Raw genomic sequence first — 121,896 nt, 5'->3', positions numbered from 1 at the left:
GATATGCTGATCTTTCTTCCTGTGTTTTACATTGGTTACACACAGTCTGTCAACTTTCCACACTATATTTACATAAGTTCAAATGCTTATTTATCTCAGCATGCCAAGAATTATAGAGGCCAAGTCAGTCAAGGTCAACTGTCTAGCACAGCCCTCAAAGCCAGACGATATTTATTGCCGTTAGAAAAGAACGCAAGAGCCGCAAAACATTATTTTCTAACATGATCTGACTATCACGACTAATAAAACAGATGTGGATATCGCTAATGTCAAAAGGAATTAATTGTTCTTTCTATAAAGAGTGTAACACTAATACCCACCTGATGCATTTTCCATTCCCATGTAGTTTGGTGGTTTTGTAACCCTATCTGGTGTATGCTCAACTGATAAGGCACAAAACAATACACAATACATTGGGACAAATATGCATAAGGAATGGTCAGTAGTCAGAAGCAAAAACAGTCAAAGCAAGACAGTGGCCCTTTAAGGGATAAAAAAGAACTAGACTCCAAAAGAGGGAGTGTGAGAAGGTGTGTACGTGTACAGTCAGACAGACTGAGAGAGCGAGAAAGAGAGAGAGGGAGAGAAAGAGAGGGAAGGAGAGAGAGAATGCATTAGGCACTAAGACTCATTCCTCTTTGGCTAAAGGCTAATGCAATTGCTACAATAAAGCAGTCTCAACGGAGCCTGGAAAAAAACAGGGGGGGGGGGGGTGGTAAAGAGGGTGGGGCGAGGGAGGAGAGAGAGAGAGAAGGCAGCACTGATTGCAAGTCTCAAATGGAAAGTGGATCTCCCGGGACTCCCAGTTAAAAGTCTCTCTCTCTCTTTCTATCCCTTTTACTTCTCTCTCTCTCTCTCTCTCTCTCTCTCTCTCTCTCTCTCTCTCTCTCTCTCTCCCTTCCCTTTTCTGCCTGAGCGGATTGTGGAGAAGCCTGTGCCTTGTCTGGAATGATTCATCAGGTTGAGAAAGACACCAGGATAGCACTCAGCCTACCGGGAGTGTTCACACCACACCTGACCCCTCTCTCCCTCTCTCTCTCTCTCTCTCTCCCTCTTTCTCTCCCCCTCCCTCCCTCGCTTGATGCCGGGCAGGGGAGGCAACAGAGAAGGACGATCCGAACGGTGCTCCCATCCCCACACAACAAACGGAATAGTGGTGGACGGGAACATTACGCATTTCTCATGGAATCTGAAGGCGTGAACTGAACTCTGCCTCACTGTTCATATCCTCATTTGAACTTGGCGCAGTGTGGTAACAGCACGTAAAATCTACGGTGAGTGAATGTGTTCCCTCTCTCAGTAGTCTTTTCCTTCTTCTGTGTCTGTTTTCACAAACTGCTGGACAGTAAGTACAACTTTGCAGAGTGTGTCTGTTATTTTGCGCCCAGAGCGGTTGTTTCCTTTCTGGACACCAATGAAGTTTCACTCTCAGGTGGCCGTCTGAAAAACATGTCTGAAATGTCAATAACATTTTCACAGACTTGTTTTGAGTCCCAGACTTGGTCTGCTTCACAGAGGGAGTTATTCACAAATAGTAAGAGAAAAGTAAGACATTTTGTCTCGTTTATAATGAGGCCATAACAAAAATGTTGATGATGTCTTCTGCGAGTTGGACAAGGAAGATAATATCTTGCATGCAGGTCCAACATCTCTAAACTGAATTTCTTAATTGTGAATTTTGAATTTCTGAATATTCCTCTGGCGTCTTCGCAAAGAGGGAACATATCTTTGGCTAAGTACTTTAATGTAAGCTGAAAGGCATCATAAGTTGTAAACCAAAGATCCTATAGCAATTAGCAAAATGACTGGTGTCGTCTTACTCTTTTTGTGGTTCTTCTGGGATGGCCTCAGCAGCATCTCAACATGTTTTTTTCGGGTTAGTTTGAGCTGACATCCTGATCCTCCCTGCCAGCGTCTCTGTCAGAGCCCACATGGGAGGTGCCAGTGAGGCTGCAACACAATCCTCAGTCTTAATTACACGATTACCACAAAAATGATTGTCACCGAGATGAATGCACAGGCAACACGGACGGCGTATCGCCACCCTATGAGCTGGATACCAGTCCAATTAAATGCCTGGCCATCTGTAATATGTCTGATGGGGAAATAAAACAGGCACTTAGTGTAATTTGGTGAATCAGAGACAACGACCAACCTGTTCGCACTGAAGGCAGTGGAAGGACATGACCGTCCCGTGTAATGTAATTCATGAACGAGATGTTCTCATTAAGCTTTATGGTGGAGTCGTATGACTCAGAGGTTAGAGTGTGATAATATGGACGCGTATCTCAGGCGCTGCAGCTGGAGACATCTGGGAGACAGATTGCATGTTTGATTTGGGCGGGTGACTCCCAGGCTGTGGCCCATGATTGATACTGTGTATATATAAACAATTTGGGGTTTCAAGTATGTATGCAAGTGTTCTTTTTCTATCATGAACCACATCGAATGTTAATATATGGTTGCTTTTTTTGACAGATTACTAAAAGGAATTAGTCTGTGATTAACGTGTCACAGTGCTGTGTTGTGAGCTTACATTTCGCATATTGAATGAGCACTAGTCAAGTTATGAGCACTTATTGGGCAGGATTGAGACAGGGAGCTTGTAGACTTCTCTCCTTAGACTCTTCTGAACAGACAAGTAAAACACAAAACTCAGTCTTCAAAGTGGTGCGTTTATCTTATAGTTTTCCAAAATTTTCCATTAACACTGAACAGTGTTACTGTAAGTCCTCCTATAAGCACATTTCTACCACAAAACATCACACTCAAATAATAAATGAATGTGTCGTAGTGTAGTAGTGCACTTTCCAAACTCCAGTTTTAAATAGCAATGTTTCAGTTGATATTCAGACCTTGTCTCTGACCCTCTGCATGTGCCCAACACTATGAGTCACCCTCTATTCATTTCAAAGCGGGCTGGTGCCGTGAGTAGGGCTCTCACACTGATGTGAGATAGCAGCAGAAGGCGCCCACTGAGGCTGACCTTTCCATGTGTTGACCATTTGTTGACCATTGTGAGGTAAACACATTCTGATAGCTAATCGCTGCGCCTCCATAAAGTTGGATGGTGTAACTGAAATTGGGCATGGCAAAGGGGGGGCGATGAATTGGATGTGAAACTGGCACAGGGGCTCGTAGATCTCAGGGACCTGTGAGCGTCTGCTTTGTAAACAAATAACTTGGCCCACTATTTGCAAATGTGGTTTCAGCCTATGGAGGGAAAAAATCTCGTAGTGAGGCATGAATATTTTTTATTGGCTGAATCCTGGTTGGCTTTCGTGAAAAAAAAAGAACTGCTTCCTGACCCATAAGTAAAGTGCCAGCCCGCTTAATTTGCCTTTCCACATAGGTAAATCATATGTGCGAAGGTATGGAAATAGGCCTGTCCCAAACTCTTCCAGAAATCTCAAGCTGTGTGCAGATATTGTTCTATGTTAATTTCTACTCTGCTCTCCGGCCATATTTTAAGGCTGCATTGTATGTACAATATGTTGCATGCAAAGGTTCATCATGGCATGACGGTCTATCCTGCTCACATGGCATGATTTATGTCTCCGTGGACCAAGGCAACATTTTTAGCATAGTTCACTCCCGTAATTTGTCTTCATCTAATGCTTTGCTGGCATTCCACAGACGTGCTTCCTGCTGCTCCTTCCTTGTGGTAGCGTGAGATGCTCACATGTTCGTCTCAGTGCATGATAAACACAGTATGAATTCACGATTCCTCTGGGAAAGAGGGTCTTACATATTAACACAAACTGAGACATACATTTCCCCTTCTGGAAAAATTCTGCACCATAGTGTCAGCTAAAGCTACCCTGTTATATACCGTGGAGGATTTCAGCAATTTCCTGCATAATGCCAGCAAGGGCTGCTTGTCGTGTGAAAAACAATGCATGGAAACGTCTTCAGCCGTGACAAGGTTTGTGACTCTGGTTTAGTCTGCGTTTACCTTGCACAAAGTCTTCTCATCTCTCAAGCTGCAGCTCATTCACTACTTTCCATGAACAATCACAGCATTTTGCGGTTACCGGCAGGGTGGCCTTGGAATTTTCCAAGGAAGGAAAATAGCTGTGATAAACATAGCACTTTTCAGTTGACTGCAATAGTGTTCGATCTGAAAATGTTCTCTTCTTCCCGCCATCTCCTGTTCTGATCTGTTAGCTTCACTGTGGCAGTTAGGCGACAAAGACGTCTTTTACACCTCCACAGTAGGAATTGGCAGCAGAATTCTGAAATGCCAGTCTTCGAAAGAACTCGCACAACAGTTTGAAGCTTATCATAATAATAATGTCCATCACTCTGATCCTAAAATAGGATTCTACGAACACTTTGACATCACATAGTAATGTGAGAATCTGCAAAAGTTCATTCTGACTTGGAGCGTGCACCATTACCCACTGGAGTCTCGTGCAGTGTAATTGATTTATTTCTGCAAGTCGATCAAGAAGGAGGATGATAGGCCTATTTATATCCACACCATTTCCAGTGGTGGTAAATCTCTGCATGGGCTGAACATCTCTGTCTTTCATGAGGTGTAGGTTAAGATGATGTTTTTTCCTCTCTCTTTCCCCATAGGGCGAGAGCAGCCACAGGTCACAGCTGGACTGCAGCTGGGGGAGCATCTGGTGCCTCAGTCTGGCGATGATGGGGAGGGTTCCTGGCACCGTGATTTGGTGGACAAACATAAACAAAAATCACATTGCCAGGGATTTCCACCCCTTCATTGCTTTCCAGGTGTGTGTGTGTGAGAGAAGAGGACGCTCGCTGTTGGCATCGGCGTGTCCTCCTCCCTGGGGCACATGGGCACACACCCCTCGGACTCTCTTGGACGTCGGAACAAGTGGCATGACGAGGACAAAAAAAGGTTGCACTGCTCTAAATGAATATGGAGGAGGTCACCCATTTGGCGGAGATTTGAAAGATACCAGGCTGAAGCTACGGCCTTATTAACCCAAACCCAAACCCAAACTTGGGATCTGTTAGCTGCCAAAACATGCTTATTTGCATTATATGAGAATTGAATTTTACAGATGTGAGATTTGGGTAAATAACACATTTAATCCGTAGGAGCGCGGAATGACTGTGAAATAGGTCTGTTCCTTCTCAGTGGTGGGGGACTTCTCACTAGATTTACTATTGAATGAGCGTAAGCTATTATGCTGTGCAGCACAGTGTGAAGTTTATGGAACAGGCAGCTACGATTGTGATGAGTGCGCAATGTCTGCCCCTCCATACACAATATTACTTTAACCAGCTCCACATCACCACCCACAACCCATCCACAATCACACTCAACTGTACAGCGCACGCAGGCGAGCTGTACATCACAGCTGGTGTAGCGCTCTCTCCTCCGTATCTCCATAGGTCACAACACATCCTATAACATCACTTGCTAAAGGCACAGAGCTTAGCTGATTGGTGAGCATTGATCCCTAAAACATACTGTTCACAGTGGCTAAGTTCAGTGCCTGCAGTGAAATAGTTGATAGGATGTTTTAAGAGGCCGTGCCGGAGAGCCGCTCGCCTCGTTGTAAAAGAAGAAGGCAGAGTTAATCACAGGGCTGCAGGAAGCCCACTCACTGATGTGGGCTCGGCGTCAGCGGCGGCGGCCGTGCCGCGCACATTTCCTATAAAGACCGAAGGAATGCTCTGCAAATGTCAAGCCAGTTGCGGCATGCAGTGGGCCCGTCCCCTCCAGTCAGCGCCCAGCCTTGAACGAGGCCATTCATTTATGGGGATAAAAAAAAATGGACACGCCCCACTTTTCCTTTTCCTGGAGTGTTTCATGGCGTCCTCTGACTAATGGATCGAGCTTGATGCGCAAGCAGCTTCACTTTTGTGATGGAGTTGCCCATTTCTGCTGCTCTGCGAGCCGCACAAAGACAGAATAAACATGCATATGTTTTGTATGCACACCCTGCCTTTTCCCTGCCCATCTCTGTCTCTGTGAAAACACCTCTGAATCATTTTGTTGTCATTACCTCACCTAGTAGCAATACCACCCTGCACTTTGGTACACGCATCCCATTTAATGTGTCCGAAAGAATTGTGCAACAGCCTGTACAAAGGGCCTTCGGTTCACTTGCCTCTGTTTTTCCCCATCCTGAGCTCAGAGGGCTGTGCGTGAATCCACCGTGAACCGGGTTATGACCTTCTGTGCCTACTGAACTGGTATCAGTGTGTCCTCAAAATACTGGCTCAGTTCAGCAGGAACAGGAGTGCGGCCTACTGCTCCCACATCAGTCCCACCACTCATCATCACTGGCCGGAGTGCCACGCGACCACTGCAAGCAGCCGCAGAAAGGTCAGGCGAGTTCAGCTATTTGCTTGGCCGAGGGCCAGCGAGGTTCAAGTCATATAATTGGCCGCTCCGATCTGTGCATTCCATTTGGCGGTTCTGACCCCTAGACATAAAGGACAGTTCTCATAGACGCGGCCCTGATAAGAACATGAATATTTTAAATGAATATTTGATTAGGTGTGTGACGGGGACTCAGAGCTGGCTTGTGGGTTGTGATGAATTATCTGCAAACACATGCCGTTTTGCTTCTTCACAAGGCCTTTAAAGATCACATCAGTATCCACTTAGTTTTATGAGAGCACAAACAGGCGTGATTTGAAAGACGTCTCAGACCTAGCCATGAACTGAAGGTCTTTGTGGAATAATCCTTTGGTCAATGTTTGTACAATTGTTCTTCACACAAGATGTCACAATTTTCAAAAAACTGGAATGTGTGCAATGTGATCTCATGTTCTTTTACGGAAAAGATTATGTCAAATTACTGTTGGTGAACTTCAGATAAACTTTTCTTGAATTGACTCCCATCCAATTTTCTCTCATTACAATTTTCTTGAGTAAAACCAAAGATCCTTTTCAACCGTCTCTGGTAAACAAAACATTTTAAATGTACAATGTATCAGTGTTGTCAAATCCATTTTCCCCAGGTATATTAAATTACGTGAGAGTCATACTACCATCTATGGTCAAGTTTCACATTAGCCTACTTCTTTCATATTTTCTGCCGTACATTTCTTTTCTTGTTTTGGAAAATGTATTTTTCTCTCTTAATTGCACTGTTACAATTCACTGCATGCTCAGTTGGCTTGGCTCATCATCTGTCTCCTCTGCTGTAAGTGCAGCTGCCAGCCTCTACTTTCCACTAGACAATTGCAGATTTTCAAAGGAAGCTGTGAATGAATGTGGAGATTCCCCCCATGCTCCATGTCCTCATCTGCTACTTGCTCGGGTGACTTGGTTCGAAAAAGAGGAACAAGAACAAGTCCACTTTTGTACCTGTGGATTCTCTTCATTGAAACAGCCGATGGAGGTGACTCCAGACTCGACTCCAGCTTTGGTCCAGATTTATGGTTTGGTTAAAATCCTTTTCATGCAGTAACTTTCTAGTGTCAGTTTCACATTTTACCACTGAAGAGGGGCGCAATAAACCCACTTCTGGTGGTTTAAGTGAAAGCCCAAGGTTACTTCATCCCCACGACACTTCCTCTAGCTCACTAGCATATTAGAGCTAGTGAGGAAGGAAGGCCCAAGGGCCATCAGACATGTACTTCCAGCTCAGGCATCAGTTCCATGATAATCTTCAGTCCCTCTTTCAATTTAAATGTGCACCATCACAATCTATCTTTTGTGCTGTTCCCATGTGTGTGTGTGTGTGTGTGTGTGTGCGTGTGTGAGTTTCTGTCTGTGAGTATGTGTTCAACACGGCTGTCCACCTGATGAGACCTGCTTTGAGTCCTGCTGATTTACAGTCTGAAAGTGCAGTCTTTTGTCTTCATCTGCACATCTTCATTACTAAGTGGTGTAGTCTCTACGTGACACGCAGAACTATAGCAGTATACCCACTTAAAAAAGAATCACCATCTCAGTATACCCACTTAAAATAGGCAAGGATATTATCGTTTAGCGTTAATCACGGTATACCCATGCAGTTTACAGCTACATCACTGTATATCCACTACACCACTAGATCACACCACTACCCCCCCACCCCCACCCCACCATCCCACCATATACACTGCAAATGGTCAACTTAAAACTACTGTTGTCCTATGTAGCCTATAATAGCACTGCTAGCAACATAGCACGTTTAATTAACGCCTTCATCATACAGTATGTGTAGGCTGATAGGCCACACCTAAACAGACGCCATAGCTGCATTAATCTTTTGCTTGTTTTTCTCCTTTGCTATTTTTCTTACCTGATGCCTTGACCCTTTCTTGTCCTGTGCTTATTTGCCATTCCACCAATGGTCAATATGTAACTAATTAATTTTGGCATGCAGGTTTTTTAAAAAAAATATTTCTCAATTCAGAAAAAGAATGGTAGGCTATGACTGACTTTAGCTGACTAATTGCTTCAGTTGTGTGATATTCCCTGCTCCCCTGCTCCAGTAGGGAGGGAGACCCACAGCCGTCCCTCCTCCTTTCCCTTCTCAATGTCTATGTGTGAGAACTCAGCGGCAAGCGCGGGCACCTGAAAAGTAGCTTAGGGCGCCCATTCCCCACACGGTGACAGGTGATTGACGCGCAAATGAGCGATAGAAAACTAATTAGCGCAAATGCCCATACTACATGATGAAAAATCGCCCCTGTCTTCAGCTGTTCTACTGGTCTCAAGTTCCATGTCTCCCTTATACTTCTCCTGCTCTTGCACATCACTCCCACGTCCTTGCACCAGACCTTCCTCAGTCATTTAGGCCTAAGTCCTCTGACTCCAATACTGACTCATCAACAAGCCTCATCTCCTGAGTCCCAGCCCCACCCATCACCAGTCTTCAGCCCTCCACATCTCTGGGTCCACAGGTCAACAGCTGCTGGGAATGGCTACTACCATTAACAGGCCTCATGAAGGAAATGATGTCAATGTTTAAATTCAACCTCATTTGCCAGACCTCCCTCCTTTTGAGCTCTTCATGTTAGCACCAGTGCTGACCTCACCCATCTGGATTCTGGCCACTGTTTCACATTTTCGCATGGCAGCAACGGCTCTACCATCCTGTTTCGTTTTGACCTCCTGCTGGCTGGATCATCACTGGCTGCAGGCTGTTCTTTTCGTCACAAGACGGCCCAAAGATGACAGAGCAGTGACGGTGGAGCACTCATCAGTGCTGCCATCAGCTTCAGGTCTTCTCTGCCCTCTATAACCTCTCTGAGATCAGTCAGCCACAGCCTGCATTCTGTATCTGCAACATCACTGCTCTGAAGAAACCACGGCAGTGCCCAATTCTAATCTGTCCCTTATCTAATCTGTCCCTCCTCGTGTGCATCTCCTCCCTTTCATCCCCTATTTCCACCACATAATTTATCCACCCACCCTTTGCATCCACCAGTAACCACAGTCTTACCACTCCCTACTTAGCTAGAAGCTGAATCATCCCCACTCCTTTTGCCACAGCAAATGCCCTGCTCCATTTCCCTGCCACCAGTGGCTTCATCACCTTTGCATCTTGCACCTTTGCCTTCCTACCACCTGTGAACCATTGTTGTCCTTTCTTACCCTTTCCCAATTTCATGTCTTCTTGAATACTAACATTTAATAATAACGCTCTACAGATTGACCTGGAGGAACTTGTGATCAAATTACTCTTGCAGTTTATTAACTGTCCTCCAGTTCACCTGTAGCTCTGAGCCAACAGGCATATGATTGCTTTTGACTTTGCTGTATTTTTCCATTCCAGAAGGCTATTGTATTTTCATTCTTCTTGAAAACAGATTAATGAATTATTAAACTGATCCTTGCTATTTAGTGTTCTTACTCTTATCTTCCTTGTCCTGTCACTCAGTCATGTTAGTTGAATGAGTTCAAAAATATGTGCGCTAAGTTCATTCACTTGTCCCTACAAGTATCTGAGTCATCCACACTGCTTATATTAAACAACTTTTTTTGATCCCATTTATCCACAGTGTATTCAAGCCATTCAGTTTAGGTTTTCCATCTTGGGCTAATAATAATAATAATAATAATTCGCCTTTATTGTCTCTTCAGGAGACAAGAGAGGGTGTGGTTTACAATGTACAAAAAAAACAACAAAAACAATTTTAGACAAGACTTAGGTACCACAGAGAGAACACACAAAAAACATAAAATACATACTGAACATGGAAACATGGAAACACAGATATACACCACAGCAGACAGCCATTTTTCTCTATTTCTCTTATTAACCTAAATGTTTTCTCTTAGAAGTACACTTTACAAGACATAACCTTTACAAAGCCAATTTGATGGTGAATTAATATTTCGCCTAGCAGCTTAGCCCTAGCCAGCCGCTAACAAAATAACCATGCAACTTCAGAAATAATCGACCCGAAGACATCTTGCGAGTCATGAAACATTAGCCTACCTTGTCAGTATAGCTCTTTGGAGATTTTTGCCTGTTGTTAATCCTTTGCTTCCACAACAAACGTATTTCCCTGGTGTACAGGGGCAAGGAGCCATGAGAAGTAGGCTATTTACAACGGCAGAGTGAAATATAAATATATTGTGACTCGAGGGGGAGCTCTACAGTCCTTGTGCTTTAAATCTGAGATTCTGTAACATCTCAAATGCTACCATTATTAGGCCTAATTGAGCATATATGAATTAATATTATGGTTGTCATCAGGGATGGGCAGTATTGAAGATACACGAATTTGAAAGAGTTTTCGTTTTTTTTCCCCAAAATACTTTATAGGTGTGTATTTTGTAGTCTATTTTTGGTGATGTGATGAAAACATAACCTCTGACTGGCGCTGATAAGAATGTTGAAATTCAGGAAGATCAAAATGTGGTGGTTACTCACACACACAGTACTGTACACTCCGTCTCACAGCAACCTCAAGTTTCTTAAGAACTTGTCGTCCTCAACCTCAAGCAACCTCAAGTTTCTTAAGAACTGGGCATCACTTTCTTGAGAACACTTCTTGATATTATTCTGCAGTGCAATATCAGGGCACACATTGACAGTGTCAGAGACTTGTCTCCACTTGACAAGTTCAGTTGAGACTTTTTTTTATGGCATCTTTGATACAGTATTTACAGTAGGCTATAAGATATAGACAGATCAGCATTTAATCTGTCAACGTTTGTAGGTTCATGCCATGTGACATACGCAGAGAAAAGCTGTTTATCTCAAACACTCAATCAGCAGATTCAGTATACTGATGAAGGAATAGATAGACAGATAGGGAAGGTTAGGAAAGTGATTTCATGGTCCTTTCCAGAGTATGTTTTATTACAAAAATCAATGTTATATTTTGATACATGGCATGACTACTGCATTGTGTAGCTTATTTTGATACACTTAAAATAGGGTATCTTATAATTTATCCCTGGCTGCCATTATAATGATTCAGAACACAATAAACGGTTTTGTGCATTACACACACACCACCAGACAAAAGGCCTACACACAGCTCATACATTACTCACTACTTTACTCTAGACACTAGGGTCACATATAGGTGCAAATAAGGACTTAGTTTCTGATTGTGCAACATTCATACAACTGTTTACCACAAGTCAACTCCTTCAAACATGGAAAAATATCTGATGAACAAATGCTTTCCTTGCTCAAATGGTTCCAAGGTAATAAGATAATGGAGGGACCTCTGACCAGTTCATTATTTTAGTTTCCATAGCGATGTCAGACCGCCTTTCTTGTTCTCCTTGATACTGACCAGACTGCGTGATGTGGCTGTTTTATGTTGTTTGATTTTCTTTTGTTGCCCACATCACTCTTCAATCAGGGTCTTTCTGGTCCAAGCATGGCTGTGGGCAGCCTTTGTAATTAGTTTAAGCTGAGCAATACCATCTGCGCAATAAAACAACAAAGCTGTGGGAAAGGACCACTATGGCCTCTGTCCTCTGTTGGCTATCCCAGGTCACGTCATGACAAAGCTCTACAGTAGAGAGACCAGTCCGTTTTTTACTTGGGTGTGTCTTTGTTTCATATTGATCCGTTAACACTATACTGTGTGGTCTTTTAGTAACCAATTATATGTGTGTGTTTACTTTGAATACCGCTGTCTCAAATATTTTGTCATTTTAAATTATTGAGATAGTTCTCAGCAGCAGGTTTCAGCAGAAAGTAGATTTCACACTAAGAAATAAAGAGCTGATTTGTGCTCTGTTGTCATTCAGATAGGTAATATCCTAATGCACAGCACTGTGACCTCGTTTTGATTTCCTGAGAGAAAAGTTTTGGTTGATGATTGTTAAAATAATATACCATGTCAAGGGTTACTTCAAGGTATATGTTAACTTTAATTATGAAATTAAAACACAATTAAATACCATTCACAAATTCATACCATTCCAAAAATACTCATTATTCTTATGGATTTCCTTTTCGTAGCCTAAAAAAATCACACACGTGATATAAAACCTGTGGTAAAACCTCTTGTGATTTGTGATCAAAAGTGTGTCTGTGGTGTCAGTGGTTATTCAATCACTGCATACCGCATATGCTGCATGCACTATGTGCACTGGGGCTGGAGGAGTCAAACAGCAGTACAGCATGTCATACTGACGGCCAGGAACTGCCAGGCCTGTCGAGCTGGGGACTGTCCTCACTCAGACGGTACATCACTATCTGGTGCTGTACACCTAGGCTATGCACAGTAATTAAAGAGGGTACAGCTGTGTCTGCACGCAACAGCTATGAACCCACTGCACCTCAAAGTGATAGGAAGTGGAGAGGGGTGGGTGGGGGGACAGAAGGTGAGTGAGGGTGGGAAAGTGGCAACGTGTTCCAATGGATCAGCTTTTGACGTTTTAAATATCATATAATCATTGGCCAAGCCCTCAACAAGAGCTGGTGGAATTTGCTGGTTGTTTTTTCCCCCGCTGACATGAGTTGGACTGTTGCCAGCATTCTTCAAGATGAGAGGTTTATCTACTTTTACTTTAAAAAATGTAGCCTGTGTGTGCTGTGTGGAGCACACTGAAGTCTGTGCTAGCAACCACTTGTTTGCATGACAAACAGTCTACACGCAGACAGCCTGTTTTTGAAGAGTCTCGTTAAAGCTTTATGCGGAAAATATGTGATGTGATTTAATGCAATTTTCTGTTTGGCTTTGTGAACTTTTGGCACAAGATGTTATGTATATTTGATCCTTCAAAAAACGCTCTGGGTTATGAATACGTTCCTTGAAGAGAGGAACATTGCATTAACCCCGCGCGCTCTCCATAGTAACGCATCGCTCTGAGAGAAAAACCTTGACGAGCAGATTTGAATCACACCTTCATCTCAGCTCTTCTGACCTCCATCTGGAAACAAAAAAGGGGCATATGAATAAAGGCCATGAATCATGTCTCCATGCTAGGGCACATCAATCACATAAAGAGAGAGAGAGAGATGGGGGGAAAAATGAGTTTCTGCTGCCTGTCCTCACACCTCATCTGGCACCAAACAGCAGTGCTGGTGTGGTGTGGTGCGGTGTGGCCCGGCTGGAGCTGGGTGCACCCTGTCACCCGCATCACGAGACATCCCTTTCATCTGCGGCGGGGATTTTTCATTGTCTCCCCTCATCGATTATCCATGGTGCTGCCCGGTGAGTGATCCATCAGAGTGATTTATGACAGCCGTTTCGCCCACAGCTCGACCTCACAGGCCACGTGACTGTTCAAGAAATGGCCACGAGGTGCGAACATTGGTGTGAACCTGGAAAAACTGAGGACAGTAGTATCTTTAGAGCCCACAGAGCCCTTCAGTTTGTGTAGGTGTTAGTGTAATGATGTGACGTCTTCTTCTCACAGTAGATGTGTCACCAAGCCACAGTGTAGGATGAGATTGTCCCCCCTCTTATGTGATATTGTTGTACTTTGTATCTCTTTACATCAATTCATTGCCACATCTTGCTGAGAGGAGTGACACTAATGAGGTCAGAAGTAATCCTAAATTGTATAAAGCATAGCAGCAAATAGATTCCTTTGCAATCGAAGATGAGAAGCATTAGTGGGAGGCCAAACGCTCAACTATGTGCTAGTGTGTTTTCTCCAGGCATGACTGTCTCAAGGGCAGGGGACATAAATACCATTGCTGAGTTTATGCAAAGCACACAGTGTTTTGGTGACTTTGACCTTACGTCAGCATCTGAGGCAAGATGGTATCTCCCTGAAGACAACCACTTTTATTTTTACTGAACAACTGAGTGCAGGGTTGCAGGAAGTCTGCACCTGGGCTTTTCTGAAGTAGCACTCTCTAACGCTGAGTAAAGGGGCTGTGCCTGTTCTATCCTTTAACAGAACAGTTGTCTGCTTGAATGTCTCCACCCTGAGTTCACTTGGTGTAACTTACTGTGGGAAGGTAAGGAAGTCGGTCTTATCGAGGGATTCCATTTATTTCCGAGCCATATGAGTAAATCAAAATAATATTAAATGAAGTCATGACATCTCTATCTTGCAGTCAACAAAACTTTATTGTACAAAAAATACAAAAAACATTAAAAACAATTATTATCTTTGTCATTATCTTTGACTTTTATCACAAAATACAATGATGTGCAAGTTGTACAAATGCAGTTCACAGTTCTGCATTCTAAGACATACTTAATACTTCATACTACATACTTAATACTGATGTGAAATACAACAACTTTAGAAACAAATTGATAGAAATACTATAAGTAAAAAATAAATTGCCAGTTAAAATCTTTTTATATTTTATGAACTTGTATGATAAACAAACATATCCCAGACTCTGCTTACAATAGTATGTTGAAATAGGACTAAATTCTAAACGAACATTGCAACAAAATGAAAGCATGTTCAGCACAGATTAACAATAAATCAGATGCTGCAAGTGCAATAGTACAGTGCATTAAACATCTCAACCAAACGCCTGGTTTCGACTGCTCTAACAGTTAGTTTTCGTCATTTTTTTTGTGGTGAGATGGTTTCTTTCTCTTTTTTTTATGAATAACAGACAGTCAGGTGGAAAAAGCAAAGACTTTGCAACCCTTCGATTCCGGAGAAGCGCTGAACTTGCAGTGCGCTTGGGTGGAGCTGCCATGAAGATGTATCCTGTGGTTTCACTCTACTGTTTTTCTGTGCACTGCGGTCTAACCACTTGACACAGACAGGCAAGAGGTGGTTGTGCTCAGACGCATCTTTCTGGGTTTGTTGGGCGTGGGGCTGGTGCTCATGCTCCTCACCTTGCTGAAGCTGTTCCGCAGGCTGTCGTGCCGGCTGCCGGACGTGCTGCCCGTCTCCTTGGACATGAAGGTCTTGGGGTCGATCAGGCCCGTCCACAGGCAGCAGCAGCACAGGATGCTGGCGATGGCCTTGCGCAGCTCCATGCTGCCCAGCGAGTAGATGATGGGGTTCAGGGCGGAGTTGAGCACGGCCATGGCGATGACCCATTCGGAGCCGAACAGGAGGCGGCAGTCGCGCGACTCGCAGAAGAAGTCCACCAGCAGCAGGAAGAAGAGCGGCCCCCAGCACAGGCCGAAGACGCCCACGATGGAGATGACCGTCTTCAGTAGCCGCATGGAGCGCCCGCGGCCTCGCTGGGAGGTCGTCTGCGTGCTCTTCCTCACGTGCAGGAAGATGGCGCCGTAGAGCACGGCGATGGACAGCAGGATGAAGAAGAAGAGGATGAGGGCGAAGAGGATGTAGCTCTTGGAGTAGAGGGGCAGGAGGGTGGAGCAGCGCTCCAGGTTGCACATGCAGTTCCACCCCAACAGGGGCAGGAAGCCGAGGGCACACGCCAGCACCCAGCACAGCGCCACCATGGTGTAGATGCGGCACGTCTTCTTGGCCGACTTCTGGTGCAGGGGCTTCATCATGGTGGTGTAGCGCTCCACGGCGATCAGCAGCAGGCTGAAGATGGACGCGGCCAGCGCCACAAACAGCAGCCCCTCGCGCAGCAGCCAGAGCGCCGGGCTCAGCTCGAAGGTGCGGTTGCCCGACATGCACAGGTTGACCACGTACGCCACGCCGGCCAGCAGGTCGCTGAGGGTGATGTTGGCGATGCAGATGTAGACCCAGCGGCTGCGCAGACGGATGCGGAAGAGCACGGCCATCAGCACCACCAGGTTCTCCAGGATGATGCAGATGCTGACGAACAGGAAGCTGGCCGTGGTCACGCTGACGCCGCCCTGCCGCGGCTGCCGGTGCTGCAGCCGGCCCGTGTGGTTGTAGTGCTGCAGGATGACGCTGGCGTTGTCCGAGCCGTACACGGAGGGGCAGGCGGCGGGGGAGAAGAGGGCTTCCATGCTGGTGCTGGATGCTGCAGTGAAACTCCTGGAGTTGGATCTCTTGTATAGTGTTGACTCAGGCTATCACTCGACCTCCCGCAACCAGACACAAATGCGACCTGAATATCTGGCAGAAATAGCCTGACACAAAAAAAAGGAAGGCGTGTGTTAGGCTGTACTTTTTTTCTGTCTTTCTTCAGAAAAACATCTATCATGATAAAATGCGTTTTTTTTCATTTGAGGAGAAATTTAGAGTACCTGAGTAGAGAGCCTTGAATAGGGATTCACCCCTTAACAACCACATGTATTTAAATATCTCTGTAGAAGCATTTATTCATGCAATCATATTTGCTTGTTTTGTCTTTATTGTCTCTGAATAGTGATTCACACCCTTAACAGTCATGTGTATTTAAATACCTCTCTAGTTTCACTACTCTTTGTGGTTAAGTGACTTGGCAAACTCACAGGGGATTTAAAAGTGTGGCACATGTGAAGATGTAAAGTGCAGTAAAGCAAAACGTCATTTTTTTTTCAAATCTGGTATGCATATTAATTTGTCCAATAAAACATGTTCATATGCAAAGCGCTGCCTTTTTCCTTTTTCTGAGTAAGAATATAAGTTTGGCCAAGCACTCTTAAAGAGTCTGAGTGAAGCCTGCTCCTACCATACAAATGCATTAAAAAAAACACAAAATATTTGCCACATACTATATTTAATAAAAACTAATTTCGCGTCGGACACACAAGGTATATCCCTGTAAAACCCTAAAGCAACAGAAGAACTAAAAAATAAACCACACACAAAATTTTCAACACCACATACACACACACAAAATGCAAAGCATCTACAATAATAGTAAAAGTATAATTAAAAAAAAATCATATAATGAATATTTACAGTTAAAGAGTACTGTTTGTATAGAAGAACTGATACTACTACAATGCCTGGTTTGAGCAGTTTCACTCACCTCTGCAGAGATGCTACATGCAGATGGGCATCCCCTCCCTCTGAGCGTGTGCGGATGTTTTGCGAGTAAAAAGGCTTGGAGGAAGGAAGCTTTGTGACTGTAGGTTGACACCCATATGCGGGAAAAAAGACCCTGATGCAAGCCCTCTCCTCTTTCCTCACGTTTTTTCAGTGAGTCACATGATTGTGCCATAGACTGATGACAATGATTAAAATGTTCAATATCCTTGTGTGAAAATATTGTGTATGTATTGTGTGTTGTGTATTGTATATATATATACAGTATAATGTATTGTGTATGTATTTAATGTAAATTGATAATATAATGTAATATAATAATTGTTTTGACATATTTGGATGCATGGTAAGTATGCCATTACATGCACGTGTGACATCCATAGAGTAGGCCTAAATAAGGGCTGCCTCCCACATGTTTTATGGTCTTTTATTTTTTTGCAAGAGGTGTTTCGCTACTAAATCTGTATTATGCCATCAGTCTTACAAAAGCCCTCAATTTGAAATTTGCTTTGCTCAATCTTTCTCAGAAACAAAACGGGAAGAGAAGCACCACTCCCTTGTTCACACACTGATGAGCCATCTCAGCTTTCTCAGATCATTTCACACAGCTGCAAGCATACAGTAGGCCACAGGCCATCTGAGCCATTTAAATCTATTTTCCTCACCCCAACTTGTCACGCTATAAGTGTGAGATTGAGTGAGACTCATAGGCCTACCATATTTTAAATTATTCCCATGATGACTAACATCACTTCTTATACATATCACCTTGTAGTCATCATTTGCAGGTCTATCTCACACTTTTTGAAGTGATGATATCAACTGATCTGCAAACTGTAGCCTACACTGTACTACAGAAACAATTAGGTGACCTACATTTTGATGTGGGTGGTCTTGATTTTTACAACAGATCACTGACACTACTTCCCCTTTTGTCTGCAACACTGGCCACACATGACTATGTCAACGAAAATTCAAAGAATCCATTTTTCCTTCACACCACGTCTTCAATACCTCCAGATGAAGATAAAGAAACGCCTATTCTAGATTGACAGCAATGACAGAGGAATTGTAACCACATCCTGTTTTTAACACCCATCATAACTGTTAAAAACGCCCTTTCTCTGTAAAATGAACCACTCGAGAGGAGAGCATAAACAGGATACGCTAGTCTACCTTTTCACCTATTTCTATCTTAACTTAAGCGTCATTGACAAAACAAAATGCGTCATGCAGTATATTTACTCTGCATCCGTGCAAACAATTATATCTGTATGTTCTCTGTTGTTTAGCATCATTCGTGTGTGATATTTTTTACATTTTTACCTTTTTTGTTAATCTGTCAGAATTGACATGCAGTCAATGTACGTACTGTATGCGTATTGGTCAGATCATCCTCAAGAACAATGACTTACAGTACACACTCTGAAAACCACAAACATGTGTGGGCTCACCAGAGTGTAACCTTTCTGTTGTTCATACATGCATGCTCAGTCCAACTCATTTCTAACCATGATTGCTAACCATTTGTACAAAAACATTAACACTGCAATATTCATGAGCCTGTTTGGTGGAAGGTTGAGTGATTTTTTAATATTTTACTTTAAGCAAACCTGAATCACTGCAAACACTTTTGTAGCATACTCCCACATATCCCTCAAAGTAGCGAAAACCACTCGGTGACTCCACATGCTTTTGTGGTTAGCACTGTCACTGAATGCCCATAGACAATACCACATGAAGTCTTAGACAATATGATTTAGTCATCGGCCATTATCACTCATAGGGTAATTACCCTTAAAAGTGACTTTTTGTTTCTCTACTAAAAATATTATAATGTTATGCATCATGAGCCATGTCGAAAACTGAGGAGCATAGATGATCATGATATACTACATACTCTCATTTCAAAGCCCACTAGTTGCCTGTGCTATGTAAATGAGTCATTCCTGCACTGAGGCATATTGATGAGATGCAGCAGCTTCAGGGTAGGCTATGTAATGTAATGTAATGTAATGTAATGTGATGACCTGCTCTAGCACCTTCTCTGAGATCTTCTTGTGAGAGCGCTAACTCATCTCCTTGACTGAAATCAGGGTTTCATGTCATGTAGGAGGAAGCCTACAGATGATTCATTTAGGCCCTTTTCATTTGCATTTACATTCATCGACTGACAGGTTTATCCACAACATTTAAGCATGTTAACATTTAAGAGAGCTACAGCTTCAGCATTGGCATAACTTAAGCCACAGTGCAGAGGAGACTATCACTAGGAATCGCCGCTGCATCTGTCAAAGCTAGAGGATAGGAGCGCCTACATATTAAGTATAAGTATGGTAGCAAGAGAAAAGGTAGAAGAGGAGGTAAAAGAAGGAAGAGCGTGATAAGTGCAGATGTGCAAGGTTGTCAGAAGAGCTAGGAGAGGTACATTTAGTAGAGTTTTTCTCAAAAGACAGAGGGACGCCCTTGCAGAGCTATACTTCAAGGCACTTTGGGGGGGGCCCAGGCAAAAGGAAAGCATTGAGCGCTTCAGTCTCTTAAAACTGGCGCTTGCACTAGAATATGCAGTTAAGAACACAATATGTGTGGTCATTTTATCACTACAGCATATTGTGACAAATTCACACATTATTCATCTGTGGAGACATGTTTTTAGAAATGAAGTTAATAGTGTAAGCAAAGCACCCTGAGAAAGAAGAAAGGTTGTATGTTGTGAGCTAATCTAAATATGTATACTGGCGAGAGAGAAGGTTAGCTGGTCATCAACCATGACACCTACGTTTCTTGCCACCTTGGTACAGTAGGTGCAAGAGTGTCAGTTTTGATGTTGATGTAGTGATGTTTGGTTTGTTTGGCTGGGAAGACCAGTGGTTCAGACTTCTGGAGGTGATGTTCATTCATCCCAGAGGATATGTGAGAGAGACAGTCCTGCACCGAGGCTGTGGTAGGCCTATCATAAGGCAGGAAGGATTGTTGTGTATCGTCTGCGTAACAGTGATATGAGCCATGATTGGGCCCAAATGAGAAATAAGGTAATGTACACACGCAGCAAAGGGAAGGAACCTCAGAACTGAGCACTGGGGCACCCCATGTGGCAAGGCAGTGAACTGCAGACATGTGTTGTAGCCATGACACATTAAACAAACGTCAGGTGAGGCTGTATTCAATTCAAACCAGGAGTGGGCTTTGCCTGGCCATGATTGGAAATATGGATACCATAGTAGAATGCTGTGGTTGACTATGTCAAAAGCAGCTGATTCATGGGTTTCATCAGGTCCCTTTCCACAGGTGTATAAAATCAAGCATTGATTATCAATGCAGACTGCATGGTGCTTGATGACTACACCTGTGGAAAGGGACCTGATGAAACCCATGAATAGGACAAGCAAGATGAGAACTGAGGACAGAGTTGCTGCTCACCAATGAACTTGCCCAAGACAGCATCCTTTTACGCTACATTGTGTCATTGATGCTTCCTGTACGTCAGATGTGATGTTGATGGTTTCGGACACTGCTTAGTGTGTAGAGAGGGTCTATTAACCCCACTAAAAGGTATGATGACCAACAACTGTTTTCACCATGCTGGGTAAGATTCACCATGCAAGGATTGGTCAAATATTCAAGTATCATTCTGAACATTATGTTTATCCTTAAGATATACCTAATAATGTCTTATTGTTTTACTGTACTTATTTAATATAATGGAACAAGAACAGGATACACCCCATACAGCTGGTAGGCCTACTGCATGTGAGAAGGTTGTGTCTAAAAAACAGTAACCACCGTATCTGAAACAAAATGGTAAAGCAATACTGACATCTGATGGTACATTATATACAACACAAATCATGCAACCTGGAGTTCTGTTTTTCACCACAGGGCAGTGCACTTGATTTATGTTTAGACCAACCTAACTAGAGAAGTAGGCATTACCTTAACCTCAACCTTAAAACCTCAAATCTAAAAACTAGCCTATTATCCATTTGACTGTAGGCTACCTATAATAGTTTTGGAATGCAGTCAACATGAATTTGGCTGGCTACCATGTGTGGAAGTATTGTAGTGCCGGAGGTCCTCAAAGCAAAATGGCTTGCTGAATTACATAGATTATGAACAATAATAGACAATGTGCTGAAAGAAATAACATGAAACAGCAGTGAAACAAATGATGTACAACAACTACTAGGCCTACAGGCTACTCTTACTGGACTGCTAGAGTCTAGCCTACATAGTGTACAACAACAAAAAGGAAAACTGATAAATAGTAGGCCTAGGCCTATTCCATAACACTAGAACATTTAGTCTAGGGTAGGCTACAATGATTCAAGCATGAATAAATGGTCAAATTAATAGTATTACTTTTACTTTTTTTTGTAATTAAGAAGGCTCAAAATAGCATCCTGACTGAATGAGTTCCCTGGTGAAATATTAAGAACATAAATGAATGCAGTAACAAATTATCCCTGAAACAGGAAGATGGCAGCAACGTACAATTGCTTCTGCTTATACAATATTCATACATTAATTTAAAATTCACTAACTTAATGACCTAACTTGTTAACAAAATTTGCTCGTATGAATGCTGGAGACAATCAACTGTCAGAGGCACTCCGTACTGTTGGGGGCGCTGAACTACACAACATTATCGAGTCAAAAGGCAATGAATTAAAACTGGACTTGCGGCTTTTTGCTCAACTTTTTTCCCCCTCACAACGAACCAGCAAGGCTGCTCTCTCTCTCTGGAGGGAGGAAGTACACTAGCCAGCCAACAGAGCAGACTGGCCTCCGTCTAATAGGATGCGGGTGTCGCTTTATCTGAACTTCGTTAGAGAAGGGTAATTGCTATGTCTGACGACTGATTTCAGTTTAATTTATTAGATAGCTATTGTTTGTAGCAAAGCAAGTGTTTGAAAGCCTATTCTTGGTAAACCTCACCGACTTGGCAGACAATTAGTAACTTATTTTGTAAGCTAGCTAGCGATTAGCTGCACAACAAACTGGTATTAGTTGAGTGTAAGTTTAAGTTAGAACTTGGTTTGCGAATCGCAGTTAAGAACTGAAAGCTTTGTTTTCATACTCATATGAGCAGTGAACACGAGACGGGAATGAACACATAAATGTATATAATTTCTACGGAATAACTTGATGAGGTAAGTACACGATGCTGTAGCTAGTTCTTTTGTCATATGATGTGGAAATAATATGAAAACGGTACTTGCTAACGTTACCCTGTGTTAGCCATTTTGCTAAGAGACAAGGGATAATGTTAACGTTAGAATGAAATCTTTGATATGGAGTAGCACTAAGGTTAATGTTAGATAATAGTAACCCTAGATAGTCCTCTGTACATTTTTAGTGTCAACACAATAACAAGTTAACAGTAGGGACGTTGGTCACTTTTTGTGGCTCTGATGTCAGTTGTTTTTAATTACAGGTAACTTTTAATGTAACGTTAACCAACATAGTATGCATGCTAAGACAAACGAGGACGACTCAACAAAATGTAACGTTAATTCGGCGTCTTTTAGCTACCTATGTAGCTTATATTAACGTTAATGATTGACGTTAGCTGGTTTGGTTTAATTATTAGATAAGTCAATGAATAAGGAGGATACAACGTAATTGTTCTTTTCTACCGCGGAGTGATCATTTAAGCAATGCAACGTTAACGTTAGTGGTCCAGCTTTTGTTCAGGATGATGCATGTCCAGATAGTTCTGCTGTTAAAGATGCTGTTGGCACTATTTATGTCAATGTCATAATGCAGGTCGTAGTGCTAACTTTGATTTTATTTGGCCTGCCTTGGGCTAACATTGATTGGCCTCTTTTATATTTGATCCAGGATAGTTACACTAGCTACATGGCGATAGATCCTGTTTATCAACACATCGGATACTTTGAAATGATTGGGCTTACTCGGCTTTGCTTGAGAGTTTGTTTCTTTTACGAAATCAGCAATCAGCTGTAACGTTAGAAATGAAATTGTCAGTCCAAGCAAAATCCCTGTGAGAGGAGAAGGGACTCCGTTTGTGTTGTCTGGCTATCTAGGCTATTACCATTGTTATTCGCTGCGATGGGAGATCTTGCAACTTGTTGCAAATTAGCTTGCAGCCAAGGATTCTCTGGTTGAAGTTTATTTTCCTTTGTGTTGTTGAGTTATGAGTTGTGATTTTCTTATTAGTGCTTATAAGAACTACAGATTCTTTTTGCACGATTTACACACTTCGTCCTTTTGTTTTGATTCAGTGTTTTAAATAATAAAAAAAATCGCTTCATTCTACAGTGACTTTCCGAGCTTGCAAACTGACCTAAATCCCTTCTTTTTGTACATGAGTAATGTTTCTGCGTCGCAGCCATGGAAAAAACGGATCATGTGTAGCCTGAAAGAAGTGGATGGAAAAGGGAGAGAGAAATGTTGGCCTCTGTATGCGCTGCGGCTTTGGTTGGTGTTTTAGCTAAATGGAGCAAGGCATTCTCCAGTAGAAATATAACCTAATAACACACCGCTCTGGTTCACATCACGTAGAGGCACACTACCTGTCATAACATGCTCCTCCTCAAATTAATATGAATTACTAACGAGTACCTATTAACCTGCCATACTATTATGAATGCACAACAAGGTGTTGTGAGACAAACTGCGAACCTTCCCTCGGAATGAATTTGAGACTAGGCTACCTATCTAAACAGCTTGTGGGAGTTCGATCAATAAGCGCATTAACACAATACAGAGGGGCCTCTCAGCCTACTAGAAGCTCTTTTTCATCCTCCGAGAGGGACCATATGGCATTCAGCTCACATCCTCCCCTATCCGGACTATGGTAGCGAATAGAGGAGATTGGAAACGTGGGAGGAGAAAGGCGCAGGAGGAGTGGTCGTTTCTGAGTTGTAGGGAACTAATTGGTTTAACCGTTCTGAAGCGCTAGGATGGAGGAAATCAAGATAAGGGCATAAAAATATCATAAATCGGTATCCAGGTAAGACGATTCAAATTACCAATTGCATGTATGGACGCGGAGCACAGCCTTGCTGTTCGTTGTTATCGTTAGCGACCGCAGCGTAGTAGAGGGCATAGACACGGTCTAATGAATCCCCTTGATATTGCCTCCGCAGGGAAAGCGCAGAGAATTCTGCAGACCAGAGCAGCAACCCTTGCTCCTTTATGAAGCTGTTGTATAGTAGTGTTGTGTTATTATAGTGACATGGACACAGAGTGAATGACTAGCTATGAGAAGGATACACCATTTCTCTGTTATCATTGTGACTGATCAGCTCAACCTTTCAAGTAGTCGTGTTTTTTTCACGGGGATTATTTTGCGTATAAGATGCTGTGTACAGAGAAATGAGAGCAGTGCATTGACACCTGAACCATTCAACTTGTGCATCTTAAAATGGAAACAGCTGAGATATATTAGTCCAACAGTATCATGCGAAATACAGGGTCTGTGACCGTTATTGAGTATTGATTGACTGACTGAGCTCTGATAATTTTTTTTATGTAAATATGTAATCGACCATTAACTTGTATCAGGTATGGCTTTATCTACAAGATTCCCTACCACACTTGAGGTCATATCTAAACAAAATTATTTCTTAGGAGGATTCTCTTTTCCTATGAGTGTCTTGGAGTACCGGTTGACCTGGCGGAGGTCTCCCTTGGCACAACTGGGCTGGTTGTATTGCTCTTTAATCCAAAAGGAGCTCTGAAGCCGTCTGACAGGAATGCATATGGGTGTGTCTTTCTGTGGGGAGAGAAGAAAAGGGGGGGGGAAGTCTTTGAGTTGCGAGTGTCTAACCGAGCTATGCGGTGTAGATTTTTGATGACGTGAGTTCAGTACCGGCGTATGGAAATTGTTTAAGTTGTAACGCCAAGCGGCGGGAGCTTTTGGACCGTGCAGTGCCGTTCAGCCATCCTGGCAGCTCTTAGCTGCCGCTGTGGGTAGACAGAGACTGTTAGAGTTTATAAATATACATAATTACAGTGTGTACCAAAATGCAAGACTGCCCTTTAAAGAGTTGTCTTTTATTCGCCTCTCATCACCCCCAACACATTTAATGTAAAGTTTCAACATTCACAAAAGACAGCAAATATGATTCATTTGCCCGTTAAAAGTAGCTTGGAAAGTCTGGCTTGTTATCTTGCCTGTGAAAGTAGAGTAACATTTTTATCTGTCCATGTCCTTGGTCCACATTATTTTGGGAAGGGAGTCACCACCCTAGAATTTGCGTCAGTGAGTGTGCAAACTACACACCTTATTCACTTCATCAAGGACCTATTGCTGTCTGATGGGTTCAGCCAAGTGTTTGAGAGGAAAGAAAAACCTGCAAGGTGACACGAATCCACAGCACCAGCATCGGGAACGGGTGCATCTGCATCTGCTTGCTCTCTGAGGTCAGGGAGGACTGTGTGCTGGTGTTCAGCCCTCCTCCCTCCCCTCCCTCCCTCCCTCCCTCCTGCCTGACTGAGCCACTGACCTCATGCAGGAAGTGCCTTGTCTGGCTTGCCCGAGTGTGGACAGGATGACTTGATGTTTACGCAGGCCTGTGTGAAACGCCCCCTCCATCCTTTGTGGCCAGGCCAGTGGAGCTCGTCCACTCCTAGACTCACCCATTCCCTTGGGCTCGCTCACCGTGAATGAAGCCTATTTTCTACGATTGTCCGTTAGGGACGTTGTACGCGTGTGCCAGAAATGATCTTGGAAAGTGCTACTTAAGCAACTGTGTGTGTGGTGTGTCTCTGTTTAATGATAAATGCAGTTGTCAGAGCAATGTGAGTTCACTGTCTGTGAATAAGCCCACGGAGATGGCCAAGATTTCAAGTTTTATATATAAACGGCTTGTAGTGAAGAGCAAAATGGGCAAGAGCATACACAGCTATTTGTTCTCTTCTCTGTTTCCATTTATGTTAGCTGTCCCAGCAGAGTGAGCTGCAGTGGTACCACTGGTATAAGTAGCTGGCACATGGGATCACCAGTAAAACTGGGTACGGGCAGGGCGTCTCGCGAACATGCTATTCCTGATGAATACGTTGGCTGGTGAAACCACAGTGACTCAGAGGGCAGGACTATGCTCGCTGTCCATTTCTGTGCCACAGTAAATGTTGCCATAACAGTGTCGCCAAGTGACCAAACGGTGGGGGAAAATAGAACTGGCCACCCAGCTAAATTTTTTATAAATCCGTCTTCACACTGCAGGTCATGAATGGCAAAAATGTGATTTGATATATGATTTTAAGCTGCAATCATGTGTGTTTGATATGGAGAGTCATTCATTCTTTCTTTTATTTCATTGTTTTATTTATTACTTTGACGCGTGGCTAACTCGGTTTGAAAATCCAAACAAATTCTCAATCCAAAACCATAATAAGAAAAGCTGTGATTTGAGAGGCTGTGTTAAGATCCCTAATGTGCTTATACACACATCTTAGTACATCAATCCTGCAGGCACCCAAACACTACCCAGAGATACTACATAGTGAGTAGCCATGGCAAAGCCTAACAGGATGAGAGGATTTCAACAAAGGATCAGATAAGCCTCTTATCATGGCTTGCTCGTCTCTTGTTTCTCTGTCAGAAATGCCAGGTAAACACACGCAGCAATAATAACTGATAAACGGTGGCCAATTTTTTAATACCTGATCTCATAATTCCTCTTGTGAGGGAAGTGTTATTGTCTGGAGGAGGAAGTAGGAAAGGGGAGAGCTTGAACCTAGCATGGACGTGTTTTATGGTGTCTACTCTGCTGCCAGAATGTTCTTGTGTGTTTGGGAAGTGTCTTCAAAAAGAGACCCACATCAGCGCCCATTCACAATATTCCTTCTGTCCTCTGGCCTGTTTCCCTTCAGCCTCTTCCTGAGTTTTGCATACAGCTGCAACGTCCAGAAAAGCCCTCCATGTCCCCCCCCCCTTCTATTTGTTTCTGAATCGGTGCCTGCCGCAAATCACATGTGGAACCAGTCCGTGCTGATTGTCTTGTACTCACTGAAGAGATGAGAGCTCCCTCAATCTTTTGGTCGCTGGCTGCAGCCACTAAATGAGAGGATTCTGGTTGGCATCGCTTTCTGAAGTGCCTCTCTAGTAGTTTTCTGCAGATGCACTCAGTTGAGCGTTTCAGGTTTCAGCCCATCATGCTGATGAAGAACATATTTTCCCCCTTGCTCTGCGACTGCAGTGTAGGCTGAATCTGTCATGCTTGTCTCCAGCATAGAGGTATTTGCATGAGATTTACATAGAAACCACATGTCAGGGGTTGTGATTTTATGAAATCCATTGTGTGGTAGTTGAAGCCTGAGTAAAGCGCCTCGGACACTGGCACTGACATAAGTGCAACACATTCTGTTTTTGCCATTCGATGACTTTGACAACATTATTCTCTACAACCCCATGCACCAGCGGAGGTGGCGTAGAATTTGATGCTGGTGTGTGCAGGGTTTTTATTGATAAAAATGCCGTCCAAATAGTCGAATTAAGAGCCAGGCGAGGTGTAAAAAAAAGCCCATCTCTGAACTCCCGCTTCTTACTCACTGCCTGAAAATATCTATGGGACCCACCACCACACCTTGATTGTTCAGAGCCCAGCATGGGTAGTCGTGATTCTGAGCGCGCTCAGTAGTGATAAACCCTGACAGTTAGCCCCTCATATGTATTGTCCAGGGCAGCGTACTTGTACGACAGACACCCTGAGAGGGAGGGGGTGACTTGGCATCTGGAGAGCATTACTGGAGTGGGGCCACATGTATGTCTGCGGGGGGGCGGGCTTTGGGTTTGCAGCCAGCTCTGCTGGATTACTGACCTGCTGTGTAAATTACACAAAGAATGTTTTATTGAGCTGTGCTAAAATTGGTGCCGAACTCTGACTAGAGCAGAAATGACAAAGTGCTTGACGATCACATGTTCCGGGGCGAGCGGAGTTGAACTCCGTGTTTGTTTATGTTCCTTTTTGTCATTCAGCACAACTGTCTTAACTGTCCAAACGCTTAGATGGAGTATGAAGCCATTTTGCAAACAGGGGGTGGACAGTATATGGCTTAGGTTTTGTTAGGGAATACATCATCCTATTGTCCTTTTCATGTGATTTCTGTTCTCTTCGTTTAAGTGGATTGTCTGTGTCAAATAAGACCTTATGTCTTTGTATGTGTGTGGGTAGTCTCATGATAACTGTTCTTCTGTGTTTAAGTTGTATGACTCATGCTGTAGGCAGGCCATAGGTGTAGTGATATTGTGAGTAGTTTCTAAACAGTTCTTTCATATTGTACTCTCATAGCGGTAGTTATATGTGCATATGTGTACGAGGGTTCAGTAGCTTTGGAAATCCCCAGTTCTATCGCCATTTTCTGTGCTGAAAAAGGAAAGGAGCAGATGCTCCTTTCACAAGTTTCTGGCCATGGCATCTGCAGAAAACATTAAAGTCCTAAATTTAGGTGTTTCCTCAACAAAAGATATATTTCTGTTTCACTCATTCATACGGGGAAGGCCTCCTCATTCAGAGCTAGGCTCCTGTTGCATCTGCACTGCATAAAGGACCCCAGGCTGATTTACCACTCTGGGGAGGGCCTTTTGTTCCTGGGAGAGAATGAGCTGGGATTGGGGCCAGCTAGCACCACTATACTCTATACTACACCTCTCTCTCTCTGTCTCTCTCTCTCTCTCACTCTCTCTCTCTCTCTCTCTGTGTGTGTTTCTTTCTTTCTCTCTCTCTCTCTCTCTCTCTTTCTCTCTGTCTCTGTCTGTTTCTCTCTCTCTCTCTCTCTCTCTCTGTCCTCGTGCAGTGAGCGACACCTCAATGGGCACTCTTTCCTCCGTCTTCAAGGAAAGTGAAACCCATACCTGCTCCAGTCAAATACTGTAAGAGGGTCTGTGGAGCTGAGCTACCTGCAATGTGCCATATCAGTGGTTGTCAAGGCAAATCAGGGCCTTTGAAATGTCTTCCAGGCGCCCTTGAACTGTCTGATGACTGCTTTGTGGGTTCCTCTGAGTCGCCGTCTGCAGTGGCCTGTGTAAAGTAAATGAGCAATGCTTTTCATTGGTTCCTGTTTTCTTTCGGTAATGGCTCATTCACTTCCTGTACATGTCATCCAGAGGTGCCTCAGTGTTGAGTCGCAGCTATTTATCCATGGCAGTCGTGCACACTCAGGTCTGACTAATGCATTATTTAATGTGAAGGCCATTAACCGTACAGTGTGGTCAATACAACGGCAGGTCTTTAAATAGACACAGCAGCATTCATTCAAATTTCTCAATGGAGAGAGCTCCTTACTCACTCCTCACCACCTTTGTTGCTGCAGTCTTTGAAGATACACTTCTGTGATGCTTTTTTTTGTTAGGTTTGAGGAACAGAAAAGAAAAGGAATTAAATTTGTAGCTGGTGTCACAAGGGGAAAAAAAAGCTTTTGCATGCATGATGCATTATCTTTCCTAAAGTTCTTAATCAACTTTTGTCAGTTTTTGATTGACTGAGGTTGGCAAATTGAAGTCTGGAATTTATTTCTGCCTGAATACATAAGGCAATGGTAGATTAGGTACAGTGCCCTCCAAAAGTATTGGAACACATGCTGAAGTTGACAATATAAAATCATCTTTTGGAAATTGATCAGGCATTAAGATCATTTTCCAAAAGATGATTTTATATTGTCAACTTTAGCATGTGTTCCAATACTTTTGGAGGGCACTGTGGATACTTAAAATGTAGGGCGGCAAACATTAATCAGCCCCTTAACGGCTTAATGCCCTTTTTCCATATTCTTGACAGTTAGGTTCTTATGATTACTTGCTCATGGCTGTCTTTTAAACCTAGTGTTACTTTGAAGATAAGCTGGTAATTGAAATTCCAAGTTAAGGTAATAGATTTGGCCAGCCACTAATGGAAGTCATAACAATGGTGCACTTTGTGGTTATAGCCCTATACCACTCTCAAGTCTGTGCGTTTTATTTGCCCAGGGATACAAATAAAAATGATTTGGTATCAATTCCGCTTTCTCCGTAACATAGGAGGACCCCTGTCAATTTCTCAACAGGCTTAACACAAATTATGAGTTTTGTTTCAGCCTTAAACAGTCTGTGCTGCCTGCATTGTGTGAAGTCTGTATCAGCTAGCCTACATGTTGACTGGTTTTGGTGACACAAAGTAGTGTCTCTGACAAACATGTCAGGAGTTTGTGTGAACTTGTAGGTTAGCCCAAAGCTATTCTCTTTTCAGATCCATGGTATAATAGAATGGTTTAGATTCTCTGTGTGATTAGGTGTAAGCTTAAGTATGAGAGAGAGGACTCCTTTTCCCCCTGAGTTTTAAAGCCTCTGTGCCTGCCTCAGCCTGAGGACTTTGAATTTTCTAATGGGACAAATGGGAGGGCACAGATGTATGATGTCATTGGTAATATACTCTACAGATGTTAATGCTTCATTATTTCACTTGTCTTGAAGTATGGACTAACTCATGAGAATACTTCAGAAGATTCAAGGGCGCAAGTAGAGTTATGGCCATGTTCACACTTCATTCGTTTTGCAGGCCTGAGCTTGAGAGTGAATACTTCCCCCCCCTCCCCCTCCCCCATTACTAGTCTCTTTTCACAACATTTATTTGTGAGCCGTGGTGTCATCAGTACGTCTGCAATTTCTAAGCGGTTTCTATTTACCAATGTCACAAGGCAACAGCACAAAGGGGTTGCTCGATTATCGCGAAACCTACGTGGTCTATATTGATATGATTACTCTGTGATTTTGGAAACATCCATTGTTTAAATCGAATACTTAATTCAATTGATTTCTGAATAAGCAATTCAACGGAAAAGCAGGCAAAAAGGTCATGCACAAGAGTTACCACAGTGTGAAGCAAAGGGCTGCACTGGATTGATCACCCAAGATGAAAATAAACATTATTTAAATTTCAGTTGAAGTTTAATTAACTAACACAAAGTACAGAAGGGCAAATAGAGAGTAACATTCATTGTTTGTTCTGTTGTTTTTAATTCAGTCATTTTTGCTCTTCAAATAAGGTTTTTTCTCAGAGGTGAAATGAATTTCAGCTTTGTTTATAGAGGATATGCATACCCTAAAACATGAATTGTCACTTGATGTCACTTGGTGTTAGCTGTCCTGTCTTGACTACTTTTAAGACCGATAGTTTTTTTTAAAACTGCATTTTGCTAAATAATTGAACTTTTTAAACCTCACATGCAACTTCAGACATTTACTGTAGCCTACTTTATGGTTTCAGATCAGATACCTTTCACTTGTACAGTATACAAAGCCTTAGGTTTAGGTGAGCCATAATCCAGACTCCTCATCAGGAGGGTCGAGTACAGTCCCTTGGTGAGCATCTGAGTGAACAACGTGTTTGATGAGACAAAGAAGTAACAGCTCAAGTGTACCTTGGCCCACACCATGAACTCTATTGTGAGAGCAAGGGCTTTGGGCCTAGCTCTAGTCATGCTTAGTGAGAAATATATGTTTAGATGCCCAAGCTGGCATACAGACAATTTTGCGGAAGCTAAACTGATTTTATTAGGTACTCTTTACAGTATGATTCGAAGTCCATTTGTTTGGTTTCATACAAGGTTTTGCTAGTGTGCGCATATATTTTGTCTGATATATGGCCTCAAGTAATCACATTTCTTCCAATTGGGTGCAAAGCTTTAGTGAGGGCAAGCTGGACTTTCCTCAGGAAATCACTTATATCCTTCAGTTTACAGTCCAAACAACGGCCTCAATGTTTCACATTATTTGGCTAGTGATATCACAGTGGCACCCGTCCAGTATGGAATCTAATAATCCTGAAATGAGAGGATGACTTGTGCTGTGTGTGGAGGTTTAGCGGTCCTTATAATTGCATCTCTCTATGCTTTTTTACTTTTTGTACGGAGAAATGGGAAGGTCAAAGAACAGGATTCCCCTCTTTGCGTCACTGTTCAGTCATTGCCGTACCTGCTGCCTTATCAATGATTGAGGTCATATTCATCCATGTACTGTAGAGTACATGAGATCACATTTCTGCAGGTCGTAACTCGTAACTTCCTGTATGAAACACATGTGTTTTTTGCATTCGATGCTGCATAAGCATAGGCTCGGTCTGTGTGTGTGTTTGACAATTTCAGGCCTATGTGATATGGATAATACAAAGATGTTTATTTAATTTTCACCAGCTGCCTTATTGCATTATTGCAGGATAGCCTTGGTCTGCAATACCAGACAGTAATTAATCAGTTTTAAATGAGATGTATTGTGCCTTGCCTACATGCATAATATTGTAAAGGCTTAACGTTTCAATGACTGTATCGACCAACATGTTGCGGATATTGTTGGGCATTGCAAAACAACTTGCGTGACACTATAACCACAGTTTCCTGCTTTGCTCACTCTTACAATCTTATGATCAGACTTGGGTGAAAGTTGGTATGAAGCTAGAAGTGGAGTGTGCCTGCCAAGCTTACTGGACATATCTTCGATGTGAAACTTGGAGATTTACCCAGTCCTCCCTCTACATTTTTTTTTTTAAGGCATGTTGTTTTGCCATCTTAAGCTTTTCCAGAAACCCCAGCAGTTGACCCCCTGGTTTGAATTGAAGCCCAGTACTGTCATTGATTTTTCTCTTCTTTTTTTGCTGCATATTGCATTTCAGAACAGTTTTCCAAAACCAACATCAATCTGGTGTTCATAAATATTCAGTGAAGGTTGCACAAGTGGGTCATCTAAGAATAGCTTTCCTTGGGGTTTTGGGAATATATTCTATTTGGTTTTTGTCTGGGGAAATTGGAATGAATGCCTCAGATTTTATTGATTGCTACAATCAAAATGAAAATTTTGTAATTATTAAAATGCATGTAGTTAATTTGTCTGACATTGTGTTTGACAAATTTGAAGCACTTTTTCAATTATTTCTCTTAACTTAAGAAATTAAGTCAGGTCACTGAACTGAAAATCTCATAAAAAAAAATGTTTATATTTTTGAATGGTTGGAAATGTAACTCTGTCCATCTGTTGTGTGTCCTTCTAGGTGCTAGATGGTGTATGTGAAGGTCATGAGGCATGCTGAGCCTGCTCTCCCGGTGCCAGAATGAGTCTCATAGATGGCAATGGGGCAGCTAGCCAAGATGGAAGATCCTATGAGCTCCAGGTCTACCCACGGCTCGCTGAGGATACGGACACTTGCTGCGCCCTCAAGGTCACCAAGGATGCCACGGCAGCCACGGTCATCCAGGACGTGGCCGACAGGCTGGGCTTGGACCCGTCGAGGAGCTACGTCTTGGCCGAGGTGAAGGAGTGTGGTGGAGAAGAATGGGTGCTGGAGGCCACCGATCTGCCCGTGCACCGGGTTCTGCTCTGGCCTCGCAAGGCTCAGGAGCAGCACCTCCAGAGCGAGGGCTTCTACTTCCTCCTGCAGGAGCGGAACCGCGACGGCACTGTCCGCTACGCGCACCTCCCGGCCCTCTCCAAGGAGCGAGAGGCCCTGCGGCTGGTGGCCCGTGGCTTCCTGCCTCCTCCGCACAAGGACTTTGATGACCTCTGCAACCTTCCCAGTCTGAACGAGGACAATATTTTGGAAAACCTACGCAACCGTTTCCGCAAGAAGAAGATCTACACCTATGCCGGGAGCATCCTGATCGCCATCAACCCCTTCAAGTTCCTGCCGATCTACAACCCAAAGTATGTTAAGATGTACGAGAACCATCAGCTGGGCAAGCTGGAGCCCCACATCTTTGCCATTGCTGATGTCACCTACTATGCCATGCTGCGGAAGCGCTTGAACCAGTGCATTGTCATCTCTGGAGAGAGTGGTTCTGGGAAAACCCAGAGCACCAATTTCCTCATCCACTGTCTGACAGCGCTGAGTCAAAAGGGCTATGCCAGTGGTGTGGAGAGGACCATCCTTGGGGCAGGACCCGTGCTGGAGGTAAGGAGCCAATGCTTACTATGCCATTTACACGCAGATGGTTGCAACTTTGAGTCATTGTTGTGACCATTATTTATGGTGTCTGATTTTGAGGGGTGTGTTGAGTTTCATTACTCATCTGTGTACTGTACGTGTGTGTGTGTGTGTGTGTGTGTGTGTGTGTGTGTGTGTGGTGGACTTTTATTTTCAACTTGGGACATTTTGAACTTCACTAAAAAGCTGCATTTCTCTATCTGAACTTGGAGTCCCTTTTAGGTCTTGTGATATGGGGAGTGTTGTGGTGTTGTTTATCTTGAACTAAATGAGGAACTGTAAATAAGAAGAATGATCGTGAAATAAGATGCAGACTACCGCTTCACAAATTATACTGTGATGGGAATTACTTGAAAGTTTGACTCTCCAAAAACGTGTAAACAAAGACTACCGCGACCACAAATGACAGGTGTTGGGAGATGTGTGTTTTGCTGTTCCATAAGCAATTTCAGCTGAAATTGACGGTCCCCTCCAGCCTTGAAATGGCCTTTATCTAATTAGCTGGGCAGCACTCATGGATCCATTGGGGACTGTCAAGGACCGCTTGGCTCACAGCAGACCCGACATAAATGGGGAGACCACACCGTAGTGTTCAATGTATAAATGATATTTATTTACATAAGAAAAGTCAGTATATGTTATTTAAGCAAAGTGTAATGCAATATGTTGTCTAGGGGTAACAATAAATATAACTAAACAAAAGCTAAACGCAACGAAGACGAAGGGAGTTCTCCGTAAAGGGCTACGCAGTCGGAGAGGGCTCTCTCCATGTTCTCCCCAACGGACCACGCCACCAAATGCACCAGAGCAGAGAGAGAGAGCAGCCATCGAAAACCCAGGCCTTATAGTCCAGCCCATTAAGTCCTAGGCGCCACCCTTCCACTCAGCACCCTGCAGGACATAGAAATAGGAAACACGTAGAATGAAGGGGCGGAGCCCCAGCAAGTGTCAGTCTCAACAGTCCTAAGACCCAGGGTCTTAACAGTACCCCCCCCTTCAAAACAGAGGCCCACCTAAGTGGGACTCTGCGCTAGTCAATAACACAAATATTTAAACAAACAAAAAACAATAAAGTATTTCAAGGCATAACATCAATCCTTAGTCCACCATAATGTACAACCCCAAAACCCCACTACACAACCTTAGTCTAGATGTCACACCAACCACCACCAAGTGCATTTCCCAATCTCATTTCCCCCATACCCCCAAACCTCCACTTCCTGTTCCACCAGCAATCCTGGTACCTTGGAAAGCATTTTTAAGATGAACAGCAGAAAAGGTAACAGGAACAGAAGTCATGAGACAGGAATTATTCACGTATAAGGTTGCATTGGTAAAACATTGGGGTTGTGTAATGTGTGCAGGTATGTTAGAGGGCTGTGGTCTAAAAACACGACCAATGACTGTACAACCCCTCTACATACCCCTCACCATGTTCTAAGGCCCACACGACAAAACTGCCGACGCGTTGGGGCATAACCAACATCCATGTCGCGTTCAACGATTTTGCGTCTGTCAAGGCAAACACGACAAAAACGCCGACGCATTTGTGGGGCATCACCAACATCCATGTTAACCACAGGTGGTGGCGGCATCTCTGGCCACACTCGCCCTCCTGCCAAATTATTCCCCAAAATCACGTCAACTCCCTCTACAGGCAATGACGGACTAACAGCCAAAACAACATCTGCCTTCACAAGCTCAGACTCCAAGGCTACCTGATGCAGCGGAACAGAGATGGTATTTATCCCAAAACCTCGGATACGGACAGAAGACCCGGTGTCGGACTTATCAGAAAAAGGCAAGACAGATTTCAATATGAAGGATTCTGACGATCCAGTGTCGCGCAAAACACGCACCGGCACTCTCTCATCGCTCCCAATTAGTGCAACAGAACCTTTCGTGACGAATGGGTTGTAGACCTCACCAACACCTCTACAAGCAGGTGGTTGTTCTGAAAGCATCCCCTCCCTGGCTGTGTCAGCACTCTCACTTACTGAACACAACACAGTGGCATCACTAGGCCTACATGAAGTGACATTGGATCGTTCACACAGCCGCTTCTCATAACGCCCAACCCTTGTAGCACAACCAACACCCTTTGGTGGCCACTTACCACGTCGCTTGTCCCGTAAAACAGGGCATTCATTTTTCCAGTGACCCTTCTGTAAACAGTAATTGCACATATCCTCGGACTCAATTTCCCTCATATCAGGATCATGTTTGGATGTACTAAAACGACGGGGCCGAAACGCCTCCTCATTATGGACAAGGAAACTTTGCTTGTGGACCAAAACATATTTATCAGCGAGCTCGGCTGCCTGAGCCGCTGTTTTAACATCGTTCTCATTGATGTAAGTGACAATACGTTCTGGTAAAATGTTTTTGAACTGTTCTAATAAAACCAATTCACACAACCCTGCAAAAGTCTCTACTCCTTCAGCTGTACGCCAGCGATTAAACATCGCAGCCAACTCACGAACCACTTCCAAATGCGTTTGTTTATCGTTCTTATGCCAAGTTCTAAATCGTTGTCTGTATGCTTCAGGGACTAATTCATACGCTTTAAGGATAGCTCGTTTTACTACAGCATAATCTTTCCGCTGATCGTCCTCCAACGCAACATATGCCTCCTGGCCTCTGCACGAAATGACACTCTGCAAAAGCAATATGCGCTCCGAATCTCCCCAGCCATGATCGTCCGCAAGCACATCAAACAGAGAAAAGAAAAGGTCGGGCTCGCGTTCATCAAACTTGGGCAGAAGTTTAGCCATACGAGATACCCTGTCTTGACGTGAAGAGGGAGAGCCAGGTATTTTCCCCTCATCAAGCAGGTTTAAACGCCGTTCTTCCTGCCGCATTTTGTCATACTCTAATTCCCTATCCTTTTCTCGTTCGCTCGCCAATAATTTGTCCCGTTCAAATTGCAATTCCAACAATTTCATCTGCTGGTCAAACGTTAACCCTGACGTGAGTTGAGGCGTTGAAGCCTGCACCACTGGCTCCGGATTAATCGATATCACCTCTCTTTCGCCCAGCTCATCCATAACTAAACGCACCAATGAGTCCTTCTTAACGCGTTTAGGAATACGCGACTCAAATCCAAAATGCTCCGCTACTTTAACAAGTTGCGCTTTAGTTAAAGTTTTTAAACTATCTGCCGTAGGGGCGGCCAAAAACACACTTGTTTCCATTCAAGTACATTACAACCAAACAATTAGCTAAATAGCTCCAATACTAACGTTATGCCAAACAATACAAAACCAATCCAAAAACTCTCGCTCAAGTTTATCATTTACAAACACACACACACGTCTTGACTAAAGTGGTTCCCGACACAATGAAGGACTAAAGATTTAGACTGGAGCACCCCACATCTAGTTCCCCCCGCAAAATAAAAGGCCTATTTCCAAACTCTAATCTTCACGTGTCTTCGTGATTGAGCTGAATTCAGCCCCCCCTCGTTCAACACGCAAAAACAACAAATAAGCAGGAAAGAAACCAAAAGTTTTGGCGGTCTCACCTAAGGCAGGGTGTTCTCGTTGCTCCAAGGAAATCCAATTTGCTAATATTTCTCTCCTTTGTAGCAGAAACCACCGATTTACTAGACCAAACAAGACGTGAGCGCAAAAAGTTTGCTCCAACTACAAACACACAAATGATCCCGGTGGGACTCCCATGCGCATCATACTCAACTAACCAATCACTACGGGGGTTTCCCCAATTAAACATCAGCTGGCCTATTACGTTGCTGAAACTCACCCAAAAATAGCAGCAACCCTTTGTGCGTTCGCAGGCACTAGGCACAACCAATTTTAACGCAAAAACATAAATCTCCGCGGCAAAAATCTCCGGACGAGTCTCCCACATGTCAAGGACCGCTTGGCTCACAGCAGACCCGACATAAATGGGGAGACCACACCGTAGTGTTCAATGTATAAATGATATTTATTTACATAAGAAAAGTCAGTATATGTTATTTAAGCAAAGTGTAATGCAATATGTTGTCTAGGGGTAACAATAAATATAACTAAACAAAAGCTAAACGCAACGAAGACGAAGGGAGTTCTCCGTAAAGGGCTACGCAGTCGGAGAGGGCTCTCTCCATGTTCTCCCCAACGGACCACGCCACCAAATGCACCAGAGCAGAGAGAGAGAGCAGCCATCGAAAACCCAGGCCTTATAGTCCAGCCCATTAAGTCCTAGGCGCCACCCTTCCACTCAGCACCCTGCAGGACATAGAAATAGGAAACACGTAGAATGAAGGGGCGGAGCCCCAGCAAGTGTCAGTCTCAACAGTCCTAAGACCCAGGGTCTTAACAGGACTTTTATTAGATTTCACCATCGTTGAGCATGTGTGTGGAACAAAGGTCCCTTGATGTTGAAGTCATTTTTTTCCCCATTATTGGCAGCTCAGTAGTAACCATTATGTCGAACTGGTGTTTGTTTGAGGAAGGTCAAAGAGTAGCCCACAAACCTCTCTGCTGCACCCCCTGCCCACATAGCTTGTCTAACCCCAGGTTGGTTACCTCCGAGGGTTACTCCCAGGGCTTGTGCCTTAACCACAGTGCCCTCTTTATAGCGTATTGCTCTCATATGAACAGAGGTACAGAGGCACATTGGTGGGCCTTTCTCATATTACTCAAAAAGCATGAGCGCTAAGACATAAATTCATGTTGCAAAGATCAGCCTTGGGCAGTGGATGAAAGTGCAAGGAGGCGTTTGAGTGTTGTGGTTGTTTATGTTTGGGTGTTTGTGCTGTGTAGATCTGCTGGGGGACAAGTGACGTCTTTCCAGTTATTCCAAACAAGTTTGTGTCCAACCAGATGTTCTTGCTTCAGATCTGAAATGCAAATATGCCCTCTAAGAATCAGCATGGCGTCTGTCAGCATGAAAATCGTTCTGTTGCCCTACTTACCCTACTAAATCGTTCTGTTGCCCTACTCACAAAAACATCTGTTTGTTCGCCACTGAGTTCTGTGTTTTACGATCACATAAGCAGATGGTTTGATTAGGTCACCGTAGACATTTGTAGTTTCAGTGATGTGCTGTTGGTGTAGTCTCATGATCTGATTCGCACACTGCAGGCTGCACAACCACTACTGCTTTGTACTCTGAACTTCTCAGGTCACTACATGCCTCTCAGCACAGACCTTAACTTTATTTTGAAGTTTCGTTACGTGGATGTGGCTCAAACCGCAATCGTGCCTGCTTTGCTGACACCCACGCGTAGACATCACACACTGATGAGGTTGTTAACCCCTAGCCTAGACCACTTTTTTGTAGGTTTTGTGACGTTTTAGGTTTCATTTAGCAATTTCCTCATCAGAAGCATCGAATAGGCCATATCGTATTGCTTTATTGCCTTGTTTTTTGGAAGGTTTTAGCTTGATATTGATTTCATGATGTAGGCTGATGTAGGATTTTAAACGTAGGCTATTTTATTGTATCTCTTGACACTTTGTGGCGCATTCTCAGTTAGTCAGTGATGTCAAATCACACTAGCTATGGTCTGTGGTGTGGCCTACTCTGTTGATGTGCAATGCAGTTGTTGTAGTAACCAGTTTGCAGTGCCTGTGCGCAGACAAAGCCCTGACTATGGTAGCTCACAGCCCTTTGCTGCTGTCCTGCAGTAGTCATTCGGCCCTTTCCCCTGGAGCCTCTCAGGATCTTTGATTAATCCACCAACTATTTTCTTTTCACGAGGAGCGCTTTGTATTAAGGCTAGGAATAGGTAATAGGCTAAAGCAGTCTTGTGACGCAAGTGGCGTGGTGTGAGTGGAGAGTGTGTGGCATTGTCATTATTGTTTTCCCTCAGGTCAGTTCTTAAGAGCGTTTTATTTGCATTCGCACAGAACTGCATGTGATTGCCTCTCGGCGGTGAATCTCAAAACTAAGGCACAATGCTGCAGTGGACAGCCCAGTGGCTTGTCTTTGTGGGTGGCTTTCTTCTCCACCCCCCTCCTCCCTTCTCAATCTGCCCTCGCACGCCCAAGTGAAATAAGATGAAGGGGCCAGAGAGCATCTAGACGCTCGGGCTCTCGCCGTGGTTACGGGGAAACAATTTTCCCCTCCGTCAGCAGAGTCATTGTCCTCTATTACAGGCCTTCGCCAGCTTCCCCTCGCTTGCGGTCAGAGAAACGGGCTGTGAAACCAGCCCGGAGCAGAGCCGCTTCAGCTTTTCCCAGCGAGCTCCGACGCCAGCGACGCGAAAGGCTCCACGGATTGGAGTCACTGATGGAGTGCTCTCAGAAAAGGCCCCTCAGCCTTCACAACTGAAAGCCCTGGAGTTCCAGTAGCACATGAATCACTGTTGAGATGCTGTGCAGACCACTTGACAATTGCTCTCTTCCTGTGTCTCAATATTTGATTCCACCTGGGAGGTTGCTAATGTTTGTGTTGAAGTGGGGATTGGCTCTTGAAATTGACATAATTTGTTTTTTTTTTCTCTAAAGGTATTATTATTATTATTATTATTATTATTATTATTATTATTCAATAAGGCTATAAGATTGTTTTTTGTAATGTTTTTCTCTTTAGCTAAGACTGGTGTTTTGTTTTTTGTTTTTGTTTTCCTGGTTACCTCTGCCAAGGAGGTCTTGTTTTGGTGATAACATATAATACAAAGGCAGTCTAGTCCAGTTATTTAGAATTATTTAGATTTTAAACTGCCATTAAACTGTTTTATAAACAGACTAGAAAGTAGCCTAACTGCTCACAGAGCCAGCTCTTTCGCCACACAAACAGGTTCCTCAGGTTCCACCCCAGATCACGTCCGCATGCTACGTCTTGGAAGAGCTCCTTCCCTTCGCCAAGGAAAATGCACCAGCCTAGTTTTTCCTGATGCACTGGGGCATTACAGTGCTAGAAAAAAATGGAGCAGATCAGCCTGTGTGTGATTGACATCCCAGAATAGATGTGCTTCAGTACTTCGTTTTTGAGGTAGCTTTGTGTGTGTGTGGAAAGGGGAGGAGGGCTGTGAGTTATAAACAGCAGTTAAAAGCAGAAATTAGCTTCCTCTCTGTTCTGCAAGAAAGAGGCATATTTTTTAAGGTCTAAAAATGGCATGACATCAGCGCATATCAAATGACTCTACTGGTCCGGCCGCTCTGCTACAGAGACCACAGAGTTCACTCGCTCCTCCCCCATGCTCTGTTTGTGATTGATTTTTTTTCTTTTTCTTTTTTTTTCTTTTTGGCTTTGGTGTGTGTGGCTCCGCCGAAGTACGACAACTCCCTTCGCCTCCCCCGCTGCCTCCACCATTTATACCAGGCCCTGGGCTGCCCTTCTGGGGCTACCACTCCCTGCCAACCACCCTGGTGGAGGTGGCACGTGGTGCTTCACTGACTTTAGCTCACAGACAGGAATTTCCTATCGCTCTGCTCCAGCTGCCAGGAAGTGGAATTTTTTTTCTTTCTTCTCCCCCCTCCCTTTTTTGCGTTAGCAGGAAGTGGCAGCTAGTGGACGCCGGCTTTACCAATGGAGGCTATCTCAATGGGGTGTCAACAAGCTGCATACTGTTTTTGAGGAAGTCTGAAGGAGTAGTCGCTATTTTATGACCATTGTTTATCTCCTCCTCAGCTTCTACTATCTCTGGCCCTGGCTATATTTGGTCAAACTGACTCTCTGGATTGGGCAATCAGCATGTCAAAAATGAGCTGCTCTGGTGTTATGTTCACTAGACGGTGATGACGCCATGAGACAACAGCGGGATGACACAGGCAGAGAATGCTCTGAGCTGGCAACAACACACCCACCTTATTACACCTCACTCTATTGTGAAGGGGAAAAACTGAGTGAACCATCCGGATTAGTAGGCTGCTTAATTTTTGCAGCAGGCGTGACGCTGTTGGGGGATGTCGAGATTAGAATCACACACTCCACAAAGCCAAACGCTTAGCTCCTAACATGACCACTGCTTTTAGTTAACCAGTGGCTAATGTGTAAGGGCTGTGTTGGTTTCAACATTGTACTGTACTTAAATGCACAGTATGGTTCCGTTTAAGAGCTTGTCTGTGTAAGTAATCTTCTCTACATTACTGCATTCTCAGAGTCTGTGTAGGGAAAATGCACACTCCCGTGCAGAGAGTCAGAATGTTCTTTTAATAAGGGCAGGGGGAAATTCATCATTAGTGTCTGAACTGCCTGGAATGGAAAGTTTGGGTTAGGTCGCGTGAGTTACTGACGCTGGTTATGGTCAGATCACATCCTGGATGTGATGAGGATAGGCCGTTTTTGGAAACTTGTAGGTGGATTGGGTAGAAGACAATTTTGGGGTAAAAGGTCTGGAAGACTGGCTTTATAGAGCCTGATCTCAGAGTGGTGCTTTCCTGTGGAGGACTGGCATGAGGAACTCATTTGTGCGGTGCCAAACATGGTCATGTGCATGTGGACACACTTTTTTTCCCCTCTACAGATACATGTTGAAGTGATTTAAAGTACATTTTTTGAAGATTGCTTTAATCTTCATGTTTCCCCCTTTCGTGTTCTCTGCAGGCTTTTACTGCTTTCATTTCACATTCTTTTTACCTCTATCGTTTCACCGTAAACTATTTTCATTTGAGTAACAATCAATGTAGTTGTTGTTTTTGCAGTCAATGTAACCATGTTTTGCTGTCAAACCGAGCAGGCTGATGTGTGTGCGTGTGCCCGTATATCCGTGCATGAATGTGTTTGTGTGTGCACTTTTGATGGAGACTCAGAGCCAGAGGCTGAAAATGTCGTCACATGACACGGCCTGACCTCCATGGACGTCACCCCCGGGTTCTGGGTGAACAGAAGTTATTTGCTGGAGCTTACAGTACCGCGCCGCTGGCATTATCTCCCCCCCAAAAGAATGAGCTCATTATGAAATAATGTCGTTTCAGTGGAGATGTCTGGTTGGTCCGCCCCGCTGTGTCGGAGCACCAACTGCAGGCCACTCATAAAGGAGAAGCTGTCCACAGGAGCGGTTATATTTACCAGTCATGTGAATAGCCCACAGGCTTATTTTGACCGGAGGAACAGTGCACGGCCATTGTCAGCCCCCGTGTTGATAATGTTGGCATTGTAGGCGCTAGGCCGTTCATGACTCGCTAACTAACGTGGGCGCTCAGACAAAGTGTTGAAATTGTCGGCCAACTCTTGTTTTAAAACAGAAGTGGCACAAAAGAGTGTAAGCTGCCTTGGAATTTTAAGTAGTTTAAAGGTGTTAAAACTGTAAGGATTACATTGATACCAACATGATGTTGACCAGACACTTGGATACACGAGTCCCATTTTGGTCTTTCTCTGCTCTGTATGTAATGGCATAATGCTGTCGCTTCATCAACACAAATTATATTAGCGCCCCATTTTGTGCTATCGGTAAAAAATGAGGAACTGCCTGTTGTGGTTTGATTGTGGAAATCTACAGGCAGTCGCCTGCAAGGAAACACCACTGAAAACAAACCAGTCAAGACAAGCAGGACGAACGTGCAGTGTGTGCCCTTACAACTGAATCCCAGAGCACCAACATTCTTTCTCGCTCCGCTCTTTTCTCTTACTCTCGTTCTCTTTTTTGTCTTTCTTCCTCATACATTCCTTTTTATCCTTCTGCCTGAAAGTCTTTTTTGTCATTCTTGGTCTCTCCGTCTTTCTTTGTGTCTTTTTTTTCTCTCCTTTTTAGTGAGCTCGAACACAATAATGGCAAAAACCCACTGAGCTTCACCCTCCCCCACCCCCCTTCTCTGCCCCTTCTCTGCTGTTTCCCCTTCTCACCCTGCTCACACAAACAGTTTGCTTTTCTTGCGAAACTCCGATGGAGTGATAGCGGGTCTGTTTGGGCAGGAGTTCAACACCCCCCCCCCCCCCCCCCCCCACCATACTTGCTGAACGCCCCGGCCAATCGCAGCGCCAGAACGGGGACATGTTCGAGGTTGAATGCACTTGCACGTTCGCGAAGAATTCCAACTGTGATGCTGTCAGTTGCGGAGGCCGAAAGCCGTTCCCAGGAGTCTCAGGTCTGCGTTTCGGGCCTCGCCGTGGTGTAAGCCACGTTGAGCCACGCTGAAAGTGCTGTGTGTTGCGTGCCGGCTTAACATGACAAGACCGGTGGCGACGTGTCAAAACCTCCCAGTCACACATCCTAGCCTCAACGCTGCAGAAGTGTTCGCCGTGCCCCCCCCCCCCCCCCCGAAACTGAGCCACTTCCTCGGGGGTGCTGGGGGTCTGTGAGCGCACAATGCCTCCTCCCAAACAGTGCTCACCAAGGGCCAAGAGGCTTTAGCCGAATTAGATTCAAGCCTGCCAGTTCCTGTCTCAGGGCCCCCCTCGGATGTGCTCTGCTCTGCTCACATGGCCTGGATTGGAATTTTTTTTTTTTTTAAACATAGGTGCACTACTCCGCGAGGTTCGCTTTGTGCTCGCTCAGATTTACTGTAACGGCCCGTCAGTGGTGCAGTTGGTCTAAGAAAAAAATAGGTCATATGTTCAGTCCTGTGGATCATAACACCCGTCCTCTCTCTCTCTCTCTCTCTCTCTCTCTCTCTCTTTCTCTCTCTCTCTCTTTCTCTCTCTCTCTCTCTTCGTCCCTCTCCCCTCCTCTTTTTTGCTCTCCGTTGTGGCCCCGAGTAGCCCCAAACCCAGAGCCCCCCCAGGGCCCTGCCTTCCCTTCCCTGCTCTGCTGGTGTGTGTGGGCACAATGCAGGCCCCTATTTGGGATGCACCGGGTGGACTTCCCCTCGCACAGGCCTTTTGTTGGGCCTCTGTGCGAGTGGAACACTGATCGCCATTCAGACCTGCAGGCAGAGCCGGTGCCCTCCTGGCAGAGGGGTGGGGCTGGTGGTGGTGGTGGCATTCGCCCCGCAGTGGGGGTGTAGGGTGGGGGCACTACCACCCCTGATACCCATTTATCACACAGGAGACCAGTGTGACGGTCAGCTGAAAAACAAACCTCCCAGCTCCTCCCTCCTCAGCTGTGCATGCATTATGCTGCCACCCCCCCCCCCCCCCCTCACTGCTCGTCTGTGTGATGTCTGTGTGCTACGCTGTTTATGATGATGTGCTACTGTAATGTGTGTGTGTGTGTGTGTGTGTGTGTGAGCATGCACACGAGGCCTGGCCTGCGACTTCAACAATTATACAGTCACTGAGAATGACATGTCAGTCGCCGTATTCTTCTCATTTCCAAAAGGCCATTGAGGGAGAATGCTGGCCTATTGTGGACGTGGCCTGAGGCCATGTGATTATAAAGAGCCTGATTAGCTGGTACTCATAAGTGAAGGCTTTCTTTTCATTTTTAAAGAAGCTGTGTTTGTTTTTCTGACAAGCATTGTATAAACTGCAGGCTTGTAAAAGTTGCTGATATCATTCCCCTTGTCTCCCGTAACAGGCGTTTGGCAATGCAAAGACGGCCCACAACAACAACTCCAGTCGCTTTGGGAAGTTCATCCAGGTCAACTATCTGGAGAATGGCGTGGTCCGTGGGTAAGTGCCAACCGTAATATTGTCTGTGTTGTATGTGTGGATCCTGCCAATTAATGGAAACGCAGCCAAGGCAAACCCTGATGACCTGGCGTGCCACAGATCGCCGTCGTGAGATGCATAGACATCAGGTTTTAATTCCTTATTTAGGCTTCTGCAAAGCACGCACCCCCCCCCCCCCCCCCCCCTCGCCATTGCACTCTCTGGTTATGACCCACATCAGAGTTTGGTTAAGCTTGTCATTTCCCCTTTACTGCAGAGGAGCCTTTGCAGTAAACAGGGAAGATGACTCTACAAACAAGCTACTTGCACAGTCGCTAGCACCCTTAGTGGATACTGCTATTCACTTGGGCTTTTGCAATGCAAAATATTTCTCCTCTAATCAGTGATGGACCGTAAAGTTTATTTAAGTGTAGGCCACACACAAGTTACAGTACATGATGTGATTTGGCTAACCTATGATGATGACTGCGTTTACATGGACATTGAGTGTCCCGGTTATTATCAGGTTTTTAGGTTTTCCGATTTCGTGATTGCGCATGTAAACATCCTATCCCAATTGTAGAACCCCGCATAAGGCTTCATGCCGGGTTTTGAGAAATTCGGCTATGCTAACTGGAGTAGGCTTACTCCATTAGAAAACTGGATACTGTAGTAAGTATACACTTTATCCTGGTTTCTGACGGGCGCCGATTAGAATCAAAGATTATACAGCTGCTCTCTCTATAATCATTGGCGAGAACGCAGTCATTAATAACCATCAGATTAGTATTTACATACAGGGATATTAATTACCAGCTTACTCAGCGTTCATATAAACAAACACCATATTCTGAATTGGATCAGATTCAGGACACGCCTCATAACTGGGATACTGAAGCGGATGTAAACACAGTCAATGATTTCACTCTTTTAAACGTAATCATGTTTTGCGTACAGATGCTCTAATGTGCAAGGGTCCGTACGTGTAATCAAAGCTATTGTGACGTAGCGTCATTCTGAGTGACTTAATTGTTTTACAGTGCCCTGCTAGGGCTCCCCTGGAGTGGCTCTCTCAGCGTGACTCAGGTTGACACTGTACCCATTGTGGCCGTCCAGAGTCCATCAGAATGACTCTCTTGGTGTGCGGAGCGTGGGGCAGCTCTGAGCACAGTCTATAGAGGCGATAACAATAGGGAAACGCTGGCACTTGGCCGGCCAGAGGATGTTTTCATTCAGGGCATTGTCTTTGCCTCGCCTTTTTATGGCCCAATTGTAGCTCACACCACTTCACAGGAGCCGGCAGTAAGAGGCCAATAAGAGTCGTTGATAAAGAAGTCCAGAACATTCTTTCCTGTAGAGTTCATTAGCGAGTGGGCTTTATTAAATCAGCCCCAGAAGAGGGTTACCAAAAACAGCTTTTATCCTTTCTCCAGCTTTGTAAGTGTGTGTGTGTGTGTGTCCGTGTGTGTGTGTTTACCTTAACGTGGCAGGGGAGTCTCCCGAGGAGACTAAAGGCCAACATACCTGCTTGGTATTTTTATGAGTGTATTCAAAAGTGGCTGGCATGTTTTTGTTTTCGTCAGGTCCCACCTTTAACCAATTGAGTTAGGCTAAAAAAGACCTAACTTGCAGACACACTGGCTGGTGGGAGAGCGCTGGTCACTGCCCAGTGTCGTTGCACCCTTTCTGACAACTTTGTCTCTATTCAACGAGTTGTGAAGGCCATCTGCTCTGGCAGTCTGACTCGCCCCCCCCCAAAGCCTGTTCCAAGCCCATTTAAAAACAAGTCCATAGAGAGAGAGAGAGAGAGAGAGAGAGAGAGAGAGAGAGAGTGAGAAAGATAGTGTGTATGAGCGAGAGGCCAGACTGGCCTTGGTGTCACTTTATTGATTTTCACTCATGTTTTCTTTTGGTCTCCCCTCTCTCCACATTTGCAGGGCTGTGGTGGAGAAGTATCTGCTGGAGAAATCCCGCCTGGTCTCTAGAGAGAAAAATGAGAGGTAAAGCAACCCGGCGAGGTCATGACCTTTGTGTCTCTTTGACCTCCAGAAGCTCTTTGTCTAAATATCAGGGCCATTCATCACATTCAATATTCTGCTGCTTCAGACACCTGTCTGAAACATTTATCTTCATGGTGTTGTTTACAAACAATTTCACATTTTCGTGTGCAAGTATATTGATTTTTCATTCTCCAAACCAACCACATTATTTGATGGCATATTTATATGGGTAACCAGTGTATTGGTGTTTTCTGGGGCTGTTAATGGGCTTTAGCATTGGTCAGTAAAAGCTCTACTACCCCTGGACAGGAACTACCATGTGTTTTACTACCTACTGGTGGGAGCCTCTGAAGAGGAACGCAAGGAGTTCAAGCTGCTACAGCCTGAAGACTACCTCTACCTCAAGCAGGTCAGTTGCTACCTCTACTCCTTTCCCCATCTCTCACCTCCTGCAACCTGTCATTCACCGGCACAGGCCCTAGAAGACTGTGTTGTTTATGTGCACTACTCTGTGTCCTATTCACATTTATACAGTATCGTTCCTCATTTTCGCCAAGTTCCATTTTGTTTTTTGACATGACATGTCTGTCGTGAAGGAGTTTAGTAAGCCGTTTTCTCTCTTGGGCTCTTGTCTCTTCAGCAAAACTTTATGATCGAAGATGAAGAAGACCTTCGGCATGACTTTGAGCGTTTGCAGCAGGCTATGGAGATGGTGGGCTTCCTGCCTGCCACCAAAAAACAGTGAGTGGATTGGCCAGGTCCTCACATTTCAGCCTCCCAGAGAACTTATAAGATCTCTGCCCTGAAGAATTAAACATGGCTATGTCTGGTTGATAAAATATGAATGTTTTTTTATGGTTCATATAAATAATAATGTGTGTCACAGCTTCTGTAGAATAGCGCCTTCATGTTTTTTTCTGCAGCTCAAAAAGTAATGATGCTCAGCATATAAGCTAACTTTAGACGTTGCATTTCCTGTTGATGTCATCATGTTTTGGCTCTCGTGGCCCATATACTGTAGCGTCAAGCACTGACCTCCTGCAGCCTTGCGCTTGCCAGTTCATTTTCACTTTTGCTTGGTGCACACAAATCCGTCCTATGAAAGTGCTGCTGACATACAGTATCACCCCCTGGTCTTAGAATGGCCAGAATGTGAATCCTCAGTAGGGCATACAGTGGTCTCATGCTCTCCCCCCCCCCCCCCCCCTCTCTTGATCATTGCAGAATATTCTCAGTACTGTCGGCCATCTTGTATCTGGGCAATGTGACGTACCGGCGCAAGTCGACGGGCCGTGACGAGGGGCTGGATGTGGGTCCTCCTGAGGTCCTCAGCACCCTCTCCGACCTGCTGAAGGTGTGGATTGCGGCTTGTACAGTCCCTCTATGAGGGAAAAAGTCATTTCTGTAGTTTTTCAGAGTCTTTGCATAAGTGTGTGTGCATGTGTCAACTAAAATATTCATTCTCTCGAGCCTTTTAAGCTCTCAGCAGTCTGACCTTAACCAGTGAAAATCCCTCAAGCTGACATGTTCACGCCACACTGTATCCGTGGGACCCTAAAAAGCTTAAATGGAGTCCGCAGACGCTCGTAGTCACCTGTGAAGTCATCTGTGTTCATGTCTCCTCGCAGGTTAAGGAGGAGTTGCTCGTAGAGGCGCTCACGAAACGGAAAACGGTGACAGTCAATGACAAGCTAATCCTCCCTTACAGCCACAGCGAGGTGAGCAGCCATGCCTGAAAGCCTGCCATTACCATGCATTATTTACCCTCAAAGTTAATTGCCTGTCAAGAAAGGTAGCATTTTCCTGCCTGTGCGGCCCTGTCAGAATTGTTTCAAAGTTTCTCCTCTCACTAATGTCCCCCTCAGGCCATCACAGCACGGGACTCCATGGCCAAATCTCTGTACAGTGCCTTGTTCGACTGGATCGTTCTGCGCATCAATCATGCGCTGCTAAACAAGAAAGACATGGAGGAATCCGTGCCGGTGAGTGTCTGTCAACGAGGACAGCTAAGCTATGTGCTAGGGCTGCAGTGGTCGATCAGTCATTAATCATAAAAAGGTCATTTGTATTCATTAACCAACGGGTGCTCAAATGACTGAGTGATTTTCTGAGTGAACGTGTATTGTGTGTTTACTTACTTGCTTCTTTTTTTCTTTATCCTTCCCCAAGTGCCTATCTATTGGTGTGCTGGATATTTTTGGTTTCGAGGACTTCCCGAGCAACAGCTTTGAGCAGTTTTGCATTAATTACGCCAACGAGCAGCTTCAGTATTACTTCAACCAGCACATCTTTAAACTTGAGCAGGTACGTGTGCTTCTGGACTCGTGCCCTTTGACACTCTGATTTTAGTCGTGCCGTGTGGAGACTTGACCACCTTCCCTTTCTGGTCCACAGGAGGAGTACCAGACAGAGGGCATCACCTGGCACAACATCGACTACACGGACAACGTGGGGTGCATCCACCTGATCAGCAGGAAGCCCACCGGGCTCCTCCAGTTACTGGATGAGGAGAGCAAGTAAGGCTGCACACATGGGGGGGGTGTATCGGTGCACAGGGAGTCCTGTAAGCAGCTCCCTCTCTCTGCTCTGGCTCTCAGTCAAGCGCTAAGCTTCTCAGCTGAAGAGACATGTGGCTTTTGTTATGAAACAGAACCTATTTTTTACAGTCTATGAACAGAACCCAATGAGCAGTATAGTGCTCGACGCCAACTGATGGCGAATGTGATGTGTTTGCTTATGATGCTATATATCTCCCCCCCACAGCTTTCCTCATGCCACTGACAAAACACTGCTGGCCAAGTTTAAGCAGCAGCACCACAGCAACAAGTACTTTGTCGCTACGCCGGTGATGGAGCCGGCATTCGTCATCCGGCATTTTGCTGGAAACGTCAAGTACCAGATCAAGGTAACCTGCTTAAATTATTATAAAAAAGTGTGTTTTGTAAGTCTGTATTAGCCATCCTATTAGTCTCCATTTGGCCTTCCGCCATTTGCCCTTTTATCTCTTTCCATCGGGCTGTGTCCTTATTTCACCACGCTCAAATTGCTGTTTTTTTTCCCTCCCTCGGCCTGCAGGACTTTAGGGAGAAGAACACTGACCACATGCGGCCCGATATCGTGGCGCTGCTGCGCAGCAGTGACCGGGCGTACGTGCGTCAGCTCATTGGGATGGACCCTATCGCCATGTTCCGCTGGGGCATCCTCCGTGCCACCATCCGTGGCATAGCTGCGTTCAACGAGGCAGGCCGACGCTGGGCAGCTAAGACAGCGGGTATGCACATGCCAACTGGTCTTACTGAAGTTTCTGGCTCTCCATTGCCTGTTGCTAGTTTTTATCACATTATAAATCGCACCTATGTTAAAGTGGCACTCAACTGACATCGGAGAGAGGCCAGTTTTCATCTGGGATTAAATGAAATTATGGTAGATGGGGAGCGAACAAAACAAGCAATTGCTCTGAAACAACAGGACCATTGTGTTTGTAAATAGCTGTTAATGCTGTTTGTTTGAAACTCAAGAATAGATTTTCCATTGTTGATTCGTGTGTGTGTGTGTGTGTGTGCACATGTGCCTGCATAGGTGTGACCAGACCCACTTCTAGGACGCCCCTTGGGGAAATACAACGGTCCAACACACCAATTGAAAGGATGTACCGGTAAGGAGTATAGCAGCTCTCTCAGTGTAGACAGGAGAGAAAGAAGCCAGGCGACGATAGAAAGAAGGAAACTTCAGTTGGGGAACTTGATCTCTTCCTGTCTTCAGCCTTTGTGTTTTGGGACGTCATGTGACTCTTCTCTCATCCCCTAAGACACACTGCTGGCTAGATTTGCACAATGATCCTGTGGAGAAGCCTGTCCCTCTAGAGTGCTCGGCTGATATTTACCAGATTATGTCCAGTCGGACGCACTCGCTTAAAAGCCTCATCCTTTTAAAGGCTAATCGTCAACAGTCATGATCCAATTTGGTGTAATATCACTGTTTGCACATTCAGCCACTGACTCAAGTCTATGATCTGCAAATCCACCTGGGCTGATCCTTAAAAGTATTAAGCCAATGCCAGCCCATGATGATCAGTACGCAGGTCCAAGTAAGCGCCTCTCCCAGGACCATGGCAGTCTCCGGCAGCGTCTCGCCTCTCCCGTCTGCCCTACAGTGACCCCCTGTGTGCCGTTTGTTCCCCTCCACAGCCGTACCTCTATGCTCGAATTCTCCTTTGATCACTCAGAGGAGCGCCCCCTAGAGGCCTTTGAGGACATCTTTGCTAGCTTTGAGAGTAAGAAGTAAGTGGCCTAGATAAAAGGAAACACTGGGAGGTCAAACAGGACGTTTTGCGTGGGCGGATGGGGGGAGCCCTCTCGGCACGTTCAGAAACTCTCTGGGTCTTGTTAGCATCTACAGGCAAAAAAAAAGCAGCTGTTGGTGAAGGTTCAAGACTTTATACTCGCTCCAAGGGTTTTGGTTTTGATTTAACCCAATTTCAAGTAGGTAATAGATTTTTTTTAGATCACCATCTTAAGTTGTTCATTTTGAGAACGCTAACTAAAGAGGAGAAAAGCAATGGCTTTTTGGCAGTTGTTTTTGTTGGCGAAAGCCTTCAAAACGCACTGGAACCAGGAAGACCTTGCCCAGAAATATTAGTCAGAGCTCTGAGAGCAGTCCCTGTGTTTTTCTTCTCAACCCGCCATTTGTAGCCACAGGGAAATATGATCCCTCTCCGTCTTGCTGTCTCTTTCTTCTTTTTTTCACCCAGTTTCTTTCGCTGGGCCTCATTCTCTCCGTCTCAGCCTGCGCTCTCAATTCTCGGCCACGTTTAATAATCTTGAAGTATGGGGCATGGGACTGTTTGCTCGGCTTAAGCAGTGATATGGCGATTTATAGCACTGGAAGCCAAGAAAGCTCTGCACACAAAGAAATAAAGTAGAAAAGCCCCTGTGGTTTGTTTGGGGGTGAGGGCCATTCCCGTAGAGTCCAGCAGAGGAGAAAGCCCATACTGGGCAGCATACGGACTTTCCAGTTCTATACTTTCTGTGCACATTGCACTGTTAGCCGTTAGGGATATACAGTATGTAGGCAGATTGACCGAAACTACAGATGATGCTTTGTAGATCCTAAAATTCCCAGAGAATTTCTGTCCTTGCTTTTTCTTCTTTTTTTTTGTGGAGGGTGCCCCACATTAGTCTCTTGTTTGACCTCCCGTTAGTGTTTGGGATTTGGTAAGTACTGACTGCATGGATTCGGCCGAGAGTGGAGGTGAAAGTCCACTCTTTTTGTTAACACCAGTTCCAGGTCAAGCTAGCGTAACCCCCTTCCCGCCCCCCCTCACCTCCCCTCGCATGGAAGGCAGCACAAATAAATGCAGGGAAAACGCTCTGAGGAGTGCATGCTCACAGTCCTCACCAATCTGCTTTGGCAGGTTACAAACACCAGGCACAAATTCACTTCTAATGCTGGCACCATGGTGAGGGCTGAGGGGAACTAAGCAGAGAAGGGCAATCCAGGCTCAGAGAGTCGCAGCGAATCGTATGCATTTTCTTAATAGAGCCATTCTTGAGCTTGCGGCTAGAACCGTTAGAGGAGATGCGGTAGCTCAAGGCATGGATGGGTGAAGCGGTAATGCAGCAGGTTTTCCACTCTCTGAACCTGGAATTGCCTGCTTTTCAGTTAAAGCAGGCGATATAGCCGTACTCTCGAGCAGAGGGCAGCAGGATTTCCCATCAGTTGTATCGATCTCAGATTGATTGTTTTCATGCATCTCTGAGAGGGAATTGATTGCTCCCTTCTGCCACAAGCTCTTAGTCCCTCTTAGCCCTCACCATTCTGCATATGTCATTTTTGTGGGACAAGGGTTTGTGTTTAATGGTGGCCAGTATGTTTTGAGTGTGATTGATTCTAATGGTGGAGGGTGCGTGCGTGCGTGTGTGTGTTTGTGTGTGCGTACGTGTGTGTTCTGCTCAGTATTGGGGTTTGTGTCCTTACCTCATACCTGTATGCCACCCCACTCCACCTCTTCCCCACCCCTTCCCCATCACCCCTCCCCTCCCTGCCTCTCCTCCCTGCTCCACTGCGCCTCCTCCTGGGCTGAATCAGGGACATGCATGCCCAAATCATCAGCTCCATTAAAGACTTGCAGTTGGACGGTGAGGACCCTCGCAAGCTACTGCAGTCCTGGGGGCGCCTGCGGTTCCCACGCCACGTCCTTCAGTGAGTGTGACGCCCCCCCGCCCCCTCCCTCCACGATGCCCGGATCAGCCCACCCTAGTGCCAGCCTGATTTTGAACTATTAACTTAACCGTGGTGTCCTTTTCACAGATCCATGTAGTGCTTGTTTATCAAGTAGAGCGGTGTTCTTTAGGCTTTCTATTAAGCGTCTGAGTTTGAAGCACCTTTCCGGTCTCGTCATCACTAGAGGTTGTTGTTGTTATCGTCTCGGAAAACAAAGCAAGCTCTCTCTTTAATCAGGGGGCACTCTACGCCTCACCTCACCTTACCTTTTCCTCACGGAGACTCTCCCAACAGCTAATAGCGTAATGAGCAGATGCCTCAACCCACCGCTGCTTTTTATAGAACAGCACATGGCTGCCCACCGTGGAGTGCCCTCATGTGTCCGCGGCCAGCGTGATCCTCGTTAGCACAGATGAGCTTAGATCTCCCGAGGTCCTGCCGGGGCCATGTCCTACCGTTTGATCGGGCTGCGTAGCAATGCTAACTGGATGATCGCGCTAGATGCAATCGCTTCTGTGTAGCTGCTGCCGCTGCTACTGCTGCATGACCAAGCATTACTGACATAACGATGGCTTCTCAAGAGGAGTGCCACTGGGCTGCAGACTCCGCCTTTTCCTCGCTGTTCTGCAGGCCGCTGTAGGGCCTGCTCTCCTGGATGCTGGCAGTGATTATTCGAAGCAGCTGCTCTCGAGCTTCTCCCGGTCGTGAATCACTAGAAACAGGCAGATTGTAACATTTCGACAAGCAACCATGTCAAATGTGATATACGGCATGTAGGAATCCCGCTGTCTGCTATACAGATTTTCACTTTAAGCCCTTAGCCATGCGATGAATAGAAACGGAGAGATGTTTGCTAGCAACAGAGTGTGGTAAAAATCAGATGGGTGGGCTGAAAAGCATCACCCTCCACATTTCCCTCCACGCCAACCCCCCCTCCACCCCGTTCCTCTCCCGCAGGTGTGCCCCGCCTCCCTCACCGACTGAGCATGACTCACTGTACTAACCCAGCCCTCGCCCTCACACAGACACACACCTCTGCACTCAAACAAACCCTCAAACCCTCTCACACTTCCTCTCTACAGGAAAAATAAGAACACCAAGCAGAAACAGCTCATTCCTAAGGTAAAGACTGTAAGGATTTTACATTGAAATCAAACTAGTTGCGATTATTACATGCACAAAAGCATCTTTCCTATTTAGTGATGATGGGTACTAACGCCTTTGATTACTTAGGAAATGTAGGTCTTCCAGTTCAGAGTCAGTGTATGTGAAGGTCTTAAGTCATTCGAACTCACCCCCTTGATGTCCCTGCTCATCTAGGTGCTCCTTGACTCACGGTCACTTAAATACATCGTGGGCCTCACATTGCATGATCGCACCACCAAGTCTCTGCTTCACCTGCACAAGAAGAAGAAGCCCCCCAGCATCAGCGCTCAGTTCCAGGTAGATCCACCAAACTGCCCCTCCTCATACAAGAGGGTAGTCCTGTGCCGAGGCTGCCCTATTTCAAAAACCAGTCGTGTTGGGTTAGAATGGCCAGTATAAGCAGTCTCCTCTGAGACATCTAGCAGTGCCAAACATGTGGCTTCAATCCCATCGTCTGGATAATGGGAAGTGAAAAATGGGTGCTTTCGAAAATTAAATCTTTATTTCAGTTGAGAATTTCCAGAAACGTCTTCGTCCCGTACGGAAAGTACAAAAGGACAATATAAGCTCATGACTTAAGAAACAGCAGAAACGGTATGCTGATCAAGGCGAAGATTTCCTCTTGCCAAGCCACTTCTGTCAGCTGGCATCAACTCCAGTGCTGCGTATTCTAACTAGATCCAAGGATAGTCTTCAGAAGAGTAAGGCAATGTCAACATATTTGTTTAGTCTTAATATTGTCTCACATGATCAAGACAGATTTCCTCTTACAAGCCACTTCTGTCAGCTGGTAATGGTATCAGTCTCAGTATTGAACAGTTGAACTAAGCTCATAGATGGTCTTCTGAAGAAGAAGACTATGTCAGCATCTTTCTCTCTGATTATTGTTTAACAGGTAAGGGTCTGACCTTGTTAATTAGATTCACAGTATTGCCATACTCTCTGAAAAGATGCTTGAAATTCAGGTCACTTTGGGTTGATTGGGGAAATTAATAAACAATTATGAAAGGAATAATTCATACAATATTGGGATAATAAAGAGAGCTGTTTAAATGTAAATCCTTTTTTGACAAAAATCTTTGTTCTCCATATTTTAAAATGTTAAAGTAGCACTTAAGTGGTTATCTGTGACTTCCCATTGTAGACGGATTAAAAATTGACTTGATGCATAAATTCCCCTATTCCTCCATCAGCATGATTAACAGTTCCAGAGTACAGTTAAGATGTGAGACAAACTGCTGTTGACCTCCAAAGAAATGTCTGCAGCAAAACAAAATCCCACTTCAATTCTCAAGGTTTAAAGCTACTGGAGGAAGTAGGAGTCTGTCTGGAAGAAGGCACATGTATCTGTCTTGAACTCAAACACTTACCATGATTGATCCTCTGGATAATTTTAGACAGACCGGTCACAGAATGACTTTGATGTTGGGTTCAGAAACTTCAATAATACTTTAGACACTAACCACAAAATGTCAGAAGGCCTGATAGGAAAAAGCTGAAATTGCCTACAGCTGAACTCTAATGCATCCAGTTTGTGAATTATTACTGGAACCTTCAGTGTGGCTAGCCAAGAACTTAAAGGGATAGTTCGGGTTTTAAGACACGAAGTTATATGGGTTCCCTGTCAGCAACGTTGTGCATCAGCACTGACTTACCCCCCGACAGCGTCCTGTGAGCCGAGATCCAGCCGGTTTTTGATCGTTGTTGATGCTGAAGAAAGTAGTCCGGCAAGTTTCTGGGGTCACGAAAGTAAAGTGTTTTTCTTCTCAAAACCATATGCGTTCAACAGAGTGATATATTTGCACCACAAAAACGTTGTCCAGCTGTCAGTAGCGCCCAGTGATAGGAATCGCGAAAAATAAGTAAGTGATAACGAGGTTTGAATTTTTCCTGGACAACGTTTTTGTGGTGCAAATATATCACTCTTTTGAACGCATATGGTTTTGAGAAGAAAAACACTTTACTTTCGTGACCCCAGAAACTTGCCGGACTACTTTCTTCAGCATCAAAAACCGGCTGGATCTCGGCTCACAGGACGCTGTTGCGGGGTAAGTCAGTGCTGATGCACAACGTTGCTGACAGGGAACCCATATAACTTTGTGTCTTAAAACCCGAACTATCCCTTTAAAATGGATTTTAGCTAGATGAGATGATCAAAAGTGCCTCCTGGAAATGTCTTGAAAATATCCCCTTGTTGACCTGTCAGTTCCCTGGTGTCACTGGAATCTCGTGTAAATACTGAATCACTGTGTCGCTCTCTTCTCCAGACCTCCCTGAGCAAGCTGCTGGAGACGCTGGGAAGGGCCGAACCATTCTTCATCCGCTGCCTCAGGTCTAATGCTGAAAAGGTGACACAACTCGAGCGAACACCATTTCAATTCTGCTCTAGCGTTTGCATATACTCGGCCGTACCTGCCTTTGGATCAGACTTCTGGTCCTTGCTTGCTCATTTAAAATGCAAGACGTATGTAAACCAAGGCTGCCCATGACCTCTGTATCCCCAGAAACCGCACTGTAAGGTGTTCATGTTGTGTTTGTTTTTTTTCCCCATCAGAGGGAGATGTGCTTTGATGAGTCCCTGATTCTGCAGCAGCTGCGGTACACAGGCATGCTGGAGACGGTGCGCATCCGGAGGTCTGGGTACGGTGCCAAGTACACTTATCAGGTGAGAGGCGCTGAATAGGTGATTCCTTAAAGGGACACTTCACCGATTAGCATTAAGCTTTGTATCTTTAGAAAACAAGTCATGTTTTTGAATGGTCGCGCATCATTCCCTCAGTTTGCCTTGAGATGGGAGAAATACGGATTTCAATGTTGGACTTCCTGCTTTCAATGATGTAAAAATCATAATTTTACATCATTGAAAGCAGGAAGTCCTATTCGTGGGTTTCATTCAAATCCGTATTTCTCCCATCTCAAGGCTGAGGAATGATGCATGACCACTCAAAAACATGACTGGTTTTCTAAAGATACAAAGCTTAATGCTAATCGGTGAAGTGTCCCTTTAGATGCACCAACCCGCTGGTGTGTGTGAATTCCAGGGATGCTGCACCAAAAAAAAAAGCTCTGCTAGTTATTCAGATCACACCACTGCTGCTTGGGGATTCGATCAAAACTGTCTTTGGATATGTTGATCTTGCAGGAATTCTTGGAGCAGTTTCGAGTGTTGCTGCCCAGGAATGCTACTGGATGCCAAGAGGACATCTCGGCTCTCCTTCGGAAGATGGGACTAGACAACACTACCTATCAGATTGGCAAAACCAAGGTAATCGAAACTGCACTAAGAATTTTAAAAACACATTTGGAAAGGAAATCAGATGGACCGATTTCAGATTACATGTATCCCACAGTGCTAAGCCCTGTGGTGTTTGTATGTTTTGACAATTTGAATGCCAAGCTTGTAAAGTGACCATTAGTGAACATCCTCCTTAGGTCTACCTTAAGGAGCTTGAACGTCAGAAGCTGCAGGACACGCTGCACAAAGACGTCATGTACAAGATCATCTTCCTGCAGCGCTGGTTCCGGTCCAAGCTTGAGCAGCGGCACTTTGAGAGTATGAGGCAGTCTGCCATCCTCCTTCAGGTAAACTAAACACATCTGGACACTGTTTAGTCCCCACTTTAATTATGACTCAGCTGCTCTAGGAAATGACTGGAGCTAAATGGTAAATATATGCTTGTGGTGGCCTTCTGTTTAAAGGCACTGAAAACATTGAAGTCATAGCTTTAACTCAGAGGAAGGTCAAGTACAGAGAGTAGTGTATTTGCCCTTTGTGTTTGCCCATGTGTTGCCTATACCCTGACAACTTACTTTCAAACAGATGTGATTGTAAGAAAATACTGATTACAGGATGACCAGATTTGAATTTTTTCCCCTTATGAATAATTTTGTGAATCTTGTGAATAAAACTGTACCATGTATGTAGTATGCACACCGAAAACATTTGCTTCCTCTCTCTCTCTCTCTCTCTCTCTCTCTCTCTCTCTCTCTCACCATCCAGAGATGCTGGCGGCGTTGTTGTAGGGATCGGCGATGGCGGGCAGCCACCCTGCTGCAGGCCCACTGGAGGGGCTGCAGGCAGAGGACAGAGTATCTACGGCAACGGTCCGCCATCCGGAAGATGCAGGCGTTGGTGAGGGGGAACTCGGCACGACGAAGGTACTGCACCACACCCATAAACAACCAACCACTTCATTTCTAATCATCATTATAAGGTGATTTCACTTGTGTTGTTTGTAACGCTTGTCGCTAATTTCGTTTTCTAGATGCCAGTCCATCAGGGAGGAGAAAAAGAAGAGAGAAGAGGAAGAGGCCAGAAGAAGAGAGGAGGAAGAAGCAAGAAGAAGAGAGGAAGAGGAGGCAAAAAGGAGAGAGGAGGAAGAGACGAGGAGAAGAGAAGAGGAGGAAGCTAAGAGTAGGGAGGAGGAAGAGGAGGCAAAAAGAAAAGAAGAAATGCGATTAGCAGCCGAGGCTGAAGCAAAGAGGGTGAAGGAAGAGGAAGAGGAGGCAGCTAGGAAACTGAAAGAGGAGGAAGAGTCTGCCAAGCGAGCATTGGAAATGGAGCAGCAGGCTGCCCCACAAAGTTCTCAGGCAGTAGCACCAGAAGACCCTCAGGAGCCCAAGAGCGAGGCGGAAATGCCTGAAAGCGCCAGCCAGCCAGAACCAGCGGTACAAGCAGAAAGCCCAGAGCAGTCTCAGGACATCCAGTCCCAGGAGGGGGGCAGGTCCCCCATCCAGGAGTGCTCAACGTCAGAAGATGACAAGAAAGCCTCGGATGTCCCCCATCCAGAAAAAAACGGTACACAGGCTAAGGCAGGGCCTGCACCTGAGTCGCTTCAAAGCGCACCTGTCAAGGTCAACGAGGCCGCTCCAGCTTCGCCAAAAGGTCAGGAGGTCAGTCACACAGCAGCCGTGCCAGAGAAGGAGCAGCAGTCTCTGACGCAGGAGGCTCCTGCAGATTCCGACGTCTCTGGTGCTGTCCAGGAGAAAGCGTCCAAAGCTGCTCCCCAGCAGCAAGGAAAGGCCCAGACGTCACGGAGCCAAGAGAAGAGAGAGCTCAGGCGACAGCGAGGCCTGGAGCACAGCCAGAGGGAGCTCCAGAGGGCTGCGTCGGCCTCCAAGGACGACCTGTCCCCCAAGCTCAAAAGCCACGAGCCCCCCCCCAGCAGCCCCAGCCCCAGCACCAGCAGCGCACCTGAGGCCAAGCCCAAGGAGAACTCCGACAGCAAAGAGCTGGACCAGTACACCTTTGTGGCCTGGAAGGACAAAGGGAAGTCCAAGGAGGGCAAGAGCTCGTCTCCCGCGCCGGTCCGACCCTCCACGCTGCCCTTGGATATCCCTGGCGCCAAGACGGATCGTAATGGGCACAACGAAGCCCCCAGTTCACCGCCAGTGGGAACGGCGAGCCTGCCGAGTCACGGCAAAGCCAGCGACCGGGACAGGCATTCGGACAGGAGGAAGGGCAAGAGGGGAGGGCAGGCGTCAGAGAGCACCTCGCCTGAAGCACAGATCCCCAAGAGCAGGAAAATAAATGCTCTGCGGTACATCCACTTTTGCTTTCACTTTGAAGACCTTTTAACGAGATTGCTCGGATATAAATTGAGATAGAAGAGCTCAAAGAAAAGCATAGAGCTGTAGATGTTTGCATATTATTGTATTTTTTTGGTTTATTTATCCTTGTATTCTTATTTATTCTTGTATGTTTGTATGTATCTTGTTTACAGGGCTCAGGATAGGGACATCTCGTTATCTCTTGATGATGTCTCCAATTTTGTCTCCCCTACTGGAGACGGCCCTGGAAACAGACAGGTAACCTTGCTAACGACCTTTGTAGAAAGACTTTTTTGATTTTAGTAGTCAATAGCTGTGCTGTAAATTTAACTAACATTTACTCGGTGTGTGAGATGTGTAGAGCTGCTGCATGTTGGACGTAGGTGTGTACAGGTGTAATATCTGTCCGCTTGTCAGCATGTGGCTCATGAGGATCAGTATGTCACTGTGCTTGTCTGGCTCACTCAGGGGCGAGTGCGTCACCGCAAACGACGCAAACGCCGGCTAGGTTTTGCACGTAGCTGCTTGCCAGTAAAAAGCGCAGAAATGGAAGACGTGGAGTACTGGTCTTTCCCTTTGCCCCCCGTGAGTCCAGTCCAGGCCACGCCTCCAGGCAGACCGCAGGTTCAGGTGAAACCACAGTAGAGGTTGCTGCCGTTTTTGGGGTGGGGAGGAGGAGGAGGTGGTGTTTTCGCCTGGCTGCTTGTGAAATAAAATGAAAACATTGCATTGGGAGGTGGAGCCCGGAATCGTCGGTTTGACTTCTCTTACCCTTCTCTTCTCTGAAGACCTGTTTTTCCTGTTCAGTCTTGATTGGATGTGTGTTTGGACATTAGACAGACAGTGTCAGATTTCTTTCTTTTTTTTTTTGTCACTACACCTACCTCAGAGGAAGATAAACAAATGTTCACTCCCTCAGGCTGCATACACTGTTTTTGGCAGAAGACCGAACCATACCTTAAGTTCAGTACATGCTGTATGTGTTTCCTCCAAGTCTTCTTGGAATGTGCTAGTCATTGAAGCACTGAGCCCTCTGCACTTTTAACAAGCCAATCACAGAAAGCTTCTGGCTCTATTACATGAACACCGTTAACATTTGACATGCATAATGTTCCATAATCAATAGTTTATGTTTAATTTGCTAATACAATGTCTCTTACCTGTCACAATCTCATAGTTTATAAATCCATCCCTCCCTCCAATCATACGCCTGTACAATTAATTTAGAGAATTATTATTTATTTTTTTTAAATTGTAAAGGTCAAAATGGTGGTGGACTACTAACTTGCCTTTTGGGGGAAATTCATGAAATACTCATCTAATTTATTCTCAGCTTTCTGAATAATGGGCAGAATAATGAGGTGACTTTCGAGGGCGCTTACTAACCATGGGCCAGATCCTCTTCATTTAATCACAATCTGCTTCCTTTTCGAGACCCTGAAGACCTGCTCGGAGGAGTGGAGTGTCTCAGTCATGCTGCGGAGAGGTCTCTGGCTGTTTTGCTAACCTCTGGCGTGCTTGATGGCTGTTCCACAGGGTCAAGTCAGTACGGAGTCGATAGCGGAAGGCGCCAAAGCCAGCAGGAGATCACCCGAGGGCCAGCAGGACACTCCCCACCTCCACCCCTCCACCCCAGAGAAGTACAGTATTTCCTCTCCCTTGTCTCCTAACACAATCTCACACCACAGGATGAGCGGACTTGTCTCCTCAGTGGATAACCTAATGAGCAAGATGCTTATCCACTGGAGCAGCTGAAAGGACAGCTCCGGTCTTATTCACAACCGCGGTGGTTACCATTGTTTTGGTCCTCAACGAAAGTATACACATTCTCCACAAATGGGCCCCACTGTAGATTGTTTTTTAGACTGTAATTTCGCCTTGTAGGTCCATTTTGATGTACTGTTCACTTCTATTCTTGACTGTTTGTGAGCCTAACGTAATATAAGTTAGAGGGATGTTACAGAAATCCCTGATATTACTAAGTCTGCATTGAATGAAGATCCTGTGGTTTTAGGCGTAGTGTTCATATTCCAACCAAGTTGACAGTGTAGTGACTCATGAAGCTCAGGTCAGACATGGGTGGCCTTTCACACAGTCTGACTCACTGATTCCCCCGGGAGTCTCGACTGCCTCGATGGTTCCATCCAGGGCTGCTCATCTATCTTCAGTGATGTGTAAACTTTCCTCTACCTTATATAGCTGCAGAGGCCCTCGTTATGGGAGGGGATGGATTCCTTGGATTCCTGAAAACTTAATTTCCTTTGAGCAGCGGTTTGTTGGAGGAAGGGCCATTCACTGCCCTGGTGGTAGCATCAGGCGGAGAATCAAATGGCACATGTTGTCTCCATGTTTCTTGTAACCATGGCATTAATGTAAACATCCGCCTTGTTAAACATAAGCATGGGTTTCAAATGGACATGTTGCCAAAGCGAGCAAATGTTTTGTGTGCTCACGGTAGTCAAGATCATGTTGAGACCCAGACAAATCCCAAGAACCGTGCCCATCAAGGCCAGCACAAGATTGAGATTTGAGGTTCAAGACCAGACCGAAATAGTAATCGGAGAGAAAATACCACAAAATGGTAGGCTATGTGAACGTGGTTGCTTGATGTTATTAAGAGCACATATATTTAGGGATCAGGTGAGTTTGATGACAGCCCTGGTATGCTGTGAGTTGGTCCCAGAGCTGTGTTGCTGCTCTGGATTCTCCACGGTTGATTGGTATAAGTAGGGTGTCCCTGTGCAGAGTAGACAATAGTTGGCACGGGAAATGACATCCCTTGAGTTTAAGACTTGATTTAATATTGGTCTAGGTGGAAAGATAGGAGATGGGTGGTGGTGGGGAGGGATCTTTGAACACAGACAAAAAACAGACCTTGAGAACATGTCTTGAAATAATGGTCTCACATGTGTCCCATGTGACATAAGTATGTCAATATGGAAAGAAGCGTACTGCCCCATCCCTGAATGAAAGCCTGGCAATTATGCAGCACACAAACACTTATTTCCTTAAGACCTTAATCTTACAAAAGTCTCTGCTAAATATCATAACAATACCCGTACACATACACATGCAGGTTCTTGTTTCTCTAGTCAACATATGTCCCTCTGTGTGATGTGTGTGTCCTCTAGCTTGGCATGTAATGCTATAGAGAGGCATATTTTAAATCCATTCTTTGGGTTGTGTGTGTGCTCACTAGGTCTGGGTTCCTGAGGAAGATCCTGAAGAAGCGTGAGAAAGTTCAAACACCAGAGGATGGGGACCTCACTATGGCCCAGTCTCTTGCTGAACGCTCTGCAGAAGGTATGCAAGGCTTATGCAAATAAGGCCTAATAATAGCACTTAAGTGAATGTATGAAATGAGGCCAATAGCGTGCTGTGCCGTTTTGTGTTGTGTCGCCCCACCATTGAAAAGATTGTCTTCTGAGATTGCGTTGATGTAAAGAAACAAAAACTCACTCCAAGATACAAAATCTTTGTCTGAAGGCCACCCTTGCATGCTCACATTTCTGTTATCTGCTTATGTATGCGTTCCACACCAGTGATTACGCATTTCAATATCTGGCAAAAGATCTCGGCACTGTAATGTCTGCTCCCATTGGGGGTCTCATGTTTGGTCTTCTCTCCTAACTCTCCTCCACGCAGTTGCCCACCCGCCTCATTCCTCCCGCGCGCACCACCACAGCGAGGCGCCAATCGGACGCGGAGGCCGCAACCCCACCATCAAGATCAGCCGCGCCACGCGGGTGTCCGAGCAGTGGAATGCCTCGCTGGATCGCGAGATCACCAACGCCAACGAGCTGCGCCACTTGGACGAGTTCCTTGGCAATCAGGTCCGACCTCATTCCTGGGCCTGTTTTGTTATCAACTGTTTCATCCTGTCTAGTTCAAGTTCTAGTATCATCGAGTGAATCTGCTGCTCTTGTAGGCAAAATATATTTTTGTTGGTCTATATTTCCTCAACTTATCTAATCTGATGTTTTTAAACCGTCTAATTCAGCTCCTCAGCTCTTATGACCACTTATCTGACCTATCGCTTTGGTATGAAATGTAAAATCTAGGTTTTGTACAACTGGCCATTCTTATTTCAACAAAGCTCTTCAAATGGATCAAAGCAGTTTGTTGGTCTACAAATCAGTGTTTTTTTCTCCACACAGATCTTTTCTAGGTTATCTTAGTGTATTTTAAACATTCAAACTGTATTTCTACTCTGAAAGATCACCTTGATATGACATGTGCAGTCAAGGTTTTTGCCAGACTTCAGACTATTTCAGCAAGCCTTGAGTCCTGTTTAATCCGCATGTACTGTACCAAATATGAAGCCATTCAGATGGATGAAGCAGTGGCACCATGACGTTTCATGTAATTCCATCTCTATTGGTTCACGTGCGTTTGGCTCTGTGTTCTCCTGTAGGTGAACGACCTCCGCTCCAGAGGTAAGCAGCTGTCCGCCACAGAGGACATCTTCATCACGGCTACCCGGGAGTTCAGAGAGACCATCAAGAGCATGTACTCCTTGTCTGTACGTCACTTACTGTACCCCTCACAGACCGTTCACCCTCTTGACTGCATACTTTATCTGTGCTTTGTTGACTGATACTTGTGTGCCTTCACTCTTCTGTTCTTATGGCTGTCTTAAAAGAAGCCTCACATTGGCTACAAGGCCCTGATGAAGAATTACCAGATGAAGGTGGTGGCTCTCGCGGGAGAGAAGCAGAAGGCCGAGGTGCAGCTGGTGGTCAACCTCTTCCAGTCGGTCCTGGATGGCTTCATACGAGGAGAGATTAAGAAGGAGGAAGCGGAGCCAGCCAAGGTATATACACACACACACACACACACACACACACACACACACACACACACACACACACACACACACACACACACACACACACGTGTATGTACACCCGATGTCCATCTGGAGTTCATTTAAAGTAATGAATATTAGTTGCCTTTGGAAGGCCGTAATGTAGCATGTGTGCTCTCTGATGGTTATTTGGTATAACTTGGTGTAAGGCATCACATAATGCTGAAAGTAGTGTTGGCAAGAATTCACCTGCTGACCTTTTTGCTTATTCCAGCCCGCTAAAACACGGAAAAAGAGACGGAAAAAGGATAAAAGCGTAAGTTGAGCTTATTCACCTATATGTAGCCTAGCCGAATCCAATTTTAATCCTAAAACTTTATTTTGGTACCTCACGAAGCCTTGTAGGAATTGTAGCGTTTCCTTTTTTTCTGGTTTAATTTGTCGACCTTGTGAATGAACCTTGAGATTCTTTCCTCCGTTGAGAATGCTCGAGGATGCTGCTAGTGCTGACCTTGCTGTTCTATTTGTAGATGGAAAGCCCATTGGACCACATGTTCACCACCTACCAGGTCAACATTGTGCAGTCATGTGACCAGTGCACCTCGTATATCTGGGGCATGGAGAAAGCCTGCATGTGTAGCTGTGAGTGAAGACCTCATCCAGTCAGCATTCAGCATACAGTACGTCATTCTGGCTCCTCTGCCTTGACGAGTGTAACCAAACTCCTCTTGTGTTTACAGACTGCAAAATGGTGTGCCACAAGAAATGCCTGAGCAAAATTACCACAGACTGCTCCTCTTTCTGTGCCAAGAAGGTTTGTGTTGGTTCCATTCTGTCTGTCATCACTCGTGTTACGTGACCTCTGTATAAAATCTGGGCTGGTTCAGCACAGAAATACAGCGTGTGTATTTAGTGACCATGCCTCACACACACACCTCTCCTTCAGAACGAGGAGGATTCGGGGATGCGCAACTTCGGTGTGCGTGTGTGCCACCTGACCAACGACAAGACCCCGGTCCCCGTTGTTCTGGAGATCATGCTGGAGCACGTGGAGATGAATGGCCTCTACACTGAGGGCATCTATAGGAAGTCTGGCTCTGCCAACCGCATGAAAGAGCTCTACCAGAAGATGGAGGCAGGCAAGTCCTGAGAGACATTGCAGCCATTAGCCATTGACTTAGAATTTTTTTGAGTAGACAAGATCAGACATACACACACACATATATTTGGCTGGTCACTGTGACAATTGTTTGGATTGTGTAGCTGAATCCTTTTTCACTTAATAGAATACCTTAACAGGTAGCAGGTTAAGATTGCCTTTGGATCATACTTTTTGGTGACCGACCGCTTGCATGATGGTTTTGAAATCTTCATATCCTCATATCATATAGCAAGCTTGACTTTCTTACCTGTGGTGGTATTTCCTGGGTTTCTCTGCTCCTCCAGACCCTACCAGTGTGTGCCTTGAGAACTACTCCACCCACATTGTCACAGGCCTGATCAAGCAGTGGCTCAGAGAGCTGCCTGACCCCCTCATGACCTTCACCTACTACAGTGATTTCCTCCGAGCTGTGGGTAGGTGTCTCCACGCAAATGGATTCAGACATTGGTGTTTGTATTGTTGTGAAGCAGTTGTCAACAAGGGAATTAATCCTGTCTGGTGGCAACCTAAAACGTTTTTGTTGTTGTTGTTGTTGTTGTTGTTGTTGTTTTTTGAACATGGGTCTATACATTATGCCTAGATCCTGCAACGTGCCTTTAAGCCTTTGATGTAACGTTCAGTCATATGACTTGACTTCTGTCTCTTTGCAGAACTCCCTGAAAAGCAAGAACAGCTTCAAGCCATTTACAGAGGCCTGGATCAGCTTCCCACATCACACTTCAACACGCTGGAGAGACTCATTTTTCACCTCGTCAGGTGAGCTCACGTTTCTAATGGTTGACCAGAGCTGCCAACCATGACTTTCTCTTGGCATCTTTAAGTATTTTCCAGACCAAAAATGGCTATTTGCAACAGCAATGGCTGTTTTTTTTTTTTTTACAATTCATCAAAACAACGGTGAAGTGTCTTAAGTAAAGACAAGTGTGTGGATTGATCCACTGTACAATTTAAGAAGGAAGACATAGACATGTTGCTGAGTACATCATTTAATGTGTGACGTGTCTGTGACTCTCTGACAGAGTGTCAAAAGAGGAAGTGCACAACCGCATGACCCCCAACTCTCTGGCCATCGTCTTCGCCCCGTGCATCCTGCGCTGTCCAGACAGTGCCGATCCACTCATGAGCATGAAGGATGTCGCCAAGACAACCATGTAAGTGTCAGTCTCTCCCGAGTCTCACTACATCAGGTTTAATCTTGAAGCAAAACACAGACGTGGAATGTAGGTCACAACTTAGACAGAGACCGGACATGCTGTGTGTGTACACTTCACATAACGATCATCTTCACATAACGATTCTGCCATATGAGTCATTTTTGCCCTTTCCTCAAATATGATGCATTGTTCCTGTCTGAGAACTTGTCACTTGCCAATTGTAACCTTTTGAGTTGCGTAACCTGAGTTGGTTTCTGAGGAGGGCTTAAAAGTCTAGATGGATGACAGTGACATTTGTTTGCCTTGGGCTTTATTAGATGTCCTATGAATGCATGATTTTATACTTATTTGGTGCTCCTTCTGCTTCTGAGACGGAAGAATATTTTTCATATTCACACACTGCAGTTTGTCATTTCTGTTTGGTTTGACCTGTTATTCCCCATTAACGCCTGTTGTGTGACTGGGAAAGGTGTCGTGTAACCTTGCGATTGTCCCTCCTGTGTTTCCGTCAGGTGCGTGGAGATGCTCATCCACGAGCAGATCAGACGCTACAACGAGAAGATGGACGAGATCGAGCAGCTGGAGTACGCCGAGAACCTGGCCGTCCACCAGCTCAAGCTGAAGAGAAACCACACGGTTGGTGCCCACTCTCTACCCTTTCCAGCCCTCAGCTTTCCTCAGCGTTTTGTTAGACCTGTTGCATACCAGTCAGCGTGTTGTCCCAAGCAAATGTCTGGTTCCAATGTCCCTCCATAGTGTGGAGCTGGTTTTGGAGCTCCACAGGTCGTGTTTCATGTTTTGTCTCAAGTTCGCTTCTTGTCTGCATATGTAACCGTTGTCCTGCTGTCTGGTTCTTTTTTTTTGTTCCTTGTTTTGGTTTTCTGTAGACGTGGCGGTTACCACTCAGGTACACCTCTCCGGTGGTGAGAGGCTCGGTATGTATGAGCGTCGCTCGGCTGGTCATGACGTGGTCCCGTTTGGGTTTTTGTTTTGAAGTGCTCATCTTTGCACGTGCATGACGTGCATCTCATTTCATCCATCCGTCCATCCATCCCCCTCTCCCCATACTACTAACCCCCCATATGGCGGCCAGCTGTGGAACGGGCCTGGCCCGCGTCCGAGCCAGATCCGGCCCGCGCTGGAGACGCCTCCTGGGCTCCGTAGCGGAGTGCATGTAGCCTCGTGTCTGTTTCGGACTGCTGTGATGTGCGAGTGTATATAGAGGGGCAGGTGTGGAATGGTTTGTCTACTTTTGTGGAAAACATAACAGATCTCTTTTATGGGGGTTGGGAAGTCAATTCCTTTGTGACAGTGGCATGAGTTTCAAAGCTGTGCTGTGCAGGCCTCTCTGATGTTCCCATTGTGTTTCCAGTGGGGTATGTTTTGTTTTTTTGTTTTTCTTAGGATAGCTCAACAGTTGTTTCTCATAGGCCCTCTCTCCCCTAGAGCTAAAATGTGTTAATAGCTTTTGTATTCCGCCAAGAAGCATATGTGATGCAGATCTGCCATGCCGCACAAGGCTTTGAAATTCCTGCCATAGAGACTGGTGCTCGCTCTCTTTCTGTGTGTGTGTGTGTGTGTGTGTGTGTGTGTGTGTGTGTGAGTGACTTGAGTGTTGTTTTCTCTTATTTCCTGTAGGGTGATGTGATTGGTGTCTTTTGGAATCTGTGCTCTGTAATCTTTTAACATTCAATTGACATGGCAATCCATTGTATGACTCTCCTCATCCCCCCCATCCCCTACTCCTAATACCCTAACCTGAATCATTATTCTAGAGGATCCTGTGAAAACAGAGAGAGCATGTGGCCTGGCAGAGGTGTCCCGTCCTCCCATTTCCTCCTACTCCACTAACCCAGAATGCACTGCGGCGTGGTCATCGTCCACCCCCAGCTCGTCGCTCCAGTCGCTTCACTAACCTGTCTTATGTCTGGCGCTTTCCTTCTCCAGGTGAGGGAGAAGCCGTCGTCTTCAGACCTGTGCGTGGTGCCTGAGAACGAGCCGATCGACTCGGACACGGAGGCAGAGAGAAACCTGATGGAGAGGATCAAGTCCATCAAACAGGAGAAGTACAGAACCTTTCTACTATATGCTTGTCTTTACTGTGTTATGGTAGCCCAGATAGATCAGGCTCTTATGCAAACTTACTTTGTTTTGAATGTTCTCTCACCTGAATGAGCACCTTCTGATTTGTTGTGACACCGGTTTGTGCACTTATGACAAGTGTTTCTATTATTTAAGTTGTTAATTCAGTGCACTTAATCCATTTTATTTTGGGTGAACAGACAATATATTTCATTTGCTAAGAGTGACTAAAGCTCTGATATGAAATCATCTAGTCGCGTTAATGAAAATCGTGTTGATGAATGTGACATCTGAAAATTGATGGATTCTGATTGGCAGTCAGCTTTCTATTGCTTGCAAAATCTCTCTGAAAGTGATCCCCAACAATATTGTTCTTCATTCTTCACTATTTTTATAGGCTTTGTGTGGACGTCTGTTCATATATATCTAGAGCGATATTTTTTTGTTATTGTTAACCTATCGTTACCGTTCTTGGTATGAACGGCACTTAAGACATTTAGTCCCCAGGTTGTTGTGTGTGTTTGTCCACACTTTACTGGTTGTTGACCTCTGTGCTCTCGTGTGTGTGTGTGTGTGTGTGTGTGTGTGTGTGTGTGTGTGTGTGTGTGTGTGTGTGTGTGTGTGTGTGTGTGTGTGTGTGTGTGTGTGTGTGTGTGTGTGTGTGTGTGTGTCGGATGTCGTGTCCAGAGAGGAGCTGGCCTGTAGGCTGCCTGAGCTGGAGCAGCCCGGTTCTGATCAGGAGAACTTGGACTCTGAGGCGTCGCTGAGCTCAGAGAGCCTGCTGGACGATCGCGTGGCCACCCCTACCCTCACCACCGGCTCCCCTCCAGCCACCACCACCACCAGCAACACCGAGACGGAAGGTCAGTATTGAAGGTACAGTCTTTCTGCTCTCCCATTCCAACTCTGCCCCCCCCCCACCCTCTAACCCCCCTCCCCCCCTTTCTGGCTTTTCTCACGTGCGCTTCGGTGATCCAACGTGTGGCCCTCCCCCCCTCCCTGTCGTTTTTTGTGGTGCAGGTCTGGAGAAGCTGGTGGTGGTGCATTTAAAGCGGGTGCCGGTGCCCTCCGCTCTGTAGCAGGTTGTTATCGTCTCCAAGAGTCTTTTGTGCCAACGCAAGCTGCATGAGTCTTATGTTTATGCATGTTTCTTTCACACAAAGACATTCTTGGTCTTCTCAAACCAAGAAGAAATTGTTCGATCTCGTGTAAATGATTTCTGATCCTGACAGTAGATGGTCTTATGATCCGACTATTAGTTTTGAGTTATTGTAAGAAAAATCTTAGTCTAACAGCACACCATTTTGGGTAATCCATGAATTTCTTTATTATTACTACCATAACATAACATCAAATATTATTGCTTTTTATTACATTTAAACATTAACCTTATAATGATTTCTAATTTATAGGACTCAGAATAAATTTAGGAAATTAGCTGAGCTAGTATGTCTGATGATGACCATTAATAAAATGTCAGGAATTTCTATGGTTCTGTACTAATGGTATATCACACGTTAGCATGATTATGTTTTTTCTTTCAGTTCACAGTGAATTTACTGTCACATTTTTATGTTACTCCTTTATCACTCACTTATCACAACTTGTTTTTCCATCTCTCTCTGACTCTCTCTCTGTCCTGCTGTGCTGTTGTTCCCGCCCTGTACTCACCCGCTCCGCTGTCTTCCAGGCAGGACTCCCGTAGCGGCGCGCCGGCCTCGTCCCGCTTGTCCCCCGAAGCCCGCCGACCTGCCCCAGCGCGCCGAGAGCACCTCGTGGCTGAGCGCCGTGCGGCAGCAGATCCAGCGCCGCCACCCCATCATCCCCGGCACGGTGCGGCTGCCCCCCGGCGTCTCCCCGTCGGCCGCCGCCTCCGCCACGCCGGCCTCGCGCCGCGCCTTCCTCACCATGGTGCAGCGCCGCGAGCAGCCCGGCCGCCGCAAGGACAGCATCCAGTCGCTCTACATCGCCCCCGGCAGCGACCTCGGCTCCGCGCTGCCGCCCTCCCCGTCGTCGGCGTCCCTCCCCTCCCCGACCGCCACCAAGGTCAAGAGGCGATTCTCTGACCCGGACATCCCCTTCATAGATGACTATTCTCCTGCGGGAGAGGCGGACTGAGGAGACAGTCCTGGACAGAAGTGGACAGCTGTCTGGATTGCCCCCCCCCCCACCTGTCCTCGCCAGGTGTGAAGCTCCCCTCGAAAGCTCTAAGACTGGCTCAACCTGCTGCCATCTCAAACCTGGCCATGGGGCGTCTGATGCCCAGGCTACCACCAGCTACACTCACTCAATGAGAAGCAGAGGAATGCTATACCATCTTGTGTTTTTTTTTTGTTTTGTTTTGTTGTTATTTCTCACAAAGCACTTTTTAATGCTGTTAATATATTGTTTTTTTTAAGAACATTAATGCTGTGCTTCAGGCACATAAACGGTTCCTGAGGCCTGATTTGTTCCTAGTCGTAGAGGTAGTATCATAATGTTAATTGTCATGATATTGCACCTTTTCATTCCCTGATATGATATTTTCATGGTAGAACCAAACCAGCTGTGGACATGTAATCAGTTGTGCCTTCATCAACAACTTTGTACAAATTGTAACATTCTCTTCTCTCCAGCATTGATTAATAATGGATGGATCTTGTATGGGTTTTCATTTTATTGGGGGGGTCAGGGGGTACAGCATCTAGACATGTCCAACACAGGACCAAACACTCACTCTGCTGTTGAGTTTGAGAATAGGGGACAGGGGTTGGGTTTGGATTACATTTACTGCCCTATTCTTGCCCCCATATCTCTGTCTACATTGGGATGTTCAGCACACTGCTTTCTGCTAACAAAGGGAAAATGGGAGCAGCACAAGCCACTTTCTCTGAGATGATAAACACAACCGCTTACCCCGCCCAAGGGTCCCCTATTTTTTAATCAACTTTCCTCTAGCTCCTTCATCATGTCGTTCTTGTTTAACATTTCTACATTCTCCATGGCTTCAGTGAACTGATGGACACTCTTTCGTGAAACCGGATTTTTATATTGAACATGGACATATTGAAGGATAAGCCCTTCCGGTTGAAAGCCATGGTGTTTTAAAATACTAATGTCATTAAAACTGCTGATGGACTGAGGTTGTGCTGTATTGAATGAATGCTGGTCTAGTCTTGATTGGATGTGTGTTAATCGTGGATTATACAGAAAGTGTCAGTGTGGATCATTCTTGTTGTCATTAGTGATGCCTTTTGCGTTTTAAGACTATGGAGGAATGATTAACTCTTTTATTTTCTTACAATACAATTTGTACTGGCTGCAGGTTTTGAATGTCCAGTGTTAATGTATATATTTATTGTAGTCATACATCTCCCAGTTGCTCCGCAAAGGCCTAAAGCTTATGCACCCTTTGGACCATAGTGTCTATACATAATACATTTTGAGAACATTTCCACCATCTAGTGTCGTCTGTGTGTATCACATGTTGAAGGGCTCAGTGTTGTGGAAAAACACCATGAGCAGGATCACAGCTATGGTATGCCATAACAGCGAAAATCTAGGCAGTCAACGTGCTTTCTAACCATCTCTCCAGTCTACATTATGATCTGAATATTTTATGATCATCAGTTTCTCCCTCCTAAAGCTGGTTTCTGATTCAGGAACTGTAAGTTGTTGATGATTTTCCACTAGTCACTAACCACCACCACGGCACACAACTTTAGACACTGTTGCCTGCAATTTAACTTTTAATTGAAAAAATAGATGTCCATCAGCTTTTTTAAAAAATGCAGGCCTGGTGGAGTTAAGGTGTGATACCTGAATTCAGGCTTGAGCTCGCCATGGAGCGATGTCAAGAAAGGCTATTCTCTATATTGTCTTCGAATGTATTTGATAATTTCAGGCACAGATAATTTCCTGTCTGTCAGCCCTGAAAATGTCATCTTACATTATTCATTTTCTCACAGGATGACCAATTCATGCCATACTTGGGACTGGCCATACAAGCCCAACATGGACTCCCCACCAAATAGCTTCCTCATCAACTATGCAGTGCCACTGCTATACAAAATGAGACCTGTTGGTTGTTTTGACACCATTGTGTTACTCCCATGCATGCACATTATCTCTCTAAGGTTAAAGTTTTACTTGGACAAGTAAATTGTAATTTGGATTTAGGGTCCACTGTGATGCAGGTGCCTTGAATTTTGCCCATATGCAACTAGCTTAGAAACTGTGGTGCATGCAATCTTTATTTTGCAACCTGTTCAAGTAATTGTTGTACTTACTAAATAGTTTATTATGCGTTAATATGTGTTCAAGCACATATGAAGTGCCCTACACCTGCGGTATGCTCCCAGAACCTGCATCCAAATGGGTGGGAAATAACTTAGAAGGCAGAGTGGGATTTGGATTATTGTTGTGCGCATGAGGTTGTGACCCTTAGTTTCCATCCAGAGTATCTGGAGGTTGCACGACAGGATTTCATTGCCTATTCCTGCCATCAGTATTATCCGCTGTGTTATTGTGGAGGGAGAGGCAGGCCAGATTCCCTGGAGGTCCCTGCTGAGGTCGGCCTCATCCGGCTGATTTGGGAGTGGTGACAGACCCCCTTTGCCCCAAACCTTTTATGCACTCTTGAAATGAATGTTGTCCCTATCTGGACACAGAGTCAGAGATGTGTTAAAAACAATGCAAGGTTTGTTGTTTTCAACACACCAGTTTTAAGAGTGTGGCTTTAGAAGGCCACATCGAGACACAAGATGATTACTTAGTGAACATAAAGTGTTTTGGCTGTATGTAAAATTCCTATCATCACATTTGCTATCCAGATGTGTCAATACAGGATAAATCATCCACCACAAAAAAAGACTTGACTGTCTACTGTAGTGCAGTGTTTTTCAACCTTTTCTGTGCCACGGCAAATTTTTGACACTGAAAAAATCCCATGGCACACCAACATCCCAAATGTTACAAAAATAAAATGTAGCCGGCCCCGGCAGTGGCGCGACTGGCTGGGGCACCTGCACCGCACACCGGCGACCCGGGTTCGATTCCCGCCCCGTGGTCCTTTCCGGATCCCACCCCAACACTCTCTCCCATTCACTTCCTGTCTCTCTTCACTGTCCTGTCATTAAAGGCATAAAAGCCCAAAAAATATACTTAAAAAAAAAAAAATAAATAAAATGTAGCCTACCACAGCCTAACTTTCTTATGATATTCGCAACTCGCAACAAACGCAAATCCCTTACATTCGTCTGTATTCAGGACCCTTTCAGTAAAACAAATGCAGGGATAATAGGCTACTTTTTGCAAGTATAACACAGAAGAACAATGGGTTAAGATGTTTACAGTTGTCCTTTTTGATGTCCTTGACAGAAATTAAACGTTAGCCATGTAGTTTGTCAAATATTAAAAGGGATGCCCCATACAGAACAACCAATGGAAAACTATTCCATATGTCGACCAACCATACATGCTAGGTCAAATTGTAGATCCTATTCTTCAGTGGTTCCGTGTTGGTGGAATGAGTTGCCCAGTGCTCTCCGTTCCAGCAACAGCTTTGGATCTTTTAAGAGGGGTCTTAAGGCATATTTATTTAATATGCACTTAGTCCTTTGAGTTTGTGATGTGTTATGGTTTGTATAATAGTATTGTTTTGTTATAATTTGTCTATTGATAGAATTTGAAATTTATTTTGCTATTGTCCTTAAATTTAGCCATACCATGCTTTAGTTATTATTATTATAGGCCTATATAATTAACTGAGTGACTTATTTGATTGCTATTCTCATTTCACTGTTTTATTTCTCATTAGGTTAGTGCTTAAAATTATTGTTTTACTGATAATATTACTATTCTCCCTAGTTTGTAATTGTTCACTGTTAATTTAATTTGTATTGTTATTTATTTGTATGTCGCTTTGGACAAAGGCGTCTGCTAAATAACCATAGCCATAGCCATAGCCATAGCCATATTCGCATATGCAGCTGCATCCAGCATATTTAAATAGATGGCTACAATATACTGTAGATAGATAGATAGATAGATAGATAGATAGATAGATAGATAGATACGTTATTGATCCCCAAGGGGAAATTCAAGGTCCCAGCAGCTTAAGACACCACACACAACATACATTACAATGTAAACAGGAAAATACAAGGCAAATCAACAAATCAACATGACTAAAGGAGCAGTAAAATACTATAGATAAAGATGTGCATGAATGTACTGAGGATTGGTACTGTGATCCAGTATGAGGTGTGTGTCAAGTTGGTAGTGCACTGCAAATAAGTCCAACAGTGCAATATTAAATTCTAGTGACCAGCAATAAATATGTACAGTACAAAGAAGTAAGCATAGTAATAACAGTATAGTATAAATATATGGACAATTAAAATAAACATAACATAGTAATGTAAGAGTTATAGCAGCAGTGCAAGGATAGTTATATGGGTGGTGCAGACATAGTTATTAGTCATTGGTGAAATATGGACAAAAAGAGAGGGTAGACATGTTAGCCATGCCATGTAAGTGTATAAGAGTGTATTGAATACATATGCAAGTCTATGTGCTGAATATATTCACTGAATAGATGCAAGTATGGAACCCAGCACTGTAACATATATGTGAATATCTGACATGAAAATCTATGTGCTGAATTATATTCACTGACTTATTTTAACGGCTGCTTCAAGTGCTGCAGTCTATGGTGCACACACAGCAATTCCCATCCTCAAGCCCTATTTGCATTGAGCCTATGCATTGAGCTCAATGAGCATCACACAGGTTAATAGGCAAACTGGAAGAAACACCATGCCAATCTCTAGCTATGGTGAAGGGTATGTGATGATGTGGGGCTATTTTAATTCCAAAGGCCAAAGGAACTTACTGTAATCAGGATGCATAATATCCTGGATCCATGAAATAGCTGGCCTTTGAAAATAAAATGAAAAAACATATTTAAAAAATCCTCCTCCTATTGGATTTTAACATAGGGACAAATACGTAGGCTGCCCCTAGCATAAGGAAGAACATTTATTTTATTTAGGCATACGATGTACATTCTTCAATCACAAAGAAAAGTGGTGTCCTTAGCGGTTCGATTTTTACTCGTTTTTTGAATTAAGGCATTAAAATCAATTGTGAAATGATGATTTTATATTCCTCTTTTTAGTCAACTTTATCATGGTATCAAATACATGTGCTGTGCTCCCCGTAGATGCAAGACAGACATGCACAGGGATGAACACCTGTGAATTTTCTTCTTAGGTCGTGGGCATAGATAGACTCCTGGGTTCTGAGATAAATTGGGTAAGATTAAACCAAAGTCAAAACACACTTTTTTTTAAGTCATCAGCTGCGGGAGACATCCAAGTTTCCCTTAAAATGACCAGAACATTGCTGAGAGACTGGCGGGCATCGATCGAGATTGGTAGACGATGGACGGTAATTCGGTGAGTTTTACGAATATAGTCATATACTGCAGTTGTTCTAATGTTTTTCACTTTTCATAAAAGTGTTATGATAAGGATTCATTCAAGGCATGATCAAATATTTTTTAGTTACCGGTAAAGTAATTGGCGCTAATGCTCCAATTATGACGTCAAGCCCTGGTAACAATCACTTTTGGAATCTGATTGTTTATCATTCCATAGAACTTTAATTTTACAAAGTAAACATTCTTTGGTCAGTCAGAAATCATTGAATTCACGAGCGGATCATTACAATTTTTTCCTCTTCTAATAGCTAATTGGTAGTAGTGTGATGTTGGTGAACTGATTGATGGGACTAATTGGATTGTTAATCGAACTGCGGGATTAATGGGACTGATGGGATTGTTAATTGGCTGGGCCAGGTGCGGCTGATTGGGACTAACAGAGAGAGCTGACAAAAGGTAGCGTGAGAGAGGAGACGGGGGATCACCTGGCGGCTGCGGTTCGACAGTCTGGTGCGGGAGGGTGTCGTTCGCAGTTATTTAGGGCTGCCGGCGACGAAGACAGGTAGTCCAGCGGGTAGTAGTTTCCTGTGGCAGGAGGGGAGGTTTGTTGCCTCCTGTATACAGTTAGGGCCGGGGCCTTAGAGGAGTGTGGAGCCGCTTATAGTCTGCGCCGTCTGGTGTTTCATGTGGGGTGAGCTAACAACAATAACTTTCTCCACGGTTGCGGTGCTCAGCGTGATTGTCAGCGCCACGAACTCAGACCCCAGGGGGGGTTGTCGCCGGTCGGCGAGTTAAGTAACATTTTAGTGTGTGTGTGTGTGTGTGTGTGTGTGTGTGTGTGTGTGTGTGTGTGTGTGTGTGTGTGTGTGTGTGAGAGAGAATGTTCTTAACCCTTTGATGCATGAACTATTGAAACCCCCTCTAATGCATAACATGGGTCACACATTCATTTTCTATGGAGTTCTGTTGAAGGGCTAGGGTTTCTTAGCAATTTCTTTAAAAAAAAACTTATTTTCATGACCCAGCACTCCATGAATTCCTCAATTAACTTATTTTTGTTCATTACAAGGCTAAGTTGTATTTTTTTCTCTTAAACTTTTTAAATAAAAACACTTTTCTGTCACTACCCCTCTAATTCATAACATGGGTCACAAGTGACCCGCATTCATTTTCTATGGAGTTTTGTTGAAGAGTTAGGGTTTCTGAGCTATTTTTAAGAACATAATTTGATTTGTCATCTAATACTCCAGGTTTCCATCACTTACTTAGTTTCTTCCAAACATCAATCATTATTTTCATTAATTGATGGCCACTCCATTCTAACACTTTTTATGTGCCTAAATTACATTTGAACACATGGGTCACAAATGACCCGCATTCATTTCCTATGTAAAATGAACCTATAATCAAAATTTCTTTGCAGTACTCTTTGAAATCAGTGTAATTTGTCATTTCATATTCAAATTTACCATTACATATTAATATTTTAACAAACACCAATAATTCTGTTCATTCTTCTATGCCTACTCCATGAATGTGACTAACTTTTGTGAAACAATACAATGATTGAACACATGGGTCAGAAATGACCTGTGTCTACAAAGTGTGATTGTGAGTAAGATAATGAATATTATGTGAACCATTTTATGTAACTGTAATATTTGCAAGGCCATGGCGATATGGGGAGTGCTGAGACAACCCAGCCACAAGAGGACTTAAGAAAATCCAAGAGAAAGCAATGCAGCCTTTGTCCAACTGCCAGTGATAGAAAAGTCACCCTCTCCTGCTCCAAATGCACACGGCCTGTGTGCCAGGACCATAAAGTGACTGTGGTCATTTGTGAAACATCCCTATGGTACGCTGGTAGCTGGTTAGAGCTGTTCTTTGCTGGTTTTCTTCCAGCTATTGCTGCTAGCTGGTGTAGCTGGTTAGGCCACCAGGTTGACATGCTGGCATGACCATCTGAGGAAGCTGGTCATGGCCTGTCGTGTGGGATACCGCTGGTGTTAGATGGTCATGCTGGTGACCAGCCTGCCAAGCTTGACATTGTTGAGATGGTCATGCTGGCTTGCTAGAAGGACCAACATAAGCTGGCATGGCCAGTAAAAACCAACAATGTAGACCAGCAACACCAGTTAAAATGACCAGCTTGAGGTGGTACGACAAGCAAAACCATCAGTTTTAGTCGCATTTACTACTTCTCCACAGTTTGAAAGTTAACCAATTCTCCAAGTCCTCTCGCTATAGATCTATTTTCACATCCCTCAGACCGTCACCACGGTATACCTGTGAATGATGCCATCCACAGGTAGACCATATTTTTTTGCCCTTTTTATGCCTTTAATTGGCCAGTAGTTAACAGGACAGTAGAGTATGACAGGAAGTGAGTGGGAGAGAGAATTGGGGTGGGATCTGGAAAGGACCACGGGACAGGAATCGAACCCGGGTCGCCGGCGTGTGGTGCAGGTGCCCCAACCAATCGTGCCACTATAACAACTATTTCTAATCAGATTAGTATTAGAAATATTAGAAATTGTTATTTGTATTAAAATTGTTCTCATAATATTCATTATCTTACACAATCACACTTTGCACACACCCACCCTCTGACCCATGTGCTCAATCATTGTATTGTTTCACTAAACTTAGTCACATTCATAGAGTAGTCATAGAGGATTGAACATAATAAAATCTGGATTTGTGATGGTAAACTTGAATATTAAATGACTAATTACACTGATTTCAAAGAGTACTGCAAGAAATTCTGATTATAGGCTAATTTTACATAGGAAATGAATGCGGGTCATTTGTGACCCATGTGTTCAAATGTAATTTAGGCAAATAAAAAGAGTTAGAATTCAAGGAGTGGCCATCAATTAATTACATTTTAGTCTGTGTTTGTCTCTGTGTGTGTGTGTGTGTGTGTTGTGTGAATGTTCTTAAGGGTGCATTGGGGGGGAGGACAAGGGGTAGTGGGTCAGGTGCATACGCAGATCATTTAGCTTCTCTTATTAGGTGGGTTGCCGTGTGTACTTTTGAAGTGATCCAATTTGCAGTGCTTCTCTTACGGTGAGCGCCAAGTGGCGGTGTGTAATTTAAGAGTGTGATTGGTTGGTTAGACTCGAGTGATGTAATGAAGCTTTGATCCTGCTGTTGGTTGCTGTCTGCTATTTCCGTAGTCGAGCCCCTGCACATTTTAAAGCAATAGCTTACTTATATGTCTATGAATTAATAAATAAAGATTGTTATATTGGTTATGGTTGTGTTCATTTACAGGCTCTGGTGTTTATTGCAAATTATTAGCAAAATAAAGAAAACCCATATTTATTACACTGGTGGCAGCGGTGGGATAAATTATTAAAATGTCAGAGCCTGAAAATGCACCTGTACGACCTCCAAATAATCCAGGGACGCCGCGTCCTGTATTTATGCCTGAAACGTTCACTGGCACAGGGCGAGAATGGTCAGATTGGTCGGAACAGTTTGAAATATCAGCTGATGTTAATAATTGGGATGATTCATTGAGATTAAAATTCATGGGTCTTTTGTTGTCTGGGCGTGCTCGGGAAGTTTATAGCGGGTTACCTGTAACGGCTAAATCTAATTATGCCTTGTTGAGGGATGCTATGGGTAAGTGCCTAGATCCCTGTGATAGCGCTGATTGGAACCGGGCTAGTTTTTCTTCCCGTAAGAGATTGCACAATGAGACAATTAGAGATTTTGGCATGGCACTTAGACGATTAGTTCTTAAAGCGTATCCTTCTGCTGATATTGACACTCAAGATTTGCTGGCTAAAGATCATTTTATAGCGAATGTAGGGAGTGGGGATTTGCGTATCAGCCTACGTAGTGCTAAACCTGAGACACTAGAGGGTGCTATTAATTTAGCTGCAGAGTTGGAGCTCATTAGGGGCCTAGAGGGTGGGGCCATAGCATCCGATTGTAGAGTACGTGGGATTGTGGAAAAGTCTGCTAGTGATGAGCGAATGGACTCCCTGCTTGGGGTTGTAGAGGGCCTGCGGCAGGAAGTGAAATCACTGCAGACTGCAGTGCAAGCGGTAGCCCGTCCCAGTGGTTCTCTTTCCACACCAGAGCCAGCTCCCTTTCTGCGCTCACCTAAACCAACTGTGTCATCCTCTAGATGGGGTACAGAACGTAATGGTGGATGCTGGGAATGTGGGTGTAACCGGCACATTCGCCGCGATTGTCCTTATCTGCAGGGAAACTAGTGGGGGCGCGCACAGAGGGCCAAATGCTCGCCCCCTCTTCTACGTCTACCATGGCCTTTGATGGGTTGAAGGGTGGTTCCGGCTACCTTCACACTAAAATAGGTGGGTTTGATTGTCATGTACTTGTAGATACTGGAGCTTCACGATCTGTTGTTCCAAAGCAATTCTGGCTGTCTATAACCAAGGGGGGGTGTGATCTTGAAGGTTATACTGGCAGGGCTATGGCAGCAAATGGTGGCGGGATGCATGTTCTGGGTTGCTGGCAGACTGTGTGTCAATTTGGTTCGCTTGCACTGATTGCAGAGTTTTTGGTATCTGATGTTCCCTCCAGAGATATTTTGCTTGGGTTTGATTTTCTATCGCAGTATGGTGCTGTGGTGGATCTGCGCAATAAACATTGCCAGATAATGGGCAAGACCTTCCCTCTTGTAGATCTTAATCCTTCCCTGGAGCCTCAAACAGTTACCATTCAGGCAGACACAGTCGTGCCCCCACGCAGTGAGGCCATCATTTTGGGCCAGGTTCAAAGTGGCTGGGGAGATTACGCTGAGGGGATGTTGGAGCCCCTCCCTTCCATCTCTAAACATTGTGACATTTTGGTAGCCAGAGTTATTTGCAGGGTCAAGCAAGGTGTCTTGCCTATCCGGGTTATTAATGTTACTAATGATAGCTTATTGTTAAAGAGTGGAATGAAAGTAGGCACTTTATTTACTGATGTAGAAGTGGATCATGAGGTGCAAGGACATTGTGGAGAAAAAGAACATGTAGATTGGTCAGTTGACACTTTATTGAGTCATTTTGGAGTGGGACAGAGGGGATTTTCCCCTGATCAGTTAAAAGCTGTTAGGGATTTGTTCCATAAGAACATGGCAGTTTTTAGTCAAGGAGAAACTGACTTGGGGAGGACCCATCTGACCCAACATGAAATTGATACAGGTGACTCTAAACCAGTTAAAATGCATCCCCGTAGAGTTCCAATTCACTTACAGCAAGAGGTGACCAATAATTTAAAGCAAATGCTTGCTGGTGGTATAATCAATCAGTCCTGTAGCCCGTGGGCAGCACCCGTTGTGTTGGTTAAAAAGAAGGAGGGTGGGTTGAGATTTTGTGTGGACTACAGGAAGCTCAACGAAGTGACCAGGAAGGACGCATATCCCCTCCCCCGAATTGACGATGCCTTAGATAGCCTTAGCCATGCCTGCTGGTTTTCTACACTTGATTTAGTAAGTGGATATTGGCAGGTCGAGGTTGACCCAAAGGACCGTCCTAAAACTGCATTTGCCACACGCCAGGGGTTGTTTGAGTTCAATGTTTTAAGTTTTGGACTTTGTAATGCACCCAGTACATTTCAGAGGTTAATGGACCTTGTACTCGCTGATTTACAGTGGACCACCTGTTTAGTGTACTTAGATGACATTATCGTATTTGGCCGCACTTTCCAGGAGCATCTGACGCGCCTTGATGGTGTGTTGGGAAAGTTAAGGCAGGCTAATTTGAAGGTCAAACCATCAAAGTGTGATCTATTTTCTACACAGGTCCATTATCTCGGACATGTTATCTCCGCAGAGGGGTTAATGCCAGATCCGGCTAAGGTGCAGGCGGTGAGGGAGTGGCCTATTCCCACTAGTCAGACCGAGGTGCAGAGTTTTCTTGGGCTAGCTTCATATTACAGACGCTTTGTGAGAGGGTTTGCAGATATTGCTCGTCCCTTGCACCAGTTAACGGAGAAGGGAAGGCGATTTCGATGGAGTGAGGACTGTCAAAGTGCTTTTGCCCGACTAAAAACTTGTCTAATCACCGCTCCTGTGTTGGCGTATCCAGATCCCAATAAGCCATTTCTCTTGGATACAGATGCGAGTGATGTGGGGATTGGGGCTGTTTTGTCGCAAGAGGATGGTGGTTTTGAGCGTGTGGTGGCGTATGCTAGTAGAGCTCTGACAAAGCAGGAGCGCAAATATGCTACAACGAAAAAAGAGCTTTTGAGCATGGTCGCTTTTACCAAACACTTTCGACATTACCTGTTAGGGAAAATGTTTGTATTACGAACAGATCATAACTCATTGTGCTGGTTGCACAATTTCCAAGGCTTAGAGGGGCAGCTGGCTCGTTGGGTTGAGCAACTTGCCAACTTTCAATATCAAATTGTGCATCGCCCAGGAAAACTGCATAGTAATGCCGATGCCCTCTCGAGGCTACCTGCTTTCCATCAGGAGGGACCTCCTGTAGATCAGCACGTTTCTGAGGCAGTGGTTGAGACGGGTGAACAAAAGGTCTGTGCAGTGCAGGAGTGTTTGCCCCTTGTAGAAGATGGGGAAATGGATGAGCTGTCTCGGGCACAAATGGCTGATGGTGAGTTGTGCAGGATAATTGAGTATAAAAAACAAGGTGATTGTGGGTTGAAACCAGAGGATCCTGAACTGCACAAATATGCTCCTGTTTGGGGTCAGCTGGAAGTACAGGGAACTAGATTGGTAAGTGTAACCCCTTTCTAGGTGTGCGTTATTAAGGCACAGGCAAAACATACAGGTTTAAATTAACAGTGGCGCAAAACAGGATCCCGAGCTCTCAGCGGTGGTGTGGTGAGCTGGCTGAAATCTCCTTAAATTACTAGTAGGCTAGCATTAAACAATAGAATAATTAAAATATAGCGCGGTGCCTCCACTATAGGAATACTACACTTACCTGAAAGCTTGTGTATAAATGTACTCTTATAGAACAAATATAAAAGGGGAAATGTGTTAAATAAACCTAATGGTGGTTGCGTGTAAATTAATTACCAAAACACCCAGGACTATAATGCAATAACAATATACTATTTATTTAACAAGCAAGAGCTTAAAACAGTAGGAAGAGAGGAGGGGGAAACAAATGTTCACCCTCACTAGCTGCAGGAATGTTAACCGAACGTTAACAGCAATGGTCGGCTAGCGTTTTAGCTTAGAGCTAAAACAGTGACGTTACCAGTGTGGAAGACAAGAATAAAACCATAGAAAATAATAGAGTAAATAATCACAGAGTAAATAGTAAGCTACCATATATATTACACTCATGTGAGTACAAATAACAAATACAAACAATCATGAACAATCATATGCAAATAGAAAATCAACCCCCCCCAAGCGCTTGCCGTTGGTGCACATACACGGTGGCAGCTCTATGAGCTGCAGGCAGGACAGCAACCGCTGCAATGCCCGTACGGTCCCGGTTCACCGGTCGCTCGGAAACCGAGTGTGTGTGTGTGTCAGTGTAAGTGTACTCACGAAGTTTCCACTCCAAACTCGGTCGGACGAACCGATGGCCGTTGTCCGGGCGCAGGCGGAAGCCCAGCAGCTGCCTCGAGCGGGAGCGTACCTATGTTCCCCGGGTCCTATGTTCCCCGGGTCCTATGTTCCCCACTTTGTATGGGACCGGGGAACATAGGACCCTTTTTTTAAAAAAGGGTCCTATGTTCCCCACTGTTCCCAAAAAGGGTCCTATGTTCCCCTCTTAGTATGGGACTGGGGAACATAGAACCCTTTTTCAAAAAAAGGGTCCTATGTTCCCCAGGAGACCGGGGGAACATAGGACCCTTTTTTTAAAAAAAGGTCCTATGTTCCCCGGTCCCATACAAAGAGGGGAACATAGGACCCTTTTTTTGAAAAAAGGTCCTATGTTCCCCAGTCTATTATTATGACCGCCACATAGCGAAGCGATGGTTTAATCAGATTTGGTTTTTTTTCACATGCGCAATTTTCCGTCAAGAAGTTCCGGGCCACTGAAAGACCGGGGTGCATGAAACTTAGTGCGCATGTAGCCCCACAAGCATAGCATGGAACCATTGTTTTTCGCTTTTGATCCGTCGCCAACTCAACTGGACCCCCGTAAGGAGGGTAGAATGAATAATATATCGTAAATAAATAAATGTTTTCCTTGAAACACAGGGGGCATAGTGACTCCTATGTTAAATTCCCATAGAAGCAGGAAGATTTTTCATATGTTTTTATTTTTAAAGGCCAGTTATTTCATGGATCCAGGATACTATGCATCCTGATAAGTTTTCCTTTGCCTTTGGAATCAAAATAGCCCCACATCACCACATACCCTTAACCATACCTAGAGATTGGCATGGTGTTTTTTTCAGTTAGCCTAGGCCTATTAGCCTGTTTGATTTGCATTAAGCTCAATGAGTTATGTGGTGATGTGGGGCTATTTTGATTCCAAAGGCAAAGGGAAACTTGTTTTTAAAAATGAAAACATATGTAAAATCTTCCTGCTTCTACGGGAATTTAACATAGGAGTCAAATACTTATGCCCCTGTGTTTTAAGGAAAACATTTATTTATTTATGATACATTCTTCATTCACAAAGAAAATGTATGTCCTTAAACTAAAGGTTGGATTTGTACTCATTTTTTTAATTAAGGCATTAAGACAAATTTTTAAAAGGGTATTTCATATTCCTCTTTTTAGTCAACTTATTAAATAAATCAAATACTCAAATACAAATACTTATTCTCCCCACTGTATACATGTATGTGTGTGTGTGTGTGTGTGTGTGTGCCTGCATGTGTGTGCATGTATCTTTATGTGTTTATGCGTGCGTGTGCATACAGTCGCTAAATGTACACATATTCATTTATTGTATGGTCCCTCAATTACACAAAACTTGGCATACATTCAGAGGGTGTCGTAATTTTCCGTGCAGTTTTGAACCTGTCAACCAAAGATACTGTACCTGCAATTACAATGCCTCATTTTTGCTTTTTCATTTTTAACTAGGTGGCTCTATACATGAAATGAGTGGTTATGGGATGGGTTGATATGGCCCTTTAAGACCAACATACAAAAAAAGGTGGTCCAACATGTCCAACAAGTTTCGTGCACCCCGGTCCCGGGAATCCTTGACGGACAATTGCGCATGCAAAAAAAATAAAAATAAAAAATCTGACTAAACCTGTGCTGTAGGGCGGTCATAATAATTTTACCAACAAAAATTAAAAACCAACAAAAATAGCACAAACAATGCACAGGTAAAGTATCAGCCTAATTGAATTTAATTTCCCCTTGGGGATCAATAACGTATCTATCTATCTATCTATCTATCTATCTAATACTCACTTACTCTGCCTCACAACAGGAGAGTCTTTCACCTACCACTCACAAAACATTTTACAATCAAAGAGGGATGCAGTGGGTGAGACTGGTGAAGTTCAGTTTCTCACAGCGGGGAACATAGAACCCTTTTTCAAAAAAAGGGTCCTATGTTCCCCGGTAGACCTGGGGAACATAGGACCCTTTTTCAGAAAAAGGGTCCTATGATCCCCTGTATGTATTGCAACTGGGGAACATAGGACCCTTTTGGGGAAAAATGGGGAACATAGGACCCTTTTTCTGAAAAAGGGTCCTATGTTCCCCGAGCGGGGAACATAGGACCTGGGGAACATAGGACCCGGGGAACATAGGGATGACCCCGCCTCGAGCTAGCCGATGTAGCTGCAGACACCAGCGGCAGCGGGGTCGGTCCGCCGGTGGGCTCAGCACCGGAGGAAGAAACACCAGGGGTCCTTGAAGCTGTAGCTCCGATGGGCTCAGCACCGGAGCACAGTTGATTTCCCTTACAACAAGGAAAAGCCGGACAGTCGGTAGCTCCGGTGGGCTCAGCACCGGAGCGTGCGAGTTCCTCGTCCAGGAAAGCTGCAGGTCCGGAGAGGTGAGGTGACACTCACTAGCTAACAGCAGGTAGCTAGCTTGAGAGCTGGAGGTCGGTTGAACGGCAAACCCAAGAAACCAGACAGCGTACCGTTCCCCGTTTGTCACAAAAGGTTCGTGGGCCTGGGTACACGCAAGTACTGGTAAGTCTCCAACGAACTAAACTGAACTGGGAGCACAAATTAAACGGACCTGTATCTGTTCACGCTCTGGACTGGGACTGAGCGGCTCCGGGCTCTCTGAGGAGATGGAATTCTCAGACCCCCGCGATTTCGCGGGCATAAAACAAATACACATTACTATTGGTTAAATATGACATTCAAACAAAAGCAAAACAAATAAACACATATGATTGGCGTACAGGTCTAGAATGCCATAAACACATGAACAAGTGATGTACAAAGCATTCTGGTACATTGAGTTAATAAAACAAAACTCCATTTTTACAGGAGCCTACATAAGGATTCCACCTGCTCACTCAGATGCTGCTTCCCAGGTGCAGGTGGTGTTGCCTCGCGAAATGGTGCCAAAAGTGTTAGAGCAGCTTCATAGTGTTTCCACTGCAGGTCATCTGGGGGTGCAAAAGTTACAGGGGAAGGTTAAAGATCGGCTTTATTGGCCTGGCTGGTTTGAGGATGTCCGGAAGTGGGTGCGGGAATGTGTTGATTGTGGATCTCGCAAGGCTCAGGGCAAAAAACCTTGTGCACCTTTGCAACCATCAGTTTCAACTAGGCCCTTTGAACGTGTAGCTCTTGACATCCTTGGTCCTTTACCATTGACACCGGTGAAGAATCAGTATATACTGGTTATTGGTGATTATTTCTCCAAATGGACCGAGGCGTTCCCATTGCCGAACCAAGAAGCGGCCACAGTGGCAAAGGTGTTGACTGAGGAATGGGTGTGTCGGTTCGGGGTGCCTCGGAGTCTTCACTCCGACCAAGGTCGTAATTTTGAGTCGATTTTGTTTAAAGAATTGTGTAAACTCTTGCACATGCACAAATCTAGGACATCCCCTTACCATCCTCAGTCCGATGGGCTAATTGAACGATTTAATCGTACACTTGTGGATATGCTGTCTCTCTTTGTTCAGGATAATCAGTTGAATTGGGATACACTGTTACCTTATGTTATGTTAGCTTATCGTAGCAGTGTTCATGCTAGCACAGCTTTCACTCCTTACAAAGTGTTGTTTGGACAGGAAATTGTCCTACCTATTGATGTCATGTTGGGAGTAGGGCCTCAAGAGACCTTTACTTCAGTGAACAATTATGTGTCAAAGTTGAGGGAGACATTGTCTACTGTAGTGGAGGCGGTAAAAAAACATCAGGCCAAGGCCTCAGAACAACAGAAAGCAGGGTATGATTTCAGAGCTAACTTCCAGTATTATTCTGAAGGGGAATTGGTTTGGGTGCAGAATAAGGCCAAGAAACGGGGGGGGTGTCCAAAGTTACAGAGACGGTACAAGGGACCTTTTAGGGTGGTGGATCGGGTGACTGATGTGCTTTATAAACTTGTCCCTGTAGATGGGGGGGGGGGGGGGGGGGGGGGAGGAGAGTGTTATCCACTTTAATCGGCTCAAACCTTTTACGTCTTCTTTGGCAGTGCCATCAAAACCAGTACCATCACCCCATGGGAGAGGCCGGATAGATCAAGGGATCCCCTCCGGACAACATCAGCCCCAAGGAGTTCGGTTTGGTACCAGTTGGGTCTCTCAAGCTGCTTCCACAGATGTGCCGGAGCCACCAAGACGGCAAGCTGACCGGGGTGTAACAGCAGAGGGTGGCAGAAACCCAGCTCCCCCGGTTGGGGAGACGGCAACATCTCTGGCGACTGGATCTTTTGATCAGGGACCTCAGAGACCAGATGGACCACAGGAAACTCAGGTTCCCAGTACATCTTCAGGGGAACGTCCCACACGCCAAAGGAGACCTCCAGTTTGGTCTGGTGATTACCAGATGTCACCTTAGTAAACTCGGGGACGAGTTTTCTTTTTCAAAAGGGGGGAAAGTGTGATGTTGGTGAACTGATTGATGGGACTAATTGGATTGTTAATCGAACTGCGGGATTAATGGGACTGATGGGATTGTTAATTGGCTGGGCCAGGTGCGGCTGATTGGGACTAACAGAGAGAGCTGACAAAAGGAGAGGAGACGGGGGATCACCTGGCGGCTGCGGTTCGACACTCTTGGGTGCGGGAGGGTGTCGTTCGCAGTTATTTAGGGCTGCCGGCGACGAAGACAGGTAGTCCAGCGGGTAGTAGTTTCCTGTGGCAGGAGGGGAGGTTTGTTGCCTCCTGTATACAGTTAGGGCCGGGGCCTTAGAGGAGTGGAGCCGCTTCTAGTCTGCGCCGTCTGGTGTTTCATGTGGGGTGAGCTAACAACAATAACTTTCTCCACGGTTGCGGTGCTCAGCGTGATTGTCAGCACCACGAACTCAGACCCCAGGGGGGGTTGTCGCCGGTCGGCGAGTTAAGTAACATTTTAGTCTGTGTTTGTCTGTGTGTGTGTGTGTGTGTGTGTGTGTGTGTGTGTGTGTGTGTTTGTGTGTGTGTGTTTGTGTGAATGTTCTTAAGGGTGCATTGAGGGGGAGGACAAGGGGTAGTGGGTCAGGTGCATACGCAGATCATTTAGCTTCTCTTATTAGGTGGGTTGCCGTGTGTACTTTTGAAGTGATCCAATTTGCAGTGCTTCTCTTACGGTGAGCGCCAAGTGGCGGTGTGTAATTTAAGAGTGTGATTGGTTGGTGTTACGAAATGGTCCAGGCCAGCTACCAAACTAAGCTACGCTTCGTTGTCTAGGGTGTACTTCTGTTCTCAGCTGCAACCCAGACCACAACATAACCTGAATGTAAACCCCCAAAACACTAAGCTACACACTGGCCCTACGTGATGCAAAGATGTGGAAGTAGAACCTACCGTGTGTGAGTGTAATGTGTGCGTGTCAGCTTTGGCAGAGCTCCAGAGAGAGGTCACTTACCTGTGGCTCTCCCTGGCCCGGTGTAGCTCTTGGATAGCACCTCGAATAGCCCAAGCGTTAGTTCAGTCGAGACGTTCAGTTTTTGTGGTGTGGTGGTTTAAAATCCGTATAGACGGTAAATTGTCCAAGTTTGCCTGCTCACTGGCAAACATTCTCAAACAGGGGAAAACACAGGCCGCCCATCCTTTCTGAAGGCCTGCAAACTAATTGTGAGCCAAGAACCCAGGACAGGTGTTCAATCTAGCCTAATTAGCCACAGGTAATGACATCACTGAAGCCCCGCCTGTAAGTCAGTGCTTGCCCTATCATGTGACCCTAACCTATCCTAACATTCTTCCCATCAAACAAAAAAAAAACACCACCAATAATTTTCTTATTTTATATATTTTTTTTACCTCTTTTCTTAAATCTTTGGTGTTTTTTTTTTCCCCTTTTCTATTTTCTCTTACTATATACAAAATATACAAAGCGTTCTCTATAACAGAACTAAGATTAAATGTTTCCCCGGACATCCACAAAAATAGCAAGTGGGAAACCTTGAGGAAAACTAAAATTCCACGAGAGTACAAAACACATAATAATATGTCAAGTAACTGCAGGAACCCACGACAGTCTCTCCCACATAGGACAACCTACACCTATAGGCTTGGGTATGCCCAAAAGCAATGGCTGGAGGACAAAACTCCATCTAAACACCCGGCAGGGTGGTAGACACGAATCTCTGACATAGCCATGCATTTCACAGGTTCCAAACAGTACTGATGTGTCTACAATACCCAGACTAATTTTGACCTGAGCAGTCCAACTGCCTTTAGAACCCCAGACAAGGTCCAAAGGTGCCCCTCCAGAGGACAACTGACTCACAGCCTTCCTTGAATCTGGATTACCTGCTCTCATAACAGGACCAACAGTAGCAGGCATGATAACCGCACATTCCACATCTTCCAGCACCTGATCAACCAACTCAATACGGTCTGTCTCAACCGTCCTATTCAACTCAGCCATGGCCGGTTCTAACAGAGTGGGATCCGATTTGCTGAGAGCGCCCCCCTCAAACACAGCAGACACAAAGTGCAAAACAGGCCCCACCATGATGGGCACCTCTTCGTCAGCAACCTGTATATTTGGAACGAACCGAACTGATGTAACAGACATGTCACTCCTAGGCCCGGTGGCCATGAGCTTAGACTGATCAAACTCTGAGAACTGGTCATGGGTGTTTTCTGGAGGTTCTTCACACACTCCAGCATCACCACAGTTCTCAACGCCCATGTCCTGCTCAACAACCACATTCTCACAAAATGGCTGACAATCAAAATCCTTGAATAAATCAATCCCATCAGCCAGATACACTTCCTCCCCACTCGCCCAATCTTTTGCAAGACCAGGTTCTGATGGTGGTATAACTAAAGGCTCTACAGCACTTATCTCAGGTGGAGTGACCTCACTCTTTAAAGAAACACCTGCCTCATCAGGCCCATCAGCAGTCTCTTGCCCACTGTCTGCAAAGGCCTGCAAACTAATTGTGAGCCAAGAACCCAGGACAGGTGTTCAATCTAGCCTAATTAGCCACAGGTAATGACATCACTGAAGCCCCGCCTGTAAGTCAGTGCTTGCCCTATCATGTGACCCTAACCTATCCTAACCAAGGGGGCAGCGAACGTTCTGAGAGTGTAGACAGTATGGCGGCCGCCATGCTAACGAGAAGACCGTGGCTAGCTGGCCATTCCATTGAATCCTATGGGGCGTAAGCGCCACTTTGACATCAAATTACGTTAGAGCTGAAGCGTTTTAAGCCTTTATATGAACATTTTCTATTGTCGGGGTACATACTACATTGTGAAATTGACATAATAATCTCGTAACTGTCTTATCGGCTGAGTAATTAACGTTTTTCCGAAGTCAATGCTAAAGTGTTAAAGGCGCATGCGTCCAGCGAGAGTAAAGCGTCGCCATAGGTCAGACTCGGTCAGACTACGTGCCTACGTCACATGTACGACAACTGAGCCTGCGCAGGAGACAAGAAGACCTAAAAAAAAACTGTTGAGATTTGCTTCCTCAGTCTCTGCTGCCGTCTACGTGATAGCTCTGTCCATATCTTTTACTGTCTATGATCCTAACAGTTGGTTAGACTCGAGTGATGTAATGAAGCTTTGATCCTGCTGTTGGTTGCTGTCTGCTATTTCCGTAGTCGAGCCCCTGCACATTTTAAAGCAATAGCTTACTTATATGTCTATGAATTAATAAATAAAGATTGTTATATTGGTTATACATCTGGTTGTGTTCATTTACAGGCTCTGGTGTTTATTGCAAATTATTAGCAAAATAAAGAAAACCCATATTTATTACAGTAGCATAGGCTTAATGGCAGGCTGCTTCAAAATGTCTTTCGGCCGCCGAAAGAGGAGGGAGATCGGCACCCAAACTGAATTAGAGGTTGGCAGCCAGGCTGGAGGGGATACCGCCAAAGCCGAGGTGGGAACCCAGGCTACCTGGGAGACCGCTGAGGCTGACACTCAGGCCAATTGGACTGACAGTAAGACTTTTAGCTGATTTCTAATGTAGCTGCTTTAATCCATATGATTATGAAGGTGTGTTATCATCTCTCTATACAATGTTGGTCTCATCAAAGGTTTTATTATTGTCTTGTAGGCTAGTTGTCTTCCTCGGGATGGGATCCCAGATGGTGAGCATATAGGCTAATTATTTAGGGTGCAGTCACTTTGTTTGATAGAACATTATACTAAAAGTAGGCTATTCAATGTGTCCTTATACCTCACCTTCTTGCTGCAGGGTCTTCAGGATGTTCAGCATGGGCACGTACTGGTGCTGCCATTTATGGTAGCTACTTTTTCATGTCGGGTCTCTCCTATTGGTGACATTTTCAAAATAATTTGTACTGGCATATTAGGCCTAATTATGTATATTACGTTATGGTATTGCAGACTCAGGAAATCCAGAACACCCGCTGGACAGTGGGCTTTGAGCACGCGGAGTGGTTCTCCTGTGGTCCGAGGGTAAACAAGCGAACAATGAAGATATTTTAGCATTGTTTAGACTAGGTTTTACCATCTGAGTGACTTCTTCGGTGTACTGTACCTCTCCACTTCTGTTCATCAGTTCACCAGTGTGTTTCTTTCGTGTAGTGGGTGGAGGTGAAACTCTCCTGCATGGAGAAGCTGCACGACTCTGTGAAGCAGCAGTGGTGGCACCTGACCAACACTTTTTACATGGAGACCCCAGAGGTATTCTAATTAGCAACGACTTGTTGGTTTGATTGTCAGTTATCTCTAACTCGTCAATGGTTAACACATTTTCACATCACCCTTTAATTTCTAGGGAAGCCGTTACCAATACGCTTCTGCGAAGTTCATCACCTACTGTACATCCAGGTATAGATACTTGGAGGTGTTTCATGGATCTTCACCCCCTTTAACATGTAATATATGAGTGAGTATATAGACCCTTATTCAGTTGGTATGCAGACTGTTTTTTTTTTTTTCTAGCGGTACTGTGGTGGGATCAACCAGGTCTCATCCCGTCTCGAGACGGAGGCCAACCTTCACCTGGAGTTGGATGGAGTCCAGGTACTTTTCTTGCTGTCAGCCATCAATTCTTTACTAAATCTTATTTATTATCACTAGGGCAGTGCCCGTGCAAACTGTTTTCCAAGAAACATGTTACCCAATGACGTTGATGCAGGTAGATCATGTTAGATTGGTGATGATGTAGAGGCCCGTGCAGTTAGAGCTTTTTACTGTCTTTGCAAAGTAAAAAAGTGAAGGGGAAAGGCGTTTGAGTTGCAGCTAATGGCAATATTAGACACATGTTACATACCCGTGCGTTTTTGCTGTTGTTGGGAAATTATAGTCTAAAGTTAACCGCATGACTATGGCCATATGCCAGTGCTATGAACTCGGAGGGATGTTTGAATGAATGTTAAGCCTGTAGCCGATGTCCAGATAGAGTGAAGAGCCGCTGTTTTAAATGCAAATTTTAACAGAATGGTACCGACGTGTGTGTCGGCCTGATCAGGCAACAGAAGCGCTAGGCAACCGCGGTTGTTGAGTAGCCTAAGCTATGCAACGTTACGTGACTGTAACAGCCTGGTGCATGTGACTGTAACAGCCGGGTGCATGTGTGTCAGACTCAGCATGTTTATCCAACATGAACAATCTTGAAACGGTCCATTGTTTACGTGAGACATAGTAATTTCCATGATTGGCAACGTGAGTGTCAGCGAAATGGGCTTTTTTGTTTCTATGCTGGAGTATGTGAGAGTGAGGGGGAGTGGCTAGTGCGAGAGCGGTAGAATTGTGGGATTGCGGTAGAGTTGTATTTCGCTTAATTTAACGATATCTTTGTCATTTGTTGTCCAACAACGACCAAACTTCGCACTGCACTCACGCATGGCATTAGCAATACCCGTGTCAAATTTTAGGTCAGTCGGATGAGCGGTTCGAGAGTTATGCGTGGGACAGACAGACAGACAGACAGAGTGACACACAGACAGACGTTCCTTGCTTTAATAGATAGATTATCACATGGTGAATGGTCTTCTACAGATGGTCGAGATTTCCCAGTCATTCCAGGAAATGACCATCTCTGGAAATGGAAGGGTGTCCACCACAGAGCGGACCAAAACCATTCTTGTCCCTGCTCCTACCTTCCCTACTCCCGAGCCGGCTTTTGGTCCCGGACCTGACGCTGCCTCTGGCCCTGATGGCCCCGGTCCCAACACTGCTGCCGGACCTGATGCTGCCTCTGGTGCTGACGGCCCCGGTCCCAACACTGCTGCCGGACCTGATGCTGCCTCTGGCGCTGACGCCCCTGGTCCCAACACTTCTGCCGGACCTGGTGCTGCCTCTGGCACTGACGCCCCCGGGCCCAACACTGCTGCCGGACCTGACACCCCTGGCCATGAGTGGCCAGTGGTCCTGGCATGCCTGGCTTTGGTCCTGTCTGCGATGCTGATGCTGCTCATCTTCGTGCTACCTGTGGCCCTGACGCCGCTGGTCCTGGTGCGGCTGGACAGGGTGACATCCATGGTCCTGACGCTGTCCGTGGTGATGCTGCATGTGGTTCTGGTGCTGCTGGCAGTGCTGCTTACTCCTCTGGTACTCTGAGCTCTGCTCAGGTAATATGAAGCGTTCATGCTAGGGCTATTCCCCAACTTAAACCTGCAGAGTTTTCCGGTGATAAGCTGTTCTTCCTAGTGATTTCATCCTGTCATTCTCATGTGTTTTGACTGTTTGCTCTGGTAGGGGGATGGAGACAGCAACCAGCTGCCTGAGGCCATGCAGGTTCCCTCCCTCTAGTAAGTATGGCGCTTGTGAATTGGAAAAACACAACAAAGCCCACAAATCACGTGGCAGAATGGGATCATTTAAAGAGTTTGAAAGAGTTAAAAACATGAACTTGGATACTGTTTGCTTTTTTAGCTAGCAGTCTTTCCCAGTGGAAAATCTGAAACACAAAGTGACATAATATTAGTCTCAATGTGACAGTGTTTTTGAATTTGTTATTACAGCCAGTTCTTCCTGCCCTCTGGTCTGGAGGACTTCTCTCTGAGGCTTAATAGCCTGAGGCAAGCGTTTGCTGAAAGTACTACAGTAATCCTTGACATTGATCATTTTGATCAGTCCTTTGTCTTGGTCGCCAATTTCTTGCACGTGAGGTCTGAGGTTTCTCACCATTTAAACGTGTTGTTTGTTTGTATGGTTTAAAGCTTTGATCAGGTCTTGCTCGCCGAGGAGCAGTATGCTAACTTCATCACCGTGGCAGGGAAGATGATTTTGAGCACTATGGCTGCTCTCAACGGACAGGTAGCATTCTTAGGTTGCATTTAGTCTTACAGGACCAGATGTGACCTTGACACGCAACAATAAATCAGTCAATTGTGTGACTGAGTGAAATGTATGCCAGGCAAGACCAGAATTCACTGAACAGATGTTCTCTGCCCGCCCCCCCCCCCCCCCCTTTCTTCCAGGATGCTGGTGCATTTCAACAGGCCTTTGACCAGCTAGTGGCCTTTGTCCAGACTCCTGGTATTGCTCAGATCATTGAGACTGAGCTTCTGGAGGTTCAGGTATGTCAGGTTGCTGTACTCATTAGCTCACCTAAGCTAATATCCTCAGGTATAAATTCATTGATTTCTTTTGGTTTTAGATCCACCATGTCAACCTGCTGGACGTCATCTTTGAGATGGTGTTCTTTGGGGAGCTTCAGGGGACTCGTGCCAGGCTGGCCCCTGTGAGTTTTGTGCAACCTCGGTCTCTGTTGCCCATATAGTCATTACACAGTCCTACCTAATTTACACCACTCTCTCTCTTCCCTTCTGTAGCGGGTTCAGGGTGGGTTCCTGGATCATCTAGTGAAAATGATCCATGCTTTCATGCCTCGCCCCTCCGAGGCATGGCTACCTCAGGCATTACAATGCTGGGAGCTGCTGCGGGTAAATAGCTTCACCAACCACTTCCTGGATGTAGTTTATGGATTAGCCTTTTGGACTAAATGTGCTCTCTTCATGTCTCCGGTCTGACCACAGGCTGACGTGCTGGGTTTCCTGATGGAGGTCTTCTTCCTGGAGTGGAGTGTGTACAGCCGACCGCAGGACCTCTCAGACGGGCTCTTCAGCTGCCTGGAGCAGCGTGTAGACCAGCTGCTGAGCAGGATGACTGCCACCTAATATCCTGTTTTGTGATTTGGGTGAAACTTAAGGGGCTGATCAGTGCAAATTTAGGGGTTGTTGGGGTACATTTTAGGGGTTGATTAGTGCAAATCTAAGGGATGGTTTGGGGTAAATGTATGGGGCTGATTGGGGTAAACCTTAGGGGCTGATTGGGGTAAATATGATGGTTAGGGCACCTGCATCGTGCGCCGGAGACCCGGGTTCGACTCGTCCTTTCCGGATCCCAGCCTTGCTTTCTCTCCCATTCGCCTCCTGGCACTCTCCACAATCCTATCAAATAATAATAATAAAACTCCCCAAAAATATGCTTAAAAAAAAAAAAAAGACTTCAGGTGCTTATTGGGGTAGATTTAAGGTGCTAATTTGGATAAACTTTAAAGCCAGATTGGTATAAATGCAAGGGGCTGATTGGCCTAAACTTTAGAGGCTGATTGGTATAAGTTTAAGAGGCTGATTGAGCTAAGCTTTAGGCGCTGATTTGGGGTAAACATTAGGGGCTGATTGGGGTACACTTAAGGTGCTAATTGGGCTAAACCTTATGGGCTGGTTGGAGTAAACTGTAGGGGATGGTTGGGGTAAACTTTAGGGGATGGTTGGGGTAGATTTAAGGGGATGGTTGGGGTAAACTTTAGGTAATGTGTGAGGTAGATTTAAGGGAATGGTTGGGGTAAACTTTATTGAAATTCATTTATTAGGATAGCCTCTTGAGATGTGACATCTCGTTGTCAAGAGTGTCCTAGGCAGGAGAATCCAAAACATTACAAACAAACAGTACACACATACAGAAATAACAAAAACATACATACAAACACAAGACAACTAAAAAAGAAAACAACAACAACAAACACACAGATAAACAAGACAAAACTGCACAAATGTCAGGACAACACAAAGAACACGATACAGAGCCTACAATTCCAACAGTAACCTACACAAAGAAACTAAGACGTAATGTGATATTGATCAGAGAGAAAGAATAAATAAATAAATAAATGAAATAAAAAAATAATAATAACATAAAGCATGAGAAAGTTAAGAGAGACGGAACGGTTTTACAACCTACACACACAACTTGAGTGAAAATGGTTGGAGAGAGCATGTTTAAACAATCTAAAGGATGAGATGGAACGAATGTTAGTTGGTAAATTATTCCAATCAGAAGGTGCTTTAAACATAAAAGATTTTTTGCCTATGGACTTAGAGACAACAGGTACAAAGAAAAAGATCTGAACAGTATGTCTTAAAGAGGAACTATGCAGGATTGGCTATTTCATCTCTGGTTTCGGTTTCGTTGTTAGTTTTCGCTCATTTTATGCTTGTATTTTCTCTGCAGAGCTTCCCCGACAGCTTAGCGTGTATATTTATACATGTATAGGCTATATTTGAATATATAAATTGCAAGCGTGGTTCTTCGTCTCAGACTTCCAGATGTAAACAAGGAGCAATCGTCTCCTGCAGAAAGTTGCATAGGTCTCTTTAAAAGATGAGTGGAGGAAAACTTTAGGGGATGGGTGGGGTAGATTTAAGGGGCTGATTGGAGTAAACTTTAGGGGATGGGTGGGGTAGATTTAAGGGGCTGATTGGAGTAAACTTTAGGGGATGGGTGGGGTAGATTTAAGGGGCTGATTGGAGTAAACTGTTGGGGATGGGTGAGATAGATTTAAGGTGATGGTTGGGGTAAACTTTAGGGGATGGGTGGGGTAGATTTAAGGGGCTGATTGGAGTAAACTTTAGGGGATGGGTGGGGTAGATTTAAGGGGATTGTTAGGGTAACGTAAGGGGCTATGTAGGGCAAAGTTAATGGGCTGACTGGGGTAAACGTAAGGGGCTATGTAGGGTAGACTTAAGGGGCTGATTAGGGTAAACGTAAGGGGCTGTTTAGGGTCGATTTAATTGTCTGGTTGGGGTAAACTTTAGCTGGAGTAGACTTGAGGTACTGATTAAGTTTTAGAGTTACACTTAAGGGGCTAGATATAATATGATTAATGATGATGTGTTTAAATATTTTGTATGGGGGACTTCCGGTGCTGCCAGCAGGAGATGGACGCATAGTTAAGAGCTCCTCAACCCGGCATTCAGAAATGTCCCCTATTAATATTGTAGCGCGGCTCGGATGTGCTGATGCCTGTGTTGCGTTCATGCAAGGGGTTATGGGGGAAATGTAGCCTACGGCTAAGATTCTAGTTCCAGTTGTTATAACATAGTTGACGGTTATGCATTGTATGTGTGTGCTGGACTAGTTATCTGATGTGTCCTGGGATAAGGGGTTTGTGTTGCGGGATGCCACCCATGTTGTGAGATGTAGTCACTGGGACCTTAACCGGGCCAGTCTTATGTAATGTCATTCTTCATGTACATCTGTTAATAAACTTCTCAGAGCAAAGTAATTCTTGTCTTCGTCACATTGGTGTCAGAAGTGTCTGGAAAGGGTGGAAGATGTACACTCCAGCGTCTTCAGAAAATCTTCCAGAACCCACGACGTTCGTGAAAGGCAAGATACCAGTTTTCGAGATGGAAGAATCGCCGACGCGCATTCCTACTCGGCCGGTTATGGCGGATGGCGCCACCGATCCACGACAGGTAGAAGATCCTGCTGCAACCAACTCGACTGCGCTGCCCGCCCTGGATGGGATGCCGGTTTTGGAACCGAGCCCGCTGCCTGCAATTCCCATGCCGAACACGCCGATCCATACTCCATCGGACTCCACTAAGAGGGCGACCATGAAATTGCCAAAGTACAACGGAGAAGGGCATTTGGAAACCTATCTCGTGCAAGTGCAGCTGGCATCAGACTTTAATGGCTGGTCTAGCGAAGAGACGGGCGTGCAAGTTGCACTTGCCCTTGAAGGGAAAGCGCTTCAAGCATTGATGGACTTAACGCCAGGCCAACACGCTAGTTGGTTGGCAATCAAGGGAGCGCTGCAGCGCCGTTTCGGACAGCGCATCTTCGTGGACGATGCACGGGAGAAACTTGCCGCCCGTTACAGAAAAGAAGGGGAGAGCCTGGGGGCATTCGCCGCAGACCTGAGACTCTATGCGCGAAGAGGATACGCAAGCTTTGCCGGTGTAGAGCAAGAGGAGCTAGCGTTACAGGCGTTTGTGCGGGGCCTGCGCCCAGAGCGGCTTCGAGAGCACATCCGCCTAAGCTTTCCCCGCTCTCTGACTACAGCGCTGGACGAGGCGGAGCGTGCTGAACATGTTCTATGCGCCAACAAGCATCACGTACGTCAGGTGGAGGCGACCAGGGAGGCCGAAGAGCAGGACACTAGGGAGACACGCCAGGTGGTGACTACCGACAACCGCCGATATCCACGGCGAAGCTCTGGACAGCAGAGAAGACGGGATGAGGGCTGCTATCGTTGTGGGGAGCTCGGCCACGTAGCTCGGGAATGCCCGGCGCCCACCCCGCGGACAACACCAAAACAGACAGCGTCAAACCAATAGAGGGTGGCCTAGCGGGAGGACCGCTGCCCTCGACAATCACTTTGCCTCCTGACCGACAAAGACTGGGACGTCTTGGCCACGCACACGGGCTGTATGTTGACTGTGACGTTGAGGGTGTGCTCGTACGGGCATTAGTGGACACTGGCTCAACCATTTCAATCATCCGACCGGGTGTTCTGCCTGGCACCGACTTGTCAACACCACATGGCTGGGAAGCCACACGGACACAGATTGCTACAGTGACGGGAGAACGGGCGCCAATGAAAGGAAGAAAAGCCCTGACCGTCACCATCGCTGGCCGCACTGTTCAACACATTTTCTGGCTGGCTGAGATACAAGACGATAGCCTCATCGGCCTGGATTTATTGACTCGGTGGGAGGCCACAGTGAATGTGAAGGAGGCTAAACTACGCGTAGGCAGAGAGACAGTTGATCTGCACGCTTTTGGTGGAGATGCAACAGCCAGAGGTGCCGTGATAACCAATATCGAGTCATTTACAGAGCGCCAATCAGCTATCAGGGCAGTCAGTTCTCTAACAGGTCCGCGCCACGAGAACTACACTGTCGAACACGACCCAGCCACGATAAACCGAAAGCGAAAGGAAAGAGACGTTTTAAGCCGCTGTAACCGTCCCACACTGTCGCAATCAGAGGAGACAATACAGGCAGTGCAAGAACTTTGTGTACGCAGCCAAGAAGGACTACTGCCTAGCCAAAAGCTTCGACTGCAACAGCTCCTCAAGGATTTTGGAGACATATTCGCTGCTCGGGACGAAGAGTGCGTCGGCACGAATTTGGTCCAACACGACATTGATACGGGGAACGCCCGGCCAATACGCCTTCGACCCCGACGCTTGCCCCTAGCTAAACGAGCTGCTACGGAGGAGAAGATAGCTGAAATGGCAGCAGCCGGAGTTATCGAGCCGAGTAACAGCCCGTGGCAAACGCCAGCAGTGCTAGTCAGAAAGAAAGATCAGACATGGCGATTCTGTGTCGATTACAGGCGCCTGAATGAAGTTACGCGTAAAGACTCTTACCCGCTCCCGCGGATCGACGACGCACTGGATGATGTCGCCGGGTCAAAGTGGTTCAGCTCGCTGGACTTAAGGAGCGGATATTGGCAGGTGCATCTGACGCCAGACGCACGCCCCAAGACAGCATTCTCCATTGGGCAGGGGCTATGGCAATTCAAGGTTCTACCGTTCGGACTATGTAACGGGCCCGCATCATTCGAGCGCTTAATGGAGCGAGTGCTCGCGGGCGTACCACGGAGCCGCTGTGTAGTGTTTCTCGACGACTTACTCTGCCATGCTGTGGATTTCGACGGAGCCATGGCCAACCTGCAGGAGGTGTTTGTGCCCATGTGTAGAAGCGCAATGCCGCCACTGTGAGCGCAACGAGCTGAGGAGCATGACAGCAACGGAGATGAGGCACGATGAGCATCCGAGAGAGACGAACAGTTGTATCACCAGAAGCGCGGGCACGGTGCTGCACGCCGGCAACAGCGAGTGGGACGTCTTCGACCGTCGACAGCTGCAGCAGATGCAAGAACAAGACTGTGTGCTCGCACGGCTCCGTTCCTGGGTGAGAGAGGGGCAGCGGCCACAGTGGGCCGCCGTGTCTGCCTTGGATCCGGAGACTAAAGCTCTGTACTCACAGTGGCCCAACTTCACTATCCGAGATGGGTTGCTATATCGCCGCTGGCAAATACCGTCCGGACGACGAGAGACACTGCAGCTGGAAAGGCGAGGAAAGGACCCGGGCGCCGCTCTCACGCCCCTCTTCAACGGTACCAGGTCGGGGCGCCCATGGAGCGGGTTGGCGTGGATATCCTCGGACCCTTTCCTGTCACTGAGCGCAACAACCGGTACATCCTGGTAGCAATGGATTACTTTACCAAGTGGCCCGAAGCATACGCCACCCCCGACCAGAGCGCTATCACAACAGCTGCGTTCTTGGTGAACGAAATGTTCTCTCGGTTCGGCGCCCCGGAGGAGCTGCACAGTGATCAGGGGAGGAACTTCGAGGCAGAGGTGTTTCAAGAGGTCTGCCGGTTGCTGGGGGTGAAAAAGACACGTACCACTCCATTGCACCCCCAAAGCGACGGTCTTGTAGAACGTTTTAACAAGACGTTGGCAGAGCAGTTAACCATCTCAGGCAACAGACAGAAGGACTGGGATCTTCACATTCCGATGGTTCTGTGGGCATACAGAAGCGCCGTCCAGGAGAGCACGGGATGCACGCCCGCCGCTCTAATGTTCGGCCACGAGCTCCGGACGCCTGTGGATCTGGCGTTCGGCCCACCCCCGGAGCCAGCAGTCGAGGGCACCCCAGGCCTGAACTACTACTACCGGCTTCGTGATCGGCTCAAGGAAGCGTATGAACTCAACCGCGACGCTCTGCAGCTGGCGGGGATGCGCCAGAAGCGTGCCTATGACACTCGCTCGGCAGGACAGGACTTTGCCAGCGGGGACCAGGTATGGATTTATTCTCCACAGCGTAAGAAGGGAGTTTCCCCTAAACTGTGTAGTCAGTGGATAGGACCATGTGTTGTGCTAGCTAAGCTGTCTGATGTGGTGTACCGTGTTCAGCTTACTGGACGCAGGAGAGTCGTAGTCCTCCACCGGGACCGAATGGCTCCCTACCGGCCTTTAGCACGTACCGGTGGGGAAACAGAGACTGTGGGTGACACAGAGACGACCGGAGAACCGGACGGTTTCACACCCCCGTCTGTTACGCAGACGCCATCGAGCCAAGGACGTATCCGCAGGCCACCCGCCCATCTTCGGGACTTTATTGTATAAGCTGGGTCATGGGGACATGGGACCCGCTTAGAGGGGGGCTATGTAGCGCGGCTCGGATGTGCTGATGCCTGTGTTGCGTTCATGCAAGGGGTTATGGGGGAAATGTAGCCTACGGCTAAGATTCTAGTTAATTGCCTGTTGTTATAACATAGTTGACGGTTATGCATTGTATGTGTGTGCTGGACTAGTTATCTGATGTGTCCTGGGATAAGGGGTTTGTGTTGCGGGATGCCACCCATGTTGTGAGATGTAGTCACTGGGACCTTAACTGGGCCAGTCTTATGTAATGTCATTCTTCATGTACATCTGTTAATAAATTTCTCAGAGTAAAGTATTTCTTGTCTTCGTCACAATATCATACATTTCATTTAATTCAGTTTATCTTTAGTACCAAAAGGGGGGAGATGCAATGAGTAAGAAGAGTGACAAAATAGTGAGTAAAAAGCCGAAGATGACCGAGAAAGACAAACAAGGCGATGGCGAAGGACTAGACTCCAGCAAAGGTACTGCCACAGACCAAAGTTCCCTGGTCGAAAGTTTGTCAGAACTAGCAAAAGAGATTAAAGACCTAAGACAGGATATAAAGAAAGATTTAAGCGACTTTAAAGCCGAGGTGAAAACGACTATGAAAGAAGACCTATCTGAATTCAAAACCGATGTCTTGCGGGAAATGCATAATCACAATGCTAACATTGCTGAGGCGCAGACACGGATAGCCGATCTGGAATCAGCCTGCTTGGAGCTAAAGGATAGGCCTACGTTGATAACCACAGTGAAGCTAAACAGGGAGATGCAGAGTAAACTAGTTGATTTGGAGAGTCGCTCCAGGAGAAATAACTTGCGAATATATGGAATCCCTGAAGACAAGGAAGGAAAAAATGTTATGGACTTTGTGAGTGAATTGCTTAAAAACCAACTCGACCTGCCAGCTGATCTGGATCTACAAATCCAACGGGCACACAGATCGCTAGGACCGAAACCTGCAACAAATGCAACCGCGAGATCCATTATAGTCAATTTCCTTCAATTCCAAATGAAAGACTTGGTTCTCAAGAAAGCATGGCAGAAGAAAGTTGAGGTCGACGGCAACCGAGTGTATTTCGACAATGACTACACGGCCGATATTGTGGAAAAACGTAAAATATATGGACCTATCAAAACGGCACTGAAGGAGAAAGGGATCCGTTTCCAGACCCCCTACACAAAGATGCGCGTCCATTGGGCCACAGGACCGCAGACCTACGAGAGTGCGGAGGAGGCGGCCCAAGACATGAGACAACGTGGATACCAAGTGACCGTGAATAAAGACAACAGAGATGACACCAGGGACGTGGAGGAGTGGTTGAATGAGCGAATTCCATGGAAAACGGTCAAGCCTACTTCAGATGTGACAGCGCAGCGGCCGAGAGAGAAACTGACAGAGTTTAGAAGGTAGATTGACGTAAGTAGCCTAAATGGATAGTGTAGCCTAGTCTACATAGTAAAGAGGAAATCATTACTTCTCTTTTCAAGAGATTTATGCCTTGTAAAACATTATTTTCATTACTCATTGTGATAACTTGAATGAGTACATTTTCCATTAATGTCTTGGCCTACCAAATTGATTTTGTAACCTATACTTTGCTTGAGGAACATATTCAGAATTCATTAATAGCAAACAATGCCATTTGACTGAAATGGTTTAGAATAATAAGGACTCATAAACTGTTATCAAGCCGACTGAGGATATGGTGGCAGACGCAATGTTGGACATTTCTAGTAGGGTCGAGTGCTTACTCACTAGGGAGGGCCCCTCTGAAATAGAGGAATTTATCCCTCCTCCCACCAACAGGGAACCTTTAGGATGGACAAGTTCATCCTTCCTTTTGGAAGTTACTTTCTGTGTTCATTTGGTGTTACAGGGTTTGTTTGCTGTAACCATTGTTTGTTTACTATCTGGATTATGCTTTTTCATTTATGTTAAGGACAGAAAATAATATTAAGATATTGTCGTTGAATGTGAATGGCCTAAATAACCCTATCAAACGTCAAAAGGTGATGACCAAATTTAAAAAAGACAAAGCTCATGTGATTTATCTACAAGAAACTCATTTGAACCCGCAGGAAAGTGAGAAACTGAAGAGGTTTGGATATAAAAATACATTTCACAGCTCATTCCGCAATGGCGGTAAAAGAGGTGTGGCCATCCTAATTTAAAATTCTGTAAAGTTTGAGTGTATCAAGACAACCAGTGATAAAGAAGGAAGATTTATTGTTGTGGAGGGAAGATTGGAGAATGAAATTGTTACACTGGTTAATGTTTACGCACCACCTGATAGTGGAAAACATTTCTTTCAGCATTTGCTTAACAACTTAATAATGGGGAGTGGGACTGATGGCATATTGATCTGTGGAGGTGACTTCAATATTGTGTTGAATGATAAATTAGACACCACTAATAAAAAGAAGAAAATTAGCCCGGTTGCAAAAATGATTAAAACCTCCTTTAACGAATTTGGAATAGTCGACCTTTGGAGAGAATTCCATCCCTCTAAGAGAGACTACACTCACTACTCAGCACCTCATAATAGCTACTCCAGAATTGATTATTTTTTCTTGAACAAAAAAGACCTGTATCATGTAAAAGAGTGTGAAATTGAGGCAGCTGATATATCAGATCATTGTGCAGTCTGTTTAAAGATCCAACTGAAATCACAAGAGAAAAGAAAATTATGGAGACTAAATGTTGGAATCTTAAACAACAAAATACTAGTTGAAGAGATTAAAAAAGACATAACAACATATGTAACTGAAAATGACAATGGCGAGGTTAATCCAATTATTTTGTGGGATGCTCTTAAAGCGGTCTTGAGAGGAAATTTAATTGCAAAGACCGCCTCACTCAAGAAAGCTAAAGAGGAAGCATTTAAGAAGGAAAAACAGAGATTGTTAGATATTGAGCAACTACATAAAAACACAGGTGACCCATCACTGCTACCGCAAATTAGGGAAGCTAAAAATAGTATAGATAGATTATTAAATGCAGAAATAGAAAAGAAGACAAGATTTTTAAAACAATCTTATTACGAAATTGGACCAAGGGCTACCAGATTACTAGCAAAGAGGTTAAGAAAACAGCAGGCTGATGGAACAATATATAAGATTAGGGATATAAAAACGAATGAAATAATATATGAGCCTAAAGAAATTGAATCTAATTTTAGGAATTATTATAAAAATCTCTATAGCCAGCCACCATCTGCTACCACAGAGCAAATAAAAGCTTTTTTGCAGACGTTAGACCTACCAAAGATTGGGGAGAAGCAGAATAGTTTTCTGACCTCACGTATCGAGAGATCAGAAATAGAGAAGGCGGTGAATAGATTAAAGACGAACAAATCTCCCGGGAGTGATGGATTACCGACAGAATTTGGTGATCAACTTATACCAATACTGGAGAGAACCTTCAACCACATTCTTGAAGAGGGCAATTTACCGCCATCTTGGAAAGAGGCGGTAATAACAGTTATTCCTAAGGGAAATAACAATGAAACCTGTGCTGGGTACAGACCAATATCAATCCTCAACGTTGACTACAAACTTTATACATCCATCATTACTAAAAGATTTGAAAATTTTATGAATGATATCATAGATGAGGATCAGACAGGCTTTATAAAAAGACGTCAAACTCATGATAACATCAGGAGGACATTACATATAGTTGAATATATTAATCACAATAACATCAGTGCAGCCTTAGTAAGTCTTGACGCTGAAAAGGCTTTTGATTGTGTCAGTTGGGCCTTTCTATATCAGACCCTTGAAAGGTTCGGATTGAATGAAAAAGCCATTAAATGTATCAAGACACTATACCAAAATCCAACAGCAAGGATTAAAATCAATGGAAGTTTGACAGACAAAATAGAATTAGAGAGATCCACCAGACAAGGCTGCTGTTTATCACCTACGCTCTTTGCCATCTTTATAGAGCCATTGGCACAAGCAATCAGACAGGCCGAAGAACTAAAGGGCATAAGAATTAGAAATGAAGAGCACATTATTGGACTTTTTGCAGATGATGTGATATGCTACATTGAAGACCCAGATACATGTCTTCCAATACTATTTAACCTTTTGGAGACCTTTGGGTTTTACTCATATAAGTTGAATTTAGCTAAAACACAGATATTGACATTTAATTTCTCACCAGGAATACATTTAAAACAGAAACTCAAACTAAATTGGAATTCAACTACAATGAAATACCTAGGAGTAACTCTTACCAAGACATTTGAAAAACTGTATGATGCCAACTACCTTAATGTTGATAAAAATATAAGGACTGATTTGGATAGGTGGAAAATTATGACCTTAGACTTCAGCTCTAGATTAGACACTATAAAAATGAATATCCTACCACGGTTGTTATATCTTTTCCAAGCATTACCCACTGAGATTCCAGAAAAACAGTTTAGAATATGGGATAGAGACATCTCAAGATTTATATGGAATGGTCAAAAACCACGGATCAAATTTGAGACACTTCAACTTAGGAAAGAAGAAGGGGGAATGGCATTACCAAACCTTAAGGAATATTACCATGCAGCCCAAATTAGACCTATAGTTTGCTGGTGTGATGATTACTATGAGGCTAAATGGAAAAATATAGAACAATTTGTAGGAAAAAGGGAAATTCAAAGTCTCATTGGGGACAGGGAGGAAGCTAAAGATCTATTTAAACAGATGGACAAAGTCATACAACTCACGTTAAAGGTGTGGTATGATATAATACAGAGACATAAACTGAAGTCAGACATCAGATTACTTAGATGGGTAGCATATGATACGCAATTCACACCAAATACTCTTGACCTATTTGAATGTTGGAAGGGAAATGGGTTAACAGCACTATTCAGCAATTAATGATGGGTAGAGGGAACACAACCCTATATGTTAAACAAAAATGGGAAAAGGAACTGGAAATCAATATAACTGGGGAGGATTGGGCATACATTTGGAGAACACAACATTCCACAACATTGTCACGCTCTTGGCGGGAACATTGTTGGAAAAATATCATAAGATACTTTATTACCCCCAAAATTAGGAGTAAAGTTTTGTCAACCCAACAACCATGTTGGAGAAAATGTGGAGCTACAAATGTTGACCATGCTCATATCTTCTGGCTATGTCCTGTCATTGTACAGTTTTGGGAGGAAGTGCACTTGATCATGGTCAATATCCTTGGTTATGAAATACCCAGATCTTGTATGGTACTGTATTTTGGTAATATAACAGGAAGTGTTGTGATAAAGGCAGATAGATACCTATTCAAAATTCTGATAGCCGCCTGCAAAAAAGCAATTACTAAAAAATGGTACAAAGCAGATCCACCGATACCTGATGAATGGCTCAAGATAGTAGGTGATATATGTGTAATGGAGGAGTTAACCCACAGGATTAGAGTACAAGAACCACAATGTGTAGAGAAATGGGTGAAATGGCACTTATTTACATGGCGACGATAGATAGTTAGATTTACTATCATCATTATCAGTATTATTATTTATTTGTAATATTATTTTTTAATGCACTTTTTTGTCTTAAATTATTATTGAGATAAAATGCAATCCAGAATGTTCTGTTTGTAATGTTTTCTTTGTTGTTTTGTTTTGTTTGTTTCTGTGTCTTTTGAGTTTTGGTTTTTGATTATAAATGTATGGAAATATAAAAAATAAAGTATTAAAAAAAAAAATATTTTGTATGGTTGCATGATCTCCTTTGCTCTTCCCTTAAGAGACACTGCTCTACCATCTTTCTATTTCTCTCCCTCTGTAGGTGGTTTTTGTGCCATCCCATAGGAACGAGAACGTGAGGGCTTGGGAACACACAGCTGCACAGCTTCTGTGGACCAGGTACATTTAGGAGTGGACATATTCTTGGATTCAAGGAATGGAGTATGGATGTAAGGTCAGACATTCAAACATTCAAATTGAGTGGCCTCTGGGCCAGATCCTGATATAGAAATATGTTTATCAGGTCAGATGTTGGAAGCACAAAAAATACTGTACATAGCTTTGACTTTCTCATTGGTTGTAGCAGGGCACACATCTTGACACATCGGAATTGAAAGTTGGCGTAGTCAGAGGGTTTTGCTTACAATTGCATAGAATACTTGCTCTCAATTAATTACTGTACAATTAATTATATGGGAAATATAGTTGACAACTGCTCCTGCATGTTTTATATGTTGAGAAATCTTATTAGTTTCAGAATGTAAGGAGCCCTGACATGTAATTAAAGAAAAATAGCTGAAATAGAAACTGTGTTTATTATGATGCCTTTGAGAGGCAGTGTTTTTGTTTGTTATTGTTTTTGACAACAACGTTTTCTGCTGCTTTGACTGAAGTTCTAGTGAAGCAATGGAAGAACTAAGCTCTGAACTGCAGAGTTGTCAGACTTAGTATTTATTTTCGCCCGCCTCTGTTACATCAATTCAAGTCAATGTTATTGATTTATAAAGCTCCATTAACAATAGAGTAGGTCATACAGCACTTACAGGGAGACGTTGCCATTAAAATGTCATAATTTCTCAGAGAGAGCTCCTACCCAACCTCAAGGGGTGCAAGCATGTAGAGAAACACATTTTATAGCACATTTTATTCTGTATCAGCCATGTGGGGCTATAACGATGCCAAGTTTTGTTTGGACTGGTGGGATTTCAGTAATAATATTCTCAGCTAAAAAATGTTGAGAGGACAAAAACACTAGCCTGTATGACCACTCGCTTCCATGGTACAGCGGCCATAATAAAGTCACATAAGAGTCCTTATTACTACTGTATTTGTAGCCTTTAATAATTAGTCAAACCACAACTAAGCATTCAGACTGACATAGGTCCCCTCTCTTATGTACTGAATGTGAAAGCCAACCCCAACAGCATGCATTCAACCACAATATTGCAGAGGGTATTTTTTCACTTGGTCACATCATCAACATGTGAGCTTGAGCTGCCTGCTTGATTATCGTTAATGCCTTCTGGCAGAGATGAAAAAAAAAAAAAAACGAACACAATGCCCATAGACTTGTCTGGGGTTGGTCCATGTCCTGAGGCAGGTCTTGTGCCTTGCCCTCAAGCAAGTTGGATTGTTGACCAATGAGGTGTTAAGTCGGAGTGGCCACACTTCATAAGCCTTGCTGATGCAGCTCTCCTGTACAGGCTCTGACAACCAGGGGGACAGACAACACTAAGCACAGGGGACTCATGGCCCCAATCCTTCAAACTTTCAGTTTTACTCATCTCACTTTTTTTTATTGCAATGGCGCTAATCGGGCCTGTATTGCTGGGGGCAGGGATGTTTGAGTGATAATTGAGCACCTGGGGTTTGCACCCATGTGATATCTGCTGGGAATGTTGAGGTTCGCTCGCCTGAAAGTCAGTGATTTTTTTTCTCTGTCTCTCTCTCTCATTCTCTTTGGAAGACCAGAAAACATCAACACCATTTTAGTGCAAAGCAATCATGTCATCAGAGTCTTGCAGAAAGTTTCCGTTTGAATCAGCCACTAATTTCATCAGCATTACTCACACAGCTCCCAGACTTGAAACAGCAAGAATAGGCAATCACTCACACAAGGAACCATGCCCCATCATCAATCAGTCTCCCTTGTAAGGCACAGCAACAGTAATGCACATGTGACTATACTCTTAACACTGACAAAATAATGCAACTGATGGTATGTGAGGAAACAGACGACCGTGACAGAAACTCGCTGCTTGAGGTTGTAAGTGAACAAACTACAAAAGATTGTGTCTAGTAATGGAGGCAGAACATTCCAGCAGAGGATGTGGCGTGTGAGGAACAGCATAAACTCTGTCGCCTATAATTGCTCCTGTGCAAGCAGATGTCGTGAGCTTAGAATTATAAGGTTCTATTTCCGTTTAGGGTAGTTCTGAGATATTGAGCATCACATTTTTTACATAGTTAGCAAAACTGTTATGTAGTACCTTTTTATTTTACTAATAACTAACTAAAAACATTTTTTTTTTACAAAAATAATACCACACAGGCAGTAATAAACACCTAATGGATCAGATTACAGTATGTCAAAAACTCAATTTCGACCAAAAGTGGAGATAGAATTCTCAGTTCACAATGTGTCTGTGTGTTCCTGGTCATTTTCTGCTTATTAAAATGTTGAGTACCCACGATTGGTCAACATTGTTTACCCTGTACACCTAGGGAGGCATACACATTCTGATTAAACACTAAAACCTAAAGCTGAAATTAAGCTACATGAAACTGAAACTCTGTGCTAAGAATCAGATCATTCCATGGAAAATCTTGTCTTCATTTATACCCTCACTGAAAAAATGGCATGCAAGAATTGAAGCATGTGTACTAAACTAAATCCCATCTTCATTTCTGATTCCCCACACTCAAAAAATACAGTGAAACATGCCCTGACTATGCAGACAGAGGAAAAGACACATATATTTGAATAGTGCTGAAGACGCACACTCATCTATGTTCATCATACATTTTGGTCATTTTGATATAATCGACATCTTTTGTAATATTTAACCGTCTGTTATTGTGTGAGATGCTATGTAAACAAGAAATAGGAGAAAAATAAAATATGAAATTTGTAAAAGCAGACAGCATACAGTCTTCCTACAAATAGCCTTTGAGCCTGTGGGGCATTGAGGATTGTTTACATCTTTTTCCCCCATCTTTGGATGATGTGATTTGAAAGATTTCATGAAGATCTTAAAACTAGGCCTGGGTGTTGACTGCATTCCTTGCAACCCCTCTGCCACTGGCCCTGTCTTCTCTGGGAAAGACGTTGTCCTGAGCAAACCGTGCTGGTAAAGTCCCCAGGAAATAGGGACATTCCTTTTTCTCATTTAGCGTTCTACTGTTTCACTGTTTACCACATTTTATTCTTGAGCCTTTGATCATGCAGCTTTTCCCTTTACTATAAATGTAAACAGATTGCTTTGAAGGTTTTGCTTTGAAGACATTCTGCTACAATCCACAGACAAACATATGGATATGTATAAAGTACTTTTGAGATATTAGTCCATTTATGCATGTGCTGTTACAGTCAACAAATACTGTATGTTCTTCTTGTTATTTATATTTTTTATTGTTTGTTATCATCTCATGGGAGATAAAAAATGCTTTCCGTGCTGTCTTTGTTTCCTTGTTATTGCTTCCTTCTGGATGGTGTGCTTATTGTTTCCTGTTCAAGATTTATCTGAGTTAGATCAGACCTGAACAGGAATCTTGTGAGTATCCTTTGGCTGTCGGTGGGCGTAGACATGTCCACCCTGACCCCTTTCCTCCACACTTCCCTAACAGGGACCACTCAGCAGAGACAATGGCTATTCAGCAACATCATCATATTCTGCTCCAGTGTCTTGCACTGGTGCTGATGGGTAACTACATATTTAAACCAAAACAACCATAAATCACGGAGTGGTTATTTATTTTGCAACTTACAAATTATTTTAAGAGGCATTTGTTTTAAGATGCTGACTTTTGTCTTGTTGCAGGTACCTGTCTGCATGCACACACTGTGAGAGTTCAGCCCAGAGAGCTGTTTGTGGAGCTTGGTTCTGCCTTCAATCTCAGCTGTTCCACAGATTGCCCTAGAGGACACGCTTCCTGGGTTACTCTGGATGACAGTGATTTTACTACAACTGAAGACAGACAAGGAGTTCTCCTCTCTGTTTTATCTACACATGAGCATCATGCTGGAGATTATGTTTGTATATCACAATGCAAACAGCAACACAAAAAGACTTCAGCCAGACTACATGTTTTTTGTGAGTTTAACATGCTGCAATTTCATCATTGATTTATGTAAGGCTGGAGAAGGTTGATGTCAACTGATTTTGTATTTGTGATTTTTGTAGGCCTACTTACTCACTGATCTAGGTACACATTAGTATAGGCTACGTAAAAAAATGGTTTTATGCTTTTTTCTTCAAGCCTTTCCTGACCCTGTGTTGTCCATGGCTCCACTGAATCCTGTATCTGGACAGTCTGTGCAGGTTAATTGCACAGTTAGTGTTTACTGCAGTGATAACTACAAAGTGGACATCAAGCTGTTTGGAGAGGATGAATTGAGTGGGCCAATGCATACGTTTTGCGATCAGTCCAACAGTTGCAACCACACACTGTCTGCTACAGATCGAAGAGGACGAGAGAGAGTTAACTACATCTGTTTGGCAGAGTTCACCGTTTCCATGCATACTCTTAGCAAAACTGCAAATATGACAATACAGTTTCAAGGTAATTATAATAGCCTGTACAAAACAATAGAATGTTGTCTATCTTGTCAGTATTCTCAGAATATGTATATGAATACAATACGTACATACACATATTCAGATATACACACATTTCAGCTAACAAAAACACAACAAAAATGTCAAAAAGTTTCAAGCACAATATCTGACAACTTAAAATTATCAGTGAATTCAAAAATGTCAAAAACATTATTATTATTATTATTATATAAAAAACAATTATAGACATTAGAGCTGCGGACTCTATGCAGTATCCTACAATGGCCTCTTTGACCAGCAATGCTGCAACATCAGTGGAGTTAATTACTGAAACATCCTCTATGGAGAGTAAGTCTTCTTTTTTCAGGGATAGGTTCGCTTGATTGGTTTATCAGGCCTGGAATGCAAAATGTGGATTAAGAAAAAATCCATGTACAATTTTCAGTATGACTTAGAGTTAGCAAAACTGCAAATGCAACAATACCGTTTCAAGGTAATTATAAAACACAAAACAACAAAATGTTGACATTCTTGTTAGTGTCCTAATTTCAGAGTTCTATATTATACATCTTTGAAAATGTTGAATTATTGAAATCATTTCGACTTGTCAGATACAGTGAAACCATTGTTTTGTTTTAAGCTGAAATGTGTGCACATACACAATATATGTATGTGTATTATATTCATAGACATTAGAAAAATGGACTCTACTTGGTATACCACCCCTACTATGGCCTCTTTGACCAGCACTGCTGCAACATCAGTGGAGGCAATAACTGAAACATCCCCTGGGGAGAGTAAGTCTGTATATTTCTCTATTTCTGCACATTAATATCAGTCTTTAGATATGGTAGTCTATACTTTAAGTCTATTTCGTTTTTACTGCAGGCCTGTTAAATGCATGTGAGTGTGTTGGTGTGTGTGTGTGTGTGCGTGCGCGTGTGTCTGTGCGTGTGCGTGTGTGTGTGTGTGTGGCGGAATAAGAAAGGTTCTATGTTCAAATCTCGGTATGACACATTCATCAAAATGTATGTTTCATGAGTCAGTGAGTGGCCTGAATTGGAGCATGTTTTTAAATCTCTCTCAGATTTTAGGAGGTACTTACAATGCTAACAAAACTGTTCAACTGTATCAATGAAGCAATGTTTTTTTTTCTTTGTGCTCACATTTGACATGTAATGATTAATTAATTAGTTAAAATGGTTAAAAAAAAATAGTTTAAGAGGAATCTTGTTTGACAAAACTGATATTGCAACTTCCCATTAAGGGTGTGCTATCCTGATGGGTCACATCAGGAAGCTCAACGTGTGATAACATTATCCCTTTCAGCTTTATTTTACAGGCACGACTCTGTATATTTTGGAAGTTTTGACACATAGCCCTGTTTTAATACGGTTGTGTCCTGAAATTGTTTACACAACAAGTGAAAATGTCAATTATCGGGAAGAACAATGGACACGGGCAGTAATAACACCAATAATGTCTAGTCCAGCTTACAGACAATGGACAGGAGGACAGATGTTTCAGAACTTCAATAGCTTCAGGAAAAAAAACACATTAAGACAAGAGTTTACTGGAAGTTTCACTTATTTTAAACTTGGCAATATTCCCAGCAGCAGAGGAAATGGCATGTTGGAAAGATCGAGTGCCAAAATGTCACCTCGTGCCCAGGTTTAAACCTTGGCAAACATTCCCACATTGTCCTGCATGTTGGGATTTTGTTGGCACTCACTCACCCCATGAACAGCAGTGATTAGAGGTGATCTTCCTGCACCTTCTCATCATTTGTCTTGGCCCCATGCAGAAATCCACCGTCACTAGGTCCGTTATAAAAGGGGTGAAAGCAGTTTTCCTAGTGGTAGGCTACAAACAGTACAATGGAAGAAAATACAAAATAATAGATATTTTAAAAGTGCTATCTGTGTTGCATTTCTGAAATTTCCTCTGTAGCCAGCAATAGATTAAAATAATGCAATTTTACAGGTTCAACTTCAGTGCCTTTTGACTACAGAGATGACCCCAATGCTGTGAAAGCAGGTGTGTAACATTTTCCATTACAAACTTTAAAATATTTTCTGAGGACTTCATTGAAGAGCATTACAAAGGACGATGATTATCTCGTTTCACTGTAGAAAACTCTCTCTCTCTCTTTCTCTGTGTGTGTTAATATCTGAGGGTAATAAAGAATTTTCAATGTCTTTTTATTTCAGTGGAGCCCGTCTCCAGACTCACCACTTCAATAATAGGTTCCACTGGTGCACTTTTGTTTTCTGCCATGGGAATTGTGATCTACGCATGCAAGTATGGAAGGAAGCTACCTTGTCTTGGAAGTGCTCGAAGAAAAGAAAACACAAATGAATTAAAGGAAGTGTCATGAAATTCAATAGGCTATATGTAACATTTGATAACTACAGTACACTACTACATTACATAAAGAAAACACAGAAACATTCAAATGGTCTTATTAATGCAATAATTATTAATTCTCTATTTGCTAAAATATGTTTATATATTTTAGCAAATAAAATATGTTTTATATTTGACATTGACTCTCTTTGTAATTAATTGTCAGCATACACAAAATATTTTAAACTAAGGGTTTTTTTGCATCTATCTTTAATCTTTCAACTCAGGTCTACCTACCAACAATTTTGACTGAAAGATGAACGCCATTAGACTAGTTCATCTAAATTCTGAGTTAGTTTATGTACAACAAAAGGACAGGCTTCACTATAAGACCTTTAACAAGTTCATGTCATGTATAACTGACAAAGTCCTAGAAATTTCCATAATGACTCAGTCTAGTTTTCTATTGTTGTGATGCAGCATCAGACTATTCACACATGTTTATTAGGGTGTTTCCAAGATTTATGTCAAGTTGAAAAGAACAGCTATGCCAATTCCTGTGGGCAGTAAGGACAGTGAAATAAGCAATGAAGACAATGTAGTTGTAAGAGTGGAACACAGCATCAGGTATGACCTAAAGTGAGAACGATGTGAGGATGGGTAGGATGAGAGTGAAAAGTAAGGCAGTGAGGAGAATTTTCAACCAGGGATAGGCTTTTGGTTGTCGCTGATCAGGGATCAGGGATCCATGGCCATTACCTAGTCCCTATCTGAAAGATGGTCTATCCACCATATAAAGGGTGGCAGCCTATTACTTAGGCAGGTGTTCTCCTGCGTGTCTCTTATACACATTGTACTGTAGACAAACCTTTACTCTGTGCAGAATGATGTAAATGTATTCCTCTGAACTGTATAGGCTAGAGAATGGAATGGAGCCTTTCAGGCATCAAAAAGGGAAGAGGGAGTCACTCCCATATGTATAGATCAGGACGGATAGTACTGCCCATTGGCCTTAGTGCACTGAAAACCAAGGCTGACGCAAAAATGACAACTGCCCTGACCAAATATGAGTGAAGTGCAGTAAGTGTGATGTTCACCTGGCTGGGCTTCACCACAAAATAAATGTCTGGTTGAGTTTCACCAGCGATATGAAAAGCAACAAGGGACCCATCTAACACACAGTGAAGAGACGTTTTATGACTTGAATCAACGTGGTATATACTCAAAATTCATTGTTCATAAATATGTCCATGAATAATTAATCAATTTATCGTTAATGAATTGTTTTTTACATTGACAAATCGTGAAAAATTATATACCTAAATGGGACATAGTCATTTATAAATGACGGTACCCCAAAATAAAGGTCAAAGGTCAATTGAAGGTGTTTGAATTGTTTTCCATTGATATTCTTAATAAGTCCCATAGAGGGTTAATTGGGGGGAAAAAGAGGGTTTAGAGTGTAGGCTACACAGAGCGTTTTGGGCTTATGCTGCATTTTCCCAGCATATTTTACTCTTTGGGCATTTCCCTGCATGAACACTGTCCTAACTTGACATTTCAGCGTTTCTGTCCTTTTGGCTATATTTGGTATTGATAAAAAGGCCTATACATTCACTTTGATATAAAGTTAATTTGTATTGCAATGTAGGCCTAATGTAATAGACTATTTGACATTTATTTGACCTCAGGCGTAAACATGAAACAAGCCTATTTGTGCAGTGCCTCATAGCCTCAAGTCGTCGCAAAATTGTGTAAATGGTAGAAGATACTGAAGTCAAATAAGAATGTCCATATAACCAGGATAAGTCAATTTAAAAAAGTCTATTAAATCATAAAATCCAACGGGAATAATCATAGACCTGGGATTAATCTTTCTTTTACTGTGCATGGGATTAATACACGATGCACTCGACTCCGTGGGCAGAAAAAGGACCAACCCCCTCCGAATCGTCTTGCGTAAAATCCTTGCGACACTCAGCAGGTCCAAACATGGCGGCGTCTAGGCTTGAAATAAATTTTATTAGGTTATTGTCGCGGTGTGAATCAATCGCTTCAGAAAAACGAGGGGAAACGGAATGGAGGCTAGAGAAGGTAATCCTAGATCATTAGGCAGTCTATCTATTTGTGCCTATCTTTGTTGTCATACTATGACGGTTTTATATTCAATAGCTAACCTCATCTGCTACTCTATGCTAACTCAGCTAACTAGGAACGTAGCTTGAGCCACGTCGTCAGCATCTGAATCTGACAGCCGGGTGAAGCTGGTGTTCCTGATGCTTCTTTTGTGTATACAGCGACAGCAAGTCTTCTGTATGCCTCAAGACGCATCGTAGATTTTAGGAATGTGGTGTTATTGACATACGCAACGCAACAAATATGTCTACCCTTACATTTACATGAAAACCTTTAGCATTTCTCTCCCATCTGTGAGGGTAACGCTAGAAGCTACTGCAATCAACCCCCCTGAAACAATGTGATGATAGATGTAACGTTACTTTAGAGTGTTTCTTTTCAGCATGTTGAAGTTACATTCCCTTGAAATCACATTTGATTGGATTGACAATACCTAACATAAGCGATGAATAACGTTAGAGATTTCTCCAGACTAACAAGCTAACCAATATTAACGAGGAATGGTTGTAACGTTCACGATTTGAAAAACATCCATAAGTTCTGAATAGACTTGTGGTTTTCATTTTTTTGAAGTAGTGGGTAACACGTTGTTCGCCAGGTGATAGGTTTTGAAATGTTGAACAGTAGCCTGGATCACGCTCCCAGAACCCGTGCTGTTGTGTCTTCACATTAAACTGTATAAAGCTTTTTCATTTTAATCACGTAAGCGTTTTACAGTGTCCCAATGCTGCTAAGAGGCTTGCATGGGCTACGTCTGTAAATTGGGACAAACATTGCTGCAGTCATGTTTTCAGAATGATGCAATCTATTCCCTTTCAGTATGTTGGTGCGCTAGAGGAAATGTTGGTGGCGTTGAGGAAAAGTCCAAGGTGCATTTTAGTCTTGTTGCTTTTTACTTAAATAATCATCCTTACAAACTGTGTAGAAGTGTACTGACTGCAACAATATGAACCAATTTTTACACCTTTCAGCAAACCAACTCCAGAGGTTATAACAGATTACACTCGAAAAGTGGATTTTCTAAAGGGGCTGTTGGAAGCTGAAAAACTGGTTAGTTATACAAGCTTTATAAAACATGTACACCATTGAAATGTAAGGAATTCTCAGAAAATGCTTCTAAATATTGAGAAGCTTCTTAATTGTTCTGTCTTGTAGGCTGGTTTCATGGCCACCAAAGTATAAGTATAGCAGAAGTATATAACTTCATGTGGCATTAACAGCACTGTAAACTCCAAGTCACAAGATCATTTTGAACAGTGTACAGCACTCAAATTAACAGTCACATTATTGACACAAAACACAAGTGTGTGACCTTTCCTTGACAAAGTGGATGTGCTGCTTTTTTGTGTGTCAGACCTCCTCTGCCGAAAAGGCTCTGGCTAACCAGTTCCTGGCCCCAGGAAGGACCCCTACTATCGCCAATGAGAGAATGCCTGCTAGCAAGACGGTTCACATGCAGACCAAGGCCCGATGTGCTGGAGAAATGCGCAGTGAGCTCATGGGGAAGGTGAGCTGCACCTGAAATGAAGGCGTTGTTGCGGTAGACCCTGCTGGGATCTTCACGTGTGCACGGAACCGAAAGTACAGTATATTAGATTGTGGTGAAGTAACCACGACATTCCTCTGTAGTTACTCTCATTCTATCTCCTGTCCTGTGCTACCACACCTCTAACTCTACACGGGACTTGGGACAGAATTGGGTTCAACAAACATAGCCCTTGTCAATGTTGCAAAGTCAATAGAAAGAATGTAGAGATTTCGCTAGATGGACTTTCCTTTCAGATTGTGATTTTTTAGATTGCTGATGTCTTTGCTTTCCTATTATGAACTTTACATTCTTTTTTCTTTGTTTACCCACAGGGGTCCTCGGTCACAGGTAAGCATCTTTCATTTTCTCATTTCCATTGTAAACGTATATCGTTTATTGGGCAAAATATTAATTGTAACAAACTCTTTATGTTCTGCACAGATTCACCCGAGTCAGAGCTGCGACAGAGAAGGTAAATGTCTCATGTTTTCTGAGCTGAATTGTTATAAAGACAAACTATTAGCTGCCATATTGTTGTGCATGTAGGGCATTTGTATGTTTTTTCTCTTTCCCTTTGCCTTTCTTTGCATCAAGAACTCGTAGTTCAGCATTATTATGGGCATGTTTAAAAATGGGCTCAGCTTAGGGAGTTACCATGTAATGTCTTCTTATAGTGTCCCAGTCTTTGGTGCACTGCCTTTTAACTGAATGACCTTAGTAATATCCTGGTGCCTTGGCGTAGTCATTGACATTGAGTAGCACCTTTGGGAGGTCGTCTGTGTTTTTGTTTGTTTGTTTGGTTGGTCGTTTTTGCTGTGCTGCCCCTGTGATGGGGGTGTCAGCAGATTTGTTTGACCTCTGAGGCAGCCCTCTCCTTCCCTTAGAACAGTGCCTTTGGATGAGAGACAGTCTGCCACCGAGCTGGACGCTATCCTCCAGCACCACAACAACCTGCAGGAGAAACTGGCCGAAGACATGCTTAATCTGGCCCGCAACCTGAAGAACAACACACTGGCACAGCAGAACATAATCAAGCAAGACAATCAGGTGAGCACTACGAAACAAATACATTGTGCTGGTTTTCTTTTTAGCTTACAGAAAGCTGTCTAGTTGTGTAAGGTGTAGACCATTATTAAAAGACAGTGAGATGTTTTTTTGAGGTAAGAGTCAATTCACACAAGGCAGTCTTTCATAGTGTGCGGGATGAGGTAACCACCATAACATAAGATTCCTGTATAATATTAGATAATGCATATCATTTTAAGATCACTTAGTTTTAGGTGGCAGTGTTCATAAAAGTATGTTCTAAATGGCTATTTCACTGAAGTGTCATAAAAATTATCTGTTAAGATAAGAATTGCGTAGCTTATTAAATCAACTGCTGTAGCAAAGTCATGCTGATGTAGTTTCTTGACCTCATATCTTTAGGCAGTGAGGCTATTAAATTGGGCCACAAGGTGGCAGTAGTGCTGCAGGTTTGAACTGATGCTTACTGGTTGCTAAGCAGATGTAGGATATCGCAGTTGATGAGGAAAATGAATTGTTCCTATACAAGAGTTGTCATTGAACTTAAATAGACAAAGGTGCGCTACCTTGAATGCGAAGTATATATCATTTAGTAGGATTCATTACTGTTAATCTAACACAAATGAAATGCAACAACAATCATATTGAAGAAGACAAAAGGAGATATCTGGTGTTAGCCTGGTCATACCTGGTCATACCTCGTACTATCGTACAGAGGGTCTGGACCTACTCCATTCAGAATCGATTTCAGGCTGGAGGCGTGAACACTGTTGAATTTGAAACGATTGGGCCTGATTTTACCCAATCGCTAATGTTTGGTTGTGACAGCTATTAGTGATGCTCCGATCGATCGGCCGCCGATCATGATCGGCCGATATTGGCTAAAAATGGCTTGATCGGTGAAGCCCAAAAGCGCCGATCAAAAAAGCCGATCATGTGACCTAAATTACTTGCGTGTCTTTTCCACCTCCAGGCGCGGCGCACAGGCACACAACAGTAGCCTAGAGTACATAGGAGCTTGCAGTGACAAACATGAGTAGGCTAAAGGTTCAGTGTAAAATACCATTTGCAATGTATGTCGTGCTGAAATCCCTCAAGTTGGAAGCCACCAACGAAGTTTTAACACCACTGACGGACAACTGAATATGTCTGGTATGAGAAACTAAACCTGTCAACTTCCCCACCCTTCAATCAGCCGACTGTAGGCCTACTAACCATAGGGATAATAAGAGATGGAAAGACATCACGTTCAGAATTAATTTGCCTCCACGAACAACCTCGTTGTGGAGTATAAAGCCCTAAACACAGCAGTTACGATTTTGCAAATATTTGTAGCCTAAAATATTTTTGAAAGACAGTCAGACTCTCACATCTAAAACAAGACAAGTCATAGAGTTTTAAGTCACAAACTAGTCACAGACCATGCAGACATGCGATGATATCAGACATGTTTGATATTGTCGTAACGGCAAAACTAGAAAAAGACTCCGACTGGCTTACAACCGCTAATGGACACCTTACATTAAACGAGTTTACGGGAGCGCGCCGCGCCATGATTTCTGTCCCGACTTGGGGTATTTATTCGCCGACTGTGAAAACATGGCAATATCGTGCAATGTAAGTCGGCCCTAACCTGCCTTGATCCACGATATGACTCCGCAGGCATGAAATACTAATGTG

The 121,896-nt window shown here is 44.4% G+C and overlaps 3 protein-coding genes and 1 long non-coding RNA gene across 10 annotated transcripts in view; 3 read left to right on the top strand and 1 right to left on the bottom strand.

Annotated features, from left to right (window-relative positions):
• The first annotated feature begins 921 nt into the window (after positions 1–921).
• LOC134102800 (uncharacterized) lies at positions 922–6,831 on the top strand. Its single transcript, XR_009941555.1, has 2 exons — positions 922–1,274; positions 4,582–6,831. It is a non-coding gene; the product is annotated as an uncharacterized LOC134102800 (long non-coding RNA).
• A 7,572-nt stretch (positions 6,832–14,403) lies between these two features.
• On the bottom strand, positions 14,404–17,225 carry s1pr4 (sphingosine-1-phosphate receptor 4). Its single transcript, XM_062556916.1, has 2 exons — positions 17,172–17,225; positions 14,404–16,344 (listed from the first exon to the last, which is right to left on the bottom strand). Exon 2 carries the CDS (start codon positions 16,219–16,221, stop codon positions 15,067–15,069), a length of 1,155 nt encoding a protein of 384 aa, XP_062412900.1. The 5' UTR covers positions 16,222–16,344; positions 17,172–17,225; the 3' UTR covers positions 14,404–15,066.
• Positions 17,226–21,957: 4,732 nt separating this feature from the next.
• Positions 21,958–73,090, top strand: si:zfos-588f8.1. Of its 5 annotated transcripts, XM_062557118.1 has the most exons (44): positions 21,958–22,023; positions 22,278–22,338; positions 33,175–34,071; positions 45,455–45,549; positions 47,466–47,528; positions 47,838–47,937; positions 48,169–48,269; positions 48,753–48,882; positions 49,157–49,246; positions 49,394–49,510; positions 49,698–49,832; positions 49,923–50,044; positions 50,292–50,433; positions 50,604–50,799; positions 51,108–51,183; positions 51,716–51,808; positions 53,616–53,729; positions 54,833–54,872; positions 55,071–55,193; positions 57,164–57,244; positions 57,451–57,561; positions 58,039–58,161; positions 58,329–58,478; positions 58,897–59,054; positions 59,162–60,436; positions 60,620–60,704; positions 60,915–61,076; positions 61,983–62,086; positions 63,646–63,749; positions 64,092–64,279; positions 64,861–64,968; positions 65,089–65,259; positions 65,528–65,569; positions 65,784–65,895; positions 65,994–66,067; positions 66,200–66,392; positions 66,700–66,828; positions 67,066–67,171; positions 67,435–67,566; positions 68,082–68,205; positions 68,457–68,504; positions 69,517–69,635; positions 70,339–70,514; positions 71,342–73,090. In XM_062557118.1, the coding sequence occupies exons 3-44, from the start codon at positions 33,235–33,237 to the stop codon at positions 71,767–71,769; spliced, it is 7,077 nt and encodes a 2,358-aa protein (XP_062413102.1). In that variant the 5' UTR covers positions 21,958–22,023; positions 22,278–22,338; positions 33,175–33,234; the 3' UTR covers positions 71,770–73,090. The 5 variants fall into 5 exon arrangements, with proteins under 5 accessions (XP_062413102.1, XP_062413103.1, XP_062413104.1 ...); XM_062557119.1 differs by lacking the exon at positions 51,716–51,808 and having other exon boundaries at positions 21,964–22,338; XM_062557120.1 differs by lacking the exon at positions 53,616–53,729 and having other exon boundaries at positions 21,964–22,338.
• A 39,104-nt stretch (positions 73,091–112,194) lies between these two features.
• Positions 112,195–121,896, top strand: part of use1 (unconventional SNARE in the ER 1 homolog (S. cerevisiae)) — a 13,119-nt gene continuing 3,417 nt past the window's right edge. Inside the window, exons 1-12 of one of the 3 annotated variants that reach the window (XM_062555708.1) lie at positions 112,195–112,325; positions 112,443–112,715; positions 112,882–113,184; positions 113,870–113,977; positions 115,164–115,217; positions 115,391–117,620; positions 118,482–118,531; positions 118,634–118,712; positions 119,017–119,169; positions 119,523–119,538; positions 119,632–119,662; positions 120,075–120,237. In XM_062555708.1, the coding sequence (XP_062411692.1) occupies positions 117,432–117,620; positions 118,482–118,531; positions 118,634–118,712; positions 119,017–119,169; positions 119,523–119,538; positions 119,632–119,662; positions 120,075–120,237 (681 nt within the window). In that variant the 5' untranslated portion in view covers positions 112,195–112,325; positions 112,443–112,715; positions 112,882–113,184; ... (1 more) ...; positions 115,164–115,217; positions 115,391–117,431. The other 2 variants (XM_062555709.1, XM_062555707.1) reach the window with 2 other exon arrangements.

The sequence above is a fragment of the Sardina pilchardus genome, chromosome 15 (assembly GCF_963854185.1).
Source record: "Sardina pilchardus chromosome 15, fSarPil1.1, whole genome shotgun sequence".
NCBI classification, from domain to species: Eukaryota; Metazoa; Chordata; class Actinopteri; order Clupeiformes; family Clupeidae; genus Sardina; species Sardina pilchardus.
This window is presented reverse-complemented; position numbering and strand designations above follow the sequence as displayed.

Coding starts and splice junctions, on each gene's coding strand:
- s1pr4 (XM_062556916.1), bottom strand. CDS start 16,221: ATGGAAGCCCTCTTCTCCCCCGCCGCCTGCCCCTCCGTGTACGGCTCG.
- si:zfos-588f8.1 (XM_062557118.1), top strand. CDS start 33,235: ATGAGTCTCATAGATGGCAATGGGGCAGCTAGCCAAGATGGAAGATCC. Junction 63,750..64,091: donor TGCTGAACGCTCTGCAGAAG/GTATGCAAGGCT, acceptor TCCTCCACGCAG/TTGCCCACCCGCCTCATTCC. Junction 69,636..70,338: donor AAGTCCATCAAACAGGAGAA/GTACAGAACCTT, acceptor TGTCGTGTCCAG/AGAGGAGCTGGCCTGTAGGC.